This window comes from Ascidiella aspersa, chromosome 8 (assembly GCF_963924565.1).
Source record: "Ascidiella aspersa chromosome 8, kaAscAspe10.2, whole genome shotgun sequence".
Lineage (NCBI taxonomy): Eukaryota > Metazoa > Chordata > Ascidiacea > Phlebobranchia > Ascidiidae > Ascidiella > Ascidiella aspersa.
In genome coordinates, this window is record NC_139454.1 from 19,416,573 (window position 1) to 19,560,440 (window position 143,868).

General features: G+C 36.3%; 10 protein-coding genes and 1 non-coding gene across 12 annotated transcripts; 5 read left to right on the forward strand and 6 right to left on the reverse strand.

The window, feature by feature from the left end:
- Positions 1-6,836: 6,836 nt before the first annotated feature.
- LOC146136729 (uncharacterized) lies at positions 6,837-9,741 on the reverse strand. The gene is made up of 2 exons (XM_083395561.1): positions 9,154-9,741; positions 6,837-8,089 (listed from the first exon to the last, which is right to left on the reverse strand). Exons 1-2 carry the CDS (start codon positions 9,735-9,737, stop codon positions 6,904-6,906), a joined length of 1,770 nt encoding a protein of 589 aa, XP_083251687.1. The 5' UTR covers positions 9,738-9,741; the 3' UTR covers positions 6,837-6,903.
- Positions 9,742-14,422: 4,681 nt separating this feature from the next.
- LOC146136730 (malonate--CoA ligase ACSF3, mitochondrial-like) lies at positions 14,423-23,100 on the forward strand. Its single transcript, XM_083396243.1, has 10 exons — positions 14,423-14,627; positions 16,487-16,698; positions 17,577-17,780; positions 18,543-18,698; positions 19,100-19,256; positions 19,872-20,003; positions 20,414-20,492; positions 21,498-21,640; positions 22,020-22,171; positions 22,712-23,100. Exons 1-10 carry the CDS (start codon positions 14,423-14,425, stop codon positions 22,937-22,939), a joined length of 1,668 nt encoding a protein of 555 aa, XP_083252369.1. The 3' UTR covers positions 22,940-23,100.
- A 6,150-nt stretch (positions 23,101-29,250) lies between these two features.
- On the reverse strand, positions 29,251-44,929 carry LOC146136731 (uncharacterized). The gene is made up of 5 exons (XM_083395844.1): positions 44,729-44,929; positions 32,190-32,286; positions 31,164-31,285; positions 30,682-30,783; positions 29,251-29,924 (listed from the first exon to the last, which is right to left on the reverse strand). Exons 1-5 carry the CDS (start codon positions 44,865-44,867, stop codon positions 29,767-29,769), a joined length of 618 nt encoding a protein of 205 aa, XP_083251970.1. The 5' UTR covers positions 44,868-44,929; the 3' UTR covers positions 29,251-29,766.
- On the forward strand, positions 34,873-43,295 carry LOC146136732 (uncharacterized). Its single transcript, XM_083395492.1, has 9 exons — positions 34,873-35,005; positions 36,032-36,168; positions 36,465-36,530; positions 37,229-37,391; positions 37,951-38,099; positions 38,859-39,015; positions 39,562-39,743; positions 40,601-40,790; positions 42,591-43,295. Exons 3-9 carry the CDS (start codon positions 36,476-36,478, stop codon positions 42,814-42,816), a joined length of 1,122 nt encoding a protein of 373 aa, XP_083251618.1. The 5' UTR covers positions 34,873-35,005; positions 36,032-36,168; positions 36,465-36,475; the 3' UTR covers positions 42,817-43,295.
- A 2,179-nt stretch (positions 44,930-47,108) lies between the features above and the next one.
- On the reverse strand, positions 47,109-114,510 carry LOC146136733 (WD repeat-containing protein 19-like). The gene is made up of 27 exons (XM_083396000.1): positions 114,419-114,510; positions 113,624-113,784; positions 112,810-112,988; positions 111,232-111,377; positions 110,310-110,432; positions 109,421-109,615; positions 108,594-108,756; positions 107,238-107,355; positions 105,954-106,123; positions 97,237-97,343; positions 96,483-96,605; positions 95,596-95,729; positions 95,085-95,248; positions 93,888-94,054; positions 92,703-92,902; positions 91,673-91,894; positions 90,104-90,278; positions 88,782-88,922; positions 87,643-87,845; positions 87,158-87,263; positions 86,141-86,269; positions 84,203-84,349; positions 83,513-83,643; positions 82,609-82,781; positions 61,652-61,802; positions 60,390-60,519; positions 47,109-47,848 (listed from the first exon to the last, which is right to left on the reverse strand). Exons 1-27 carry the CDS (start codon positions 114,422-114,424, stop codon positions 47,642-47,644), a joined length of 4,071 nt encoding a protein of 1,356 aa, XP_083252126.1. The 5' UTR covers positions 114,425-114,510; the 3' UTR covers positions 47,109-47,641.
- On the forward strand, positions 67,511-81,069 carry LOC146136734 (organic cation transporter protein-like). The gene is made up of 11 exons (XM_083395595.1): positions 67,511-67,690; positions 72,033-72,112; positions 72,877-73,146; positions 74,338-74,492; positions 75,566-75,734; positions 76,157-76,297; positions 77,064-77,195; positions 77,703-77,917; positions 79,099-79,207; positions 80,149-80,279; positions 80,846-81,069. The coding sequence occupies exons 1-11, from the start codon at positions 67,511-67,513 to the stop codon at positions 81,067-81,069; spliced, it is 1,806 nt and encodes a 601-aa protein (XP_083251721.1).
- On the forward strand, positions 91,226-91,388 carry LOC146136735 (U1 spliceosomal RNA). The gene has a single exon (XR_014501639.1). It is a non-coding gene; the product is annotated as a U1 spliceosomal RNA (small nuclear RNA).
- A 547-nt stretch (positions 114,511-115,057) lies between the features above and the next one.
- Positions 115,058-117,959, forward strand: LOC146136736 (large ribosomal subunit protein eL31-like). The gene is made up of 4 exons (XM_083395141.1): positions 115,058-115,094; positions 115,411-115,514; positions 116,144-116,269; positions 117,797-117,959. Exons 2-4 carry the CDS (start codon positions 115,411-115,413, stop codon positions 117,942-117,944), a joined length of 378 nt encoding a protein of 125 aa, XP_083251267.1. The 5' UTR covers positions 115,058-115,094; the 3' UTR covers positions 117,945-117,959.
- A 428-nt stretch (positions 117,960-118,387) lies between these two features.
- Positions 118,388-120,624, reverse strand: LOC146136737 (GPI ethanolamine phosphate transferase, stabilizing subunit-like). Its single transcript, XM_083395559.1, has 2 exons — positions 120,485-120,624; positions 118,388-119,600 (listed from the first exon to the last, which is right to left on the reverse strand). Exon 2 carries the CDS (start codon positions 119,486-119,488, stop codon positions 118,793-118,795), a length of 696 nt encoding a protein of 231 aa, XP_083251685.1. The 5' UTR covers positions 119,489-119,600; positions 120,485-120,624; the 3' UTR covers positions 118,388-118,792.
- A 5,531-nt stretch (positions 120,625-126,155) lies between these two features.
- On the reverse strand, positions 126,156-136,909 carry LOC146136738 (dynein axonemal assembly factor 3-like). Its single transcript, XM_083394992.1, has 11 exons — positions 136,771-136,909; positions 135,528-135,685; positions 134,937-135,030; positions 134,008-134,165; positions 132,937-133,113; positions 132,079-132,201; positions 131,101-131,226; positions 129,095-129,317; positions 127,713-127,827; positions 127,148-127,222; positions 126,156-126,492 (listed from the first exon to the last, which is right to left on the reverse strand). The coding sequence occupies exons 1-11, from the start codon at positions 136,835-136,837 to the stop codon at positions 126,327-126,329; spliced, it is 1,482 nt and encodes a 493-aa protein (XP_083251118.1). The 5' UTR covers positions 136,838-136,909; the 3' UTR covers positions 126,156-126,326.
- Positions 136,910-136,975: 66 nt separating this feature from the next.
- LOC146136739 (peflin-like) lies at positions 136,976-141,728 on the reverse strand. 2 transcript variants are annotated; one of them, XM_083394993.1, is made up of 4 exons: positions 141,645-141,728; positions 140,582-140,756; positions 139,977-140,120; positions 136,976-138,877 (listed from the first exon to the last, which is right to left on the reverse strand). In XM_083394993.1, the coding sequence occupies exons 1-4, from the start codon at positions 141,663-141,665 to the stop codon at positions 138,648-138,650; spliced, it is 570 nt and encodes a 189-aa protein (XP_083251119.1). In that variant the 5' UTR covers positions 141,666-141,728; the 3' UTR covers positions 136,976-138,647. The 2 variants fall into 2 exon arrangements, with proteins under 2 accessions (XP_083251119.1, XP_083251120.1); XM_083394994.1 differs by having other exon boundaries at positions 140,582-140,747; positions 141,645-141,665.
- Between the last annotated feature and the right edge of the window lie 2,140 nt (positions 141,729-143,868).

The window sequence follows — 143,868 nt, forward strand, 5'->3', positions numbered from 1 at the left end:
TTAAAGTTTTCTTTTAAACATTAGTTAACAACTTAAATGTTAACTTCCCAACTTTCTCAACGCAAGCAACTTTTCGCCTAACATCCAAAAAAAATTTTTGAACGTTTCAATCAATCCGAGGCTTTTTTTCTTGTTTGAGCATGGTATGATGTCAGAGACACTAAATGTCACCATAGTATGACAAGTTTTTACAGATTTCGTTTAACTCGAAAACTGAGAATCATACTTTAAATGATATGTATCTTAGATGCCTTTTGGACCTGGCCTTTTTAAAGATTTTACATTCTCATTTGGATCCGAGTCAAAAATTAAACAAATTGTTACAACAAAAATTTAAATAAATTATGAAATTTTTTAAAATCTAATTTTTTGCAATTTTTTCCTACAGATCGACACAGCAGTTTAGAAGAGGAACTCTTCCTAAACGACAAGGACTGCCAGGAGAGTCACTACTGGATCGGCTACCGTAACGTGGTCGGTTTCTTCACGACCCTGTGCCTCGTCGTATCGCTTTACACGATACTTTTCGCTGCAATGGATCGCTTCATAGCCATCACTATGCCTTTAGCCTATCGCCAGCACACTGCAAAGAAACTGGCCAAAGTCTGCTGTCTCTTAGTGTGGCTGTTTGGTTTAGCGCTGGCCTCGCTGCCTTTCTATGCGCAATCGCTACGATATGACCAGGTGGTGTCGGTGTTGGTGCTGATGCGCGGCGACCCCGCGTGGCTGGTCTGCATCGTTGCTCTCTTGCTCCCCCTGGTGCTCATCTGGCTGGTAAGCATCGGCACTTTCGTGAACACGAAGCGGCACACGCGCAAGCAGAGCCAGCTTACCAAGCACTCAAACTCGCGTCTTGTGGAGTACAGACTGGCACAGACCTTGTCCATCATGGTGGGGGTCCTTACCATTAACGTCCTCCCTGCCACCATCACGCTCTTCTACCTCCTTTCCTGTAGCCGCTCCGGTGAGGATCTTGAGGAGCGGATCATGTACAGGGACGCGCAGGTCCTCGCCGCCCTCTTCCTGCTAAGCAACAGCATCTGGAACTTCTTCATCTACGCCGGAAGGAGCAAGGACTTCCGAGCCGCCGTGAGATCACTCCTCGCATCCCTCCTGGACAAACTCGGCATCTCTTCTTTCCTGGAGCGCGTCCGCTCCTCACGCCTTGTTTCCATGGCGACAGCGCGGCGTCGCGCCTCTGCAAAGTACGTGAACCGCGGCTGGATCTCGCCTTGTGGCAACTCCGCGGCGCCGTCTAGCGGAAGCGGAGAATTCGGATTCGAGTTCGATCGCTCGCTTTCGCGCCTCTCCTATCTGGAGCGCGACGCGCGGCTCGAAATCGACTTTAGCGGCGCCGAAGAGTGGCCCGAGTCGTTCCACTTTGCTGGCAACACTGACCTTTTCAAATCGGTCATGAGGAAAGTCGATCAAATACATTTCGACAAATCGCAGAGCAAGTGAAATAATTAGAGGCCACTATCGCACACGTTTTAATCCAGCGGTTCCAAACCAGGGGTACGTAAAAACAATAGGGTTTGCGAGTGCACTGGAACCTACAAGACTTTGTTTCACATTTAATGCAATGGTTATATTAAATAGGCAGTATCGGATTTTTTTTTAGATATTTGATGTTTAAACACTATTTTGTGGCAGAAGCTATAACAAATTGCTTAAATTAAAATGTAATCACTAATGGTGTATTGTACACGACCAAGCCGGGTAAGTAGTCGAGAGGCTCGTCCAGAGACTATTTGCCCGGCTAACAAACTAATTTAAATTGTTTAGGTTATAAATCACAAAAATAATGCAAGACTCGGGAAATTAAATGAAATAAACCACTAGCTGAATGCAAGCTGTAACCCAAATCAATGTATAATCACTAATGGGTGTATGCGTAACCGAACAATATAGCAAATAAATATTTTTTTTTTATTTAGACCGCAATAATATCATCGTTTGCTTTATAAATCTAGGAGCATTTTTTCCCTTATTCTGATGCAGCCATTTTGACTTCAAATTTCGCTAATTTAGATTTTCAGCTAAAAGCATTATACGGCTAACTCATCAATTTTTAGAGAATATTAAATAGACTGTGTTGAAGTTGGTTTATTTGATTAAGTGTCACTCGTGTTTGATGTCTTGTGAAACAATGCTGTATTAACATAGTTTTAAAAAAGCCCTTAATTACTGTTTAAGACTCATATTTATATTCTTCCATTACACACAACACGCAAGTTGCAATGTTATTAATACATAAATTGCAAAAATTGTTCTTCCGGAAAATAACTGTTTATACGCCGCTGGAGTAATTATAAAGTTTTTCTTCGTTGCAACTAAAAATCAGTGCAACAAATTTAATCCCAAAAACAACAGTTAATGACCGCACGATCCGCCCGAAATACACTGGTATTTCTGCAACAACCACGCTTGTGTCATAACAATGCTGTTGCTCATTGCTCCGTGACGTCAGATCCGCAGCGACAGCCCGCAAATGTAAATAGTCACACTGTCGCGTCACCATGCGCTTGCGCGATTCTAGGCACGTGCCAGCCAGACTTTGACAACAAGATAATAGTTTTCTGGTTCAACGAGTTACAGCTAAATGCCAACAAATTTAGTTCGATTTAACCCAAAACGCTACCTTGTTCAACGGCGTGTTTTTTAGTAGTTTCTTATTCGGGGCCATGTATTTAAATAATCAAAAAGCCTGAAAAAAGCGCTAACCTTTTAGTGTTCCAATCTTTGACATTTACATACCTTTTATAAAAAAACGATTGTGAATTGATGAAAATATATTCTTGTTGAGACTTTCGTTTAATTTCCATCTCGAGAATTAGGTAATTCAAAATCTAACCCAATTTGCCTTTGCTAAAAAGATTTTATTTTATTTTCAATCTAATATAGAAAAGCAAATAAATAAATAAAATCTAGTTTCGCCTAAGGCTGGCGCCCGCCCTAGATCACATCAATTTTCTCCCTTTGAAGCAGAAAATCGATTACGAAAAATTGAAGGGTTCTATAAGCCTTTTCATCTTAAATTTTCAGTTTTTGTTCACCTCTACCAAAGAATACACCCTTTATTCACCCCAAGCAAATCTGATATGACCCCCAAACTAGATGCGTATAAACATAAAAGAAATGCTTTTGTTTTGACAAGTTTTTGTGGTATTAGGGTTGTTGCTGCCAGACTTAGCTCGTAGCATTTAGTCTACTTGACACGACGACTGATGTTTGTGGAATGTGTTCGTTTAAATTCGCTAAAGCTTAGCAATGAGTACAAGCAACAATACATGGATAACTCAACCTTTACGTACCCCTAACTGTTGCAACAATTTTACCCTTGCAACAATTCTATTCACCGAAGGGTTATCAATAAATATGCTGTTGCTACCAGGCGTAGTATATACTGAAAATAAATTCTTCCGGTACTTATTTGTTTTACCCGACGTTTCGGCTATCTATACACGAAGCATTCATCAGGGAATCTTACATACTACGCCCAGCACTACACAAAGTAAAACGACACAAAACGTATTTGCGTAGTGTTGGGCGTGGAAACGTCGGAAAAACAAATACGTCTCGAGAGAACTTATTTTCACTGAGGATCATCCGTTCACCGATTAAAACAACACATGCCGTAAGCTATATTCGCTGATCAGTGATTTTTAATGTTTGTAACGTTGTTATACGAAACGACTAAATGGAATTCAATGTATTCCTAAATCCAGTCTGCATTCAAAAATGTATTCTTGAAATTAAGTACAATTGAAGGGCTAAGTAAACTCTTTCGTAGGTTGGCAGTAAAATTATCATTGGGAAAAAAATACTTACTTGGGGTACTTTGCATGTGTGTAGTGACTCAAGTCAATGACTTGGCTTGAGTTCACTTAAGTCATTGTTTTCAAATGGCTTGACTTGGACTTAAGTGTTTTTACAAATTACTTGACTGTCACTTAAAACGCGTACTAATTTTAGTTGGCAATTTTTAAAGACTTTCCAGTGTCACATAAACGCATGTAGGCCCATCGTTTTGGCCGTGAAAGACCAATTCTTAAGAACCGCATTATATTATACAAAGGTTATCACGCGGTTTGCTAAAAACATCATTAAAGTTTGGAGCATAATGGTTGGAGGTTGTAGTAGGACGTAGTAAAAATATCAAAGCCCATACAAACAGGTAGCATTTTACAAGATCAACGAATAAACAATTATTTGAAACGTTCAAAATGATACGTATACTTCTGTATGGGCTTTAATATTCTTACCACGACTTTATCAAAAATTACAAACTCCCTCTCTGCCGGATTAATTATATGCCACCGAGCAACGAAGTTCATCATTTGACATTTGCAATCAAGTTATTTGAGTTCATGGAGTTGAGATGTGCGTCGCTTTGACCGAAACGTGACGTTTTTTAAACATGCATTTTGACTTGGTTCAACGTTTTTTAATACCAACCCATAATCCTAAACCTGTGTGACACGTTTGTCGAAAATCCCACGCACGACTGTAAAGGGTAAAAACTAGTATTTGTAATTTATCGTTGTAAGTTGTAAGCGATATACAATTAATAATATGTTCAGAATTGCAGTGTTATATTTCATTCCACGCGTTTTGCCTCAAATATTCCCGAGTAGGGATGTCCAATACCTAATTTTATTCCGATTCAAACACCCCAATATTTAAGCTAACAATACCGCGGCAAATTTTTCATTTAACCAAACTTCGTCGTTGAGCAGCTGCAGCGAATAAAACAAGGGGGTGAAATGACGTCACAACAAGCCAAAATGCTTAACGGCGTCAGTTTTTTCAGGTTTTACGCCAGAAGTATCTTTTTCAAAAAAGTCCGAGCCAATACCAAATGGTCAAATAAGAAAAATTAATTAAGTTCAAACGTGCGAAATTAAATTTTCCGGGTTGTTCAGCAAACAATTAATTGTGCAGCTATAAGATGTCTTTATTTATAACTTTGCTATTTACTAAAAACACAATTTTAAGTTAAACTCTGTGTTTGAATGCAACGACTAGAATGGTGACATCGAATCGGCAAAGATACCACCAAAGTATCGGACACGTACCGATACTACCACTTGGTATCGGATATCGGCTTCGATTTGATACTATCGGACGTGCATACTCAAGAAAAGTTTTTTAGTCGGGCAGTTCGTGTGGAATTAAGTGTAATTAAAGTTCGTGATTAACTTCAATTGCAGCAACTTATTTTGAAAAGGGGCATATCCAGTTTCGATTGATTAATTTCAATCTAAAATCTGCCTGGGTTGAACACGAAATCGCTGTTTGTTATATTTCTATTTGTTGTGTCAATTACCAGTGTTGCAGTGACTAAGTTAACTTATGTAACTGCTTTACAATGACTTAAGTTTGTATGGGCAAAAATACTTAACTCGACTGAAGTCGAATTTCAAAGCTAACCGCAGAGTTAATTTCAACCCGCCTGCCTCGCAAAATTGAACTATAATGCTCTTGCACATATTTAGGAAATTTTGACTTTTGTCAGAGTTCGATTGCTATTTAGAACAATAAAAATGTATAAAGGGAATATCAAAGCCCATAAAAAATAGGAAAATGTTTGTACGTTTCAAATAAATCTTAATTCATTTTCAACTAATTCGAAACGTTTCTGTGTGGGCTTTGACATTAATTTTGCATCAACTAAAGTCTCCAGCCATTGTTCTCCAAAAACTTACATGCCACTTTTAGGTTTAAGGATATCCAAAAATACAACTTTTGATTGTTAGTATTTTTTATTAAAGATAAATATTTAATCATCTTTCAAAGGAGGAAAGAAAACATTCGCTTTATTCAACATTGTTTTAAAAATAGTAACTGTTTTTAAACGACTTCTAAAGTATGCAAGAGGGGGGAAACTTCCCATTAAACGATTGCAAGAGGCTTGTTTAAGTTTCACGCACTTTAAGGGTATTATATATCATCAGCAAATATGTCAGAAACAAACAGCGATAATCCACAACCAAGGAGTTCGCTAAAAATACAATGAAACACTGCAATATTTCCACAGGGCTGCTGGCCATTACACACTTGCATATTATTATCGTTATAAAGTTATTGCTTACAATTGATGCAGATTTGTTATTCACTACACAAGGCGCACAACTAAAGACACATGTTCAGTCGAGACTTGGTCAAATGGATTCGTCTAAAAAGTAAAATAGTGCGACACCAAGTGATTCCACTAAACACTCCAATGCCCCTTTCTATAAATATATATTTATGACATCAAAACAAAGCTAAACTAAAAAGTATTACTACCTTTTTTAATAACATTTGTAAATATTCTGAATTCGCACATTATTTGGCCCTGTAAAAAAATTACTTTTAAAAAAAGATGTTTTAAGAACGTGCTTAAATTACTTATTGATTAATCCAGCCCTAACTTTTACGTATAGCATACCAAATATTTGTTGTGCGAATCTGTGGAAAACTAGCCAAGACCAGGGAACTTTGTTCTCCAGATCAGGACTGCGTAGTGGAGCCAAATTGGGGCTTTGAGTAAGGCTACTCAAAACTACTGAAATTGTAAGTCTGATGTACACTTGCACCCAAAGCAAGTTTGTAACCGGTAATTCGGCACACTGTAAATCGCAAAGGTGGAGTGGCATATAGTGGAATATTTTCCACCTTCGTTTTACGGGTTTACATGACATTTCTATTTTCTGTTTATTATCGACCATTTTTATTTACCGAAATTGATCAAAGCTGAGGAGTCAAAGCCGGACTCGACAATATTTTCTAGACCACAGTTGGACTCGGAATTGTTTAAAACCGACTCGGCAGCCCTGCTTTAAATCAGCCACGTTGCGAAGTTGGTGCGGAACTAAAGCAGCAAAACTAGACCGAAAAAAACTTTATCTTCTGCGCGTTTCAAAGCTTTGTCTCATCCGCTCCCGCTAAGCCATTCTCATCCCTAGGTATGGCAACGGTGGCTTGCGTCTCTTCAGGGTCTTCCGCTCTGGTGGACGGCGTCCTCTCATCTTCCCTTGATCCAGCAGCGAGCCTGCCGAAGCAGGTGAGACCGAGCTTCTTTGCGAGCCCGGCATACATGTGAGAAGAGGCTCTCCGGAAGTCCCGGTCTCTCACGCTGTAGATGAAGCAGTTCCAGAGGCTGTTGCACATCAGGAGAAAGGTCACCACCGCTTCCGCGCTCGTGTAGGAGGACACAGACTCCTGGGATAGCAGATCCGGCTGAGAGTAGTAGATGTCCTTCTGCGTTAGCGGGATTAGGAGTGCGATCACAGCCGGTAGGATGCTAAGAGTGAAGACACCCACCATGACGCCGAAAGTACGCGCCAGGCGAGTCTCAGTTGCTCCTCGGAGTTTGTCCTCTTCCGTATCCGAGCGGTTCCTCCACTGCTTGATATACTGGCGTGAGATAAAGAAGGATGCGCCCGTGATGATCCACATTAACACTAGAGGGATGAGGAACATGACTGAATAGAGCACGAGGATGTGATGACCAGTTGACGTCACGATAATCGAGGCCGACAAGTTGTATTGGAACGAGGGAACGCAGAAGGGCAGGATCGCGAATAGAAAACTGAGAACCCAGATAGCAACGTTTACAACAAGCGCAAGTGGAACTCTGGACTTCTTCTGATAGCGCACAGGAGAATACAGCGCGAAGCAGCGATCGAAACCTGCCGCGGTTAGGATGTAAATCGACACTGTTAGGGACAAGACAGTAAAGAAGCCGACAAAATCGAGGTAGTTCTGCGGTAAGCGGTTCTCGTAGAGTCCGCTTGGGCCTCTGAACTCAACCTCCTGCGTTACCACGGCGCCTCCGTTGCGCACACTTGAAACGTTAACGCTGGCCAGTGTGCCGAGCTCGTGAGCCACGTGGTACTGCTGGTAAAGGGTGCTGACGAAAGTGGGGAAAACAACGATTCCGACCAGAATGTCGGCCAGGGCCAGCGAGAAGCGGAAAGCTGCTTGGTTGTGACGAGTTGTCGGGTAGATGGCCAGGGTTAGGATCACCGTAGCGTTTGCTACGATCACTGCAACGGCGAAGATCGCGCAGAAAATCATAAAGACCGTGAGGCTTTTCCTGCATCTGCAAAGCAAGTGTGGCCATGGTTAGAGAGTTGTCAGTGGAGCATTGTTTCGTTAAGGTGTTTTGCTGACCGAAGTCCTTTAAATTTCTCAATCACCCGCAAAATGGTTACTAAACAATAGCAGCAGGTTTCTGTAGTTTTTTTGTGTTTTTGCTATCTTACTGTGATCAAATAAAGCACTGTTGTGCGAAAGCCTGTCAACTTTAAATACAATTAGTCTACGAAGCCACTTGTTTTTTAGTGATATGTTAATATAATTATATATAAATGTGTGTTTGTGTAAATATTATTTAAACTTTCCAGTCTTAAAAGTCATTGTCGTCATTTACCTGTAAGGGCGAGGAGATATCTTTTACACACAGTTTGCCATGTGTGTGTGTATTTATATATTACATTGGAATCCATAGTAGCTTGATAAGTTAAGCATTAAATTGGCAGTTGCTCAAAGCGGGCCGATGCCCTTAAGCTTCTCTAGCGGTCACCAAAGCAAAACCTTAAAAAACTAAACAGGACAAGCATTAAACTGTACATTCGAGATCTAAGTGGAAATTGATAAAAAAACATTAATTAAAAACTAATATTTAATATAGCAGAGTGACCAAAATAGTCAAGTTCGTTGGTTGGAATCTCAGGCACGTTATTCTAACTTTGTCGTGCGCGCAAAAAGACGGTTAAAAAGTTGGCTAATTTTGGTTGGCCGCCCCGAATGCTTACAGAATTAAAAAAAAAATAATACCTGAAACATACATTCATTCATACACAATGTGTATTCTATGATCAAGCCCTTCTGGAGTCGCACTTGCCAACGATAACGACACTCCTATATAGTTTACAAGATGCCTTCGGAGAGACTTACCGAAATCAGTTATCCTTATCAGAGTTGCAGTGCAAGCAAAGCCAGGATGGAAAAGCAACCAGCCTACGGTTAGGTTCGAACTCACGACCTCCGGCCTTACCGGGACCGGGTGCAATAATAAGTACGATTATTAACAGCGCTAGAAATGCAACGAAATTACAGTTTTAACAATAACTCAGACACGGGAGATCTAGTAATGAAACAGACCTGTTTGGAAGACAAGTCCACACGGACACACGTCCATCCGCCACCAAAGAGTCGTCCACTCCGCACCACACGAACGAGCAGAAGGGAACGATCGGACTTATGATCTCGTGGTAATGTCCGAAACCGCCCTGGTCCCTATCGTACATCGCCATCTGAACACACGGCTCAGCTATCTCACCATCGGTTAATTTAAGCGGGTTTAAACCGTTCACAGCGTCGCTCCAGTTGCTTGGCGTTGCGAGCCCTTGCGACTCCGCAACCCTGTACACTTCCGCCGAGCACTGCCGCTGAACTGACTCCCCGCTGGCGTTGCAGAATCGCGCGTACATTAAGCTCGTGAAGCGGTTGTAGGCGAAAGTTCGCGACGCGCATTCAGCTTCAAACTCGGTGCACTGCCAGTTGCTGAGGGTGCGTAAGTAGGTGGAAAGATAGTCCTCCCCGTTAGCCCAATAGCGGTGGAACTGGGCTTGCACCTCACTGCAGCACTTGCGAGATCCGGCCAGCTGACAGCTGACGTTTACAGCAGATACCTTCAACGTTAGGGCGCAAACCAAGAGGACAGTCGCTTGCCACGAGCACTTCATTATGTAAACATTTAAAGCCTGTAAAGCGATTCTAATGCAAACCTTGTCGCTTGGGAAATAAGGAATTTGTGTTGAATATTTTATAGGTGCTGGTATTGGCTTAAATGGTAATGTAAACAAGCGCTGAAAAAGCTGTGGAACTACAAAGTCATAAAAATCGCTTGGTGAGCTAGTTTGATTTATAACCAAGAATGGAAGCGTATAGTAGATGACTAATAACATAAAACGAAACGGCTGTTGGGCATGCCGAGAGTCTTTATTTCTATGTAATTGATGAAAATTAATTAATTTTAATTCGGTGTACCGAGTGCAATGAAATAACGTAACCAAATGAAACAGGTCTGAATAACTGAAATATACATATACACAATGTGTATTCTGTGATCAAGCCCTCTTGAGACCTACTGGCCAATATAACGGCGCACATTATCTTGTACACCAGAGCAGACTTCAATAAAATATAGTTTATCGGCACAATTGTGTTTCCTCGTTCGCTGCAATTCGCACGACAATCTACATTTAATCTTTTTATCTTGCTGGACTCGTGTATCGCCTATACCTTGCAAATTGGGCAGCAAACTTACAAAAAAAACTTTGCATCAAATATTTAGCTTCTCTAACACATTTATGACGCAGGAAAGGTCGCGTGACCGACATAAAATAAACATTAAACTTTTAAAATCTGCAAACTCGTCCGATTATGTAAGCTATCAAAACCCGACATACTGCGAGCAATTTTTTACATGCAACAACTTGAGATAAATAACTCAATTTTAAATCAAAATGTTTAGTGAAAATACTTTTTTTAAGTCAAGTTATTTGGTCAAAAGACTTAACTCAAGTAAAGTCATTTCAAAACTCTCCTCACAAAATCTAATTCTCCTAACAATTAAGTTGCGGGCAATTGGACATCATACGCAACGCTGGCTATGCGCAATGCATTCACTGAAACTAAAGCTGCGGTGATTAACTGCTTGCAGAGATGGGTCGTGCGTACTGTGACGTATACCAGCCCGCTTTGGTCGCTTTTGCCTTAATGACGATTTAAATCGAGTGTTTTGGTGGATTTCGTCTGTACAACTTTGCACTGGTCGGCTCAGCACTAATCACTCGCAGTCGTAATTAGCGTGCCGTTAATAACTCTCGATGTTACAGCCATCGGCGCTGTCAGCATGCAACGGCAGTATCCTCTCATTAAATCAGACATTTTAATCCTGATTTTGACACGGTCGTTGAATGTCCAGCTAGCAGAGCAAATTGCCTCAATCGAAATTGTTTTTAGTTTCACCTTTTTTAATTTTTCACCGATTAAATATTAAACTGTGGTGGTATACCTTTTCGCTAAAACGTAGGCCTAAATCGTTTTAAAGTATGATTTCTTACATTTTCTCTTCACACACTGCCCGCTGAATTACAGTTCTTGACCTATACATCTGCAGCTGTAAACTGGGGTTAAAGATGTAAACTAGGTAGGACAATGCTTGCTGTTTTGCATCCAATTAAAGCAAGATTGATTGGTCGGCAGCTAACTATAGCACAGTCGTTGTCTGACTCACCGGACAGCTGACGTTTGCTTGGTACCTTGTCGCAATCACGGACAGCATGTCACAGGTGTTTAAGTTCTTCTTGCTTTGCATCTTATATAACATGAAACTAGGGATGTCCGATAAAATTGGTGTAAAGTCGATAGAGTCAATCTGTGGAGGTATCGGCGCCGATCCGATACCCAAATATTATCGGAATTTTACCAATTATTTGCGGTCCAACCCAGTGATTTTAAAATTTAACAAAATGATTACACAAAAATAAGACGTATAACTTAACTTCGAAATCTAAAGCAAGTTGCTGCATAACCACCTAAAATATCACTTTTAAAACGTTTTAATTCCATCTTAAAGTTTCTTGTGAGAGCTTAGTAATGACGTCACTTGTATCGGATTACGATACTTCGTGCATAAAATATCGGGTGTCGGACTTGAAATAAAATGCCCCTTTGCCTAGCCTTAGTAAAAGGGAAAAAACGTCGGTTTTGTCGACCAACGGCGAGTACGTTTTTTCGGCTTACTGACTTCAGGAAAATAAAAAGGAAATTTTTTTTTGAAAATATGATCTTGCCTTGATTTTATTAAAAGAATACAATCGGGTTCGACCGATATATGAAAAAAACGAAGTACGACTTTTCGGCTTACTAACTTCTACAACAAGAAACTTCTATGATATCTTAAAAACTATTTTGAAGTAAAAAATCTGATTTACTCTCCTACCAGTAAAAGGATAAAACACACAACCAGTCGATCTATTAGGGAGTAGCCTACGGTCTTTTCCGCTTCTGAGTTGCACTAGAAAACTTCCAGGAATTGTACTGTAAAAGTCTCCAATATTTATTTTTGGAGGTTATATATATATATATATAAATATATATACATATATATTTACACTTCTGTCCAACATACAATCAAAATAGCGGTTCGAATAATTGCCTACCAGCAAAAGTACAATTTTTTTCGCATTCTGGTTGATACACACAACTTTAAGGATTTATTTTCGAGTGTAAAATTCGTTATTTCTTTGCTGGTAATAAAACGACAAAAAAGCTAATCTCTAAACAGCCAAATCACGGTGCGACACGACCCTGCCGTGTTAGCAGGTGAACGTTCAACTTATTGGAGCGCTGGCAACCGCTATAATCCGTATATACAAATAGTCAGTGTCGCGCAACTTCCTGTAAGTGCATAGCGCAACCGACAGAGCCGATCACGTTGCTCTAGTGCTGTGGGCCTAACGCCAACAGTAACCTTCATTCAAGCCGGGATTAGTCCAACATTTTCAGCTGTTTATAGCTGCAAGCACCCTACGGCTGTTGGCATTGAATGCGCCGTACCTTGATATACCGTTGGTTTCTTGGCTAGAAATCGTGGTATAGGAAATAATCGGCGTTAGTTATTTATTTGTACACCCGCCCATCTCTAGCCAAAACATTAATCGAAAAGGCGCAAAAACAACACGGTCCTGGCTGACATTTAAAGTTTAGCCCCCGGGCCTTTCCTACGTCAATCAAAGCTATTTTGGGACCGGCACCGAATGCTTTACATTCGTGTCGCCCATTTCACTGGAAATCTATGTTTCTAACACAAACCTAGAGTAAGCAAAGGGCTTAATTTCCGGGCGTATGTGCAGTGTTATAAACAAGTCATTTTGAAATAACTTAAGTCTTCTGTCAAAGTAAAGTCTTTTTCGTCCGATTATAAGCAAAGAAAAAAAAAAAAACACAAACTCAAAATACAATAACAAAAATGTTTAATGTGCAAAACTTGAAAAAAAAACACTTAATTTTTGTTCCAAGTTACTTGACAAAATGACTTAAGTCAAAGTCAAGTCATTTTGGTTAAAAGGCTAATTGATCTCATTTGAAAGCAGTGACCAAGTGCACTTAGGTCAAGTCAATGACTTAGAGTGATTACAACACTGGTGTTTGCTAAAATGGGCGTTTACGATGGACTAGTATGGAACAAAATGTTGTAACTTTCTGAAAGAAATAAAATGTAGAAAGGTCGATTGATTACGTTATGAGCATGCTTACATTGATTGGAAAATGTAGTTAATACTTCCCAACATCACATGCAAAAAAACTCACGACAATAAATATACATTTAAAAGCATATTCTTATACATTATTCTATTCGTATAGAACAGGGGTGTACAACACGCGACCTAAAAAAAAATGGCATGCGAGCCCCCTAAAAATACAGTCAATTGTCAAAAAAGCTAAATTTGTTATACAGCCAATAATTGTCATTGTTTATTCACAATACAAAACAATCCCAGCAATTACGACAACACACAATTACTTCTGATATTATAACATTATACTGTTTTATTTTTTGTATAAAAAGCGCTTTTAATATTAGAAAACAAAATAGTTGCTAAACTTTGGCACGGAAGGAAGTTATAAGATAAAAATTGGCACGTCGGCATGTTTGAGTTGGACACCCCTGGCATAGAATATCTTTCTAAAAAATTCGCCCATACTGGTGTTGTTATATTTTAAAGGTCGATTATTCCAGGTATACATCTAAATCTAAACAAACATGATGTAAGCGTAGCCCTGTAACCTAGTAGTTTTAATGATAAATTGTGGGTTTGCATGAACAAGTTTCTCGCAATAGAACGATTTTAGACAATAATCTACTTTTGTAACCAATTAAGTACGGTATAAAAAATACATGGTTTACTCATGGTATTTGTAGGCCTACCTACTGTTTGTGAACACAGGTATAAAGCATAAAATGCTTGCTTAAATTTTAACAGAAATATGTATTTATAGGCATAATTAGTTTTTAATAGTTTATGTATAAAAAATAGGCAAGTATAAAATGCCAAAAAAGTAGTCTCTCTGTGGAAGGAGAGCCATTTTTCAAAATTGTTTGATCTTGTACTCTTGATTTGTGTGTATTTATTAGCTTTTAAAAATTTAAAGAGTAAGTAGCTAAATAAAAGTCTGAGTACCCCTGATCTAAATCAACGCCGATATAAAACAGGCTATTTTCCGCTAATGGAGTTTTGTTTAAAATCGCCCCCAATCATTGAAATAAATGTCTTAGAAGTCTATGCAAGGTTATTTCCCATTTGTATCGCAAAAGGTAAACTCCCTAACTTTACAAATTTCCTGCAATAAGAAAACTATTATGTTATTAGCGGTTCGGCAAAAACTTAATCTTTCACCATTCCAAGCAATATGTAAGCAAATATCGTTTAGTGAAACTCGACTTTTATTGCAAAGTCGTCTGTCGTCGTATTTCGTTGGGGAACGTGGCGAAAAAATCGCAATTAAAGATGACATTGGCAGTCATTCTTACAACAAATTACTAGCACTTGGTGTTAGCTTGAAAGGTACTAAAAATACAACTCTATTTTGCACATAATCTTTTCTAAGTGGCGGCAAGACGCTGGTCTAGAACCCTACCACATCGACCATTATTACTTTTGCTTTAATACTTTTTGGCGCGACCCAAAATTGCTAGTACCGAGGTCTCGCGACCCAAATAGTTATAGCTTTGCTAAAAAACAAACTAACTTATTGTGTTTGTATTCATTAAGACAGGTCTATATGTTATGCGGTTTTAAAGAGAAAGGGTTCTGTAACACAACTGAAAAGAAGCCTTGAGTTTTACTACTTTTGATGTGATGTCTCACTCGGATGACAAATATGATTTAGCAACCAATATGGGTTCCAGGGGTTGCAGGCTTGCAGCCAATTCCCCGCCATAACCCCTTTAACCCCCGTCCGCTATTGCGCTTTCTTAGTGCAATAATTACTGGCAAGGTGTGTAATGATTTTTTGGCGCGAATCACTAAAAATGCCCGAAGTCTCATCGCAATCGCTTTAGGAAACTCAACATTATAAGGCTCGCATCTAAGGATTTGGGCAATATAAATTTTAAGACAGAGGTCGACAACCTTTACCAAGTCGCGGACCAGACCAAACTCAGCAAGTTTCGGCGGACCGTATTAAATTTGCAATAATTTTGTTATAAAAACGTGTAGCACTTTAATATAATAGCTCTTAATCAGGGACAAACCCAAATGTTCGACGCAGTGAAAATGAGTCTAGTTACACTACAACAAGGAAGCAACGGGCGTAAAAAAAAAAAAATTGTGCAATTTAATATAGTTAAAACAGAAAAATATTAAGCATGCTGGCCCTGTGTACAGTTTGAGAAATAGTTTGCGGGCAGGATGATTTTCACTGGAGGGCCGGAGACAAGCTGTAACAAATTTAAACCAAAACGCGAAATTTTAATACAAAGACGTTAAATACCCTGCTATGTCCAGCATAACTCAATGCGTTAAGTGCAACCAGATTGCATCTGATTTTAGTTATCACAACTTTTCATTTAAAAAGAGGACGACGCTGGACCACACAAAAAATATATTTCAGTAAACATAAAGATTCGCGTAAAGCTTCATATAATAGCTTGTTTATATCGTTAAAGTTCGTGAAAAACTGCATAACCTGATTAAGCAGTTTATGCTAGGAAAAATTTTAAGAAATATTGAGACAATAATCCTCATTACATATCGCATTAAGCCAAAAAATATTTATTGGATTTAAATTTGCATATTTTAATTTTAAGAGAACAACGTGCTTAGGACGCTTTGGTTACAGAAACGGGATAAAAAAATAAAAGAGAGTTTTTAAAAAACATATACCAAGAAGTAAACCCAGATTGCTGTAAATATATCAGTTTTGTGTGATAATGGTCAAAATAGTGTTGGATTGCAAGCGCTCTTTCCCATCACCTGGATCGAACGAACACTCACGACTTTTTACGGGGCTTAGTGTATATATTTTTGCGTGTCGCGCTCAAAGTAAGATATAATTCAGTGTACTACCGGTAATAGAAACAATTAGAAAACTTCAAATATAGGCCTCTAATAATAAGGCTTTCGCGACCCAAACTGAATAGTCCCGCGACCCAAATTGGGGTCGCGAAACCCGTATTTGCGTACCCCTCATTTAAAGTACGGGTTTGGGTTTGGGTAGGTTAAGCAACATTAATAAATAATAATACTTGACCCACCCAACCATAAGCGACACCTTAATCCAAATTGACTGTTGCTTTAATATTGTTTTAACGCTGTAAGTGGGATTCTAGACCTGCGCCCAAAAAAAATTCTATGTTGCACATAAGCTTTTGTTGGGGGTGGCAATTTAAATAAAAACAACTCACAATATTTATTTTTTGTAGAAAACCTATCGTCCCAGTTTGGAGATTTGAATGGAAAAAGGATTGCAATTTTAACACCGAATAATGCAAGCCATTTGGTGTGCCATTGGTCCACTTGGCTTTCTGGAGCTATATCTGTTCCACTGTGCAACAAACATCCAAAAGCAGAACTAAAATATGTTCTGCAAGACTCAGAAACAAGTGTTATTTTAACAACTCATGACTTTGAAGAGGTGCAAATCATGATAACAATATGGTAGATGTTATGTTAATTCTCGTAATATAAAAAAGTAGCTATTTGACCATGTTCTCTCTTTTACCATTTCACCAATATATATATGATAAGTTATTGCTTTGGGTTAGGTTTAGCGTTTGGGTGGTGGTAGTATTAAATTTATTTTTCTGAGTTTTGCATACTTCGAACGATTGTTTGAAAATTGATTTGAATTAGTCCGTAAGCCGGGTAAATAGCCTCAGGAGATGCCTATACCTGTTAGACCGGATCGCTCTTTTCACTTGCACCCGTTAGTAATTAAATGTCAATTTCAATTCAGGAATAGCCTTTTCCTAATATAAATCTAAACAATCCTTAACAATTTAGAAGCCTTGTGTTTCATACCGAACATATAAAAGCCTTAATTGGTTCAAGCTATATGCTTATATATTATGTGCATCCTACTTTCATTTACATCAATTGTTTATACAAAATATATATTTTGCAATTGCATTATTTAAATGAAATTTTCCTCAATTCAGCAACAGCCCATACATAACATAATCAATAAATTTTGCCATTTCGATTATTGTTACATAAACAACAAAAACATAGAGACTGCTTAAAATACATTTATATATATTGTAGCAAAACTGCTTGCTAAGCAAGATGTAAAAGTTAAAAATAAGAAACTTTTGTATATGAGAATTCTCTTTAAATATTGTAGTGGTATTGGTATTTATAACTTTACACGTTTAAATACTTTTCAGTTAAAAGTGTAGCAATAACAAGCAAATGTGAATTCTGGGTGTATGTTGGTATAACTTTCTTACACATATCTTTAATGCCTACACAACTTTCTACAACACAATCAATTCAATTTACATTTTTTTGTAGACTACTGAAGAACTGTGCAAAGATGTTGGAATTCACCATGTTTCCCTCCCAGAAGGGTTTATGAATGAAAATCGAGTTCTACAAAACAAGGACTTTGATAACAAAACTCCAGAGCTTGATTCAGCGGCGTTAATTATTTACACTAGTGGGACCACTGGGCGACCAAAAGGGGTCTTGTATAAGCACAGGAGCATCAAGGCTCAGGTATGCAAACATGCGCTTCATCAACAAAACTTGAACTTTATCCAAGTCGAAAATATCTTAATACATTAGAAAGGGTTTTAAAATCTTTTTTTGTTTAACTTTAGTATGTAAATGGCAAACTTCAAATCTTCTCAACTCTATAAATTAGGCCAAAGAAATATAATAGACAAAGTAATCAACTGATAATGCACAGCTATGAATGTCTTTGTGTGTTAATTAATACTACTTAATGTAAATTAAAATAGTAAAAAAAAATTGATATGGTAGGAATATTAAAGCCCATATAAAAGTAGGTAACTTTTAAAAGGTTTGAATGCTTACTTTTGTATGTATTCAGAAGTATGTATTCTTTCGGTAATGTGACTTATTTCTGTATGGGTTTGATTATCCTACTACATATTAATAAAGTTTTCAACCATTATGCTCCAAGAAATGATATTCAAAGTAATATAAAATTATAGTAAAAATAAAATAAAATTAAACAATATTAGTCGAAGTTAAAAATTGTAAATATCAAGTATCTTCTTTAACTAAAAACTATTTCACATTTTTTGATTTTTTGCATTTGGAAATTTTTAATATATCTCTTTAATGTGACCTACTTCTATATGGGCTCTTGTTATTCTACTACATCTAACCTAAACCTTCAACCATAATGCTGCAAAAAATGATATTTATGATAAATAATAAAAAGCAAATAATATTAGTCAAAATAAAACATTACAGTATTTTTTGAAAATAAAAACTAGTTCACATTTGTAGGTTGACAAAATGATCAAATCATGGGAATGGAAATCAGACGATGTACTGTTGCACGTTTTGCCTTTGCATCATGTCCATGGTTTAGTCAATAAACTCTTTTGTCCGATTTCAGTTGGTGCCACTGTCATTATGGAGTCTGGGTTTGATGCTCAAAATGTAAGATGCCAACAAAAAAAGTGATTTCAAATCATGGGTTTACTTTAAAACCGTAATAAAACCCTTTATGAGATTTGTGAATATAATTTTATCTATTTTGTTTGTTTGAGGACAAACATATTGGTGTCCGATTGGATTGAGATATTTTTTGTATAAAATATTGCTTTTCAGCCATAATAGTTTAATTATAAATTATTCTTTCTGCAAATATTTTTTTGTTTATAAATGTACTGTCATTTTGGTAATCTATACAGGAAATCTTCATTATTTCCTGTATGAAAAAATATTTGTCGTTTTTCTAATTGGCACAATGTCTGGCAGCAACAGTATATTTATCCCTAGTTTAAATAAGTCCCATGTTCTGAATCACTAATGAAAACCATAATATTACACAAACATAGGCTTGGAAATATCTACTTGGTGAAAATTTGCCCAAAGTGACCGTATTTATGGCCGTGCCAACCATTTATTCAAAACTGATTGAAAACTTTGACAAGAATCTTCTGTCAGTTGAAGATACAAGAGAAAAGTGCAAAAGCATTAGGCTTATGGTTTCAGGTTAGCATATAAACTTTAAGTTTTCTTGATGCTTTCAATTAAAGCACATGAAACATTCCATAACTTTATTTTTACCGATTGTTCATCCATACTTTTGTTTATGCCGTTCTTGTAAATCTAAATAATGATTTTTTTTAGCTAATGTCTCATTTAAAGAAAGTTAACGAGAGATGTGGATGCAGCAGTGTTGTAGTGTCTTAGGTCAATGATTTTACTTAAGTACACTTACTTGACCGTTTTCAAAAGATTTGATCTAATGGATTTGGAAATATGACTTAACTTTCACTGTTATTAAATGACTGACTTAAAGTCGTTTTGGTAAAATTATGTGACTTTAATGACTTGAATTTTATTATAAATTTGAACGTTATTTCAATTTTTTCTGAAAATGATTAGATTGCTGCAGGTCGCTAACTTTTAGTCGAGATATTGCTCACAAACGGACAAGTTTACTAAGTTTAATGCCTAAAAATACATGACTGACACTTAAGTTATTTAAAAATGACTTGTTATTTTTTATTGTCGTTTATTTACCTATATTTTTTAATCTTATACCACATAAATGACCTTTAAAAAAACTTGTAAGCTAAAGGCCAAAGGCATGTTGTGTTTTAGGTTCTGCTGCTTTGCCGTCACCAGTATTTAAGCGTTGGGAAGAAATAACCGGTCATGTACTGTTGGAACGTTACGGAATGACCGAGTTTGGGATGGGCTTAACAAACCCATACGACGGCAAGAGAGTTCCTGGTATACAATGAATTAAAACAACAAATTTTACTGTTTTCTGAAAATTGGTGTTTTATTGGGCTTACTATTGGATTACTGATGTTTTACATCATTGGTCACAAAACCTTTCAAAGGGCTAAATAACTGTAAGGACTGAATATTAAAGGGCAGAGATATAATTTTGTGTTAATAATTTGAATAACGTTAAACAAAGAAAAAATCAAATTATGTTGCTTGGTTACAGCTTTTATTAAAATTCAGTTTTAAGTTTGTATTTGCACTCAACAATATTTTATCCTTACTGTTGAACTTTTCTTTGGACAATATGCCGTCAACTATATCTCTGCTGTTCACATCTGGCATGTGGGATGTAGTTTGTTGACTACTGTGTCAATTCAACCCACAAAAAAACTCTAACTTACATTAAACAGGTGCAGTTGGATTTCCATTTCCGGGAGTTAGTGTGAAGATTGCAGGGACCAGAGAGGACGGTTCAGCGGACTATACCAGGTTTAATATTCTGCATGGTTTAATACTAGCATCCTAAACATAAAAAAAAACAATTTTAGTTAAAACTAATTTTTCTTGCCTAAAAACTATCCCGACAAATGAGGTAAGCAATATTTTATATAATATAGAAAGAAAAAAGAGCCTATAAAGAAGTAAGTAACATTTGGAAACATTTTAAATAACTCTTTAATTTATTTTAACACCTTGGAACCATAATTCTTGTAAATGAAAGCAAGCAGCCAAAACGTTTACCAATTAATATCTCCAGAACTAAAATAGAAATCCATTAGAATTTTTTACACATTATTTAAAGCAACCTAACTTTACCAGCAGTTTTAAATAATTCCTTTATTTGTAACACCTGAAAAATGCTACATAATTCTTGGTAAAGTTAAAAAAGGAAGCAAGCAGCTCAAAAGTTTACCATTTAATATATCTATCTGGAGTAAAACAGATATCCATTAGAAATTTTTAATCAAGTTTTTTTTTAATCTTCATTTACATACTTATGAATGTTAATGTTTTGTCATATTTGGATTTAATAACCAAGCGTGCAGAAAGTGACTTACATATAAGGGTAAACCCTACAAATATTTTTCTTAAAAAGGAACATTGTGTGGGCTTTGGTATGCATTCCATGTATTACTACAACCTTCAGCCATTATGCTCATAAACTTATAAAAATAAAGCTGTGTTCGTAAGTATCACATTTATTCTTTTAAACTGTAGATAAATAGATATTTTACCTAAAATTTAAACCGAAAAACTTCACCTATCACATGAATATTAATATTTTTCAAAATATGAATATATATATTTTTTTTTAGGTCGGATTGCTAGCTGGGTTAGGTTTCTTACAGTAATGTATAAAAAATTCTGATCGGTATCTTATTTACTTCCGGAGATATTACACGGTGAACTTTAGAGCTGCATGTTTCCCTTTGGTCAAAACCTTGGCAAACAACCAAATTTCAAAACATTGCAAAATAAACCTCCCGCGTTTAGTCACGTGGTTATTGCGTCACATAACCAGCTCTCGATCGCCCCTGGCGGCGAGGGAAGGGAGGGAGAACTTTTGATCAAGAGCGACTCGATGTTCGAAGGCTACTGGAAAAAGACGGAAGCGACCGCGGAGAGCTTTGCGGACGGTACAACTCCGCCTTTTTCATTTTTATTTTTGTAAACGAAACAAGGCGGCATTTCGGGCAAACCGTACCATAGAGCAGCAGTTATGTAAACAAGTCATGTCGAAATGGCTTAAGTCCCAGTCAAGTCTTTTGTAAATTAACGTAAGTATAAGTCAATTCATATGTAAAAATAACTTAAGTCCCATTCAAGTCTTTCGTAAGATAACTTGGCGATCAAATCAAAAACAATTTACGTAAAATTGTGTAAAGAGTAATTAAAGAGTAATTTGATAAACCAAAAATTTGGGTAAAAAAAGAAATTTAAATTTGGTAAAAAATACTTTGTTTTTTTAATTGATTTTTAGTGCACTTAAACCATTTACTTTTCAACATTTCACAGGTTGGTTTATCACCGGGGACACGGCAGTGTTCGACCGGGGGGTATTTCGCGTCCTGGGGCGAACCTCTGTTGACGTCATCAAGTCTGGGGGGTACAAGATCAGCGCGTTCGACGTGGAGAGACACCTATTGGAACACCCCTCGATAGACGAGGTATTTATTTAGGAAACTGACTTTTTTGCTGTTAGAAATATACGCGTTCAGTTGGTTCAATAGTTAATCAGTGTTCCTAACCTTCTTGGGGCGACTCAAATAGCGTACTAAGCGTAAGTATAGCAAACCCCACCACCCCCGGAGATACCTGAGCCCTCAAAAAAAATAAATAAATAAATGAAAAAGCGTAAGTATAGCAACGGAGCTTTGACGACCCAGTTATTTTCGTTAAACTCTTTGCAAGCGAACACAGAATAAGATTTTACCACTATTTAATTATTATGAGCCACATGTTCAGTTTGTTTCATTAATTTTCCCGGTTATTTAAAAACTCTCGCTCAGAACCAGCCTCATTAAATTTGAACGATTCGTGCTGCTGCAGCCGGTGACCCAGCCCATGAGAAAGGATCATACATTAAATTCTAGTATAAGATTAATGCAAAACTTGCTGCTGAATCTTTTCTACGAACAATTTTATTGTTGGCTAGTAATCCAGAAATTTATTACGACGATTTTAAAAAAAATAACTGTCCCATTTAGGTCGCTGTCCTCGGAGTGGACGACCCGGTCTGGGGCCAGCGCATTGTAGCCTTGGTGAAGGCTAAATCGCGAAATGACGATCTCCGCGGCGACGCATTAGCGGAATGGTGCCGCGAAAGGATTCCGCACTATTCCATTCCTGCAGAATTCCGCCTTTTGCCCGAAATCCCACGCAATGTTATGGGAAAAGTCAACAAGAAGAAATTACTGCGAAAATTTTTTCCGTAGTTTGTTTTTTTGTTGTCGCGTTTTCTATGAAAAGCAATTCTTTTTTAGGAAAATGTTTTAATTTTTAGGATTTATTTTCGTAATAATTTAAAAGCGTTTTCTGCAATATTATTTATTTTATAGGAGTTTGTCTCTTTAACAATTTTTAAAGTTCACACCATAGTGTGTTGTTTGGTGTTTTAAGCAATATAAATTATTATTTTAATGTGATGTTTTAATTTTAGGAGTGTTTTTTGAAATATTTTTAATTTATTGAAGTGTTTTTCGTAAACTAGGTCAAAGTTCAAACTATATAGGCAGTTTTGTATTGAAACTACTTGACTTAAGTGATATGATAAATGACTTGACCTGAACTTGAGTCATTTATCCTACGCTTTTACTCAGTTATTTTTTGACTTTAATCTTCTTTAATTTAAATACTTTAATTAAATACATTGCAGTACCACTGGATTATTTACGTCAAATAATAATTGTAAAATAATTTACTTGCTGTTTCTTTATTCGTGTTTATGATGTCAAAATTAGCGATTTTGTGCGTTGGTGCCAATAGCGTGGCTTGAACTTGATTTGTTATGAATTTGGGTTGGGCTTGACTTGATTTGTACTTATCTTATACGACAACACTGGTAGTAGGCTACGTTTATAGTTTTCTATTTTCTTACAATCTTTTGACCTTGTGTTCCTAAGGCACATTTCAGTTTGAAATTTTACCTCAATATGCAATGAAATTTTACAATATTTTACCTCGCGTGGCCTGGCGCACTACACATACTAAAAATAAAAGATCGATAAGGAGCTTAACTATTCTTGAGTACTCGGCACATAAAACATGAATATTCAAAAAAGTTCAATATGAAACTGTATATTTCAACCGGTAAAACATGACCATCGTGCTATCTGAACTCCAAGAAGTCGAAACTAAACAAACTGTCGTTGCATTTCAAAGAGCATACTGTCAGGTCGCTTATAGATTTATTGTACATTCAAGTAATTCAGAATAGTTCGCTTACAATAAAATAGCTTACAGCGCAGTATAAACACGTGTTGTCGTGCATCGTTGACTGTTTTCAATAGATTTCGGATACGACTAACGTTGTTTTTATTAATAAAATAAATAGAGAAAAAACGAACAAGAAAAACAAATCAAAATAGTAAAGCTCTCAAGCAGCTAACGGCCATTTACTTTTGTGTTTTGTCATACTTCCTCTTTTTAAAGCCGAATATCGCTCGGAAGTTCGCACAGGTAATAACATCATGAGAATAAAAAGGACACAAATTCACAAATGTTTTGCACGGTTCATTTTTGTGCACTTCAAAGAGTAATTGCCCGCGGGAAAAAACACACGATATTCGTAGTTTAGTACTAACCACGCACTCACGTTTTCCCAGTATAGACACGTAACAGGACACAAATAAAACAAGTGGTACAGGGTTTTCGTGGCCTTTTTGCAAAAAGTGCATTGGTTAGATTTGGTTTTACCAAACGAATAAAGGGTGTCATTTGTAACAATTGCGCCCAAGTTAAACTTTATCTGAAAGCTTCTTAGTTTGTTTTCGATTGTTGAATTGTAGAGGTTGCGGTAAATTTTTTCCCATGGCAGACGTGCACTCCCGCAAATTACGGTCCGGTTCCATTCTAATTCAGCTTTTGAAGGAAAGAGGATTGTTGTTTGTATTTTTTCGTAAACCGATTTGGTGGAGTTATACTGCTGGATAAAAACTTTTAATGATTGGGTTCTATACGATCGGGACGTTGTTGCGCTATTCGAATCCCAGTCTTCTGGGAGACTCGATATTAATTTTATAAATTGAACAAAATCTGTGTTGTTAGGAGTAAAGTTAAATCTATTTACCAATGCCTCATATTCTTTCAATAAATCCTGGTGAAAAATTATATTGGAATCTATGTGATGGCATGAAAAAAACATCTGAGTGGTACTTTACTTTTTTTGTTTAGCCAAAGCGGACGGCTGTTTGACTTTGTATCTATGATTTCCAGGAGTTGTTTGCACGCCGTTATTGCGCAACGTAAAGTTCGCATGGGGAGTATATGCCTTGTAATTGCATTGTTTGTTCCTATGTTCCCATTAAGAAGCGCTTCCAATCTGTTACCTTGGATAAAGGGGCCTTCGATTTGTTTCCAATCCGCTTCCGCGTTTTCGTCGAGTAGTGTATAGATCCATTTTGTATGTAAGGCTAACAAGTAATTATCTATATTGATCAAACCTGTCCCGAGTGTCCCCCAATTTGCAATTTTCGCACTCAAAGTCTCTCTTTTTTTCAGCTATATTAACACCTAATTTTCAAACTTTCTCGCTAATTCCAACTTTGTGTCGTCACAACTTTTGGAGATATTCCCCAAAACCAATCCAGCGCGCCAATTTCGCCCAGGTGTCAAAGGCCTTGAACATATCTAAGGACAGTATTGCGCCAAGTATATTGTAATGGTCGGCGCAGTCGATGATATCGAACAAAAGACGAATATTAGTGCCTAGGTATCGTTTCGGGATAAAACCATTTTGCGCAGGCGAGATAATGTCGTTTAGTATACTTCGGACTCGGGTGTTAACTACTTTTGAAGCAATTTTGTAGTCTACATTTAATAGCGTTATTGGTCTAAAATTTCCGGTTTAAGATGGTCTTTAATAGCTTTTGGAAGTAAAGTTACTACTGCTTCGGACTGCGAAGGTGACAGTCTACCCGTATTTACAGTATGTCGCCAAGCTGCCATATAGAGGCATTTGATATTGTCCCAAAATGTTATATATGTTATATAGAACTCTGCTGGAAAACCGTCTAGCCCAAGGGATTTATTTTTACCCATGTTGCAGAGAGCAGTGAAGAATTCCGCTTCTGTTGTTTCCGCTTCTAATATTTTTGATTGTTCTGCCTTAATTTTGGGGGGATCTAGTTTTTTTAATTTTAAAGCGATGGAGGTTTTGTTCAATAAATTTCCGTTTTGTTTATGGAGTTGCTTGTAAAATCCGACTAGGCCGTCCAAAATGTTGTTTTGGTCAGTTATCATTTGATTGTCGACCAACAGTCTGTTAATACCTTCTTTTCGCAATGTCTTTTTTCTAAGTTTAAAAAGTATTTTGCATTTTTCTCACCCTCCTCGGCCCAGCGAGCCCTACTTCGCGTTACGGCGCTTTTGGTTTGGCGCAGCATCAGTTGGTCAAGTTCCGATTTAAGTTTGGACAATTTTTCGTGCAAGGGGCTTAATTCTGTTTTAGAATGTTTTTAAATAGCGTCTTGCGTCTCCCCAATCAGTTTTTCCAAATCGCTTTGCTTAATATTTGACCTTCGTTTTAGTTCGGCCGAGTATCTTATAGTTTCTCCCCGAACCGCTGCTTTCAAGGCGTCCCACCTAACGTGAGGATCGGTTTCGCCTATATGGTTTTCTGCTTTATAATAAGTGATTAGAGATTACCTTTCTTATTTTTTCCTTGTAATGCTGGTCATTTAATAGTGTTGTATTAAATTTCCAGTAGCCTCTGCCGCGTGGTGCTGGGTTAATGTCAGTTCCTAGAGTTACCACATTGTGGTCGGACATTATGCCGGGAGCTACGTCTACACTTGTAACGTTTTCGACAAGAGTTCTGCCAATTAAAAAAAATCTAAACGCGATGATGCCGCTGGTAGTTTTTGAATTCTTGAGAACTTTTTAACAGTTGGAAATTTGTGGCGAAAAATGTCTGTAAGTTTGTATTATGTCATGTATTGCAAAAGGCTTTCTCTTGCCTTTCGGTTACGATGTTTTTTACTTCCGTTTTGGTCTAGGACATTGTCCAGAACTATAGATTAAAGTCGCCTTCCATGATTACCGGGGCATCGGAAAAGCTGTCAAGTACAGCGAATAAATTGGCAAAAAATTCTGGATCGTCCTTATTCGGCGCGTAAACGTTAACAATTACTATTGGGTTGCATTTATTGCAATATTAACCATTAAGTATCGACCTTCTTGGTCTACCTGTGTGCCTGAGATGGTATAAGACAGTTTTTTGTCAATTAGTATGGCCACCCCTCTACTGCTTGAGGTGCCGTGCGCCCAAAAAGCTTCCCCGCCCCATTCCATACCCCATAACTTTTCGTGCTTAGCACTACTGTGGGTTTCCTGCAAAAAGGCGACGTGACACTTTTTACGAAGTAAAAAATTAAAAATCGACTTTCTTTTCATCGCAATGTTTAAACCTCGAACGTTGTGTGAAACAATATTCAAAGATATTAAAATAATATTTAAACGCGTTTAACACCAATATCAATGTCCCACTCGTACTCCATGCCACAATCACATCTAAACGCTTTATTGGGACCCATAAGACAGGAATGCTTCTTCCCGCAATTACAGTTGCGTAGGGTATTACTGCGCGCTTTACACATCGTTACCTTGGGTAGCGGGTTAACAGTAAAACAATTACAGACAACAGAGTACCTCTGGCATTGTATGCACTTAAGCGCATCTTCCTTCGTCTTGTATTGTGGCTTGAGCTCCTCGCAGCACGGCATTCGTCACAATATCCCTTCGCATGAAGGACATTGACATGTTTCTTTACCCTCTTCTACCACAAATAACTCGTGCGTGCAGCATTTCATTGCTACGGAATACTTGTTGGAACAACTCCAGCAAACTTAAGTTTTAGATTGAGCCGAAACCTAAGCTTCAGCTTGGCAGTCAGGGCATGTCAGCGAGATTCTGGTCGCACAAAGGCTTATAGATTTGCTGTTAGGAAGCTCGTCCGGGCTTCGTTGCAGCCTTTTCCTTGACCAGTTGTTGAGAAGCTTCGGTGTACTTGACTTGATGTTGGCGTTGGATTCAGAGTTGAAGTCCGGGGAGTCCTTATCAGCATCGTTTAGAATGCTGCTTACGGCTGTTGTAGAGTGTGGATCGTTATCAGCGTTGTTAGCGCCAGCGCTAGATTGGGGTGCAACTGCCTTATCGGCTGTCGGTCCGTATACTTTGTTTTGCTCGGGCTCTTCTTGTCTTTTCACTAGCCGAGGAAAATCTTTTTGACATTTTTTTCGACGTCCGTTGAATTCATTGTCAAGATTCTCATTCCGGCTAGCAACCCAACCTTGTCCTTACCGTTTGTTACCTTTTCAACTTTTCCATATTTTGCCGATATTTCCAGCTTAATTCGTGTAAATTTCGTGTAAAAATACATTTTGTCTATTGGTGCAAGTTATGTCGACGTTTTGGCCTCGCATTTCTGCAATCCCAACCAATTTCTTCAGCGGATAATCCATACTTTTTATAAGATTCAGAATTTCGTCTCTTTTCAACTGATTTACTGTCCTCATACTAAGGAATTCGGCCTCTTAAAGCTGGCCGCATTTTTATTCACTGCCTGAGCGTAACTTGCTCTGCTTGTCATTTTTCGCTCCGCACTCCACGAGCGCTAGACTGGAATGAGGATTTGAATAACGTTGCAGTAAAAGAGGATGCGTTGGGGATTAACTCGCCAGTTAACGAGCAGGATGCATGGGAAAGGAAATTCGGAGAACGTTTACAGACCCTTAGCACACGCACAACGAACACAGTAAATGACAAATGCAGACGCTGGGTCCTCTACAAAACCACCCAAAATACCCCTCCATCGAACTTTGTACTTCTTAAGATATTTTAATAATCGACGTAAAATGTATTTTCTGATTTTGCAATAAAAATCGATTTTGTATTTATTCGTTAATTTTTTAAAAACATATATTCCGTTTTGATCGCTATATGTATTAGGTCTATAAAAGAATATTTGTTCGTTAGGAAATAAACAAATATGTAATTTACTGGAATGTTATTATTGACTTAATTGTTCGCATCAGGGAACTAATTTTTAAAACTATACAGATTTTTTAAAAGAACTTTAGTTGTTTCTTAATGTTTCATGCTTCGAAACCCTAGGTTTGAAGACTTTTAACCAGTGATAAAAGTAATCATAAACGGTCCGAAGCGGAGTTACTAAGATTTCCGTTTCATATTTGTGCAACTAACGATAACCTCAGTTTCCAGTAAGGGTTTGTTTTGACGTCTCGTTATGACCTAATCAAGGTCATTTCTGAAGCCGGTAAGAAAATGATTCTACCTTCACCACAGCCTTTAACCCAACTGGTTTATGCTCGTCAAAAATAGGTTTGTTTTCAATTTTGTTTAGCTCTATAAAAAGGCTGAACTATTCTCCGCGTTAAGTGGTTGGTCAACATAAACTATAAAAATTAAATAAAATAAAAACATTAAAGTGTTAGCTACAATACTTGTTTTTTTATGGCAACTGGTGGGAAGTTTTACGAGAGGCTGTTTGTTAGTCTTTTTATTTGAGTCTTTTTCGGAAGTGCGTAAAATGATTCTGCAATTCAAAGCAGCAAGCAAAAACATGTTCGTCACAAAAACTTGGCAGGATTATTGCTAAGCGCATTACAATTAAAATACTAAGAATATCGTGGGGTTAAGTAAGGAAAATAAGGCAACTTTGTGTTTGCTACCCTGTAGGCAAAATAAAAACAGATGAAAACAAAGCATATACGGATACGTAAGTGTTTTCTACATCACTAGTTGATTAAGAGCTTTAAATTAGAGACAAACATAAAACAAAACAGATATTGGTTAACTAAACTTTTACAAATCTGGAAAATCTTGTAAAACCAAAAAAATCTGTTGTACAAAGATCCAATTTTTGCTGGAAACCTGTGCGGTTTTGCTTTACTCAAGTTAAAATCGTGTAATTTCCTTGTTTCAGTTGGTTTTTGGTAAACTAGCATTCTTCAACCGTGGGGCAAGCATTGGCGAGCACGCCCATTCAGATTTTTCCGAAAATATTTGAAAAAGTGCATTGTTTTTACGTCGGTTCGTTCTCAAAAGCGGTGTAGTTGCCCATGCTCCCGTATGGCACGTTTTGGTTCCTCTGTGATGTGCTGTACTTCAGCACCAGTTCGTTTTGTTTTGATTGAAGTTTGAGTCTACGCTCAAGTCGCTTTAGAGTGCGGGAGTCGCCGTCTGTTCAACAATATACAATCTTTGTGGCAGTGTTCTGATCACTTAAGTCAAATGAGTGTTGTAAACGAGTGATATAGAAATTACATAAGTCACAGTCAAGTCATTTGTGAATAACTAAGTCCTAGTCAAGTCATCAGTTGCCCAAGTCAAGTCCCAGTCAAGTCCCAGTCAAGTCCCAGTCAAGTCACAAAGAGCAAGTTGACTTCAAGTCAAATCACCGATTTAAAAATAAAAGATTGAAAACGACTTTATATCGTTTAGGTTTCCAAAATTGTCATTTTTGATGCTGTGATGAAACGCACGACGCCTTTGGGCCAAAACACATTTATCAAAATAGGTCAAAGATATACTAGAAGCGCAACGAGAACAATTTTTGCGTTTAAGAAGTTAAAATAGGAAATAACTACAGTTTGAGGGAGCATGACCACATGGGGGAAATGGCTACGAGTTATTTAACCCAGGTTTGCACGTAAAACTATTAGATTGCTACTTGTAATTTTTGTTATTTTTTAGTTAAACTATTGCTTATAATCGGACGGGTTTACCAATTTTAATGGTTTATGGTGTCCGCTAGGAGATGACCTGCTCTAACAATGACCTGACTTGGACTTGGACTTGACTTGTTATTTTCTTAAAAGCGTTGGCATAGACGGACTCTTTTTTATAAATGACGTGACTGGGACCAACAATGACGGAACGACTTATCATGAAAACATTACACACCACAGAACAGACCTGGAATAGTTAGCTTACTTACCTTCACAGCAGCAAAGACAAGCCTTCAAGCAGTGGCAGCAATCGGTCACGCAACGGCAGCACTTGACAATACAGCAGCAAGTCACTAAGATAATCACGCCGACTGAAAATAAACGAGTACAGATTAAAGCCAAATCTGCCAAAGAAATTACATGGTAAAAACAATACAGTAGGGTTAGATTTGCTTTTTATTTGTATTTGTTTGTTTGGTTTTGGCTACAATAAGATAATGGGTGACACTATTGAAAAAACAAGTAGGTGAATTAGTTATAAATTACGAAAGTAAGTCAAAATCAAAACGCAAAAAATTGATGCTAAACTTGTAAAACCCGGTAAAGAGTTAAACTTTAAAGTAGAAAACACCAAATGTGACAATTTCGAGCACAAATAATTGCAAACAATACTTGCAGATACGAAGGCTGCCTGCAAAATGAATTAAGACTACTTTCTAGGAGTCTCTTAATTGCAACTAAGGTTACTTACAAATTACGGAAACGGAAATGAGCATGGCGCGAAAATCGATCCAGCAAAGTAACCATCTTGCATCTTCCCAGGAACAATCCTCATCCTGGGGAACAATGTGCTTGATCGGGTAGTAAGTGCACCTGGTTTGGAAAGAAGAAATGGCAGCGTTGTAAACAAGTCATTTTGACATGACTTAAGTCCAAGGTAAGTCATTTGTAAAATAACTCAAGTCCAAGTCAAGTCAATTAAAATAGATAACAAGTAAAGTCTCAGACTATTGATTATTCGAAGTCAAATTCTAATAAAGTTCTTGTCATAAAAATTGAACGGTAGACTGTTGAAGTTGATAAACCAGTCTGATTGATCAGTACCTTAACTTAAAATATAACCCAAAACGCAACATATTGCAAGCAAGTTGTTTTATGTGCAAAATTTAACATAAATTACCCAATTTTATAATGAAAAATGCTTAATGAAACCACTTCATTTTAGCACAAGTCATTTGTGTCAAAGACTATGTCAAGTCAAGTCATTTTCGTCGAAAGGATTTAAGTCAAGTCAAGTCATTTAGTCGAAACGACTTAAGTCAAGCCAAGTCGTTTGGAAACAGAATAGGACGTCATAAGAGCAGGTGACGTCATCTAATAGTGTCACATGTAAAACTGCGGATCAATCATATAGCCTAAGGATGTCCGATACTTGACACTATATTGCGATACCCGATATTGACAAAAAGTATCGCGATCCGAATCACTATTAGATGACGTCATTGCTATGGCAAAACAAGCAAATAAATAAAAATGAAACGTTGAAAGGTCGTTTTTCAGGTTATTAGGCCAAAATTCTCTTAAGCGTTAGAAATTCCAGTTAGCCTAACTCCAGTTGTTGTTTTTTAATAAATTACTTTGTTGATAAATTTAAATTCAAGGTATTCCTGCGTTGGATCTAGTTTGGTAAAGGATCGACACAGAGAGCACCCTAGTATCCAATATAACTGGACATCCCTAATCGCTACCAACAACGGATAATCAAATATAGTCTTACTTGTTGCCTTTTCTGCACCAGAGGCAGTCGTAGTGCTTTGGTCCAAGACAGGCCTCACATGTGGTCGCCTTAACGCATTGGTTCACGACCTTCGTTCCTAAAGGAAACAATGCACAAGTTAGACCAGTGGTTCCCAAACTTTGTCTTATTGCTCCCCAAATAAAATATAAATAGTTCGCAGCACTTTTACTAGCATCTCCGCTAAGTAGTTCGCTATATGTCACAATAGGAGAAATGGAAACAGCACGCATCAGCTGTGCACTGCGTAGAAAAACGACACAAAGCTTGTTGCACGAGCAAAATTGGGGTCCTAAAAAATTGAAATATTTCTTGGCACCCTTGAACGTTAAAAATCGGCACCTTTGGGTTTCACTGAGTTAGAGTCCAACTGAGTGTGAGTAAGGTGTTATTAAGACTGTAAAACTGCGACTACTCGTAATTGTAAAACGAAAATTTTCATGGTGCGTCAGATTACTATTTTATTTTATTTTTTTAGCTGAAACCTCCAAACATTATGCTCAAAAATCGACAATAAATCTGCACAAACTTGATTGACACTGAGCTGCATCATGCAAGCGCAGCTATGCTGAAAATTCGGGGAGTATTTCAGCAATTCAACCGGATGATTTCCGTCCGCCCTAACTATTAAAGTAAATTTTGGGTAGGCCTAATAGCCGCAGCTAATTGTGGGGTAATTTGGCAATAAACATCCGCAGAATACCCGGTGAATTGCCGGCATGAACCGCTTTGCCCGAAGCTATTAACTTTGAGATGATATGGCAAAATATTGAAGGAAGTGAATTGGTGCTGATCTTTTTGGGCAATTGGTAAGGGGCGGGTTAAGAAATTACCTGACTTGACTTGACTTGACTTTACTTTACTTACTTGGACTATTAAAATTAAGTGTTTTGGCCTGACTTTAAATGATACATACTTATGGGAGTTGATATTCTTATTAAACCAAAATGAACTTTAACTAGAGTACTAAAAGTTACTCGACTCCCATAACTTTAAAATTAAATTTCTACATTGCAAAGCATTATACTAAATGAAACGTATTCCAAATGTTAAGCAGTTATTTTTTTACGCTTATAGCTTTATTTGCTGTGGCAATGGCATGAATTTAAAATCCCATGATTATCTAAAGTCAGTAAAAAACTACTTGTTTCACAATGAAATACCAAAATAAGATCATAAATACAATCGTTTGTTGCAAAGCTTTAGATAATTTTTGTTTGTAATCATTTTTTAAGTTAAATATTCTTAAAGTTGAAAATGAATGAAGAGTTTTTTGAAACGTTTAACATGCAACCTTCTTATGTATGGTTCTGATATTCTTACTACGTCTTACTAAATATGCTCTGAAATCGACAATAAATCCGCGCAACCTTGGTTGACACTGAGCTGCAGCATGCCAGCGCAGCCACGCTGAAAATGCTGAGGGAGCATTTCGGAAATCCAACAATTCAACCGGATGACTTCCGTCCGTCCCCACAACTGTAAAAACAGTTGCTGGGATTTTTCTTTCAGCTTAGTAATTTTGAGTAATAGCAGCAGCCAATTGTGGGGTAGTTTGGCAATCAACTTCCGCTGAATAACCGGTGTATTGACGGAAAGAACCGCTTTGCCTAAACCAGTTAAGTTTAAACGAAATATGGCAAAATATTCAAGGAAGTGAATTGGTGTTTGAACTTTTACTTCTTGGCAATTGAAGACCAAAGTTTGCTAGGAACTATGTCCATTCTGCCAGGGACGGAAAAATATTTTTGTGTCGAGGGGGGAGCTTCAAGGATGACGTCACGTATAGTAATATTTGCGTTTGATTGGTTTAAAGTGGCAAACTTTTCATTTAAAACAATACGTGACGCATTAGGCACATAGAGATAGTTGTACATTGTTCCAAGTAACGGCATTTATAGTCTAATACTTCAATTTAGCAGAAATTGTAGTTCTTATAGTTAATAACTTACACAGAATAACATGGCATAGTAGTTGAGAATAACATGGCATAGCAGAAGATTTTCTTAAAACAGACAACAACATAGGTAAATGGATAAAACTTGGCCCAAGGCGCGAAAAAAATGTATTTAAACAGTGAAAGTTGGCAAAAATTAAGTTATTTGGCATGGCCAAGTCCCCCACTGGATTAGCCTCTGCTTGCAGCAGGAAACGTCGACTGGCATATTGCATTTCTGGCGTGCTGCAAGTTCGACAAACCTGTAGTCTGTGCAAGTTTACGAGTTTGATCGGCGCCGTAATTAGGTTAAGTCGTCCGACCCGGTTCGATTTTATTTGTACACTGCTGTTGAAAGGAAGCAGCAAGTGCTTGGCGAGTGTTTAACCAATTTAATAAAACTAAACATGGACTTTTAAAACTATAGGCCAATGGTTCTTTACAGAAATATATATTTGCATAGGAATAATTAGTGTTGCCAGTCAAGTTATTTAAAAAGTAATTTAGTCCAAGTCAGGTATTTTGCAAAAATAACCAGTAAAGTCTCGGTCAAATCATAAGGAGCAATTTAACTCCAATTCACGTCATTGGCATAAAAGTAGGCCTACCATATGTCCTCTTTAAGCAGGATTTGTCTTTTTTCTCAAGAAAAGTGAATGGTCCTCCGAGGACGCTCAAAATGCCTTAATGTCCTCTTTTTTTGCATTCCGAGTTATTTAACAAGACTTTTAGGCAAGACGTTGTATTTCTCTACAAAAAATACTGTAGCCATAAAAAAAACTTCTTAATTGTTATTGCAAACATTGCGCCAAAAAAATGCAACCGAACCGCACATGTTAAAAGGCCGATTAATAAAGCAAAGGTATGTGGTATTCACTTTCAAACGTAGGATTTTAAATCGTCACTTATAACTATCTTCATACCCGCCAACAGCAAAACCATCGCACCAAATAGATCAATATTTGAGCTCGAGTCGGCCAGCAACACAAAATTTCCTATTAAAAATTAATCCGAGAATCCCCAAACCACCAAACATCCCGAAAATTAGCATAAAGCATCATTCAACTTAAACGTAACAATTCTACTTTCGATTTACTTGCCGGCAATTATGTCCTCTTTTTGGGTGCTGAAATTATGGTAGCCCTACATAAAACTAAAACGTTAAACTATGAAAGTTGGTGAACACGTCCGATAAATGAAAAATACCTCTACTAAAACAACGAAAATACAATATACAACAGCAAGCAAATTGTTTTACGTTTAAAAAAATCAAGATAAGTAAATAAATTTTATGTAAAAATGTTCATTTGAAAAATGGGACTTAAGTAACTTAAGTCTTTACAACACTGCTAATTATGTAGAAGTGTGATAAATTTTCGCTCAGCATTACAAGCAGAACTATATGCTTGTTTCCACAAAGTGTAAAGTTTGTCCCCAGCAATTTCGAAGCAGATAACATCAAGTTTGTCAAGCTACTTGAAACAAAACTTTAAAAGCGGGTTTAGCAAATGCACACAAAATAAGGACAGGTTTGTGTACGTGAAAAACGCCGGGATTTCCGCACGTGATAGTTTTTAACCACTATGTTACCGCCAACTCTAGCTTGCTTCGAACATTATCAAACAATTCCTTATAAAGAGACGTTACGAAAAACTAGATAGCAAGAGTAAACCAGTTCTAAACTGCTCATCTAACATTCCAACCGGTTCAGATCATTTATCAGCGTGCCATTTAAATAGAAAAGTTTTAAAAGCGTGAACTGGCCACCGGCAAATTCGCTTTCGCAAAGGTAAACGGGCAAACAGCAAATTAAACAAAAAAGGTTTTTGCAAAAAAGGAAAAACTTTTGCGGCGCGAAAAATCACCGGTTTTGCTGCGTTCTGCGCAGAACTGCACTGCGCGACCAAGTCTTTCGGCCTGCAAAAGTTGAAAAAAGGTAACCTACACGCTATAAAACACGACCCATTTCGACTTGAGATTCACAGAAGATTGCTTCTGACTTTTGCACCGGACTGCTAAAAAAAGGTAAAGTAAAAAGCGTTTCAAATTTTGTTTGTTTCAGATGGTAGTTAATTTAGATTGTGGTAGACTGCAAAACTTATTTGGTTTATTTTCATTGTTATAAATTTTAGTTGGTTAACAATTGGCTTAATTCTGCATTTTTAACGTATGTAATATAAGTTGTTGAAGCCATTTAAACACTTTTAAAATATTGTCTTTTTTCGCGGTTTAAAACATAACATCCTAATGAATTAAAGCTTTAATGTATTTCGAGGTGTTGTTTTTATCTATAATTAAAATTTTTTTTTTGTATCCACTAGTTCTTCGCAAGATGAAATCCTATTTTATTGTCGTTTCTGCCATGTTTTCCTGTGCAGTGGCGTTGGGTAAGTTTGATTTATTGTTCTTTTTGTAGCAGTTTGTTAATCTCAATTTTCAAGAAAGAAATTAAAAGTTGTCGCAACCGCCATTTGACTTAAACACGTGTACTTAAGTATGTTTGTTTTTGTTCTTTGTGAGAACTTGTTAGGATTTCTAGTATAGTTTTAACCGTTTAAGAAACTTGCTTTAGCCCAAAAGGCGCCATGTTACTCTGCGTGACTGATAAACTCCTCAAAGTGCAACTTCTGCCATTTTATTTTACGAATGCGTGTATATTAAAAAAAATGTGCGAATCGCTTTTATGCGCCCAATGCGTCACGCCTTGCTTTTAGATTTAATCGTTTGAGGGGCTTGAACTAACCTGCACATTACCGAAAATCTCACCAATTTATCTTTAGGTAAACCCTAGGACTACTGGTATCTACAAGGTCGTAAATCCAGGGCTGCGACTCTTCACTCGTTCTGCAAACAAACAATGAGGCATTTAAACTATAAAATATATGCAGAATAAAACAAGCAAAGCAAGACTTATTTAATATTGTTGTTCTAAATAAATGATTTAATTAATAAAGGCCAGGATCCCGCTCCAATTCCGCAGCCCTGGTTTAAACCAATAAAACATTTCTCACAAGCGCCCAAACTCGCAAGTGCCTGGACAGAACAAAATAACCCAATTAAAATGCAACTTTTTGTCCAAAACCAGATATCCACCACGCCATCCTGGACAGCAAGACAATGAGTTACAACAGGGCTGTGCAATACTGCGACAGCAAAGCTATGCGCCTTTGCTCCAAAGAGGAAATTTGTGCCAACAAAAACCCACCTATAATCGGCGTGCTTAACCAAGACAGATGGGTGCCAATCAGGTAGAACTTTCCGCTGGTATATGTAAGGTTATCCCCAAGTTTAAAGTATAAAAAAAAAAAAAAAAAAAAAAAAAAAAGTACAGTTGTGAGAAACCTTGTCGACAATCCAATACAATTTATCTTTATATGGTGCCACCTTATTAGTGATTACCCTATTTAGTATTAGTAAAATTCGGCCATTTACAAACTGTATTATTCCTGGTGCTCCTACGGTAATTCCTGCGGTGTTATATTGTAATATATAGGTACTGTTGTGTAACTTCCTGCTTTAGTCATATTAGTCTAAAATTTTAAAGTCTTATCAGATATATTTTGGAATAAAAACACGTGTGTTCTCAACGTTGTAATAGAAGGGGACAGCTTACATTTTCACAGACTATAAAAAAAATGCTTCAATTTATATTGTTGTCTTTAGTAAGTGTCGACGAACATCATATTGTTACTTAGTTTCAGTGCCTTCTCGCTATGTTGAAAATGAATATAGAGTTATTCTTAAGTCCAAAAGGATAGCTACTTTTGTATTGGCTTAAACCTTAAACCAATTGTTGTTTGGCTTAAGTGACGGCGAAAATGACTGGGTTCAAGTCGGTGAGGACCGGCTTTGCTACAGACACAACGAGCACTATTCACCCCCTTCCTGGGGCATTTCCGGGGGCTGCTTGGATCAAACAGACGACTGTGTGGTCAGAAAACACGTGCTTTGCTGCGGTAAGTAGAAAGTCCCGGTGAAAACCAGTAGTGAAAGTAAGCCAGAACGAACCGAAATATATATATATATATGTTTATTCTAAAACTTTATTAATCCCTTCATTGATGCCTTATACCCCTAAAATCTATATTTTTACCCGCAAAAACTATGTTCTTACGGGTAAAAAATTCAAATGTTCAAAGACTGTTATTTTTTGTCCCGGTGAAAACCACTAGACAAGCTGTTTCCAATCAAGCTTGCAGTTTAAGTAAGGCTATATAGCCATGTCGCGTCTTTCAACGCTTTCAAAAATAACAAGTCAAGTGCGGCTCAATTCAGAATTAAAGCAAGTCAAAGACCTTGTAATAAAAAAATACACTTAATGCTATTAAAATTGGGTAAACTCGTCCGATAATAAGCAATGCTTTACCAAAAATCTCATAAAAACGCAACACATAGCAAGTAAACTGTTTTATGTGCAAAAATTAGGATGAACAACACAATTTTACAAAAAATTCCTATTGAAAACCCTTTTTGAATTTCGACCTAAGTCATTTGTCTAAAAGACCTGAGTCAAGTCGAGTTATTTTCCCAAAAGAATCAAGTCAAGTCAAGTCATTTAAAAACAGTGACTTAATTGTAGTAAGTTCAATCACACTTAAGGCAACGCAACGCTGACGGACTTTGATTAAAACAGAAAAGTCTAAAGGCCATTCACTTCTTCCGATTTTTCAAATTTATATTAAAGCAGAAAATAAAACTGATTTTTTTTCACGCAGCCGGTGTGCAACTGGACGGCGCCTACATGACCTGGCAGGTGGGACGCTCCTATTGTCTGGAGAGGGGCCAGGACCTCTGTAAGCATCGGGAGCTTTGCGACGGTTCCAAGCTCACCAAGATGCCGGTGCCCAGCGGGGACCACTGGGCGCCTGTGCTGTAAGTGCCATTCTGTGGTTGGATAACGGTAGATTGTTTGTTTTTGATTTAGACAGAATTGTCTTTAATTTGTTATACATTTCATTTTTGGCAAAAACAACATTTTTACTTTATTTTGGCCAAAATAACGCTTTTCACAACCATGTTTAGCAAAAAGGATGTTCTTACATTATTTTGGCAGCAACAACAGATTTTTAGCTTTATACGGACGTTTTAAAAAAATGAATTTAGGATAACCGAACGCTTGAACTGTTAATTCAGGCTCTTTTTTAATTCGGGCAAAGTTCTTTAAAATTTGGCAATAAATAAAACTTGTGCTTTTAGTTCGGCCTAATAAACGATTTTACAATGTTAGCAAAAATTAGAGTTTGACCCTTAAAGTTTAGGCCTTTTTAAACAACCAACTTTTAATTTCGTTATGTAAATGATAATGAATTTATCGCAAGAAGAGCAAAGAAAATCACAACCAAAGTTGAATATAAAAAGCCAAAATGGAAAATTCAGTCCCTTGCCAATATAAAAAACTCCCTCTCCTACGCCATCCAGGGACCGATACAACGACTGGACAGAGGTTGGCGACGACGCTGGTCGAACTTGCTTCAGGCACATCGCACAGTACGGGATGCCAACTTGGGGCACCAAAATCGGGGACTGTTCACCCTGGAACACCAACACCCACCCCTGCCCCCACAAGGGTTACGTTCTCTGCTGCCCCAGCAACGACCCAGGTAAAAGTTCGGCACTGGTCTAGAATCCTATCGCATTTTTTCCCGGGGTTTATACTGTTAATATTATTTGGATTAGGCGTTAGGGTGCGAGTTAGGCTGCAGCCACGACCCAGATAAAATACTTATTTGATTTTTTCAATTTATTTTGAGCATACTAGAGACTTCGAAAATTTATCGCGTTCGTTTATGAATATTATTATCGTAAAAATGTAGTTTCAACCTGGGATGAATTTTTTAATTTGACTTTTATGGCGAATATTGATATTTTAATTTTTTTTTTAATTTGAAAAATATAGACCGGTCTTAAGACGGTGGTAAATTTTCTTTTTGAAAAAATTATACTTGAATAATATGTTTTTTAGCGGTAAAATTATCTGCCAGAAATTGACGGCTGACTAGCCTTTGGTAATAATTAAGAGTTGGATATTATTTACCTAAAAAGGGTAAAGAACTAATATTTACGCGTCGGTGGTAGTCAAATTAAAAAAACTGCGATACAGTAACTAGTCCAACTTTGATACCAGTCATTATAATCATATCTTCACTAAAACGGATAAACAAATCGTTACTATAACTTTAAGTCAAATATTCCCTTACTTTAAAACAAAATTGCGATAACTAGTCTGAAGTTCATCAGTAATCATACCAGTTACTTTGGGGTGGCATAAAAAGGGGTTATAGTGGTTTGGGGGTGTCTTGATGTTTATTGGGAATATTGTTAGAGATAGCTGATACTGCAAAACGAGTAAAGCTAAAAAGCACACGACTCTGTTTACGTGAAGGCGAATGAATATTATTATAATTAGTTAAGGACACGTCACTGCAGTGTGGCCTTTAATCAACACCTTTGTGTTTAGCGAGCAAGCCATCCCCCTACCCCTACAACATCTTCCATTTCATCTTGGATCCAAACCATCTGACTTGGCAAATAGCCAATAGCTTCTGTCATGCTCAAAAGCGGAGTCTTTGCTTGGCCAAGGAGATCTGTCCCCTGGTGGAACCCCTACTTACAGGGGTTCTTTTGGGTGACAACTGGACCCCAATTGGGTAAGGAACGGATGTTTGAGTTTAGAAGGAATATCACGAGTGCGTTTAAAGCAGTGATTATTTCGTTACCTTTTGTATACTGCTGATATCAATAGTTTTTAAAAGCAGCCGGTATTTTACATTTAACTATTCAAATCGTTTGTTTGAGACGTAGTAGAATATATCAAAGTCCATATAGAAGTAGGTAACATTTTTACCATCATATGCCATGTCTAAATAAAACCTTCAACTAATATGCTTTTAAGTCTATTTGAGACAATTTTGCAAATCTATTTTTTTTTTTAACTTTTTACGGCCTCCAAAAATTGATTGAAGTGCATGTCAAGTCACTTGTACAAAAACTTAAGCAAAATAGTTCAAACACAGTGGCTGAAACGCTCTTTGAATGAAGTCATTGAACACTGGGTTTCTATTTCCAGATTGGTTAAAAACACTGGTCCGATAGTTGGTCGCCCGATACACAAAACGCATTTATTTTTCCATCACACAGGGACTTAGAATTCACCAATATAAACAAAGAGCAACCAAACGTTTTTACCCACCAAAAAATGAATTTGCCATATTTACGTATGTCAATGCCAAGGCACTTGTATAAAAACCTAAGTGACGTCGTTTAATTACAGTGACTTAAACTTACTTAAACATAAGTCGTTACGACCCTCGAATACAATCAAGTAAACGCACTTTGACTCAAGTCATAACAACACTGGGTAAATATTCCTGGGTGATAACCTTGCATAATTTTGTTTTTAGGACAAAACTTAGCAATATCGGCTTACAATTTTGTTACGGTAATATATTTGCCTTACTTTTAGGAGGGAAATAAAAAAATTGCCTCAGCAGAGCGCATGAAAAATTTTCAGACATGCGCCACCAAGTTGCGTCATAACTTGACGTCTGCATTTAGTGAATCTTAGAAAATATGAAGTTATTGTTCCATGTCATGCACAAAAACAAACATGCATCTGAAATTTTGGTTTAAATACATTCAAGGCGATGGCGGGTGACTGGTGAAAATAGACATGGCCTGGTAATGAACAATTTTTTCCTGGGACGGCGAATCTGCAAAAATTGTTTTACCGGAACGCCGTTGCGAACTGCCTCGGCTTACCCTGACCCCCCCCCCCCCCCCCCCCCCCCCCCTTACATTGTGAAACATTAGGGTGTATCTTTATGGAATCCAAAACCATATGCGGCAGGTTTTAGCTGCGCTCTGATTTCATTTAGTTTATACTCTTACAGGAACTGACGATGCCACTTGGCGAAATATATATTTTCCTTCTCAACAAAACGTCTAATCCTGTTTTTACTCATGTTTACACAAAACGTCTTTTAATCACAGTGACTTAAACTAATTTTAACTTAAGTCGTTACGATACTTGCATAGAATCACGTAAATGTTATTTGACTTAAGTCATTAATACACTGGAAAATTATTCCTGGATTCCACAAGTTAAAAACCACTGGCAATAGTTAAGAGTTGGATCAAATGTCATTAATGTAATTAATTACAGATTTTAATGTAATTGTAAATTGTAATGTAATTGAGGCATTTCCATTCTGTGTGTTTCTAATTGTAACTGTAATTTGCAAAAATTTTGTCTCAATGCATTGATATTGAGATAATTGAAGTTTCAATGCCGTAAATTGTAAATGATGTATAGTTTTAATGTAATTGTAACGTAATTGAAACATTTAAGGGAGTAATTGTAATTAAACTGAATTAATGTAATTGTCCCAACTCTGATATAGTTTCACTTCGCCCTACACTCCAAACGCATTCATTTTTCTATCACACAGGGACGTGAACTCGCAAGAAATCAACGACTGGATGGAAATTGGCGACGACATAAATCGACAGGGGAAGAGGGTATGTTGGAAGCACGTGGAACACTACGGTGCCACAAGCTGGGGGGCCGGCGCCGCCGGTTCCTGCAGTACCTGGGAAGACTCGGACGGCGTGTGCAAGATCAAGCGTCACGTATTCTGCTGCTCTCCCAAACCAAACAACGGCTGCCAAATCTAATTTCGCGCCCGATCTGCATACATTCCTCTTCACCACATGAAGCAAACACATTTTATGCGAAATTTTTTCTTCTCAGTTTTAGGGTAAATTGTTCGCTTTTTTATTCAAGTCCGGCTTTCCAGTTTTTAACTTGAAAAGGTAATCTTTGATTGGATTTTCATTCAACTTGTAATTGCGGCGTTAAATTTGCAACTTCTTTGAAATTCTATTTGATTTTGCGAAAAATTGTTTAAGTTTTCGACCTGAAACGTTCCAACTTTCGTTGAATTCCAATTCAGTTAACCACAACCTGTATGCACCAATTTTAAACGAAATGTTTCAACCTTACGAATTTCGCGAGCCGCGGTGTCACTTATCATGCGTCAAACTGTAATCCATGCATGTCACGTCTATAACTGCTTCACAAAATAAAACACTGGCAAAATGTCTCGCACGAATGTTGCGCTATAAAGAGTAAAGTCTTAATGTAAAATATATTTGACAACAAGCAATATTTTATACGATGCATTTTTTTTTGTATTATCTCAGAAGCAGGGGCTGATCTAGGAATTTTGTTTGAGGTCCATAATAAGTTTTTTCCAGAGATCACGTCACAAAATTACGTCATAACTAGGGCGATTATTTTTTGACTTATCAAAAAAAGTCAAAATTTTGTCAAAATTTACACGTTAGGTCAAAATTTGTCAAAATTATTTCAAGTCAAAATCGAATAAAAATTCTCATAAATCGTTTAAAAAATTGAAAAAAACTCTAGTCAGCTTTTTGAACCTATCTTTCAGTTCAAATTTTATCACAAAACTTTATTTTAGGGATTTTTTCAACATTTAAACTGCATTATGTCTTCATTAGAGCAATATACGATATAGCAAGCTGGCAGAATTAAGCACCCAGGCATAATTTATCGCATTATAGGTTGAGCTCGAACTTCGTTGCATTCGACCGATTAGTCAGTAAAACATCTAAAACATGTTGTTGACGATGCCAAGACAGTAATGCAGTACTTCAAACAACAATATGTTGTTTAAATCAATGTTTTTCTAATAGGTCAAAATTTTGTCAAAAAAATATATTTTTAGGTCAAAATTTGTCAAAATAAAAATTTAAATTTTTGAGTAAAAAAATAATCGACCAATGCATAACATAACGATACAAAGTTACGTCATACCTTAGAAAGTTACATCAAAATGTGATGCTATAAAAAGTAAAGACTTAATGCAAGACAGTTCGTTTATTTTGTTAGTGGTAGATTGGGCAGGTACCATCAATACAAAAGCTACAACGATGTTGTAGATTCGAGCGCAGCGCAAAACGTTCTTATTTCATTTGAGTCGTCAAAACTTTTATTTCGAGCGTGCGATGGGACGCACTACGCCTTTTGGCTCAAGCGATTTTTTTAATGGGGCAAGACATCCTACAAACATAATTATATTCGCGCGATGCGGAATTTTTTTGCCTTTACTTAATTAAAATAGGCAAATGATATATTTCAGGGGGGATGGCCTCGTGCCCGCTTTGGATCCGCCCCTGTAGAAGTTACCTACTGAAATGGTAAATTAAAGCACCGCCAATGATTTGCTGCTAATTTGAAAAGACGTACAGGTTTTTAACTCAAGTGAAATTTCCCACTAATATTGGCATTTTTTTCAGTTATGTATGTCTATAAAATACAGCCAAAATACTACACATGGATTTAAGTGCAGGTACCACTATTCTTATAACCACTTTAAGTTTAGGATATTTCTGAAACCTTTAAACGACCTTAGGTAACGCCTTGATCTATTCAAGGCGCCGATAGAACCCTAGTATCAGATGATCAGCGATACCACAATTAGCATCGGGTATCGGCTCCGATCCGATATTATCGAACAACCATCCTTGGTTTTACAGATTATTAAAGAAAAACATCTCTTACCGTTTGCGTTGCGTTTAGCGATCTGATGAGGTTCGATTACGTCATTCATCGAGTGCAGTGACGTTACGTAGGCGAGTGGCGCCAGAATGAACATGAGGAGAAAACAGAGGGGAACGAAGCTGCGCGCGCAGAAAATCATGATTTTAACTTACACTTTTGGATTAAAAAAATACAATTAAGTTGGCCACCCAAAAGAGACCAGAGTCTGGCAACGGAAAAAATCCTGATAAAGATTTTACCTTGTTTTCTGTTAACTGACTGTCTTTTTAGAAATAATTTGTTTTGCTATAAACTTCATTTTGAAGGGTATGGTTATTTTTTTTTAGCTTGCGGCAAACTGAAAATTCGTAAATATTTCGCGGCATAATTTTAACAAAACAACAATATATCAGATTTACAACCTTCCTTAACACACGAAAAGCTATACGTAAATGTCTTAATATTATCCATTTTGTAATGAATAGTAGGCCTACGTATTCAAGTCTAAATTGCTTGCATGTACGCTTTGCAGTCCAATAACTTATTTTCCGAAATTACAAAAAGTTTCACACCACACTTAACAATCTATCAAGGCACACTAGGCCTCGTGCGTACATAGTTTGAGAATCACTGATCTAGACTACAGTGTTACGTAACGTGTATAGCCAACAGGTAGTTAGATGAATAAGGATATACATGTAGAAAAATGTACATGTATTTATAACTATTCTGTGTGACTGTTATTACACCTGTACTAATATTTACAATAAAATTATTCAGATTTTTTTTGCTACCTCTCTAAAATGTAGGTTAATGGAAATAAAACTACAGCTAAACAATGAAACGAAAGGCTATTCGAATCTTGTATTCCTGAACTGACGAAACATTACAACACAATTTGTTAGAAACTTAGAAAGATTGTTAAAAAAATAATGGGGGCATATTCACTTCCTTGTGAAAATTCACCAGTGTTTGTATTAACTTAACTCATTGACTTTATTTAAGCGCACTTAAGTCATTATTTTTAAAAGACTTGACTTGCCTAGAGATATTTGGATAACATTTTTTGACCATGACTCCACTTTAACAGGAGTGTTTGTTTTTTTTTGAATAATTTTTGGTAAATTTGCTTAGTTTTACACCAATTTCTGCATGTAGAAAGCTCGCTCTAATTTGCGCTTTTTGGTTGCCAGTTATGCTATCACGTATCGTAGTATCAATTAGGTTGACCAATTTTAGAATTTATTTGATGACGTGAGTTGGACTTGGCTTGGTATGGAAATGACTTGAACTGAGACTTGACTTGCTATTTTACGAAAAAAATTGACTTGGAATGAAATGAGTTTGTAAATAACTTGATTTGGACTAGAATCATTTCAACATGACTTACACTGAAACTCAAACCCCATAGCTTCATGGTTTGAGCTGAACAGTTGCACAAACATGTAACAGAATTGGGCTGACAGATCAGTTGTTATAAAATAAGAGCTCAACCTGAACAGTACCGTTGCAATATACGGCGCCCTAACCTGAATTCTAGGGCCAAACGAGCAAAGTGGCCATCCCAAAATCAACGTGACACATTCTATAGTTTAAAACTCACACCAAATCCTGCACAAAATTTCTAGCGCCTACTTGCGAACTGAAACTCTGAAACCGCGTTAAACGTGTAGTATTGGAAAACAGGTAAAACGAGAAGCAAGCCTCGGGCGTTTTGATCTAGTCGTCGATTGTTTAGAGCTGCGCTGATTGTGAATTGAAACAGCGCGATTAATACGTCACTCGATGCTGGTAGGGTCGCTTTTGTAAGGAAGCGCTTTTAACAATAGACGCGCGAACATGTCATGCAAGCAAACCGGTTGTTGTGCAGTAATCTGTGCTACACATACACCGAAAAGCGATCTGACGCAGTTTTAAAGGAATTAGTCAAGTGGGCTATTACACCTCGCCTAATCTTTTAATATGGGTTGGTACCTAACAGCGTTGTGTTGAAATTTTGGATAATTAAGTAGTCACAACACGTTACTACTTCCAAAAAAGTCCGCTCTGTACAGGTTGCTACTTTGCTAAACAAAAAAACTTTTAAATTTGTAAATCTGGAAAATGCCTGAAAATTATATCTCGACTTACAATATTTTTAACGTTAAATTAATTAAATTAGAAAACTAGTCGGAATATAAGCAATAAGTCCGATTATGAGCAATAACTAAAAACAACAAAACGTAACATATAGCAAGCAAAATGTTGGATGTGCAAAAATTAAGATAACCCAATTTAATAAAAAAATGCTTAATGAAAAGACTTGTCGTTAAAAACAGTAACTTAAGTGCACTTAAGACAAGTCATTGACTTAAGTGATTACAGCACTGAATCTACAGTTCTACACCTATGTTTTTAACGTTACAAGTAATATAGTCAACACGTACAATTCTTATACTGTATTGACACTTGAAATAACGCTTAACAAATATACCAACGCTTACATTATATGAATCGGAATAAGCAACGGAAAGATAAATGCGTTTCTACAACAAAAATAAGCGAAGTGTTTCTATAAAATTAGCTTTTTAGAACCATTTAAACGCTTGTTTACACATTTTCACTGACTTTGTGCGCAAATAATTAAACAGGGGTGGTAATTAACACGGGATTTTCAACTGATAAAAAGCGGGCTTAACAGTGTACGAACACTCGATGTCGCTGTGGGGTAAAGCAAAACTTTAAAGTGGGACAAACAGTGAGAGTTAGACCGATACAGAAATAAAGTAGAGGTTCTACTCTCCCTAAGTCGTCAGCTCAGGTATTTTCTGTAACTGAAAGAATGGAAAATACATGCAACATAAAGTAGAAGTTCTACTGTCCAAACTGTGTCTGCTCAGGCATTTTTTCTGACTGAAAAAAATTGACAAATACATGCAGCAGAAAGCAGCAGCGCTACTGTCCAAAATGTGTTTGGTCAGGCCCAAGGTCCCCGAACACTTTGCTAGGATCTCGGATCTTAATCAACTCGTCAGAGGTTACTTGCTCGCCGCACATCGGACATACCGACTCTGAGTCCAGGTACTTCTGCATTTCGCTCCATAACGCTGGAAAGTCGCACTTTGGACACGACGTCAGGTTGTCCCTCTGCAAATGGCGGCCCTGTGGGGGTATAGCGAGTTAAAAAAACAGATAATTTGCTAAACAAATGATAGAGATGTGGTCTGTTCCGACTCTTATAAAAATTAAAAACCGAAAGCAAAAATTCGGAATTTTGTAAGTGAAGGACAAGATAAAAGATCAATGAAACCATAAATAATATTCCTGTGGGTAGGCATGGGCGTAGCGTGAGGGGGGATGTATCTAAGAGTCTTGACACCCCCCTTCGAAATCTCAGTAAACAATGATCAAAAAACTAAAACCGTGATTGCTGTGATGCTACATCGGCACATTGCACCTTGCATTGCACTCATTGAAAACACGTCGGTGCTTATCGCCGCAACCGCCTAATCACCGCTCGTTATCTTTGTTTCATTTAGCAGTTCGCCTGTCACCGACTCAAGTTATCTCAAACACATAACAAAAATATATTTTATTGTTGAAACGAACAGACTTCTCAACGACGTAGAGAAAACAGACGTGTAAGCTACAACAATGTGTATTTTAAACAAAATTAATTTATTATTTCCTGTATAATATTATCCACGGAGCAGTTAATTTTCCGGTGTACGTTTATTAGCGTTAAGCCGGCTAATCGTACTTCGCCGCAGATCGCTTTATTGAACGTTTTTATTAGCCTCAATCTCGAAAAGGAGTGCTCGGCCGTCTTAGTTGTAACAGGCAGAATTATTGCACTCTTTATATTATCGGTTGTTCTTCGTTTTTGTCAGGGTTTATAAACTGTCCGAAGCGGCAACGTTTGTAATGTAATTAGGTCACGCGTCTAAATCTAATGCGAAAGCAAAGTGTCACGCAAAACGCCGTTTTTCGTCTTTTCTGTGGTAGACCGTAAACGCAGGATAGTATTTCTCTTTCCTCATTCGTTCAGGTTGGATTACCGAGTGCGTATTTGACAATTAATACCCCTAAGATAAACCTCCATTTCTTTTTTTCTTGCTAAAAACGTCAAGTTAGGCAGTTAATGGTCCTCGCTGTTCGCTGACTGCGCTAATATCCGATGTTGGTGTAACAACCGCAATTTTTTAACAGGAAGAGTTTCCTAAACGGTGAACTCTGGCTGTCTTGCGCGTTTCAAAGTCGCCATTTTTATGTTGTAATAGTTACAGCAAATTTGTTCTCTGTGAGCATATTCTAAGACAACGTCTTTAGTGTAAAATTGACGCAACTTGTTTTCCCTCAACCGCAGCTTGTATTTTTCTGACTTGGCACACAGCTCGGCGCAGGTACTGCACTTATCGTGGCATAATAACACCCGGGGAAAATGATCTTCGTTTAGTTTTGTAGGTGGCGAAAGGCGTGCTTGTAATTTAGTGTAGTCCCGTATATGAAACTTAGGACACTGCGCTGCTGATAGACGAATTATGATTCTTGCAAAAACATTCACACATATTTCATGGTCATTCACACATATTTTCACGTTTAGTTTTTCGCCTAAAGTTAGCGATTGCACACTAAGCGATTTCGCAGCTGGCGCCGGGCATGAGTGTCAACGACGCACGTGTTCGCTTTTGCTGGACGTTAATTGTCTCTGGTTAGTGTTTTATGACGTCATAGAATCACTGTCACTATTTTATGACGTTATTATTCATTAACGTCAGACGTAAAATAGTGGAATTCCCTAAGTTGAAATTTCGGGACGACCCCCTTTGAAATGGTCACACTACGCGCATAGGTGTAGGGGTATAACGAGTTAAAAAACAAATAATATTTTAAAACATCGGAAGAGAATAGGTCTGCCCGTCTCTAGTAAAAAGTAAAAAACAAGAGCGCAAAAATTGGAACTTTATAAGTGCAGTACAGCTAGCATTCCGGGTATGACCGGAGGTCGTGAGTTCGAAATTCACTGCAGGCTAGTTGTTTTTCTATCATGCCTTGCTTGCATCATTGATCGACAGGTTCGGTTAGTCTGCGATGGCTTTAGGTGTACAATGGTGTTTGGTTTGATTCTTTCCCATGCGAAAGGGAGTGCTTGTCAATAACATTAGAGCCGGAAATCAGTATTAAATTCTGCCGTTTATTTCGGTTAACTGAAACCGATATAATTTAAGGTTTAACCGCCGATGGTTGCGCCTAATTGTATAAACGCAAGTGTAAGTTTAGATAAAGGCCTGTGCTGACACATTCATAGTGACTGCTTTAAGACTAGGTATGTAGAACGGCGTTTTTTCGGGCGTATTCTATGCAGCATATTATTATATTGCATATAACAGTTCATGTTTTTAGTTAAGAACAAACACACGACAATGCTTTTTTATTTTGCTGCATTGTACTCACTACATGGGCAAAATATGAAGTTTTGGCCTCAACCAGATGTTTTATGCTTCATTTTTATGTTTTTTATGTAGTTATGCATGACAGTTTACACAGCTGCTTCAAATGGCTAAACAATATACTAGCATTCGTTATTCTAGATTGGTAATCTAATATTCCAGAATTCTACTTTGAACATCCCTAGTAATCAAGTTGGACTATATAGAGACAAAATGTATTGCATTCTCGGCAAGCTTTCGCACAACCGACAACTGTGCCCTATCTGGTACTTAAACCTGATGAAGCACGGTTGTGCGAAAGCTTGTCGAGAATGCAATACAACTCGTCTTTATATTATGCAGCCCGATTAGCTTATATTTGGAATTAAACAATCAAGGCCACTTACAAACGTCAACATTTTACAAAGCCAACAATAACAACAGTCGTTAGTGTTAACTGCAAACAGCCAACAAGGTAAACAAACTATACACTGATCTTAGGGCTTTTTTGCAATATGTCGGAAGTATAAGCGTTTGCCGTAACGTTCGTCCATATGAGATGAATACAGTCAATTGCTAGGTTATAATGAATGCATTTAATGAACGTACTGATTCTGCAGTAGTTAACATGGCAAGATTTATGGAGATCGGCCTAGACTGGAGCAAGATTTCTCCAAAATTACGAAGACATAGCTCATGTGATTAAATCTGAATTTATTCATGCCTATGTTTTGTTCACTTATGAAAAGTTCAGTGAAGAGAATTTGGTCGCCATAGTTTCGCTGTAATACTTACGCGTAGTACTTGGGTGGCCTCGAAAAAGTTTAAGGAACACTGAGTTAAACGATAGAATTAATGGTTCAAACTGGCAAATAGGCTACATTGCGTATAAAGGTAGATATTTCTTTGTGGCGATGGGCGCTGAGTAATGCATAATGCACATGTTTGGTACTTTTGGTATTGGAATACTGGCCCTTACACCACCCGAAGCCAAAATCATGTTATACTTTGAAAATGATATGAACGCACTGTTACGTGTTTATCAACACAGTAAACACCTAAATTTGTTAATTGTCACAAGCATATAATCTCAAAGTTCCACTATCATTAGGAGTTATTACGAATTGTTAAATAGGTTTTAGGACGGCGATAATTCTAAAGTGTTTTTGTATTTCGAAATTAATGTAGTTATTGTCTGTTCCTTTCTATCTTTTTCGCGTATTTTACCAAGGTTTTATTTCGGTCATTTAGAGCATACAATGTTAATGTACCCTGTGCGTGCGAGCGAAATTCGCTGCCAGAAGCGATGGTCACTCGGGCGAGATAATTGGGCGCCCAGTCCCGCGTACTGTTTACTTAGAAAATTCCTGCTGGCCTAGTCTGCAGGTCTTTAAACGACTGATGGACTTTTGTGTTTCTAACTTACCAACTTGGCCAGAAATAGAATTGTTAGCGTGATGACTTTGCTAAATTGTATTGCATTTTGTGCTATATATTTGAGAACGATTCGGTTCTAATATGCCAGTTTTGATTTGTGGTTATTGCAGTAACATGTTATGATTTGACAATAATATTGTAAGTAGATTTGTGTAATGCCGATATTAATGCTAACTCTTGTTTGTGATAGTTATTAACGCTCATCTTTTACACTTAACCCAATATATACTAAAGAGATACATTTGTGTTGTTTGATTATTCCTAAGGACAGAATAGAATTTATAATTACCCGGATAGGACTCACTCAGCGACTTTAGGTTTTGTTACTTATTAAACGAATATAGGATACTACCATAAGTTTCTCAACATAACTAAAAAGTCGCTACATTTAATTGGTGCCCCGAGTCTTTGGTTGTTTTGCAACTCAAATTGGAATTCGGGGAATATTGTGCAATTGAAGGTTGATGTTTTTGGAAAACTTTTGGATAAAAGTGCGAATATTTCGTGGTTGTTGTGTTTGTTAAAAATTGGTTGATTTTTGTTTTTGTTGATTTTTATCACTCTGTTTTTGCAAAGTCATGGAAAAGTCAAGTTCAATTTTGTCATCGCTAAATAAGTCTAGTGTGTCGAGCGATCATTTGCCAAGCGTTTCAATGCAGGAACAAAAAGTTCAAAGTTTGATTGCAGAATTCGAGCAAAGCAATCTCGTTGTTTGTTAAAAATGTTTTTGGACAGATTTTTGGAAATCATTGATAAGAACTAGAACGAAAGAAAAATTGTTCATATTGTTTTAAGTTTTTTGAGTTTTTGTAATAAAGCAGTGATTTTTGAGTTAAGATTGTTGTTTAAAATATAATTTGGAACATTTTTGCGTTGTTGCAGTTTGGAAATTTGAGTTTCAGAATAAGATATGATAGAAACAAACGATGACGGGAATTCCATCTGACGACAATAAGACAGGGATTGTCCTCTTAAGACTTAAATGTCTGATACTCGCGGGCGAGTTTGAAAACGTGACAAATTTAAGAGCGGTTGAAGCCCTCTAGATGTCTGACGAGCCGTCGTTTTTTTGAGAAGGGATAGATTTATGCCCCTTTAGAAATGAGGTCGTGGACAGGTGAAGGGTTAAGCCACCTGACGACTAGATTAATACATTAGGTCGTGGACAGGTGAAGGGTTAAGCAACCTGACGACTAGATAAAAAAAACGTGACAGCTGTAGATTTGTGAATTTTGTATAGTAGAGAAAATGCTCAAACAGGTTCTTTTGCATCCTGAAAGTTTTGACCTAAGGCCTGATCAACCTTTTGTAAAAGCGTAGGGAGCAAGCGAAACCTGGGCAATATAAAAATATAAACTGATATTAAAAAAAAAATATATATAAACTGTATAAATGTACGATAAATGGATCTTTGTTTCGGGCATGACGGAGTCGCTGACCCCGTGTGTCCATGATATAATCACTTGTTTTGTTTGACAGTTTTCGTCTATGAAGAAGGTTTTGTTTTCAGAATAGGGGTGGTTTCAAATTTCAGCACAGCAGCCTGTAATAAAATGTGACGGTCGTCGGTGCGTCAAGCTTTCATGCGTTAAAGATGAAAGCAAGAAAAATTCTAAGTGCGATGCTCGAATCTCACTTTCATTTGACTTGCGACAGCCTTATACAGGTCGCACGAGTTAAAGACTTCCTTTTCAGACATTTTTGTCATCTTTAAGTCAATTGCCAGAGGTGGACTAAAGTTCATCATCATAAGGGAAGTACAATGCTACAATAGACAACGTCAATTGGTCAAATTCCAGTTGGGTGAAAACAATAAACGGTGTCATCAAGACAGCAAATATTGCATGTGAACAAATAAAAATTCAACTATTTTTGATTCTAGAGAATGGTCAACATATGAATAAGCTTTACATGGTGATGTTAAAAGCTATCGATTGAAAATTATGAAGATAGATATATTTGCTAGCGGTGTTGATTTTAAAGGAATAAGGGATAAATAAACATTTACGCTGGGAATTTAATGTTTAAAGAACAGCTTGAAAACTTGTAATTTTAATCGTGTTTTGTTTTTTGCTTAATAGAAGTTCTGCTTAATGTTTAAATTATTAAATCTGTTGATATATTTCATTGGTAAAGGTAAAGAGTAACTTGTTTATGCAGAGTTATGTTAAAAATCATTGTGTTAATTCCACAATTAATATTTTCATGTTAAATGTTTTCTTAAATTTGCAAAAATTGTTTGTTTTTCAGAAGTATTCGTACACTTTGGAATAGTCCAGTGGACTACGCCGCGTCTAAACCACTGCAACCTGAACTAGTCGCTAAATTCACCAGGTTGCAGCTTCATTCATTTGCGGATATACTCACTGAGTATATAAAAACATCGGGACTTTGAGATTGCTTGGCAATAAACCCCCAAGGTTCGGTTGCAGTTGAGGTTGGCAGCTATACAGCTCAACCCTCAACCCTCAACGAACACAAGCCGTGAACGAATTCAAACACCAGTCGAGTGTACACTTCTACAGCAGCTGGTTCGAGACATTTTTGTCGCTTGAGGCCATCAGCGTTGGACGAACATAGCTTTGGCTCCCATTCGCTGAACAGGAGGCCATTCGTCATTTCAATTAAAGAAGTTGATCTCGTGTACAGTCGGAAACGCTGCAGGAATCTTTCGAAAAACCTACTCACGGTTTTCTCCAAATATGGAGCACGGGCTGCGACCATCGTCATGCTTTTTGTGCAACTACGGTGCACCAAGACATTTTCGTCCAAGAGACAATATCACATATTACGCGACATGTCAATATACATTTTCGGCGAAGGTCATTTTTGGATGGCAATAGTGTTACGTGTTTATCAACACAGTAAACACCTAAATTTGTTAATTGTCACAAGCATATAATCTCAAAGTTCCACTATCATTAGGAGTTATTACGAATTGTTAAATAGGTTTTAGGACGGCGATAATTCTAAAGTGTTTTTGTATTTCGAAATTAATGTAGTTATTGTCTGTTCCTTTCTATCTTTTTCGCGTATTTTACCAAGGTTTTATTTCGGTCATTTAGAGCATACAATGTTAATGTACCCTGTGCGTGCGAGCGAAATTCGCTGCCAGAAGCGATGGTCACTCGGGCGAGATAATTGGGCGCCCAGTCCCGCGTACTGTTTACTTAGAAAATTCCTGCTGGCCTAGTCTGCAGGTCTTTAAACGACTGATGGACTTTTTTGTTTCTAACTTACCAACTTGGCCAGAAATAGAATTGTTAGCGTGATGACTTTGCTAAATTGTATTGCATTTTGTGCTATATATTTGAGAACGATTCGGTTCTAATATGCCAGTTTTGATTTGTGGTTATTGCAGTAACATGTTATGATTTGACAATAATATTGTAAGTAGATTTGTGTAATGCCGATATTAATGCTAACTCTTGTTTGTGATAGTTATTAACGCTCATCTTTTACACTTAACCCAATATATACTAAAGAGATACATTTGTGTTGTTTGATTATTCCTAAGGACAGAATAGAATTTATAATTACCCGGATAGGACTCACTCAGCGACTTTAGGTTTTGTTACTTATTAAACGAATATAGGATACTACCATAAGTTTCTCAACATAACTAAAAAGTCGCTACATTTAATTGGTGCCCCGAGTCTTTGGTTGTTTTGCAACTCAAATTGGAATTCGGGGAATATTGTGCAATTGAAGGTTGATGTTTTTGGAAAACTTTTGGATAAAAGTGCGAATATTTCGTGGTTGTTGTGTTTGTTAAAAATTGGTTGATTTTTGTTTTTGTTGATTTTTATCACTCTGTTTTTGCAAAGTCATGGAAAAGTCAAGTTCAATTTTGTCATCGCTAAATAAGTCTAGTGTGTCGAGCGATCATTTGCCAAGCGTTTCAATGCAGGAACAAAAAGTTCAAAGTTTGATTGCAGAATTCGAGCAAAGCAATCTCGTTGTTTGTTAAAAATGTTTTTGGACAGATTTTTGGAAATCATTGATAAGAACTAGAACGAAAGAAAAATTGTTCATATTGTTTTAAGTTTTTTGAGTTTTTGTAATAAAGCAGTGATTTTTGAGTTAAGATTGTTGTTTAAAATATAATTTGGAACATTTTTGCGTTGTTGCAGTTTGGAAATTTGAGTTTCAGAATAAGATATGATAGAAACAAACGATGACGGGAATTCCATCTGACGACAATAAGACAGGGATTGTCCTCTTAAGACTTAAATGTCTGATACTCGCGGGCGAGTTTGAAAACGTGACAAATTTAAGAGCGGTTGAAGCCCTCTAGATGTCTGACGAGCCGTCGTTTTTTTGAGAAGGGATAGATTTATGCCCCTTTAGAAATGAGGTCGTGGACAGGTGAAGGGTTAAGCCACCTGACGACTAGATTAATACATTAGGTCGTGGACAGGTGAAGGGTTAAGCAACCTGACGACTAGATAAAAAAAACGTGACAGCTGTAGATTTGTGAATTTTGTATAGTAGAGAAAATGCTCAAACAGGTTCTTTTGCATCCTGAAAGTTTTGACCTAAGGCCTGATCAACCTTTTGTAAAAGCGTAGGGAGCAAGCGAAACCTGGGCAATATAAAAATATAAACTGATATTAAAAAAAAAATATATATAAACTGTATAAATGTACGATAAATGGATCTTTGTTTCGGGCATGACGGAGTCGCTGACCCCGTGTGTCCATGATATAATCACTTGTTTTGTTTGACAGTTTTCGTCTATGAAGAAGGTTTTGTTTTCAGAATAGGGGTGGTTTCAAATTTCAGCACAGCAGCCTGTAATAAAATGTGACGGTCGTCGGTGCGTCAAGCTTTCATGCGTTAAAGATGAAAGCAAGAAAAATTCTAAGTGCGATGCTCGAATCTCACTTTCATTTGACTTGCGACAGCCTTATACAGGTCGCACGAGTTAAAGACTTCCTTTTCAGACATTTTTGTCATCTTTAAGTCAATTGCCAGAGGTGGACTAAAGTTCATCATCATAAGGGAAGTACAATGCTACAATAGACAACGTCAATTGGTCAAATTCCAGTTGGGTGAAAACAATAAACGGTGTCATCAAGACAGCAAATATTGCATGTGAACAAATAAAAATTCAACTATTTTTGATTCTAGAGAATGGTCAACATATGAATAAGCTTTACATGGTGATGTTAAAAGCTATCGATTGAAAATTATGAAGATAGATATATTTGCTAGCGGTGTTGATTTTAAAGGAATAAGGGATAAATAAACATTTACGCTGGGAATTTAATGTTTAAAGAACAGCTTGAAAACTTGTAATTTTAATCGTGTTTTGTTTTTTGCTTAATAGAAGTTCTGCTTAATGTTTAAATTATTAAATCTGTTGATATATTTCATTGGTAAAGGTAAAGAGTAACTTGTTTATGCAGAGTTATGTTAAAAATCATTGTGTTAATTCCACAATTAATATTTTCATGTTAAATGTTTTCTTAAATTTGCAAAAATTGTTTGTTTTTCAGAAGTATTCGTACACTTTGGAATAGTCCAGTGGACTACGCCGCGTCTAAACCACTGCAACCTGAACTAGTCGCTAAATTCACCAGGTTGCAGCTTCATTCATTTGCGGATATACTCACTGAGTATATAAAAACATCGGGACTTTGAGATTGCTTGGCAATAAACCCCCAAGGTTCGGTTGCAGTTGAGGTTGGCAGCTATACAGCTCAACCCTCAACCCTCAACGAACACAAGCCGTGAACGAATTCAAACACCAGTCGAGTGTACACTTCTACAGCAGCTGGTTCGAGACATTTTTGTCGCTTGAGGCCATCAGCGTTGGACGAACATAGCTTTGGCTCCCATTCGCTGAACAGGAGGCCATTCGTCATTTCAATTAAAGAAGTTGATCTCGTGTACAGTCGGAAACGCTGCAGGAATCTTTCGAAAAACCTACTCACGGTTTTCTCCAAATATGGAGCACCGGCTGCGACCATCGTCATGCTTTTTGTGCAACTACGGTGCACCAAGACATTTTCGTCCAAGAGACAATATCACATATTACGCGACATGTCAATATACATTTTCGGCGAAGGTCATTTTTAGATGGCAATAGTGTTACGTGTTTATCAACACAGTAAACACCTAAATTTGTTAATTGTCACAAGCATATAATCTCAAAGTTCCACTATCATTAGGAGTTATTACGAATTGTTAAATAGGTTTTAGGACGGCGATAATTCTAAAGTGTTTTTGTATTTCGAAATTAATGTAGTTATTGTCTGTTCCTTTCTATCTTTTTCGCGTATTTTACCAAGGTTTTATTTCGGTCATTTAGAGCATACAATGTTAATGTACCCTGTGCGTGCGAGCGAAATTCGCTGCCAGAAGCGATGGTCACTTGGGCGAGATAAGTGGGCGCCCAGTCCCGCGTACTGTTTACTTAGAAAATTCCTGCTGGCCTAGTCTGCAGGTCTTTGAACGACTGATGGACTTTTGTGTTTCTAACTTACCAACTTGGCCAGAAATAGAATTGTTAGCGTGATGACTTTGCTAAATTGTATTGCATTTTGTGCTATATATTTGAGAACGATTCGGTTCTAATATGCCAGTTTTGATTCGTGGTTATTGCAGTAACATGTTATGATTTGACAATAATATTGTAAGTAGATTTGTGTAATGCCGATATTAATGCTAACTCTTGTTTGTGATAGTTATTAACGCTCATATTTTACACTTAACCCAATATATACTAAAGAGATACATTTGTGTTGTTTGATTATTCCTAAGGACAGAATAGAATTTATAATTACCCGGATAGGACTCACTCAGCGACTTTAGGTTTTGTTACTTATCAAACGAATATAGGATACTACCATAAGTTTCTCAACATAACTAAAAAGTCGCTACACGCACTTTGGGTTTTATCGCGAGGATTAAGTTAGAAACGAGTAGCGAAAAAGTGAGTGATTACGCTAGATTTGAAATATTCTTGTTTTTTAATTTAGTTAATTTTTAAGTACACACATCGGTAATGTAGCTTCAATATGAATTACAAAGTCAATAGGTGAAGTAAATCGACATTATCTTCAGTAAGACGTCAATACGTACTTGCATCCATCATCAGTTATAATTTTAATGGGGCGTCCTGAGCGCAATCTACACAACAAATCACTATATGAAGTTATTTTATTGAGTATCCAAATTAAAGGTTCGTATTTCTTTTCACGTCTCAGCAAAGTTACCTCTATTGGTCTGCTAATAAGCGAGTAGAAAACCTTTACCGCATTAAGTCGTATACTATCATCTACCAGTGGATCAGAAGCTATCTACTGCTCGGTTTAAAGGCGGAAGAAGTAAGAATGCAACTAGGCTGAACATCTAAAACAGTCGGATCGGTGAAACTTTCAAGTATGTTTTCAGACTTATTTTTAATAGTTTAACGTTTTATTTATATGTCAATGTCTTGGAAGTTGACTTGCTCGAATTTTGACTTGACTCGGACGAAGCTTTGAAATGACTTAAGGCCGAGTTTAAACTTTTGAAAAAGGTAAACTTGTCTGATTAAGAGCAATAAACTAATATACAAAATAACAAACACGTAACATATAGCAAGTAAATTGTTCTACATGTAAAAAATGAGATAAAAATAACCCAGTTTTATAAAAATAATTGCTTAATGGAAACATCTCAAATGCAAGTATTTTTTTAAAAGACGTAAGTCAAATCAAGCCATTTTACCTAAAAGACTAGAGTCCAGTCAAGCCATTTAAAAATAGTGACCTAAGTACGCTAAAGTCAAGTCACAGTCACTGATCAGTCAGCGACAGACTTTAATGATTAAGGTCAGCGAAAAGTCAAGAGTTGAACAAAACCTTTATCTCAGACGAAATCCGCGTAAAACAAAGCACAGTTGCGGGCATAAAAGTCCAGCTTTATGGTGACAAACGAATCGCTTAGAGAAAGGGGGGTCTGGCTATACTGACGATTTCTAAGATGTATGGCCGTTGCTCTGCGTGACGTGTTTGTTTAAAGAAGATATTTATAGTTGGAAGATAGATCAAACCTAAATGCGATAACGATATATTAAAAATATCAAAGGACATACAGATACAGTATTATCAGGTATCATTTTAAACGTTTCGAATAACTCCTTGTTTTGCTTTCGACATATTATCGTAGGGTAAGCAATTGAAGTTGTATAATGTATAGACGAAAATAAACATCATGATGTTAGATTGACTAATCTACGTTCTCAAAATGGTGAGAACATAACAAAGTTTTTTTCTAGTAATATATAAACCTGAAACTAAAAAGAGTCGGAGAATTAAAATGTGAACTATAGGGATATTGGGTGCTTGGTAATTTATTCCGATACCGATACTCGATACTTTTGACGAAGTATCGCGATCCGATCTGATTCCAAATGACGTCATTACTAAGTTAAAACAATCAAAAACGTTTAAAAACATTTTCAAGGTTTTTAGGCAAAAATTGCTTTAGAGTGAACAAGTTTATTCGTCCCAGTGAGAAACCGATTTTTTTGATAAAATTTCACTCAAGTTAGGCGTCGCTACGAATAAATTGATATGTGCTGGTTAGGGGCTTTCTCAGGCTATTTACATTTTCTTTTGTGCGAGAAAGCTTATTCATGTTTCACTTTAAAAAAAAAATATTTTCCAAGAAAATTAACGTTCAAGTCAGTTAAACATTGGATCCCATTACATGGCTGTAATGCGCAAATTAATATGGTTTAAGGTCGTGAACCCCCCTAGTATCGGACGAGTACCGATACTACCACTTGGCACCGGGTATCGGGCCCGATCCGATATTATCGGACGTGTAGAGTTACCACCCACCGTTGCGATGCAGTAGGGCACCTCGTTCCTGCATTGATGGCACATCAACTTCGTGTCTGTGAGGTCACAAGCGCAGTACGGACAAGGGGAAGTACCCTCTTCATCTTCGTCGGGATTATTTCCGGTTTTTCTTCGTGAAAAAAATATAGGAGTAATGGAATGTGGAAATGAAATTTAGGTATTTTATCTTTATGGGGCGTCGTGGTACATGAATTTAAGGATTTTGTTGTTGTTTCTTTACTTTAAAAGATTTATTCCGTTTTCAAAGATGATTTGTCGTTTTTTGGGTGTTTGAAGAAGATGTTACTCTTTTTTGTGGAGTTTAAAAACTTTTTTTTTGTTAATTCGTTTCGTTTTTTCGGAAGAGAATATTTTTGGGGTTTAAAAACCCAGTTCTTTAGGAAATTAAAGCTTATCTTTTCACTTGGTACCATTTTTTTGTTTGTTATCACATTTTCCTTTTAAATATTATGACATTATTGCAACTAGGAAGTAAAAACATATGATTTGCTAATTTGAAAATTGATGAGTTCATTTCTAGTTTTGAGAAATAAAAAGACATGGCGCCGTCTTGCTTTTATTTGGCAAATAAGCATTTACGTAGAGATTTAAAAGATAAGCTGTTGTATTTCAAAAAGAAAAAAGGACAAACAAGTATTTTAGAGTTGCATAAATACTCACAGGGCTGGCAACCGCCTTGGCACTTTTTTACGGAAAACATTTTCAAATTATCCCATTCTTTGTTTTAAATATTACCACGTTATTGTAATTACGGAGTACAAAATGTATGTTCGTCCCATTTATTTTCTGGTGAATTTGTTTTTGAAGAGTTAAGATCTTAAAACTCACCTAGCGATATGCTCTATCATTTTCTTATTATGCGCCGTTGTACATGAATTTAATGGTTTGGTTGTTGTTTCTTTACTTTTTTAAAGGATTTTATAACTTTTTAAAAGACAATTCGTCGTTTTTTGGGTGTCAATTTTATGGATTGAAACTTTTTTTTTATTTTATTTCGTTTTTTTAGAATTTAATTTTTGGACTTTAAAATTTTTATTTTTTAGATTTGAGCTTAACTCTTTTTGACTTGGTACTAAATTTTTGGTTGTGATTCCATTTTTGCCTAAATTTAAGTTATTGCAACTCTGAACTAAAACATATGTGTCCCATTTAATTTCTGGTGAATTTTTTAAGAGTTAAGAATGTTCGTCCCATTTAATTTCAGTTGAATTCTTTTTTAAGAGTTAAATTCTTAGACTCACCTTACGATATGCTCGATTCTTTTCTTGTAACTCGGGTCAATCTTGTTCCTGTACTCAGGTCGCATGAGTAGCGCCGAGTACTCGTACCCAGATCGCTTTAGGTTGGCTCGGTTGCACTCGATCACTGTTGTGGTAAGGATGGGTACGATGTCTGCGAGTAACACGGGCGAGTTAGAAGCGAGTAGAGAAAAAACGAGTAGTTGAGCTACATTCGCATTTCAAAAAAAATTTTTTTTTTTTTTTTTATGATGAAAAAAATCGTTATTTTAATTTTTTTTTTTTTTTGAGTACATTTTTTATGTTAAATACTTTTTTCAGCATAGACACGAATCTATAACGTAGCTTCAATGTGAATCCAAAAGCCAAATAGATTAAGTGATTTGAAATACTCCTAAGTGAGACGGGCGAGCTAGAAATGAGTAGAGAAAAAAACGAGTAGTACCGCTCCATGGTGCCGATCCGATACCAAATTAACTTCGATCCAACGGAGAATTTTCTACTTTAAAGACAAATTTCCAAGGAAGTATTACATTTAAAAACGAGTTTTAATATTAAATAGTCTTCCTAGCACAAAAGCTAATTACGGAATAATACCCTGAAATCGTTTCCATTGCACTTCGCACAATTGAAAATTTAAAAGTAAGACCGAATTTTAGACACCTCCTTTATAGGTGTTTGTCATTTTGTGCTGTTTAATTTAGAGGTGTTTGGCAGTTTGTTACGTTAAAAATGGACCTGTGTACCATGTGTAACCATGTATAAAAACGCGAGTTTCTGCCGTTATGTTTTTAGCACTTCAATCTACCAAACGGAAAAATAGTCACTTTGACGCGAAACAGCAAGACAAGTAAAAGCAGGGGGTTAGAACTTTTGCAGTCTGACCTATTGAAATCGAAAACGCTAACAAGGAAATAAATGAGAGAAAATAAAAAAAAGGGAAGAGTAAAAGAGAGATAAATAAAATAGCGCAAGAGAATAAAAGAAGGGAATAAGAAAAAGCCAAGAGTAGGAGGGAAAATAGAGAGAGAATCGTACATTTTCCGGTGAGTGATTGTCCAGCTGAACGAACAAACAACTTGGGACTACAGGGAATGGGGGGTATAAACGTCAGCCGGCTTTCCATCAGAGAAACGCCAGCCAAACCCCAGCGACCTTCGCCGCTCGCAACCGGCCGTCATTAACTTGAGATCGAGCGAGAAACAACGGCGTTACGGAGCTTTTGGTGGTCTTTTCCAGGCGTCGGATTGAGGTCGATCAGTCATCGGGATAAAGCGGCCTCGTTTTTATCGCGCAATTTCAGCAAGGGTTTATTTCCAAGCGTCGTCATCGATTTCGCCAACTCGCCCAACTATGCGTATATTTTCGGTTTATGTTGATCTTAATCGACTGAACAAACGCTATCGAGTGACACTGTTAGGATGTAGTTCAACAAAACCAGTGGTTCTTAACCTTTCCTTGCTGCACTGCTTTTAAATCACCAACCAATTATCGCGCCCCTTTTAGAATTGCTTAAATAACAAAATCATGGCAATTTGGTTGTAATACAAGCAACTGATAACACAGTAAGGCAATACCAAAATGTGAGTTAGTTTTACATTTAGCTGAGCCAATAAACAATTTGCAGTAATACATTTTCTGTGTCTGATTCAGCATCCGCGCACCCCCTTGGAACAGTTCTCGCACCCCTGGTTAAGAAACCCTGAACTAAACGGTACAAAACGTGAGTTTTCAGCAGCGTGTCATGGTTTCTCTTAAACAGAATTTACCAAACTACGGCCTTTGGGGTTATTTACACCCTCGGCATATTGCTCTAATAAAGATGAAATCAATTAAAATTTTGAGACATTAAAATAATTTCTACTTTAACCTGATGAAGCAGGGTCATGCAAAAGCTTGTCGAGAATTTAATACAATTTGTCTTTATATAGTTCCACCTGATTACTCTAACAAAAATGTTTGTAGGTACAATTCCTAAATAAATATTAACAAAAATGAAACCCAGCGAAAACTCTATAAAGCTCACGAAATATTTTGTAAATAATCTGTTATGTTTTTTTCGTATAAAAATAATACCGTCCCGTCATTTTCGATTCGACAGTTATCGGGCCTTTATAACAAAAAAATTGGTGCCCCTGATCTCCAAAAGCACAAAAAAATGCGTTGATGTGGTTTCAATTAGATACACTTTCAATTGAAAAGGATACCTGACGCATAAATAGGTTAGGATTAGCCTATGATCAACCCCTTAAATGCGCCCCTGGCCATCTGTATAATACCTAAGCATATTATTATATTGGACCGCACACTAAGAAGTTTTAATTGATGTTGTGGAGTTTGACTTTTGAACATTAGACGATTTTGAAAATAACTTTTGTTGACAATAGAGTTTTTGACCGTAGTAATTTGTGTAGAAAAAGTAAACTGCGAAGTTCTGGCCTAATAATCTGCTAAAAAGAATACGACAAAATGATGTATATTCAGCTGTATATCAAGTGGCATCATCGGTTGCGGATTTCAAATCAAGAAGTCCCATAATTATATAAAAGTAGTCAAACAATTTCGTCTTAAATGAACGAGTTATTTTTTACTAAATTTTATTTTATTTTATTTTACCTAAAACGTGGCGGTTGCAGCATTTCACGTGGGCCATTTGTTTAGTTTGGATTTCCAAGCGTTTGTACGGACCAATTAAAAACTAGTTTAACCCAGTAACGAACGTCGACGGACGAAGTGGCCGCAACAAATTAGACTGGCACTCTTTCGAAGGCCTTATTTAAAATGTTTTAGGTTTTGGAAAGAAAAATTGGAAGAAACGGCGTAAACTTTTATGTTGCAAAGAGAGCGTCTTCGCTTTCCAACCCTGTATGAGATTTGATATTCTTGTTGTCTTACCACAACCTCCAACCAGTATGCTCCAATTTTTTTGCTTTATAGTATAAAATGGTGTTCAACAACGATTGTTTGTATAGGAGCACTTGATTTTGTACATCAGCAGAAATAACCAACAAAAGACAGAATATGCCCAAAAAACTTAAAAAAATGTTTAGTGGACATAAAAACTGAGTAAAATTGGAAAGTGTGGGCGGTGTTTCACGGTGTTGTATATAAGGTCTACAGGCTTGTTTTTTAAGTACAAAATATAAGTGAAAAAAAAATATTTCGCCGGAAAAGGAATCGTCAGTTTATATATTATCTTTTCAGATATACTGACGATGCCTTTGTCGGCGAAAGATAAATATTCGTCGGCAAAAAATATAAATACATCTTTTAACATCGGTAAAAAGCAATGGACCTGAATTATTAGCTTTGCTAGAATATTATTTGTGGTAACCAGGATGGTAGTTTGATGCAGTAATCGTTAGTCAGTACTATCTCAGCAATGTACAGTAGTTATCGATGGTGATTCAATGGCCTAGTTAAATGGAATACTTAAAATTGATTGCCAGTCACCAAAATCAACTGTCTGCAAAGTGCAAACTCAAGTGGAGTTTACTTTTGGGGGTTTTCTTAAAGGCGTGGTCGAAAACCTTGGCGTTTTTAACATGTTTGCTCACGGTGGTTGAACTTGACTGAATTAGCGTCCATAAAAAAACAGTCGTCCAGCTATACCAGCCGTTCTATTCCGGCAAGCGCATAGCAAACAAAAAGCGGAGTCCGGCGTGGACGCGACGATGAGAATCAACATGCATCTAATGAGGCCCGCAAATCGATGCCGGGAAACTTTAATAATGCACCCGGGCTTTGTCACTTGCCAATTAGCATCGATTTCAGCGCCTCTGTGACAATCGCCAGTGGCAGGTGCCAGAGCTTGATTGGGTCCCGGGACTCGCGAAAAGGGATTTGCTTTTTTCGTCGGACGCTCGTGTTTTGCGAGGTCCGCTTTTTTTGTGTGTTCGGACGAGCGCCTTGGTAAACAGAGCGGCAATACACGAAGGCGCATTTCCGCGATGTAGCTGTTTGGGTTTGCAAAGTTTGGTCGTTAGTTAGCAGGGGAAGTCTAGCAAGGATTACCATTCCGTGCTTATTTCTAAGGAACGTGCATATGTTTGAGTTGAGTACTTTGTTTGTCTCCGTTTTATTTCCAACAAAGCTTTTCAACTACTTATCTTAAGGCTAAGCATAAATAATTCGATAATAACGTAATATTTAAAACTTGGCGATTCGAAATTTCAATCAAAAATTTTGCATCCGAAAGGCTTCATATTTTAACTATAGGAATTAAATTAATTCGTAATCCACAATTTTCAGAAGCTGTATTCTGTGTGCAGTGCCAGATTAACTAAAAGTGCGGTTGCTGTAGCAGATTGTTTTGACGTACATATGATGACTGGGAAGTAATTGAATATTTATAGATTTGATCTACATTCTACAACAAACAAACATATAATGTGATGTTTTGTTTGAATGGAGAAATATTAAAGTTCGACAATAGTATTTAAAGGTCTTTTTGACGCATTTCATCTCTACAAATTTGGCAATTTTTCAAGATGAGTTTAGTGACATAAGAACGTCATTTTCAATATTCAAGAGAGTTAAATAGTGTAGCCGCTCTTTCCCCATTCTGTTTCGCAGATAGTTTTTAATCAACTTTAATTTTGAAAATGATCTCTCTCCCGTACAATTATTTACCATCATAAGATCATAAATAGATACATGCGTAATGCCATTCCAGTTTGAAAGCCAAAAAATACTTACCAACTATTTTCGAAATTTTTTGGCAAAAAAAATGTTTTGCTCACGAAGCGCGGGGCCCGTAGCAGCTGCTACATCTGCTATTATGGCAATCCGGCCCTGTCTGTGTGGTTTCCTAGTGCAAATTAATTGCTGTCATTTTTTCGCTTAGATCGCTGCACAAGTTCGAAGTGCACTTGGTGTTATGATATCTGCTTTGAGGTTTGTTGAACGAAAGTAACTTCTATGAGAAACGTTTTAATACAAGCATCAAAAGAAGTAGTGCCGGCGAAAATTTTGCAGACGGCTATAATTAAAAAAGCCACAGTTTTAAGGTACCTTAGATTTACGCAACGTAGCATTTAGTGATTACTTACAGAAAGTATTTCATTGCTTGCTGATTGAAAAATTAAGTTTGTTTAATTCGTATTTGCTACGCAGTGGCGTTTGACGCGACGTTATAGCTAATTGCGCTTCACACGGCGCTACATTATGTACACGGAAAGTGAGCTGTGAACTCGTCGTTTAGGATTGGTGGTAGTTAATGTATAGCGGAGGCTAACAACACACCTCCCCCTCTAGAGCAAACACGTACCTACATGACTATAACCCAGCCAGAGATGCAAAAAAAAACATCGGTCTTTTTTAACCCAACTTGCAATGTAATTTTTTTACATTACTTATTTGGTGTTTTTTTTGCATTTTGGCGATTTCGAAATCACATCTATAAGTGTCAGAGAAAGAGAACTGGGACGTTATTTTGCAGTTAATCACGAGTGATAAGATTGGGGAAAAACATTTTATAAAGTATAACACAGCCAGAAAGCATAACTTCTAAATTGAACGTTGTTTTTTTCTGATTTAACATCAAAATGAACCCTGTCATTATTGAAAATAGCTAATGAGTTATTAACAGAGAGGTATTGTTATTAACATTGTGCCTGATACCAACAGCTTTGATAACTAACCTAATAAGTTGTATAGGAACGTTAACACAATGCAACCTATCCTATGTATAGATTAGAGTAAGCCTTATGACGTCGATAAAGCCCATTGTATTATTGGAACATTCGCACAATAAACATCTGTTAGGTTTTAAAACTACTTAAAAATCCTCTTCATTACTATTCAGAATTTTATCCCTACGCTCAAATCTAGTTTTGTGGCTGCTACTCGAAAAACAAAAGCATGGTGGAATTCGACAAGTTACTGGAAGACTTGAACAAGCTGAGTTTCAAGCAATGGAAGCAACTTGCCCTGCTTATGATACCGGCGGTTCTTGTGGCCTCCCAGATGGGCGCCATGGTCTATTTGGGAGCCAATGTCGAGCACAGGTGCGCCTTTCCTATGGAAGAAGACTTGACGCAGGTATACGTGGGTGTTTTTCACGTTTAAAGGGCTGGTTGGCGGTACACGGGCTGACTGTAGATTTCAGGCAAAAATGAAACAAAAATATTTCCTTGCGTAACGCAAGGCTCAAATATGATGTGTTTTACCTTGACGTATAACAAAATTTCATAAAAATATGACCGTTTCGGTCCCCCAAAACACCTTAAAAAAACACTGGCCTGTATCTATCATGAAAAACCCTTGGAGAAACCCCTCTCTCTTTCTCTCTATTTTTTTGTATTTTGGTAACGTGCGTTTTTACCTTCCACGAATATAATAAATTATATACCAAGGTGTTTTCTAAAGAAGCCAAGTTAGTATGTGTCATTCGTAACTGAATAAATGATTCAGGCAAAACCTATAAGCAATCCCATCAGCTAATCCAAAAATGTAAAATTCCAAATTAATTTTACATAAATGCATGTTCTTGAGTTTTAAAACGTGAGTTTTAAAAGAAATGATTGAAGCACAGATGATTAAGGTGCTTGCGTTTTATACGATGCAAAATAGATTGTTCCGATGGCATAACTGTTTTAGTGCAAGCCTAACACGGAAAATCAACTAGCACTGTATTCGAAAAATGCCCTTTTTACCAAAAATGCACGTCGTATTGACGTCAACACGTTGTAACCTCGCTAAATTTAAATTAGGTATGACGAGATGATTTTGTGTCAATATTTGTCCTTACAAAGTGCTTAGCTTATCGAGTTTAAACCAGCTTGGTCTGTTTTTTACGGCGACATATTGTTAGAAAATAAATGAAGGCATTAGTCACGTATTAGCAGAAGCAAGAAAAAAGGCTGCAGCCGGTTATCGCGTTATCGCTTTCTCACGTTATTCGCGCCTTGTTACCCTTTTTCGCCTCGTTTTGTTTTTTCGTCGTTTTACTCACTGTATATAATATACCTTTCTGCAAGGTTACAAGTTCATTTGCTCTGAAGAAGATTGCCTGAATAGGTAATCGAAACGTGGGAACAGAATATTTGTAAGAAGAACCCTCTTCAAAAGAGGATTAAATTATAAAAGTTCCGAGCAAATCTCAATATAATGGCTGGAGGTTGTTGTTAGGTGTATAAAGATCAAAGCTCATACAGACAAAAGTAGGGTGCATTTTGTTAACGTTCCAAATAATTCTTTATCCTTTTAATATTGAAATGTATGAAGAACTACCCAAAACGTTCACAAAATTGCTTTCCTATTGTACGGGCTTTGATATACATTCTACATCAAATAACAGCATTGTGCCCCACGATGATTTTTCGGTACACTTAATAATTAAAGTAATGTCTCAATAAACGCAGCATGATTCTCACAGCCGGTCTGAATTCTAACACATTAAGATAAAATAGTGCAACCAAGCCGCCTTGTCAATATCATACATCGCAAAATTGCAAGACTACACACAAAAATGATCTGACAATATTCTTTCAAACCAGCCCCCTAGTCGCGTCGGAATATTTGCTCACCAAACAGTAATTCATCATAATATTTGATTTACAAATAACGTGACTTTATAGCTGCTTGTTTCTGTGCGGCACACTAAAAACCGAGAACTTTGCGATGCACTTACGCGGAGTTAAGTGTGTTTTTTGCTGCCATTCTACTGCGAGCACCAAGATTTTGCAAAACAATCCTGAGAATAATATAGCTTTTTGCAAATAAACAAATGATTTTCAAAGAAAATACATTTTATATGAACAACATTAAAGATCAAAATTACATTTGCCAGAAGAGCTCTACAAACCTGATATTATGCCTGGCAGCAATAGCTTATATATTAAAGATCATTTCTATAGCATAACCTAATCATTTTTTGGCGTCAGTACTAACTTTTGACTACAGTACTACAGTACTGACTTTTATTAAAGTTGTTTTTAGATCTTTTTTAATTCTTGTGGTTGTTTTGGATCTATACCATAGTATTAGCATTAAACAAATTGCTTTCCGATATACTAACTTTTATTTCAACTACACTAAAGTTTGCTTTTATAGTACAAAGTGCGGACTTATTTGAACCTAAAACCTTAAGGAAATCTATATTAGTTGTAAATTTTTTTCGAATTTAACAGCACGTATGTAATAAATATTCCCGCAATTAATAAGTATCTTGTCTTGTTTTATTCCAACCTGTGAACAAATACGTTATACATGATGACAGGAATGGCGTTCGAAAGGCAGAAACGTGTTGACATTTTTGTGAGATTTTAATTTTAATGCGAGACTCGGCTCGGTGAACAGATAAATCAAGTTGACTAGTTCAACAAATCAAGTTGTTTTTTCACTGTACATTGGTAACCAGTTTTGTGCAGATAATACACAGCCCGAAATTTTCAATTTTGCGTAGGAATCTTTATCCTTGGCAATCCATGACGATAAATTAATTTCAAGTTTTAGCGAATTCGGTAATCCATTTCTAACCGTTGACATTCATTTTTATATGATATATGTATGATTTTATCACAAACCGATTTTGAATTCAATGGAGTTTCGAGCATAAATGCTGTATAGGTTGAGAAAGACGTAGTAGGAATATCGAAGCTCATACAGAAGTAGGAAGCATTTTGAATGTTTCGAATAACTCTTTATTGATTTTCAACATCATGTTTATTCATTTTGTCATCATTTTAACATCGCTGGAAATGAATAAAGAGTTATTCGAAACGTTGAAAATGATACCTACTTATGTATGGGCTTTGGTTTGCTTAATATAGTAAATCTTTATTCATTTTCAACATAGACTATGTTGAGAATGAATAAAGAGATATTACAAATGTTAAAAATGCTACCAACTTCTGTATGGGCTTTAATATTCTTACTAGGAATTCAATTAACTAGGAATTCAAAAGTAATTCTAGTTCAGAATATTTTCAATTTCTCTAATGCAAATAAAAATTGAAACAAAAATGTAAAGCGCCCTATTTCATTTCTAATTCATAATTGGAAAAGCTAAAAAGGCCCATAGTTGTCCAAGTGCGTTTACGATCGAAGAGTCGTAATAAAGCAGTCCCAGTGCGTTTCGTTTGCACGTAGCGAGCTGGTAAGGTCAGCAGACGGAAAACAAGATGCTTGGATTTGTCGCCGATCGGCAAACAGTCTGTTTGGCCAACGCTTGTAATAAGCATCGCCCTACATGCGAACAAACACTTCATTCTTGCACAGAAGCAGTTAATGTGACCCGGAACGACCATGAACTTCTTGTAATGGTTTCACCCACGATTAAGGTTGTCTGATGCTGATACATGATATTTTATGCGATCGGATCACGAATGACGTCATTGCCATGCCAGACAAGCAACATAAATGGAAGTAAAACGTTATATAGGATTTTTAGGGTGACTTTGCAAAATTGGCTTGTGCTTACCTCCAATAAAACAAAAACCGCGCAATCTGATCCAGCATGACGTCATTGCCATGCCATCAAGCAACATAAATGAAATTCGTAATAAGAACATCAAAGCCCATACAGAAGTAGGTTTTGCATGTTTCGAAAACGCAAATCTTACTACGACCTCCAACTAATATTCTCCATAATAAATGAAATTGAAACGTTTTAAAGCATTTTTTTTAGGGTGACCTGACTAAATTTGTGTTTTTCTCCAGTTCTTAACCTGTACTATCTTTTTACATTAACGCTGCGTTTGAATCGCAATCACAACCAAAACTAGATAGAAGTAGATAGCTGCAAAGGACTAAACGATGACACACTATTTTAGTTTTTTGTCTCCCAATGAAAGGCTCTAGGGGTGCAGACTTCTAAACCCAAATCGCAGCTACATACCACTCTACGCCATTTCTATAAATTTAGGAATTTTATACTTTTTTTTTTTTTTTCTATAAATTTTTTTTTTTCTATAAAGCTCCGGACAAAAATCGATCTGCAAACCAAAGAGTAGCGGCACAAACAAGATATGTCCCGAAAATAAATTTTCGGCTCATAAAATACCTATATTAATTTGGTATTGTATCAGCACCGATACCACTCTAGTACAATATACCCGCTATCCGTCGCGTGTACGAACTTCGTGCTCCTCCAAACAGGCCCAGATATCGCAATAAGAACAATAAGAAAAACATGAAGTCAATAAACTGTTGTTTATTTAAATGCATTATTATAACATTTTTTTCTGTGTTCTGCAAATTTATTTTAATGCCTAAAGTAATCAATGAATCAAAAAAAAACAAAAAAAACAAAAAACAAACACTTGTTTAGGCTAATACAGACACCTCTGGAGCTCATTGCGCGACCCACAGTTTGACAAGTTCTGTAAAGAGTTATCTATTGTATAGGATGAACTTGGTCTAAAAAATGTGTTGATTGCAGAAATGCAACGAGACTTGGACCGAGGAACAAAGCGCTAAATATTCGCCGGCGTCTTCTGAAGATGATCAAAGTTGTAAGAGGTAAGTACCGATTAAAAGAAAAAGTTTGTAACTCATGTAGCGTCCCTTTTTTGACGAAAATCCATGACGGGTAGTATTGATTTGATCCGGCTTTATCATCGAGTTACGATTATACGATTAGTTTTGTTATATCAATTCCACCAAGCCCCCGGCTGTTTTAAGAAAAAATACTCGTTTGAATAACTACCTAGTTTGTCATAAACAAAACATGGTATGTACTTAAACAAAGTTTAAATTTAATTTTTGATACAAAATACCTCAACTTAGACGGGGACTTGCTATTTTTAGAAAACGATTTACTTTGAACTGAGTTAAGCTATTTAGTAAATAAGCGGACTTTAGGGTTGCCTTAAGCTTGCGCTGATCAATAGAAAATTTGTTTGGGGGGAGGGCCATAGCAATAGTTTCAGAGATGACATCACAAAGTTATACCGTAACGTCACAAGGTTACGTCAAAATGTGGCGTCACAAAGTTACATCTAAACGTGACGTCGTATAAATTTTAACCTTATGAATACAACACTGTTCGTTTTTAGGTTAAATATTCTAGATACATTACTAGAAAAAATTGAGTTTAGAGAGTTTAGGTATTTTTTTTTAATTTACTGGCCACGTGCCTCTCTTGGATCCGCCCCTGGTATTAAGCTGTATTGTTGACAACTCTGTTTGAGCTGTATTGTGAGGATGTTACGCTGTTTTTTGAACACTATACGTGTTCACAACACGGTTAAAGATGTATTGTCGAAGCTTTTACATTTTTAAAGGTACGAGATTCCCACCAATTCCATGACATCAGAGTGTGATTTTTGGTGGCCACAAAGCAACAAGAGCAACACTAGTATGGCAAAAAACACCAGCTGGGAAACGGTATCGTGCCATGAGTGGGTCTACAACAGCTCCTCAACCTTCGAGTCAACCATACTGAGTGAATTCGACCTCGTCTGTCAGCAAACCTACCTCCGCCACTTCGCTCAGGCCATTTTCATGCTGGGAGTTACACTGGGTTGTGTATTCTGGGGTCAGGTTGCTGACAGGTGGGTGGGGATTATGTGGTTGTGTTTTTTTGGGTGTTTTGTAGGCGACGATGACCGCAAAACATGTACTCATGTAGACTGTACATTGTAAAACATCAAAAGCGCTGGTCGTCCTTTGCTGCTTTTTGGGCCTGAAATGGGTTAACTAAATGCCAGTCAGTGTATAATGCAAAATTAATATTAAAAACAACAATGTTGTGTTTTACGAAACGCTTCGTGGTGCAGAGATTTGCTACTGATTTTGTCTAAAATAGTGTTGTTTTGTTGGCGTTTGAGGCCACATTGTAAAACAGCAAAGGCGCTGGTTTTCTTTTGACTGTTTGTCCAATTACTAAGCGCAAGTAAATCAGAAAAGCTTGGCCGACCCCGTTTCATTGAATTTTTGCCAAGAATACAAAACTATTTGCATTATTTCCATTAGCGAAATATAAATAATATCAGCCATGTCTTAGTATTTTACTAACAGTTTTCTTCATTTTAAGGAGAAATGTTTTTCAGGACCAATTTCAATAAATCCAACCAGGTGAACTACTTTAGTCGCCGACCCAACCAAATCAAGGGCAACCCAAATTTATTTATTTTTTTGGGGGGCGACCCTCAGGTTGTCTGAACCCTAAGAAGAACTCAGAGTCAGTAAACCAATAAAAATAAAGTTGGTAGTGGTAGAGCGATTAGCTGTGAGTAGTGCACAATCCGGGCGTTGTGCAAAGATGTCATTATTTGGAAATTAGTTCACATAACTTGCATAAAACCACCTATAACCACTTTCAGGGTTGTTTGGGAGAACGACAACCGAACCATTCAAAGTTTCTTCTTATATTTTGCATATACATCTCTATTTTATAATTTTTTATAAGGTTAATTGTAGGTGAGCATGTTTTTGTAGTACACCTTTGAATATGTGACGATTTTTATCGAGCAGAAAAAAAGGTCTTCACTATAGGTGCGCGGGATAAACTTCCCCAACAGACGATTCCTTTAATAAATTTGGATTGATTAAACAAAAGTATTTTGCTGTTTTGGAGCATAATGGTAGAGGTTGTAATAAGACGTAGTACGAATATCATTCTGCGAATGTTTCGAATAAATGTTGATTCTTGAAAAATAAAGATTTATTCGAAACGTTCAAAATGCTGCCTACTTCCGTATGGGCTTTGATATTCTTAATTTTTTTTTTTGTTGTTGTTGCAGCTACGGTCGAATCACGAGCATTATCGGGTCGGCGGTTATAGGAGCCGCATTCGGGATAACTGTCGTGTTCGTGAAGTCCTACACTCTCTTTGTGGTGCTAAGATCAGCCAGCGGCTTCTGCCTATTTCCCGCTTTCACTAGCTCCTACGTTCTTGGTGAGTATTTGAACTCTCATAAGGGATCAGGTGTTTGTACAGCGCGTGACATTATCACCCCTACTTAGGACTGCTCTAAAACTCGTAAAGTGTTTTTTTATAGCACTGCTTCCCGACAGGGGTGCCATTTGTACTGCCAAAGGGTGCCAAGAGGTATTTAGAAAACATTTGATTTTTGCCCTTTTTTGTTAAACCTATTGACAATCTCAGGCGTACGATTAAAGTTAAATGACATTTTGCAACATGTTGTAAATTGGTTGTGCTGTTCCAGATTTGTTTAAAGTGGCATTACACTGAAGTACGTTAACAAAAATTAGTCGGTGTGCCGCATTCTATTTATCACTTCTGGGAGGTGGCTTATATCAATATAGGTTCGAAGCACTGCTATATAGGAGAGTTAACTGTAAAGTTCACTCGAAGGCCAAAGCCCGCTAACACAACAACCAAGTAACTTTTTGTTGAGTACGTTGCGCTACATTTACTTGCGTTTTTCACTCGGCTAAGTTCAGAAGCCCTGAAGATTTTCGCCAATTTTATACACTCGGCTGACGTTATATGAGTAAAAACATAACAGTATTTTTTATGAGAAAAACATAACGAAATTTGTTGCACGTCTCACTAAACAATTTTTTTAGGAAATGCGACTATTTTATTTCCCCTAAAATTCCAGGTTTGACTTTTAAACCGTCCCCGTGATCAAAACGATTATTGGACATTTTTCCTATTTTGCGAAGAAAACATTCACGAGCAATAAAAAATGAAAGACAGATCATTGCTTTTTTCAATTTTCACGTTTTCAATTTCTTATAACCTTTCAAATAAAACACACACTTAGATTTTATCGAAAGTTTTTGCTTTTCAATTGAAATGGCCACGAAAACCCGGGGTATTGTGTTCTAACACCTTGCCAGGACTATAGACATAAGCCGTAACCTTTGATCCAAAAACAACTTTAGAAAGGCTAGATCACAGTCGTTGTACACGTATGCGCGTGTATCGTTTGTCTATTAGTTCATATAGCCACAAAAATCCAGATATTGTATTCCAACACCTTATCACTTTTTACTCTGCAGCCACGGAAATCGTTGCCCCGGCTCTACGGGTCAGGGTCGGACAAACATCGCAGTCATTCTTCGCCCTGGGATTCTGCTTGCTGGCCATGTACGGCTTCTTCATCCGCAACTGGAGAACACTGCAACTCATGATCAGCGTTCCCATGCTCGGCATGCTGCCCTTCTATTGGTGGGTTCAAATAATACGTGACCTGTACTTGCTTTTCTATTGATGGGTTTAAATGACACGTGACCTGTACTTGCTCTTTTATTGGTGGGTTTAAATAACCCGTGTACTGTACTTGCTCTTCTATTGGTGGGTTTAAATAACCCGTGTACTGTACTTGCTCTTCTATTGGTGGGTTTAAATAACCCGTGTACTGTACTTGCTCTTTTATTGGTGGGTTTAAATAACCCGTGTACTGTACTTGCTCTTCTATTGGTGGGTTTAAATAACCCGTGTACTGTACTTGCTCTTCTATTGGTGGGTTTAAATAACCCGTGTACTGTACTTGCTCTTCTATTGGTGGGTTTAAATGACCATGACCTGTGGCTCTGACACCACGAAAAAAAAATGGGTTTTTCAGTCCTTTAAATATTATTTATTCACAGGATACTCTTCGAGTCTCCACGTTGGCTCATCTCCAAGAGACGTTTCCGGGATGCTCACAAGATCGTGGAGGGAATTATATCGAGCGCGGGAGTCGATCAAAAACCCGAAGAGGCAAAGCTGCTGCAGAGGATCGCGAGCGAGTAAGAAGGGGGCGGAGACGATTAGCCTTTCGTTTGTGGCGCGTTGCAACTGGCGTTATTTGTGAAGCCCTAGTAATGTAACTGAAATCAATTTGAATTTCCGAGATAAAACTGAACAGCCCCAGTTCAGCGAAGAGCGTAAGATATCAAATAGACGTCAGAAACTACATTAATAATTTTTAACTGTGTGAATACAGTCCTGGTAAGAGATATACGATACTTATTCTGATATCGATACCCGATATGTTGGACAAAAACGTATCGCGATCCGATCCGATACCAAATGACGTCATAACTGTACTCAAACAAGGAAAATGGGTGAAATTGAAACGACCAATGTATTTTATTAGGGTTTATAGGGAAAAAAATGCTTTAGCTAAATAGGTTGAGTTATCTCCTGTTGTTATTCTCCTATTTTTATTAAATTTGTGTTTCAAGTTGAAATCGCTGTTTTTGGCACACAAAACATTTCTAACATTTCTGTATTAATTTGCCAAAATATGATTAGATTGCCTGTATACCACTGTTTTCGCATAGGAACCAATACCACTACTTAGCACCGGGTATCGGCTCCGATACGATATTATCGGACGCCCCCACTACCGACTCATATATTTGTTACAAAAGAATCGAAATAAGTCGAAATTAACCAAGAGAAGTCAAACCTTCCAAGGCAAAAAAAAACAAAAAACAAGTAATCACGTTAACTCTGAATATTTCTTTAAAATCGATTTATTAGCGGTGAATTATTTTGTTTGAAACTTAGCGAGATCGAGCTGAAGAAAGACGAAGACGACAAAGATTCGGCGGATGAAGGGGAGAAGCGATCCTATGGACCCCTGGATCTGGTGCGGACCCCGAACTTAAGGAAAAAGTCCTTCAACCTGTTCTACTGTTGGTGAGTCCTATCGACTAAAATTGACTTATGAACGGGACGCAGAAAAATTTTCAGAGATTGCGATGTCATATCGTAGCTAAAGAGATTAACCTTCGGAATTGGGATACCTGAAGTTATCGTTCGATGTGCAAATACGCAACTCAAATCCCAGTTTGAATACATTTCAGAAGAGATGCCCTGCTAAAAACGAACATTAAAAAAAAGAATTTAACACATTTTTTTACCGGTACGTCTTAACTGCAAAAGTTCTTTTACCGGAACGACGTTCCATTTTATTTTCACCACTGATGTATATGTTCTACGCATATTTCGTCGCACAGCTTTACTTTCAAGTATCAGTTGCTTCCCAGAATTTGTTTAATGCTTGTAACCTCGATTTTTACGCCTTTTACTGTCAACAATGACCAATTTGAAGCATATTTTTCGTTGACTTGTTTCCAAGTGTCGTCTGTTTTTTTTTCATTCTATTTAGATGTTGACAAAATCATATTTTTCTGATGTGTACAGGCTGGTGTGCTCGGTGGTGTACTACGGACTAACGCTGAACGCCGCGGACTTAGGAGGCGACCCTTTCATCAACTTATTTCTCTCAGGGTTCGTTGAGATTCCAGCTAGCTGTCTTGCCATCATCATCATTGAGAAGTGGGGTCGAAGGCCTTCACTTAGCTTCAGTCTAATAACGTCGGGACTCGCCTGCATGGCGATGCTCTTCGTGCCCAAAGGTTTGTGTGTGCGATTGTGTGTTTGTGCGTGCGTGCGTGCGCGTGTGTGTGTGAGTGTGTATGTTTTTGTGCGTGTGTGTGCGGATTTGTGCGTGTGCTCGTGTGAATATGGGTATTTCTGTTTCTCCATCGGCATGGTGGAGAGTGTGTACATGTTTGTGTATGTTTGCATTTGTGTGTTTGTCTGTTTGTTTGTGTGTCTCCATGTGACTATGTGTCTTTGTGTTTGTATTTGTCTTTGTGTCTGTATGTGTCTTTGTGTGTGTATGTGCCTGCCTGTTTGTAAAATTGTTTTTGAGTCTGTGTCATTGAACCTGAGAGGATCCAAAAAATATGTCGACGAGCCGCAGTTTGCCAACCTCTGGTTTACCTCTATCACGTGTTTTGGCAACTTTGATCATCTAGAAATTCTCTCACACGATTTAGAAAAATTTGTGTGATTTTGCAAAACAACATGACTAGACAAATTTACGCGGTTTGGGACGCAAGAAAAACATGATGATGTAAAATTTAGGCGGTTTGGAACGCACGTAACTTACCATGATACAGCAAAATATGTGTGCTCAGCTCAATGTGACACAACATGACGCAGCTAATTTTAAGCGGTTTACGTAGAGTGACGTAACATGACCTTGCGCAATTTGTTTAGCAATGTTTGGCAAGATTAAGGCCTGAGCTAGGAAAAAATTGAAACCATATTTTTTCTTCTCATTTCATAACTTTTTGTGACTATGGGGTTAAACACTTCATAACTACGGTTTACACTTTACAGCATAATGGTTTAAAGTTTTATTTGGTTTAAAGTTTATAAATGGTTTAAAGTTTTGTTTTATTAAGTAGCATAAATCCCAAATCCTGTGCAGAAGTAGGCAGCGATTTGTGAACGTTTCGAATAAATCTTACGATAAAAAAATTGTAGTTACACGTAGAATGAGTATAAAAATCAAAGCATTTTAAATATGCCACAATCTCTAGCAATTATCTTAATATTCATTCGAAATGTTCACAAAATGCAAACTAATTCTATATTTGATATTCATTCTACGTCTAATCAGGGTTTACCTTTAAGGCTTTTTGACACATTTGTGTATGCGACGCATTCTTTTAAATGTTAGACGGCTTTCAATCACAGTTCAAGAAACAAAACTATTGAGATTTTCCCAATCGTATTTCTCGTCCAGATCTTTTCTGGCTGAACATTTGTCTCTCGATGCTGGGCAAGTTCAGCATCGCGGCTGCCTTCGGTGTTGTGTACATCTTTGCCGCGGAACTTTACCCTACGCCTATAAGGTAAGTATCCTTCTTCGGTGTGTGTGGTAGAATGTCCGGTCCTTGGCATTTCAAACCGACTCTTTTTTTCTTTTTCAATTTTTAACCCAGATTTTAGACAAATATATGGCGAACCGATGTGAATTGACTTCTTTAATATGCTCAAACAAGCAGAGTAAAGTTTAAGACTTTCGTGGTGTTTTTGCCAGTTTGTTATACCAAAGTTTGCTTTAACAGTAAAATAAGTTTAATTACTTCCAGTTGTTAACCTACTATCTTTGAAAAAATCACTGCCGCTTCCAAAACACTGTATGTTTTGCCTATTTAACATGGAAATGCAAAACATTTTAGGCGCTTTAGGTTTCTAGTATGTCTGAGCCCATTTTGATCATCGCATCTTGAAAAAACAGAAAGTTTTTCACAATTTAAACGGTATAAAGTTTTTTACGCTTTGCGCGAATCGAACACCTTTGTAAGGTAGGTTTTTAATAAAAGTAACACCTGTACAAGCTAAGTTTTCACCCACGTTCGACATGGATTTGTAACGTCGCGTTATGACGAAACTTGACAAAATGTTAAAGCAGGAGATTTGTCTAGCAGTAATATTAACATAGGTCGAGCACTTGTTACTTATGGCAAACAATCTGTTTTTTATTGTCCAAAAACACTTATTTAAATCTAGGTTAGAAATGTTGTGTTTACCACAAAATGTAAAACTTAAGCTAAAAAAATTGCAAAGCCAAAAAGGTCGAGTAGATCGACATCATCTTGATTAAGACGTTTCAATACGAACTTGTATCATCTTCAGTTAATGTTATACAACTCGACCTGTTAGGCTTTGCAATCCATTTATCAAGCTAATTTACAGATCCGTGCGTAGTGTACCAAAGTTGAAAAAGTTACGATAGACACGTCGACCGAGACACTTCAAAAATGTTACAAAAATCCTTATTTGTTTTCAGGAACGTCGGTATTGGAACTTGCAGCAGCTTTGCTCGAATCGGCGGGATTATGTCGCCGTTGATCGCTATGCTGAACATAGTGGCCGAGCCTTTACCTTATGTTGTGTTCGGAATGATGGCCGTCTTTGGAGGTGGGTTAAGTCTTAAATGTGACTTATGTTAAAACATACGTTTTTGTTTTGTTTTTTTAATGTCGCTTGGAATTTTAGGCGAGAATATCGTTGGTGTACTCGTTTTTTTGTGACAAACTGTAAACATGTATATATATTTAGAGTCACTGGCTATAAGTAACTATTTTTTCCTACTATACGTAGACATTGAATGAGGAAAAGTAAATAGGTATTTCACAGAAACACTTTTAAACCGAGAAAAAAGTCTAAAAAATACTTAGTGTGTTTTTTTCTTTGCAAATTTATCCAAGCCCTTTCTATATTAAACCCCAATATCTTGTTCCTACATTTTGCATGCTCCATACAAAGTTATCCAGGGCTTGCACCAAATGCCGTAGATTGGTTAGGCGAATAATAAAAGTAATTTGCCATGAAAATCAACCAGAAAGAAAAGAACTAACCAACCTCACAACTGTCAGGTTGTCAAGATGTGATTTGATATTGTCGGACATCCCTATAGCTTGTACCATAACAAAAACAACGGAGCCGTTCGCGCCTAATAATCCCCTTTCCTTAAAACAACGCAGGCATTCTGGCGCTCTTTCTACCTGAAGTGCTTGGCATCCGACTTCCTGAGACCATCAAGGAAGGCGAGGAATTCGGACTCGGTCAACAAGGACCTCTAGACCGGCTCTGGATTAAGATCGGCTGCGGCAAGATCTGTGGCGGGAAAAGCGACGCCAAAACCCGGCAGACCGAATACAAGGCGGTCGATGTCAATCAGAAGCCGGGTCACGGCGTCATGGTGTGAGACGGCTTTCACAAGTCTCGTTTGTGACGAAAAACAAACGACTCTTTTTGACATGCTGTTACAACGGCCGAACAAATGGTTAAATTGACCTACAAAAACGTCATTACATTTAAAGGCGCCGACGCATTATAAACTTGCTTTCTTTTAATTCATTTTCAATTCGCACCGACTTCAAGTGTATTTTTTTCATTTTGTAATTAGGGATGTACGATTTTTTCGGATCATAGCCAATCCCCGATGCCAAGTGGAAGTATCGGTACTCGTCCGATACTAGGGTGATGCTGCTGATCCGATAACAAATTGATTTAGGAATTTTTAATCATATCTTGCGATCAAATGTATCATTTTCTACTTAAAGAGTTCTTTAAAAAGTTAATGTAGGAATCTAATATAACTAAACGTTAAGAGTATAAAGCAAACGTTGGCCTGACAGAAAAAATATACCTTTAGATTTACGGTAGTAATGCCGTCATTTGGTTTCAGATAGAACTTTTGTTTTTTTACTAAAATATCGGGCATCGCAGTGTATCGGTCATCCCTAATTGTAGCTCACTCGAGTATATCTATATGTGGAATATAAATGAAGGCTTTGTGCAATTGGGCGAGTTGTGTTTTGAAGTTTTACTTAATAGAAGTTTTATGGCAATTAATCACTTTAAATACAAGCCGCCAACTAAAACAAACTCAGCAAAACAACAAAAGTCTTGTGAGTGAAACGAAAAATCTGTTGATATAGGAATCAACTACTCAAGTTAAACAGGTCAGGCATATGATTGTAATCATATCTATAAAATTTGGTGAAAATCGAGATTAGATAAGTTGGCAAAAAATACATTGAAAAATTCCAATTCCTGCATAAAGGCCTCTAAGGTTGCACTTTAGGCCTAACGGTAAAGAAACCGTGTTTATTTTAAATGGTAAACATATTGAAGTTGCAAGGTCTGATTTATTAATTTTTTTTTCATATATGTCGTGTATCGCGCACATATTCTGTTTACAAACATTTTTGAAGAATTAAAACATAATTAAAGTATTTTGCGAATGCTTTCACAGCATTATCGATAGCTGTACTTTATTATTACTGAACAACCCAAGTAAAGCAATCATGTTCTTACTAAGAGTAAATGTTTTTGACCGTTTAAACCAGTGTTCTCAAGACTCAACCCATGGGTCGCGACGCAAAATTATGTCGCCGTTTAATTTGGTTGGGTCACTAACTGCAGTAGTTTCATATATGGTTAGGTTAGGTTTATTGAGATTGGTCCTCGGCAAGATTTCAACTTTTTTAGAAAATTGCGAAAGCAATGCAAAGGCATAACTAATATTAATTAAATTCACCATTTGAGTTCGACCGTAAACAACAGGTTTCTCTATACTGGCTGCCTGACGTAACCTCGGAAAATCTTAAGCCGCCTCTGGTCCATTCCAACAAAAATATTTGCAGGGGGTCTGCGTATAAGTTCAAGAGCCCCTGCCCTAAGGGTTTATGGAACCCGATTTAAGAAGAACTCATCTACAAAAATGTCAAAACAAACTCACGATTTGGAAACTTTGAAATATTCTCGGCCACTCTTATGAGCATTCGGGCCGCGATTAGGTGGTTCCCCTTCTTCACGTGGCTTTTAACGAGTACGTACGAGTGCAAAATCATCAGGTTGTTGCCCATCTCGGCGGGTACCTTGATGTTGCGACTCTTTAACTCACGAAGCATCCTGGCGAGTAACGAGTAGAGAGTAAACTTATTGAGTAGCGAATAAGATTTTTAGACTCAATTAATCAACTAACGAGTACCGAGCAAAAATCGAGAAGCAGATGATAATCTTGATATTATTTCATCAATTAACAAGAATAGAGCTAGAAACGACGATGAGATTTTTAGACTCGATTAATCGAGTAACGAGCAAAAAAATCGAGTAGCGAATGATATTTTTGAAGTTATTTCATTAAGCAACAAGTATAGAGTTTGAAATGAGTAAAAAATTAAGTAGCATACGGTATTTTAATTCATTTAATTGAGTACTGAATTTATTAAGGCTAAGGTAAATTTTGGGCAAATACTCTGAGGAATATGACTACTAAACCTTTTACATTCATTTATTTTGCACGTTATTGCTGCATTTTCGAATCGCGATATTTATTGTGTAAAAAACGAGTATCGGTATCGGATTCAAAGGCAAAGAATCAGAATCCCAGCCAGAATTATTTTGGAAAGTACGCGCTAATAGGTGAAACTTTATTTTGTCTAAAGTTTATATATTGTTAGCAACCAGGCCAAAGACACGCATTCCAACCCAAAAACGTATATCTTTAATTTCATTATTGTTAAGGGGTACGCCAGACATTCCAGATACATCAAAAGAGTGGGCAGCTAAAAAAAGATGACCTAGAGTAACCCCTCGGTGACCCTGCGTAACCCTAACCAAGCTAGGAGCCAGCTTATTACCTTGAAAGCAGCTGATGGGCTCTTCTATAGTTTCCATTATTTTGTTCTTCTTTGGAGATGATAACGGCGGTTTGAGCGGCGTCGTTGAATTTGCCCATCGCCATGTACAGCTTGAACAGGTAATTGGTGTCCTGAGAAAAGCATATTTTTGTTAGCTTCTCGTAGATTTTGATTTAAATTCTTTCCAGTGTCCAATATTAAGTTATTACGTGTTGGTCCTTAAAACTGTTTGTTACTTGTTGTACTTGGTGTCAGGAAAAAAGGTTTTCTTCAGTCATAAGACTGCTACTTGATTGTCGTAAAATGAATAAAAAACGCATATTGCGTTTAATAACGTGTCTTCCTATAGAAACACTGAATTAGTTTTTGCGTAAAGTAGTTCTGGTCGTTAACAACCGCTTGCAAGTTAAACAAGAAGCTTAAACTAAGCAACACAAAATATTATATGACTTGGAAAAAGGAATACCTAAAGAAGACATAAATAGAATTTAAACTTATTCAAAAAAAAAGTTTTTAACGCCGAAAAAAAAACAGTTTTACAAAAATATTTCTGTGTTTAAAATTTTAAATCATAGCCATATTTACGTGAATAAAAAGTCTTTAAAAAAAGCCTGTTTACAACACGATTTGTCAGTGCCACACAATTTCAAGATTAAATAAAAAACGGCAAGTATCTAAAAAGGCTCCTACCCTCGGCACCCCATCAACCTCTCCGAGCAAAAAGTCGATCAGGTGTCTTGTAAGCTTGTCGTCTTTGGCATCAGCCACAGCTTCGATCGCCATACTCAAAGCTTGGTCCGCGTCAGTAGCTGTACACTTTAAGAAGTGCTTCAGCGCCTGGATAAAGCAAGGCTGGTTTGAAGAGGGATTTCGCGGTCAAGTTTTGAGTTTTCGCGTCAATAACTTGAGCAAGGCGTTATTGGGAAAATTGTGGTTTGGTTTTACGTGCTCAAGCAATGAATTGTATCACCAATTATGTGGGACAAACTTTTAATTTGGAGAGAAATCTTGTTTATCTCGATATCATTCCATTGATGGTTTGGTTCGTTTTGGTATGTTTCCGACCGATTTTTGTCTTTTGTAGAAAAGTTAAATCGTAGAAACTTTTTATCGGACATATCATATAGGGTGATATTTAGATGCAGTTTCACAGGTATAGAGCTTCCCTCTTAAGTGCCTTTAATTGCGCAGCAAACATTGTAAAATAGTGTGACGTCACAGTTTAAGCTTTTTTCAGCTCTATACTCCTATATTTTGGGTTTGGCATTGCTTTTCAAGAAAATAGATTATCTAAAATATAGGATTGAGTTTACATTCTTCAGAAAAATATTATTATAAAATTATGGTTTGATTGTAGATTATAAAGGCAAAATTATCACCAAATTATACGGGTTTGATTTTATACTTGGTCAAAAACTTAGAGAAAATCTTAATTGCGTTGTTTTACTTTTTGGTCCGCGAACGTTGGTAGTGCAGTTATAAGGTCTTTTAGGAGAAAAGTTTGGTTACCCCTGGTTTAAGCTTAATCGCCGAAGGATTTTAACAATAATAAATAAATACACAGTATAGAATGGCTTCGGTTAGCTTTAAAGACAAATACGATTACCATAAAATAGGAGTGTTCTGCTAATGGAGATAATTTAAAAAAAATAAAATGGCAAGTCCGCGTTACAACTACACACATTCCGAAAAAAAAAAACATTGGAACAACATTTGCACCGAGAATACGGATTTTTTCTCGTTGTAAAGTTATTGCGTTCCAAACAACGTCTGCCAAACCGCTTTCCATATTCAAACATATGCAAGGTCAAATTATGCATAGTGGGAAAAGTTTGAAATAGGAAGTTTAGGTGTTTTGCTTATAAGAAACACAGAATCTAATTTGGAAGTGACTATTGTTTCGTGTAATTAAAACTTGTTTTAATGTTTTTTTTCAAGTTACCAAACACGATCGAAGGACCCAAAACGCGAGAAAATGGACCGCCATAAATATCTGCCGCTATTTTTCATTATTTTCCACTCAACCGGGAAGAATTACTCTTGTTTTACATCGCATCATCGAAAATCGATTCCTTTGTGGGCTTTGAGCGCGAAAATCAAATCGATGTGCGTTGAATTAAAGTGGGCGGGAAATCGACTGACAAGATAATCGATGTTTAATGGCTGCAATCGATGATAAATGCTGCGGAAAACAACAACAAGGTCATTTTCTATCTTTGGATGCACGCGTGCCCGCATGGGAATTTTCTCTTGATAAAAATTGATGTTTAATTAACTGAGTTGGTTGGCAAGATTTTTTAGCTTAAAGAACTGCACAAGGTCGTTCGTAGCGCATTTTACAGACTTTAAACGTTCGAGGTTTTTGCGACAAAACGGATTAAAAAATCAATTTTGTTTGTAAACGTGGTTCAATACTATTTTTATAAAATACCATTAAAATAGAACATATTTCATTTTAACATTTGTTGCACCCATATGATACTAAAAATCAGGTCATTCAGTGTTACTTGTAATGTTGGATGATCTGCATTCTGCATTAAGCCCTATTGCAGGTAGTGTTTTGAGGTTTTTTAACTACAACTTGGCATCGGGTATCGTTTACGATTCGATATTATCGGGCGCGTCTACCTTGGAGTGTTGACCACATTTGGCGAAAAACTTCCCGGCCAGCAGATGGTTCTTGTCGTTCTCGAAATGCACCGCGATGCTCTTGAAATCATCCATTGTTGCGTCATCACCGATGATGTCAGCGTAGATCTAAACACGAGGTGGGCCAAAGTCCAGTTTTTTATTTGTTGGGGAACTCGAAATTGCAAAAAAATTAAACAATTTATTTTTTTAATGGTACTTATAATGAGCAAATATTCAAGAGCTCGGTTCTTGGGTAACTTTGTTTTGGGTAAAACCACCTAAAAAATAAATAACTGATAAACAATAATTCTTAAACTTTATACTGTATAAATGTACTTAGCACCATTGTCATTTCGGCGAAATAATGTTTTATCGATTTTTTTAACAGTTTTTCACGCCTTTTAATTCTGTTTATTTTTTGGGGTTTCATACTCTATCCAAACCGTCAAATGTTGTTTGTGTGATTTTTTAACTTTTGATCTAACTCCGTTGTAGATACTCCTGCGTACTTATAGTTTTACAATGTCCTTGGTCTCAATACCATGGGTAGTATACATTATTACGAAACAGGTATTGGGGTTCTATAGGTAGTATTAGGTGTCATTGTTACGTTGTGCATATTTTTAAGGCGACCCATTTTGAAAAAAAAAGAATTTTGTATAATCTTACGATCCAAGCAGATATGAGATTGCGTTGCAAACAAACTGCACTACAAAAGGAGTTACTTTTCCCGAAAATAATATGTTTATTAAATCACTAATGAGATAGCTCGCTTGCTTTCAGTGAGTTTTTGAAATCGAGGCGTTATTTTGCTTGAGCATATAGAGTCATGCATGTCAGCTTTAACTTCCAGCCGGTTTCGCTGTTTAGTTTTCATATTTTGTAATTATGTTTTCCAGTTTTGTGAAAAGACACAATATGCCTGAAAAACAAGCGACCCCCAAAAATAATCAGGCGACCCAACTTTGGGTCGCGACCCATGCGTTGTGAACCACTGGTGTATATAACACATACCTCCATTTGAGCATGCTCCTGAGCCATTTGGAAAGCCTCATCGTTACACTTGGAAAGCACAAGGAACTGAATCGCCGAACCGTAATCGCCGTGCTTAATGAAGAAGCTGAAACAAACAATTAATCACTTATTTTGTTGCACGTGAAACATATGTTCAATGCAGAATAAACACTAAGTAACGCATAAGTAAGTAGCAGTTAGTAAACGTTTAAAATAAATCTTAAGATAATAGCTGGAGGTTGTAGTTAGATGTAGAACAAATATCAAATCCCATACAGAACTAGGAATCTTTTTGCGAACGTTGTGAACGTTTAAAATAAATCTTAAGATAATGGCTGGAAGTTGTAGATAGAGTAGAATAAATATCAAAGCCCATACAGAAGTAAGAAGTAATTTAAAACGCTTTAAAATTCCACCATTTGACTTTAATAGGGATTTTTTCACTTTAAATTGCGACACTTTTCAACAATTTTCCCAAGACTTACTTTGCTACCATTTTAGCGCCATCTATCGAGCCGAACTCCTTGACGACCTTGACCGCCTTTTCAGGGTCACGCAGGTGGTCCAGGTGAACTCTGACCTCGCTGTCGTAATCCCGAGCACTGTGGTATGCAGCAGCCGCCTCCACGTATTTCCCATCTGCTTCCTTCGCTTTGGCAAATTGAAGGTGAATTTTCAGGGAAGATATCTGAAAAAAGATTGCCATAATTGAAATATTGAGTTATTGACACAAAAACAGTTCATCTCACTTATGATTGCGTATTACTCAGTAAGAAAGTTCGGTTTACATTAAAAATCAGCGTTGTGCACAAGTCATTGTGAAATGACTTAATTTCCTTTTAAGTTATTAGGAAAATAACCCAAGTCCAAGTCAAGTCTTTTAAAAAAATAACAAGTCCTAGCCCAAGTCATCAGTTACCGAAGCAAAGTCCCAGTCCAGTCATAGTAAGAGGAAATCAAATTCAAGTCAAGACATTAATATAAAAATAAACTTTAAAAAAGGATAACTCGCTATATCTGAACTAAAAAATAACAAAAATGCAATAAATAGCAAACCATTTGTTTTATGTGCAAAAATAACATAAATTCTATTAAAAATTTGCTTAAGGAAAATACTTCATTTTAACCCAGGTCGTTTGTCCGAAAAAACCTAAATCAAGTCAAGTCGCTCGAACAAAACAACGAAGTCGAGTAATATTACCCCCAAAGAGTCAAGTTAAATCATTTGAAAATAGTGACTTAAGTGCACTATAACACTGTAAAAAAACTATTTTAAATTACATAAGTATTCGGTTTGACGTATTGAACTTGAATTTTCCGGAAAGTTATTTGAAAAACCGAATATGTTAGAAAGTTTATTACGAATTAAGTGCGATATTATTTATTGAGAGTAGCCAACTTACACTTGAAAAACACTTGTTGGTAAAGCTCTTTAAATGAAAAAGAAATACTGACTTGTAAGAGTTAAGTGTTAAAATTAACATTGTTTATTTAACGAAGTCAGGCTACAGTAAAAATACAGAATTTCGACAGGTTTGAAAACTGTAAATTACTGACTAAACATAAGGCAAAAATATAAATCTGTGAAATAGGTGCAAATTAATCTTTCCATGAAAGGTATTACCTTGGGTAGTAGGTCTCCGACCCTTTGCCAGTTCTTGGACTTTATGTAAACAGCAGCAGCCTTGTCGAAATACTCGCCCTTCTCAAATAGTACGGCCGCCTCCTGGAATTGTCGCATTCCTTCCAATATCATTCCACAGTCCTGCAAGTGCGAGTAGCAACTCGGTGAGTATACGAGTCGAAAAATAAATGCTTAAACATGGGTTCTCAACCGGTGATACAAGTGCTAATGACGTATGCGACCAGTGATACAAAGTTAAGGAAATTAATGAAAGTGCATAACTGAGGCTGCAGTTAAGTATTAGTACGAGTACCAACTCGGTGAGAAAATGAGTCGAAAAATAAATAAAATAATAAGGAATATACGACTTGCAAAGTGATTAAAAAAAACTAAGTATATTTTAAATTCAACAACGTTTATCACAAATGGAAAAATCGTGTAGTTTTTTAGATCGAAAATTAGTGAGAAAACAAAGCTAAAAATCGAGCACATTTTTGACTAAAAATAAAATATACCTTGTATAAAATTGTTTCGTAAACGAGCTGCATTTTTTCATAGTCAAAATAAAATATAACTCGTGTGAAACTAGAAACTTGAGCATACCAATAAAGTACGGTCAATCAAACTTGAACACCGTTTAGAATCCGAATTAAATACCCCAAAAAAAACCAAGCTGCTATTCGGAAACTAAAAAAAATAACTAGTCTGACATTAAATCCCATGCAGAGGTAGGTAGAATTTTGAGAACGTTTCGAAAACCTCTTTATGTGGTTTTCACATGTTGAAAAGTTGATGTTGAAAATAAATTAATAGTTGTTTAAAACGTTTAAAATGATGCTTCTGTTTGGGCTTTGATATTCTTACTACCTCTAACTCAGTGCTTTTCAATCCGTGGGATGGTACGCACTTGTGCGGATGAAAAAATTTGTAATGCGGATGACAAACGTTGTGCGAATGAAAATGGTGCATAATATTATTTTTCAATATGTGTATTACAGTAATCAAATAAGCTGGTGCGCCCACTTATGCGTTACCGATACAGTAACATAGTCTCCGGGTGGTTTAGTGCAGTTATCTTTTCATACAGGTTAAGGTTCACGGTTTAAATACACAAAAGCCCTTTTGTTGTTATTTCACAAATAGGGAAAATTGGTTGCAACTTACTGTGCCTGTTTCGTGCGGATGAAAATTTTCCGAATTAAATAAGTGCGAACGGTTCTTTTAAACTTAAAGGCTGAAAAGCACTACTCTAACTGAAACCTCAAACAATTATGCTCCATAACTAGTATAAGATTATAAAAAATAGCACTAAAAACGAGTACCTTTTTGAGTTGCTTACTCGGATGTTGCAGGGCGAGTTGGGCACCGCGTCGGATGTCGCCTACTCGTATCGATGTTCGGGCGATTCCAGCAACACAAGACTCGTCGTGATCTTTGTACTCGAGTTTGCGCATAACTCCCTTCTCGAAGTGGGTAAGTGCGCCGGTGTAATCGCCACTGTGAGTTAATGAGTATGAGTTGAAGAGTACGAATTAATGATTACGAGGTAATAAGTACTAGTTAATGAGTACTAGTTAATAATTTAAGTTGATTAGTACGAGTAGATGAGTACGATTGAATAAGTACGATTTAATGAGTATGAGTTGATAAGACGAGTTAAAGAGTACGACTAAACGAGTAGAAATGAAAAAGTAAGAGTAAATGAGTACGATTTAATAAGTACGAGTTAATGGATACAAGTAGATGATTACGAGTTAATTAATACGAGTTAATGAGTACGAGTAAGTGTGAAATTTAAAAATGGTTTTCCGACAAAACTTTTATTTAAAGAGCCGACGTTTTAAAGTTTAACACTGCGGCTTTTATTGCGAAAATGATACCTGGTGTTTTGGAAAAAAGACTTTTGCAAACTGCCATAAGGTTTTAACGTAGCAGGTAGTTCACGTTTGCAAATACGACTAAACATATGCACAGAATACACCACCTGGTGTATATGTACGACTTGTGCGTGTCAGTTGCTAATACTGACGTGAAATTTGTACTTCATATTAATTAAGGAAATATGCCACGGGCCGGATTAATTGACTAGGTGGGCCTGACGGGGGTCTTTAACCGGATCACTGTGGGGTTGTGTCCTGGCATTTTTTTCCTGATAAAACCGTTTTTTTTGGCCAGTAAAATATTAAAATTATGACTACTACTGACACTATAATTATATTACACTTTACCTACACCAAAACAAAAAGGCGAAAAGTTGACCTTCTGCCAATGCGCAGTTATAACTTGGGCCTACCTCCCTGTGGCGGCACCATCTCCCTTTGGGAATGGTTGTCCGGAGGAGGGCCTGAACCATTACTGATATTTCAGACATTCCCGGCCTCCTTTTTGGCCAATGGGAAGAAGAAGCCACTACCCCTTTACCTTTTACTTTGCCTTTACTTTCTTTGCTTTCTTTTAGTTAAAAAAAACGTGATCACGTAGGCGGTTGGCCCAAGACGAGGCCTTGCCATTGCACTTCGGCTTGGCTGACCCTTGCGATTACCCCAAATGCGGGTAACTCGGCCGTATAATTTCTGTTAGCGGGGTGTGCGTTCGCGCAAAACCCCATACAGAAGAATAAAACCAAAAAAGAAAAACTGCGGGCCGTAGTGTGGTGACCCCGGATCTGAAAGAACGTTCCAGAAGAAATACAAAAACGACAAAATTACACGCAAGAAGGCTAACTAATATTGACATGCACAATATACCTTCAGAATAGCTTAAGGAAATCAGCAAATCACAGAAAACTTTACAGAAACACAGAATACACATTGGGCATAGGATCAGAGCATATAGATTGTGTATATATGATTATATGTACATATATATACATTGTAGTTGCTAATACTGACGTGAATTCGAGTTGTTGTCCGTACTCCTTTGCAATGAATGGTATCTGCTCAGGATCGAGTTTGTCAGCAAGTTGCAGGGCCGTGTCCCAATGCATAAGGTCCCTGCGCATGTCAAGCGCCGCCAGTGGCTGACTGGAGGCTAGCAGGAGTTCTTGGGCCATGTCGAACTCGCCCATGTAACTCGCAAGTCTTCCGGCTAAAAGATGACAGTCTTCGATGTCCCTGTGAATTTCCGAGGAGGTTAGAACCAGGCGTTAAGCTTTCTAACTAGATTTAGGTTTTTTGGAGTTTATTTAGGTAAACTGGCTGTAGAATACCTTTTTTGAACGAACTTACTTTCCAATGCATATACAACTTAAACGAACTAATCCAAGCAGAAATACTCACAAAATCGTCATATTTTGTTTATCCTGGCACCCACAAAAAATTAGATTGTAATTTCTAATTTTGGTTAACTGATGTACTGTAAGTGAAAGATTAGAATGGTTTAATAACACGGTGAAACTAGTTAAGGTAATTCCGTGGTGAAAATGAAACCATTTAAAACAGGAGCAACAAACGGCCCGCGACGGGATTTTGAGCGGCCCGCAGACGGTTTCCGGCCTTAATTGATATTGTGGCCCGCGGCCTCATTTTGCCACATTTCGCTACTAAATCATTATACTTATGATGCTTTTAGTAGCGAAATATTGTTATCTTATAACATCAAATTCCAAACAAACTGATTTTCGGTTTACTAAGTTCTGCACTTAGTTTATTCTTCGGGAAGCAATCAGTATGTTTAATGTGCAATGAAAGTGTGGCCGTGTTTAAAGAGTACAACATTAGCCGCCATTATGCGACAAAACATGCAAGATTTGGCAGTACTTAATCCGGCCCGCCAAGTACTTCATTTTCCCATATCTGGCCCGCCAACCGGAAAAGTTCCCAGCCCCTGATTTAAAACTAGGAAACAGCAATACATTGATACTGTACAGTCAGCCAACATGTTCTAAATTTTTAGGTAAAGATCAAAACATTGACAACTTACTTGAGCTTTTCCAGAGCCAGCACCATTCCCGCGTCTCCTAGGTGGCGGTAGACTCGCACGGCAAGGTCAACTTCAAGGGCGTGAAGAGCAGCGGCGCCCAAGCGGAACCAGGCCTGCTTGGAGTCTAGGGCAGAACAAACGCGCCACGCTTCGCGCCATCGTCTCAAGGTCACCGCCTTCTCCAGGTTTCTGCGATCGGCCTGTGTGACGTAATATTGCGTTTTGATTTTCTGACCGAAAACTTTTGTTTAACTTTTTTTTGAGATTGGAGGTTTTTAAAACTTGCTTTTTCAAATTACGGGTTCTTAAAAAAATTTGTTATTTTTAGATCAGGGGTAATTTGTTATTTTTAGATCTGGGTAATTAGATGTTCTTAAATTCTTTTTAAATCAGGGGTTATAAATTTTTTTTTTTTAATTAGGGGTTTTCAATGTTTTTTTTAGATCAGGGTTTCCAAACAAAGTTTTGGTTCGCGTGAGCCAGGGTGGGCATGAAATTTTTAGATTTAAGAAACCTGTTAATTTCTCTCCTAAATACATTCAAGGAGAAGGCACAAAATCGAAAATTCCTTCATATTCTAAATTATATACGGATATCTCCATTAGGCCTTCATGGAGCCCTAAAACTTGACCACGTACCACCACAAGGGGCGACTTTAAGGACCCCTGACCTAGATGCTGTGAAAGTTGAATGATTTTAACGAAACGCATGAAAGTTTTCAAATATTACATCAATAAGTTACGGCTACGCCATAACTTGACGCCTTAAACAAGCAATTTTACAAAGCCCTAGGGCCTAGGTGATCGTCCGATGCCGTGCACGAATAGTCGAATATGCAACTGAAATCTTATTTTCCACATTGGCTAAATATTACGCCGGAAAGGCATAAACATTCTGTAATATAAATGTCAGTATTTGTTCGTGCCCATCCTCGGACACCCAGTCGCCCATAAGGAGCTGGTGCCGCCATTTATTTTATTTATGGTGTTGGTAATAATAGGAGTTTAAATGTGTAGGTGATATTTGAAGTTTTACAGAACACAACGAAAAAGCGATCTTTTTTAAGTGATTTTTTAAGCGATTTTTTTAAGAGTCTTTTTAGTTTATTTAAGCGATTTTATTTGGTTATTTTAAGGCGACTTTTCTCCGAAAGACAGGGCACGACAGCACTGTAGCGCCTCCTACTGGGACTTCCTCCCCGTTGTCGGGAAGATGCAGGAATGAGTGGGAATCGAGGAGCAGGGATGTCGTCTTCCCGCTCGAGATCTGCAGGGTCAGGGATCCGTTGTGAAGGAGAAGTGGTTTCTGGTTGATAGGAAGGTGAGTCACACCGGCGAGCACCACGTGAGAACCTGCGGCGTGAAAATGTGCGACTGTGGGTTATGAGGTGAAATATTCGATAAATATTGGATCGGAGCCGATAATCGATACTACGTCGTTACTCGTCCGATACTAGGTTAGTATCGGCAGTTCTCCGATACGAGGGTGGTATCGGTACTTGTCCGATACTAGGGTGGTATCATTACTTGTCCGATCCTGGGGTGTTATCCGCCTGTACACGCGGACCAGAAAATATTTTTTCTAGTTCAGCTTGAAAAACAGTAATAGCATACGCAGTAAGAACTTTGAAACGAATACACAAGTAAAAAACATTTTTGTGAACGTTTCGAGTATATAAAAAATATATATATATATTGTGTTGAACGCTTCGAATAACTCTTTATTCATTTTCACTATCACATTCTGTATGGGCTTTAATATTAACTTACTATGTCTAACTAACACCTACAATTTTTACATTGGTCTACATTTTTTTTTGTCCGGAGCGGTTTCTGGTTGACTGAAAGGTGGGTGACACTGGCTATCACCACGTGAGAACCTGCGGCGTGAAAATGTGCGACAGTGAGGGGTGAGGTGAAAAATTCGATAAAAATCGGATTTGAGCCGATGCCCAATACTAGGGTAGTATTGGTACTCGTTCAGACCACAATCGAGAAATCCAAGATTTGTTTTATCAACTTTTGTAAAAATAAAGTGAAAAACCAAAAACACAACTATTGCTTGTAAAACAATAAAAATAATTAATGGTCATCCTGCGAAACCTGTTTTCACTGCAACAAAGCAGTTATTTACTGTTTCTGTAATCAAAGAAAAATTTATTTAAGCTATATCCTACCCAGGGCAGTACTTTTCGGATAGCGGTTATCTGGTTAACCAATCAACCAAATGATTTTTTCGTCTTACCACAACCTCCGGCCATAATGCTTCAAAGTAAGCCCATCATTTGATGCTTCATTTACACTACCCACTTAATTTACACGAAAGACATTTTAAACAAAGTTAACTAAACTGCGATTTTTTCAGCACCCCTAATAGCTTTACCTTGCGTGGACTCCCTGTTGTAAATGTACGTGTTTATGTTGCTTTGGTCGTAAGCTGCGAACACCGCCTTGTCGTAAACGCTGTTCTCCCACAAAATACCCCCGCAATTGGGGGGCAACGAGGGTATAGGAAAGGTGCGGTCGTTCACGGGATTGTAGACAAAACTAGAGAAATAAAAAAACATAAGTTCCTTAAAAAATTACTTTGCAAAGCTATAACTCAGTAATTCTCAAACAGGGTTGTCACAAGGTTTACGGAAAAAAAATCACAAGCGTTTAGACTTTTTTGTAGGTTTCCAAAAACTGAAATAGACCGTTTGACAGTTTTTTAGTTTAATTAAAACACAAAACAGTATAAATGTCATACTCTGCACATTAAAAAATAAATTAAAAAAAATGATTTACGGCGACACTTTCTTCACACATAACTTAAGCTTCACATAACATAAAGCCCAAATCAAAAGACATTCAAAGACTTTAAGTAAGGCAATATTTTTATTTTAGATGCTTACCCGTCGCCCTTATCGTCGATGAAGGTCACGTGACTTCCGCAACTGTCCGGGTATATGCTCTTTATCCCCACCGAGTGACGGAAGGCGTTCACTTGCGACCAATCCTCAATGAAAAAGAAATAGAGGGAACCAGTCTGAAATTGCACAAAGGAGTGTGCAATCGATCGTTCGATTCAGAGGTACTCGAACGTTTTCTTGCAAATTTCAGGGAAGAAGTGACATCTCATGTTCAACGTGACGTAGTTTTTAGTGGTAAAAATACGAAAAACATAAAATAAATTGTGAGCCCCACCAGGATGTGATCATGCCTTTAACTTAACCTGTCGCTTCTTTAATATTTTATTGTCGTTCTACCTAATATTTTGTTTATTTTAACGAAAGATTAATACAAAATTGGGCCGCTCGACTAGGGTGGTATTACTAATATTCAAATACATTTGAAAAAACATTGGATTTTTCAAAAACTTTTGAAGACTTTTGTTAAAGACTTTGTGGTAACCCTAACATTTGTAGGTTTTCAAGACCTAGAATTGAATCGCTTGACGCTTTTTGAACAGATTTCGATAAAAAAAAAAACAGCATAAATTCCATGGTCAACATAGAAACCTTTAATTTTTTAAAGGCCCTTTCAAAACACATAACTTAAGCTGGATATAAAATTATTTCAAAGACTATACTCAAAAACTTAAAATATAGTGCTTTTTAAATGCTTTGAAAACGCAAAACAATTTAGGACATTTAAAAGACTTCTTAAGACATTTAACAACCTTTTAAAAAAAGGGAATTTAGGACATTCGAAATACTTCTAAAGTCATTCCAAGACTTTTAAAAGATTCAAAGAGTCTGAGGCAACCCTGTAACATTAAAATAACACATTGGTAACTGACGTCTGTTGAGAAGATGAGGAAGTCATTGGTTAGCGCGCAGCAAGTGATCTTCCCCATGTCTGCTCGCTCTGGGAAGAGCTTGGCTTCACGCTCCTCTGTGTCCGAGTGCATCCGCTGGTCCACCTGGACGAGTTGAAGAACAAAGAGAGCGAATCGCAGGAGGAATTGCGGAAAAAATTAAGATATACACACTAGTAGGAATGTCCGATACTTGATGTACCATTCCGATACCGATAAACGAAATTTGAGCAAACGATTCAAACATTTTTACACTATTGTTTTTTTTACAATAAAACAGTATGCTGCTCTTCGAGATTTTTTTTATTTTTTTGTGATGCAACAACTGTATACAAGGGATACGACGTAAACCTCAATAAAAAGTTATATTTGCATACAATTTGGAAGCATAGGCTACTATAAGAAACATTTGTTGAGATTTCTATTTATTTATTCCCTGATTTGTTGGTAATTCGGTAAATCGCTATGGCTATATTATGCAGTCTCAGCGGTAAAGCAAATTAAAATCAATAAGTGTAATCATTTATGTTATTAAGCTATTCCTGCACACCGATAATAACTTCAGTATCGGATCGGATATACTAGTTTAAAAAAAGGATACTATAGAATCCTGTAATACAGCTCTGTAGTTTCCATACGGGAAGAAATCGTTAAGGAAAACCTATCAGGGTGCCGTATCGCGATACAACCCAAGGTATTGGTCATTTCGAAAGATGACTGTTTGTTAGTCACTTACCATGTGAAGTTGAACTTTTCCTTCGAACAGAACAGCAACGTAGTCTGCATTGAGGCTCATCATCTGAATGGTCCCAAGGTACTCCTTGTCATAGGTTTGGCGAGTTTCTAAACGCGTTCGTGGAAATTTAGCAAAGCGTCATTCAGTCGCAGAACACACACCGCGGATGTGTGCTTGGATGTTTGTTTAGCTCAGGGGGTGCAACCTTTTCCTAGTCACGGGTTAAAATCAACCTCAGAAAGGTCTCTGTGGGTCGCATTTCTAGTTCAGCGGTTCTTAAACTGGGGTCCACGGACCCCTTGGGGGTATGTAAACTAGTTTTAAGGGTCTATCAAGATCTAATTGAAATATTACAGTATAACTTTTCTGTTAAAATAAATCCAAATAAAAATAAAAAACGATTTTGCACTGAATGTATTTAGACTCCATTTCACTTTTACATTTTTTTAACGCGGAAACAGCAGATTTCTGACGTCTATTCGCACTGCGACATCAATTTTAACGTCATCTCTCAAAATATCTTTGCCTACTCTGGTTCAAGTAAAAAAAAAGTTAGGGGTTCGGGGCAAAAAAAGTTCAAATACCAAAAAAGTATGAGAAATGGCAGTAGTGTTTATTTTGCGCGAAGTGTTCCGTGACCTGACGTGACTTCCGGGGACCTCAGGTGACCAAAAGTAATATTGAAAATTTTTTGTTAGGCGCAAAATTTTTTTGTGAAATTTTTAAGATTGTCGAAAAGCAGCTTTTGCGCGAGGTGTGTTTTTAATAGTGTCTGACCCGAATTGTAAAAGAATAAAAAACATTAATAGAGTATACGTTCTGTGCAGAAATCGCGCGGCTTATCTTAAACAGCATGTCGATAGAAAGGTGTCATTGCAAAAATACCCCTTTGAAAATTGTAGCGGATCCTCAAATTTTCTCAACCCTCCCATACGCGCCTGCAAAAATACGCAATCCCGCTTTATTTCGGAAAAACACAAACACGAACGTCGCGTTGCTTTTGTTCGACGTAAAACAACATTTTTTCTGAATCTTATCGGGCCATTTTAGCGACGTGATAAACACAGAAAATAACCAATGACAGACAGGCTATTTTAATACGCCGTATACTGAATTTTTTTCAACGTTGAAGGTATTTTGTTATTTTTTCGTTAATTTAAAATGGGTTTGGTAGAATCTGTACTCGTCCGATACTAGCAAACAGGTGACTGTACTCGTCCTATACCAGCGTGAATTTCTGTTCCCCTCCGATACCTGTACTCGTCCGATACTATAGGTGACCAAATTGATATATGAAAGCCAGTTATAAATTGGGATCCAGTGCAGCGATGTTTAAAGTGAAAGACAAACTTATTAAAAATATTAGGTTAACAACTAAAAGTTCTTAACGCCAAAGTAAATATTGGCCACAACTTGGAAAAAATGCCTTTTAACCTTTTAATTTTATATATTTTGTCGTTTGAGCATATGACGTCATTGGGTATCGCATCGGATCGCGATAGTTTTGGCCATAATTCTCTAGTCACTTTATTTAAAGACTTGACTTGAACTAAATTTGTGGCAAATTTACTTGACAAAAGTGTTTTGCACAGGTGACTAAAGTTAGACTTTAAAAGTGTTTTCAAATATTTTTAATAAACTGTTTTAACTCCAATTTCAGGTTGTAAAACAGTTTGATCACTGATTGTTACGTGCTTGTTGTTTGCTTATCAAAATACCGCTCAAGATTGGAATAGTTTACGATAGTTTTGATCATGTAACATTTTATAGTGATGCAGATGACTTGACTTGGTATGGTAATGATTTGACATGCTTTTTTTCGCAAATGACTTGACTAGGACTTAACTTATTTTAAAATCACTATTAACATTAATCTTTGTCGGTTTAAAAACTGTGGTTGGGATGGAATAACAGCTGGAATAGTTACTACAACTTTTTTGACCCATATATGTTAACATGTTATAAGAACCTTTCATTAACCATACTAGACGAAATACCCGGCGTTGCCCATTGTTAAATAGAATATTTACCAGTTATTCTAACTGGTTAAAAATTAATTACATCTACCATAACCACACTGTGGGCTCTTTATCACTATCCCGGTGCCATGTTTATTCAAAGTATGTCTAAAACAAGTTAAAATTGCTAAACCTTTGCATTAAACATCAAATTAAGCTGCGTCCAACGAAAGACAAACCCGTGCGTAACCAGTTGAAAATATAAATTGCTTACTGTTCAAACTGCGACAACAAACGCGATATTTTGCGACCTTTGCCTAAATTTGGCATTGTTAAACTTAAGTCTTTACTTGGAACATTGCACACGTTTGTTAACAAGGATTGTAATATGTGATGTGCTTTTTAAGTATTCCTGGTACCATACTTCTTCCAACGTAAGTAAAATCTCACTTAAAACTGAAAATTGGTTACTATTAAAACCACTGGGAAGGATCAAATACCCAACGGCTAAGCAAACATCTTTTAAGTTGAAAACACTAAAATTTATTTTTATTAGGTCAATATACTTAATTTGATTTTTTATGTCCACGCAGGTAACTGCGCTTAAAAAAAAAGTTGTGCGCGGTTACGTTAAGAGGTTCATGATATGTCGCGCGTGCGCCACACGACGGAGAGTCGCCGGTCCTTTTGTTAGTCAACGACGACGTTGCTCTGCCAGAGACCGACCGGGCAAACATATCACACACAGACATCTCACAAACTTTTTATTTTATTATTATTAGATTTAGTTCAAAAAATTACAATTGCATTAAAACGATACCGGACTAAATGGGGTCGCACAAGACAAAGGTTGATACCCACTTGCCTAAATTTACCTTGAATAACAAATGCAATTTTTTTTTCTAAACATTAAAAAAAACTCATGGAAATCGGACATGCAAAAATATGGACATGTTAAAATTTACAAGTTGAAATTTCACGTTTCATTCTGTTGGAAATTCTTGCTGTGTATAGGTGATACAACATTAAAAAAAATAGTTGGACAACTAATAAACAGAAAAACGAGATAAAAACATTAGCGGAAAGTTCTATTTTTTTACTAAAGGGATTTCTTCGTCACATTGTGAATCATCTTCCCCAATTTCTAGTCTCTTGTTTTTCGACGAAATAAAACATCCCAATAAGACACAAGCTAGAATCAATAAGCATTGAAACCCCAGGAGTGCAACTTTGCCATACTTATTGTAAACTATTCTTCCGAACCAACCCAGCAATATTGCTACAACGGATTGTATTCCACCCATCCAAGCATTTACAAAGGTTTCGTCAATTGGATAAGTCTGCTGCGTTAAAATTTCCAGCGCTATAACGATTGTAAAACCAGAGAAAAATCCCAAAAGGGTGATAGTTACAAATACGAAGACTGTTGAATTTTCGTAAAGACCAACTGCAATTCCAACTGTAGAAAGGAAAGTTAGTGAAAAATTTACTAATAATAAAGATTTGTAGGATTTGCAATTGTCGACAAGTTTTCCTGCAAGCAGCAATCCAAGTATGCAACCAACAGACCAGGCTGTCATAATAATGCCACTTACCATATCTGAAGGGAAATATGCAAACATACTCAAGTCCAAGCTGTTAGTGATCTCTGACATCAAGAGGTTTTCAGGGAGTTCAAGTTGAAAGCTGATGGAAAATAGAAATACCCTAATTCCAAACGACCAATTTGTAAACAATGATTTTGTTTCCTTGAAAAACATTTGTGTTGTTTTAGTCACTTGGGTGTTGTTATCCTTTATTTCTTGGGCTCTTGTTGGGGCTGTTGGGGGTTTGTCAGTGATAAACATGTAAAACAACAAACCTATAATGCCAGAAATAGCGAAAAATGTACCATTATCTGTAAATTTTGTCGGCCCTGATCCAATTCAATTTTACTCAAGTTATATGTAGATGAGCTGTTGGTTCCAAATTCAGATAAATACAGCAGACTGGGCGGTAATAAGTAGCCTAATATATCACCGAGAATAAGTCCAACCACGTTAACAGAAATTGCAGTTCCAACTTGATTTTCAGGAAATCATAACACTGCAAATGTGGAAGGGGAACCGACAGTTATAGTCATTGAAAACCCCAAGAAAGACTGTCCAATAAATATGAGTGATATCAGCGAAGTATGTGCTAGTGAAGCTGTTATAAATGACATTCCTAACGTGCTTAAAAATGCCACAGCCAACAACATTCTTCTGAGCTGCAATTGCCCTTTGAATATGAACCACACCAATGGTATTGAGAACAATGCGGTGCTGAAATTTCGTCCGTTTGTGATCCAATCTACCACTGAGTATTCCACGTTAAAATATTGCGAGTAAAAGTTGCTGATTTCTCCGAAACCAGTGAAAGAAATGCCGCTGACAATCCGGTAAAACACAAGCCCGGCAAGAAAGACCCACCTTCTTGCGTAGAGTATTCTATCTTCTTTTTGCTCAGAAAGATGTTCCATTCTAGATTCCTAAAAGCAGATAGTCTCTATTTGGAACAGTAACGACCCCATAAATTTTGTTTTTGACGATAAAAAAAAAGAAACCTTAAAATGACCTGCTGTCACACTATCACCATAACTGTTATTTGTAAACTGTTGCTACCGGGCATAGTAATAGTAATCAAAACAGCTTTCTAGTAATTGTAATTGTTAACTACCGTTTCGGCAACCTACTCAAATCGACTTGGCGAAAACGTATTTGCTACCATCAAGGCAGCCGCTAATTGTTTTCTTATCGTGTTGTTGTTCGCGTTTTTCTTGCAAATTTTCCTTTTTTTTTATAATTGTCTTACGAGCTTCGGTGTCATTCAACCTGACGAAGCCGATTTCAATAGGTTGCCGAAGCCTTTTGTTAATTAACAATAACGATAACCAGAAGAGCCGTTTTTGAATATTACAAGTGTTATCTGTCGTAACAACTTAAGTCCTGAACAATGGCAATCATATTAACATCTCTCAACAACCTGTTTTCAAATCCTGGTGACGCAGATTATTAACAGCAGCATTATTTCTACAGAAGCGTGAAACAACTTGCTTTTGTGCAGGCGTATCCTTATGACGGCTTTCACAGAACTGAGAAGATTTGCAATGCAAGCTGCGGAAAGCGGTGCTTCGTACATCCGCTCAAACATATCAAAGGCGTGAGTAACGATTTTTTAAAGAGTCGTTGTAGTTTTGCTGTTCCTGTTTCGTATATTTCACTTGCAGATTTTTTTCTGTTGTAAACAATGAAATTACTAAATAACTACGAAGCGATGCGTTAAACTTTGCATAATCCCACCAGATCACATGTTACCTATTGTTTCTGCTACAGCAAAATGTCGAATGCTTTCGAATTTTAGAATAAAAATCAGTTACTTTAGTATGAAATGGTGCACCCACACTTATGTTTATTGTTTACCAAACCCAAACAAAAATTGCTTGTGAGAATGTTTGGCTAAGTGCGGTAGACTGACGTAATAATGTTCATGCCATGTCACGATGTACAAGAGCCTGTCTGAATAAACACTATTTAAAAAAAGAAAAACATCAACACATAATTTCTTTGTTATTTATCAATTAAAAAGAGGTCACGAAACAATAAAACTGTTTTCAAAGGCCAATAAAACCCTAGAAATCTGTTGTATTACCTTGTTTACAATTACTGTAGGCTAAGCCCCGATGGCTTTCTCTTTTACTAAGTATATGTTGCAGCAAAAAGTAAGCTTTCAGTAGAGTCCGGGCGACTTAACTTTTAGCGAGTTCGCAAACAAGTGATTTTAAAATAACTCAAGTCCTAGTCAACACGTAACGATCAGTGATTAAACAACAGTTTTACAACCTGAAATTGGGGTTAAAACAGTTTATTAAAATAATTGAAAACACTTTTTGAAGTCTAACTTTAGTCACCTGTGCAAAACACTTTTGTCAAGTAATTTTTCCACAAATTAGTTCAAGTCAAGTCTTTAAATAAAGTGACTAGAGAATTATGTCCAAAATTATCGCGATTCGATTACGTACCCAATGACGTCATTACTATGCTCAAACGACAAAAGAGATAAAATTCAAACGTTGAAAGGCTTTTTTTTTTCAAGTTATTAGGTCAATATTTACTTTGGCGTTAAGAACTTTCAGTTGTTAACCTAATATTTTTAATAAGTTTGTCTTTCACTTCAAACATCGCTGCACTGGATCCCAATTTATAACTGGCTTTCATATATCAATTTGGTCTCCTATAGTATCGGACGAGTACAGGTATCGGAGGGGAACAGAAATTCACGCTGGTATAGGACGAGTACAGCCACCTGTTTGCTAGTATCGGACGAGTACAGCCACCTGTTTGCTAGTATCGGACGAGTACAGATTCTACCAAACCGTGTGTCATTCGATATAATATCGAACATCCCTTATTTTTACCCATATCAAATTAACGGAAAAACTAGTTCGACTTGTTTTGCAACAAAATACCTTCAACGTTGAAAAAAATCAGTATACGGCGTATTAAAATAGCCTGTCTGTCATTGGTTATTTTCTGTGTTTGTCACGTCGCTAAAATGGCCCGATAAGATTCAGCAAAAATGTTATTTTACGTCGAACAAAAGCAACGCGACGTTTGTGTTTGTATTTTTCCGAAATAAAGCGGGATTGCGTATTTTTGCGGGCGCGTATGGAGGGTTGAGAAAATTTGAGGACCCGCTACAATTTTCACAGGTGTAATATTGCAATGATACCAAGGAGGAGGCGGGCCGGATGATATTCATTGGCAGCCCGGATCTGGCCCGTGGGTCGTAGGTTGCCCAACCCTGAATGTGAATGAGCAACACCAAACCATTGGAATCCCTGTTTTGTAGATTTACTCCTAACGTTCAAATGCTACATACTTCTGTAGGGGCTTTGATATTATTTTACGTCTATAACTACAACCTCCAGCTATTATCTTAATATTTATTCCAAACGTCACAAAATGCTAAATGCTTCCCAGGGGCGTATGCAGAAATCCAAAAAGGGGGGTGGCGTAATTTTCAACTTGGTAAATTTCCTGTTTGTCCGCCTGACGTTAGTAACGTTATAAAAAAAAGTGACGGATATGACGTCATAAATAGAGATTGTAATGACGTCACAAATAATAAAAAAATCATCATAAACAGCCAATTAACGTCCAGCAAAAGCGAACCTTTAGACGCAAGCGAACACGTGCGTCGTCTCGACTCCTGCCAGGCGCCAGCTGAGAAACCGCTTATTGTGCAATCGTTAACTTCAGGAGAAAAACGAAAACAAGACCGTAAAATATATGTGATCGATTTTGGTAGATCCATGTATACGGGACTACGCTAAATTATAAGCACGTCTCTCGCCAACTGCAATCCTAAACGAATATCGTTTTTCCCGGATGTTATTCAATTAGCGCGACTCTACCCCGAGCTGTGTGAAAAGTCAGTTAAAATACAAAGCAAGTCTCACACCAGGGGTCGGCAACCATTTTCTAGTCTTGGGCCAAAACCAAACTCAGAAAGTAATTTGCGGACCTCACAAAATGTTAACTGAGAATTGTGTTATTGAAATGTTAAAACAACTGTGAATCAGGCGGGACTCGGATCTACTTTGCATTTAAAAACGTGTATAATTACATTAAAGGAGGCAGTAAAGTGTTGGCGCAAAGCGCGAGGAAAGAGCGTTTGTTTGGTTTAAAATGCAATTCCACACGTCCTCATCCATACTACTAATGAAAAGCGTAATAAAACTACTTTGAAGAAACGCCATAACTTTGATAGTTAATCGAGCGTTTGTTAAACTTAGGTGAAGGCGTGCGAAGCGACCGCGATTTTTTTGTTGGTATAACAGCATTTCTTTCAAATTTTTTTTTCAAGTTTTTATTACATTTCCAAGAATAAAAAACATAAATAAAATTAAAAAATATATGTCAAATATTTTTGAGTACGTTTTCCGTTTGTCCGCGACGCAGCCTTCCACGCCGCAACGGTAACGAAGCGCTGATCTAGTTCAAAAGACAGCATCAAAACGTAAACAAATCGGACGTGAAAAGAGCGAATCGCAAATTTTTTTCGCACTTATCGCTGTGTATTTTTGAACGTTGTCACGCACATTTTATCTCGTTTTTTCTTTGTGTCATTTTATTTTGCGTCCTGTCGGCCATATGTGTCACTCCCTGGTGAAGGCTTGTCTAATAGTAAGCCGAAACGTTGGTTTGAGAAATAAATACCAGAAGAACTTATATTTATTATCTGATATTAACGTGGACAGCAAACAGCGAGAAACATCAGCACCGCCTAACTCGACGTTTTCAGCGAAAAAAAAAGCGGAGACCGCTTGATTTATTGGTATGAATTGTCGAACATACACTTGCTGATTACCCAACCCGAACGAATAACGAAAGTCAAAAGAGAAAGAAGACTTCTACGTTTACGGTCGACCAAACAAGAAACGAAAAACGGCGTTTTGCGTTTGGTTTCGCATTACCTAAGACGCGTGACCAAATTGCATTAAAAAAACACCAGCTTCGGATGGTGAGTTAAACCCTGACAAAAACGAACAAAAAACGATCATGTCACTTGCCAAAAGGGTTCGGATCCCTCCAACTGCTACTTCCCTACGTTCTTTAATATCCATTGTACGTTTTTTTTTTGTACAGCCTTCAGCGATTACGCTCATAAAACCACCCTATTATTGACACAAAAAAGTAAGTCCATGGCTTTTCGGAAATGAAAAAAAAGATCACTAACCTTTGTCTGAAAGCAGATAGAACCAGGCCCTGTTGTTCATCCCCACAGCAAGATGGTAAGGTCCACATGCAATGAAAGTTGGTTCAACGTCGATCGGCACCAAAACTGGGGCTTCGTCTTCGACACGATTCACGACAGTTACCTCCAGTAGTGACGTCAGGTAAGCCAGTCTAGTGAGCAAGTGAAAAGATTAGAGCAGTGCTTCTCAACCTCGGTGCCATTTATAGAGCTGGGTGCCGAGAGATTGTGACAATATTTAAGAATCTGATTTTTGCTCAACTCTTAAAACTTTTTTGTAAAGACTAGAGTGGAATAAATCCAATTATAAGTTCCTACGTTGTGTAGATTTGATGTGTGTTGTTCCAGTCCGTTTATTGTGACATTCTACTAAATTACCTACGAAAACATCTTGTAGGGGCGCCGCTAGCCATAAAATTATGAGAACATTAGTTTAGAGTGTAGAAATGCTTGTTTTGAAGTCCGCATTAGGCCTATTTTGAAAGCGTAGTTGTAAGCACGGCGCATTTGGGTTGGAGGTTTTTCTATTATCTTAAAGTCAAACATTATTGCTGCCAAGCTCGATCGATAACATCTGCATTTTGTAAATTTTGAAAAATATTTTTTTGTACAATAACTAACGATCTGGTCAAACTGCTACTTTAACTGAACTTGAAGAAAACACGCCGCGGGCCAGAAGAATTCAAGCTGCGGACCGGATCTGACAGGCGGGCCGTAAATTCGCGACCCCTGAGCTATTGTTTCTAGCTTTTATTTGTTTTTTAATTTAAAAAAAAAATTCACACGCACATTTTATGTACAATAAATAGCGATCTTGGTAAACTGATTTCGTCTTAAAAATTTGTGCTAATTGGCCATAACATACACTATACCTCTGAAAAAATATCCAACAACAAAAGTTTACTTTTCCAACGGACACTTTTGTACTATTTCTCCACTTTATAAGATAATTTACCGAAAAGTTTATATTCTTGTTTGTCTATGGCAGAGGTCAGCAAACTCCTTTTATGGCCTGGATAACTGTAAATCCTGGATAACCTATCGATCGCTGGCCGGGTATAACATATTGGTTAGAACTGTATGAAGGTGATTATCGAAGAAAAAAATATATGCAATAGAAAACTGTAGCACAATTTCATGAGAATTTTGTAAGGAGTTCAAAAACATACCAACTGTACTTTATCTTTATTAGGAAATATGCCGCGGGCGGGGAATTGGAGACCCCTGGTCTATTGTTTTTAGCTTTTATTTATTTCGCAAGCCTACTTTGTCCCGCAGGTGTCTCCGAGAATGGGCAGCTTTGTGAGGTAACAATGCAAGGTTCCGCGGGCCGAGGAAACCGCCAAAAGCTGACCGTCCGTTGTCCAGTCGATCTCTTTAAGCCCTGGAAAAAAATCATGCTTACCGATAAAAGTGCGATACTTGACAGTTTATTCCAATACCGATACCCGATATTTTGGACAAAAAGTAACGATATTAGATCCGACATTATAAGTTTCAATTAAGTTTGTTAAATACTTTCTGATAAATTTACTTTAAGGTAGAATCACTGTGTTAGATCGAAAATCACGACTGAAATTGTTATATCAATTTGTTATTAATTCGGCGCAGATACCACTAGTATCGGATAATTATCGATACTACCACCTGGCCTGGGGTATCGGTTCCGATCCGATATTATCGGACATCCCTATTTACCAATAGCACTTTAAATAACTTTGATTGACACACAAGTTGTAATTAGGTTGATACTTCGTAGAGATAGCCCGATTACAGCTAAGATCGGACGATATTTCGTTTTATCGTTATCGAAAATTTGGCCGATATGTTACTACGAAAATATGAAATAGTTTTTCGACAAAAACAAACTAATTTTCTGCTTTTTTGCAAAAATTTCCTAGCCATTATGCCAAGTTAATATGCAAATAATAGAGTTTAATAACATAGGTAGATAAACTGAAATATTATTTTTTAAATTAATGCAATATTTGACCATATTTCAGATTAAAAAAAAATTAATATCGGTTGGCAAAATGTAAAAAAATTAAAAGTTTAATAATAAAGGTAGATAAACTGAAATGCTATTTGGATTTTATTTTTAATTAATTAAAATTTTGTCCATATTTCGCATATATAAAAAAATCAGCGTCGGTTGGCAAAATGTAAAAAAAAATTATTATCGGTATTCGTTTGCATTAATCTCAAAACCTAAATTACTAAAAAAAAGTTACGATCTCCTCTTCCGACTAATTCCCTGCAAGTGTGACATCACAATGAAACTTGAACAACCCAAAAGTTCAAGTAGGTCGACTTTATCAAGATGATGTCGATTTACTCGACCTTTCTTGCTTTGCAATTCATCATTATTAAGCTACATTACAGGTCCCTACTGAGTGCACTCAATAGTTATAGTTTTCTAATACGAAGAATTAGAGCAAACTCTAATTCTAATCTAAATTGTAAATTACTTGTGTGCTCTAATTTCATTTTTAATCTAATTTGGATTTTACCAAAACAGCTACTTTGCTCAAATAAAGTGAATTAATTAGTCAAAACATCCGATCTTCCCTTCCTGACTAATTGCTGCAAATATGATGTCACAAATGACAAAATCGCAAACACCTTTTGGTTCGTCATCGAGATTGATGATGGCCACGACCTCCGTGACGTCATGAAGGTCATGTATGCGCACGCTGGTGTCGCCACTGGAGGCAGCAAAGTTAAGCGAGTTGGAAATGGCGATGGACGACAAATAATCCTTGTGGTCGGGAAGCTGGAAAAGTTCCTGGAGGAAAATGTGGAAAACAAAAGTAAAACAAGTTTTTATATGGCCGATTTTTAACAATACTCCAGCATTTCTTTTTAAAAGATTTATATAACCTAGTTCAACGTAGGTTGGGACCAGACTTTGGACATTTGGACAACTAGGTAATTCCAGTTTCCTCAATCAATGAGTTAGAGCAAACTGCGACTAATTCTAATCTAATTTGTGAACTTGTTGTGTGCTTAATATTTCTAGTTCTAATCTAATTCCGATTTTACCAAACATTCTACTTTTCCAATGACATTTTTAGTTTATCCGTCGAAACAAATAATTTGATTTGACTTGTAAGCAAATAACACCATGTTAAAACGAAAAAAATAATGTCTGGAGTATTTGTCATTTAAAAATCAAAATATATTTCTACTATTGTTACCAGGGATGTGCAAAACTTTGTATTTTATTGTGATTCTTTTTCATGCGTTTTTAATTAACGGTGGCACGTTAAATATGAAAAATCTAAAGTTTGTAGAAACCGACTTGCCAAACTTTGCCAAACCAAAATTTTTTTTAACTTTTTTAAAATATAGGCTTTGTGTGTATTAAACAAAATATACAAAGAAAAACACAAGTTTAAATAAAGGTATATAAACTCCATTGCAGTTGGAGCTACAGAAATATCTGATACCTGGCCTATTTCCGCTGCGAACGTCGAAATGGCAATGATAAAGCCATGTGAGAATCCGATCATGATGTACCCGTTGCCATACCACTCGTACGCCTCAATCTTGCCGTACTTTTGCTGAAAAGCAAGTTCGATTTTGTTGTCGGGGTCGAAGAACTTATACAGAAGCAGGGTCTTCTTTCCAATCATGGTGCTCACCTAAAAAGAATAAAAACGTAATAAAAAAGACAGAAATTGCAATGATCGTTGGCCAGTACTACTCAAGAAGGGCCTAATCCGAAATTATGCACATTGTGTATATGAATGTTTCAGAATATATAAATATATATTTATTACATATACGTAATTCTTATGATGTATGTATGATTTGACTTTTTTTAACAGTTTTTTTTTGCAATGGGCCTAATTGAAAACAAAAAGTAGCACTGAATGTAAAGTGTTTGAAACCTTCACAAATCTTACAAACATATTTCGAACTCAACTCTAAAAACAGTGATAATTGGTAGTCCAGCAGTCCAGCTATGCTAGTAATACCGTTTTTGCAGACTTAAAATAATATTTATGGAAGCCTTTTCTGCAGACCTTAAACAAATTAATGGTAGCCTTTTTGCAGACTTTAAAATATATATATTTTAAAGTCTACGCCTTTTTTTACAAACTCAATGTAACAGTTGACAAATTCAGTTTGTTTTGCTGGAGTCGGTCTCTGACTCGAGTTAGACTGTGTAAGACTAAATTTAGCGGCAGTCGGACTGGGGTTTAATTTTTGGGCCAGAGTCAGACTTGGGTTATCTTTAACCGCCTCCGCAGCCCTGTGTTGAAGGCCCTTATAAAAATACGAGTTATCGGAATACATTAGGTAGTTAAACCCCACATTAAGTAATAAACTCACCACGTTGTCACCAGGCGTGGTTTTCTCACCACTGCCCGTTCTTTTCATCTCGTAAAATCGCAATCTGGAAGGAACGTCGCGTGTTGCGAACTGATACAAGGTCTTACCGGCAGTGTCACTTACCTAAAAAAAGTAACAATAAAACACGTGGTAAAATGCAACTTATTAAATTTCTTCATATATGGATAAGTTTTTTTAATCCAGAAAGGAGAACAGGAGAAGGATAGCAATTACTTAAAAGAATGGTTAAAATGAATTTAGTATTATAAATTAATTCTTTGAATGTTGTTTTTTTATTCATAAGGTTAGTTTTTTGGCTCAAAATGTCTAAATCACATCTGTGTTTGGTAATGTATAAGAACAAACTGCATTTAGAGACAATGTCTTTGGAATTTATAGAAAAAAAGTTTTGTTTAGATATCACATAACTTTGACTTTATAACAACCTGATCATTTTAATTATACCTGTTTATACCCAATGTCCAGTGATTTAAACACAAAATAAAACAGTAATATGTTTGGACTAATTATTTATCACGCATTATCGCCTTAACATTTCTGATAGCAACACATGTAGAACCAACACACGTTGTGTAACCCTTTATTGGTTATCTAATCTGAACATTCCACTCAAAGTTTTTTTTTACATTTTGATTGTGCAACACTCTGACTACTAACTAAATGAGTTTATTTCTAAAAAAAAGAGTTATAGTTCCCTAAGTTTACAAAGCTAAATTTAACTTGACATATTTGTTTTTTGTAGATGATTTTTTTGTTTGTATAATTTGTAGTTTAATGAATATCCAAATGCTAAAAAAACTAAAAAATGTTCACAATGGTCGGTCGTCCAATTCTTGTTGCAAACTTAACTAAATCCCTGCTCATACTTACAAATCTAAGGTGAGCCAAAAAAAATACTTACAGTAACAGAATTGTCAGCTCCTCCCAATGCAAGCATGTTCTGTAGGCTCCAAGCGCCAGAGAGAATTCTTTTGGCATGTTTTCCAAGGTTTTGATACTTCCTTCCCAGTTTGTGGTCGTACAAAATCAGATTACCCTTGGCAGTTCCTGTGATAATATAAAAAGTGCAAAAATGTTGAGATTTGCTAAATTTTAGCAACACTTGTCTTTTTAGAACAGTGTTTCTAAACAAAAAAAATTACTGTCACTCAAATACGTAAAGGATGACAGAGAAACTTTCACAACCAAATTATCTCTCTGAACATTTTGGAGCTTAAAATAAACAAAACATAAAAAGACAATTAGCATTAAAAACCTTGAATTCAATTAATATAGACCATGCCTTTGTATTGCTCCTGGTGAACCAATCAGAATAAATTTAACCATATTAAACTACTTCAGCACCCAATTTTGAGGTGCGAGCTAAAGGTTAAGAAACACTAATTTAGAGAAAGTTCTAAAGAAAACTTAGTGAAGGATCACAGGGAAGCTTAGACCCAATTCTCTTTGGTGAACTGTGGGCCACCAGATGATTTTTAGTGGGCCAAGCTATTTGACAATATTGCCACGTTTGCAACTAAATATTTTCTGTTTTACTAAAATAATTGCGAGCATATCTAAAATATAGGCACTAGACAACTACTTATAACATTAGAAAACTGTTATTAATTAACGTATACCAGTTTTTATTAGCTACGCAGTTAGTATTTACTTTTCAAATTCAGTCTGTTGGCAGAGATATTTAATAACGATCCAAAATAAACCTGTATTAAAAACAATTATTCAGTTGTTATTTGTTAGAAGCAGTGCATTTATCGAGAAATTGTCCATTTTAAGCGTAAATTGCAGCCAGAAATTTCGCTATATGTATAAATTTAGACCAATGAATAAAAAAGTTGGTAACCAATGGTTTAGGCCAGTGGTCGGCAAACTTTTTTTGTGGCGGCCCAAAGTACTGTTTTCAGAGCTATTAAAGGCCCACTACGTAAAACTAAAAGAAGTAGGATATTTGTTTTAAGGTAAAGTATTACACGGTGCCTTGATGGCCAAAACACTGGCACCATAATGTAGAACATACTGTAAAACAAATATTATACAAGCGAAGCGCGGAAGATTTGCGTTTACATCTAGTTAAAGTTGGCCAAAACACGTAATTCAACAGGTACTCAGGAATCAGGACCACATTTGACACGTGGGCCCGAACCACGCTGAGATAATATAAAATTCTAAGCCACACGTAATTTTAAAACGAAGTGCAATAATTTTACAGCTTCGCTCGGCCCACAACTACATGATAACACTAAGCTATTCAAAAGTAACTCACGGCCCACTAAAAATGGCTCTGCGGCCACATTTGGGCCGCGACCAACAGTTTGCCGACCACTGGTTTAGACCAAAGGTGAAAATACAGCAGCCACCAAATAAAAATATTTAGGACTTAAAATTTATACTTTTTTCCTTTCATGGGCAAATAACTGTTTATTTGAACAAAGAACCGTTTTGCTTTGATGTAATTTTATTTAAACAGAAAACTCATCACCTATGCCTAGAAATAAATTGATTCTTGACCAGCAGAGAAACGTCAGACCATCCTTTGCCCCACTGTCTATTTTGTTTGTTTTCTTTTGCGTTTGGTCCCACATGTAGAGCATGTTGCTCTTTTCGCAGATGGCACACAATATATCTCCATCTTTGTCCCATTCCAGACCAGTACATGCACTGAAACATCAAAACAACATATTAAGTGTCTGTTTAAACATTGAAAAATCTTTGTAGGTAGCCCTATTTGTATAACTCTAAATCTGGAAATTAGGTGGCCCTCTTTAATGACCGACTATATTAAAATCTTGATAAGCCTTTGCACAACAATGCTTCATCAGTATTGTGTGTTTTACAATATGTTTTAATGCTGTAGTAAAATAAATATGCATTAAATAGATTTGAAAGAAATTGAAATTATAACACACCAATGGAAGAACCAACATTGGAAAACTAACCATAATTTTTTCATAATTGGATATCTGCAAGAAATAAAAACAATGGAAAAATACATAGCAAACTTTATTGAAATGTAACTCAATTTGAAGTTCCATCTAAGTTTAGCTTGTATTCTCATCCAAAAAACATTGCCATAAATAAAGTTACATTAGGTGTATTTGTTGAACTAAGAAACCGTGCCGCGCCTAAAAAATAAAACATATGGGCCTAATTTTGGTGATCCATTCTCTAAATATAGGTTTCAGACACAATTGGAAAACGGATTTAATGAACTAACAAAATGTTTATCACAGCAGTAGAAAAATACAATAGTGTGCATTGTTCTTACTCACTCTAATAAAAAATAAAAATTTTACCCAGATAAGTGTATCTCTTCTTCCATTTGACCATGCCTGTCCCATATTTTAACTGTCTGGTCCTGTCCAGTGGTTGCAATATAATTTCCGAGAACCTTTTGCCACCTAAACAGGATGGGTCCATCAGATCCATGGGCCTTTTCTTGTAAACTGAACACACGCTGCAAAATAGAAACCATGCGGGTTTTATTTGAAATGATTTTAATTATGAACACACATCTACCAGGTTTGAATATAAGTCGTCCAAACCAAAAAACTTAAATTGCGCTAAAGGTTTTAACTATAGCACTTCATTATCGACCATGAAACATTACAAATAACGGTATTACAGCCACGCTTCAAGCTGCAAAATTGTCTCCCCAGCGCAAAGTCCAAATTTTTCTTTCTGGCAGATCTCTTAGATTTTATGTGAACATGATTTGTAGGCAAGCGTATGTAATAAGACAGCAAACACACACAGATGGGCTGCAGATTTAGATTAAAATTTAGTTAATTTCATGCACTTGATAGTACGAACAAATATGTACATGTGTTTTTAAGGTGTTTTGAAATGGTATTTTAAGTTTTTAAACTGTCTCTTAGAACATAGCCTACCTGTGAAACTATACAAAGAATTAATACTTAAATAAATTAGCTTTTTTACCTCATACAAATGTAAACCTCAAAATCTGTTATTTAGTACATTGAGTAAAAATGTCAAGGTAAAAACTTTATTTAAATCGAAAAATTATTTTACTTTAATTGAAGTTTCGTTTGTCCATTTTTTTAAATAAGTTGGTGTCTGAAAAAGTATACCTTCATGATGTTTTTTCTTTGTATTCCTGTAGTCTTTTTTCACATAAATTTCCAAATTTTACTGTCAATACCCTAATTTAGCTGGTAAAAGCTTTTTATTAACCATTTAAATTACACACAGATAAATACGATCATTCTAGTTAAATTATTTAAGCGTCTATATTAATATGAAAGATGCCAGAACTTTTCTTGGACGCTATTGTTTGTCGATGCTACAAATTACCTTCACCCTTTAAATGTTGCATTTAGACAATTTGTTACAAGAAAAGCGTAAATAAACAAAACGGTGTTTAATATAGTGAGTATTAAGGTATAAATAGGCTGTATTTTCTTAAAATCTATCGACTTATTTAAATAAGCTTGGCTTTCCCAGCAACGGCAAACTATTTGTTGGTATGTCAAAACTCAGCGGCAACGCGCTCAGCCATAACGAGAAATAATTAAGAAAAGGGTTAAACAAATAAATTACTTGCATTACAAAAAAATCCTTTAACAATAAAAAAAATGTCTCATTGTTTTGTGTTGTATTTATTTAGGTTATATTAATTTTTGATGCCATTTGTTTTTCAAAAGGAAATTAACTTTTACATTTGGTATCGAGATTATTCTTTTGGTTGGAAAAGAGATCCAGTTGTAATTTGATTTCTATGGTCTTTTAGAGTTAACGCTCGTCAAGGTACGTTTAAGCATGTAAAGTAGCTATTAAAATCGAACAAAATCGACAATTTTATTCCACTGACTTACTACTAATCGAGAAGTTGAGGAACTTGACACGAATTTCTGTAAATATAGTCATGTTATGATACAATTTATGGGCATTTCGACAGCAAATAGCGCAAAATATTTAGTCGTCGAAAGAAATTTGTTTAACTTCAAATTCTAGAAAAAAATGGGCAGAATAAAGTTTTTGTATTTGTTTTGTGTTTGATCGAGTTAAGTACAATCCCCCGTTTTTAGTAACTCAAGTAAAATATGCTCTAAACTGGTTTTAGATGGTGTCCAAAAAGGAAAAGAAGGGCCGATCTGGCGTAAAAGCCGTGAAGGATGTTGTAGCTCGGGAGTACACCATTCACATGCACAAGAGGATTCACGGAATGTATGACATCAAAGCTAATTAGTTATTTTCGTGGATGGTACATTAACAAAAAATTGGTACAAAAGTGGTCAAAAATACCTCGGCTTGTGCTTGTGTTTAACAAATTAAAAATTTTGGGACTTATTCGACTTTTAAGGGTGCAGGCTTGGTCAGTCTGTATATGTGTGTTGTCCGGCACAATTTAACGTCAATTTTATCAAGCTCACTACAGTTGTTGTTCAATTGTAATTTTATATTTATTTGTTAGCAAAAATTAAATTACTAAAGTGCAGCACTTTTACCCAGCTGCATTCAATAATTTATGCCAAAAAATGTTGGCTAAAGACCCATGCTAAAATAAAACTATATATATATGCCAAAGTCGGCTATTTTTTATTGTAAATTTGCAAGATTAGCCATATTTCACTGCTAAATTATGTCACTGGTGTGTTTTTGGACAAGCGTTTAATGCCAAAGATCTTTTGGGGAAAGCACTTGACTGCAATCATGAGCTTGGTCACATGTGTTTAATACCTTTTTTAAGGAAAAAATAATGGCTTTATTCATTAAACATATTAACAATATTCTGCATCACTATGCTCTCTTAGTTTGTTTAAAAGTTGCTCGTTTTACAATAATTTATTTTTCAGGGGTTTTAAGAAGCGTGCTCCCCGTGCTGTGAAAGAGATTAAGAAGTTTGCTCACCAAATGATGGGAACGCAAGACGTCCGAATCGACACTCGTCTTAACAAAGCTATCTGGTCCCAAGGAATCAGGTACGCTTTGCAACGGTCAAATAATATTATGTACTTTAATAAAATATAAAATAAATTCTAAACTATTGGCTTTGACTAATGTTAACTAATTTGTTCTTACAGATTTTTTTTGTTACCCTTGACAAATGTAATATATCCAACCTGACTACTTAAGTTGGCTTTAAGCCGAGTTAAAATCCGCCCTCTTCAGTATAATGCAGCTTTTTCAGAGTTGCCACAAAGTGTTTGAATGGATTAGTGCAGTGGTTCTCAACCGGGGGTCCACGGACCCCTTGGGGTCCGCAAAAACTTCAAACTATATATCTTTGTTAAATTAATTAAAGCTAGGATATGTGCCTAATCACGTTCGTAAGAAGTGATAAAATGACATTGTAACATGTTGTAAATCGTATTGAGTATGACGTAACACTTCAATTGTGATCTAACACAAATAGATTGTAAAGGATGGGCAGCATTACAACAGTTCACATGTACTGCACTTCGGTTTAACTTTATGCTATCGTTCACAAAGATGAATACAACTACGCATTTCAAGACTTGCTTCGTAAATGCAGCAGCACATATCATATTAAAATAAACTTGTTGTAATAAAGCAATCTGGTGTTTTCTGTTTCTTCACTCAACAAACGGTGCCCTACGCAGATATACTGAACTATTAAAAACAACTAAACGCACATATTACACCAGAAAATGTAAGGGGTCCGCGACTATTAAACGGCATTAAAAAGGGGCCACGGGTACAAAAAGGTTGAGAACCACTGGATTAGTGCATTGAAAAGTATTTGAAAACCTCTTGTTGAATTTATAGGTACAGCTTCAAGTTGTTAAGAAAGTGCAGTTTTTTGTTGTGTTGATCATGACATATTTAAACCGTTTTGTTTTTGAATTATTATAAAAAAACAGTGAGCATTCTTACTTTAGTTCTACAAAAAGCTATAAATTTTCTTAGAAAATCTCTGAATTTTTTTATAAAACTGTGTGTTAACCCTGTAAGCTACTGATTTTGTTCAAACCCAAAAAAGAGGCTTTTAAGCCTGGCTTGAAGCCATTCTTATTTGTCTGATAGGCTGAGTAATTAAATGGCACAATCAACAGTGTACTGTGTTCTTTTCAATGAGCATGGTTCATCCACAATTGTGCAAAAACAAACACTTAGTTAAATCCTGGCTACGTCGTTTTACATCGACTGTGCCTCTACAACTTAGTAACAGTAGTTAAAGTGAATTATTTTTGAATTAGGTTTTTGTGAGTTCTGTATACTGATTGGAAATCATTTAGTTGGCATTAAACTTGTTTGGCATACATGGTTTTATTGACAAGATCTGTTGTATAAAGCTAGTAAAACTAATAAATTGGTTGATAAAAAGATAGTGAATTTGTTTGATAATCAAATTTTAATTGATTAGCCCACATAATTGGAACGGGTTTCTGTGAGTCAACGTTTAAAGTTGCCTTTTATCATTCACTAGCCAGTACAAATTAAAATGTTAAAGTCACTAATGATGTTCCCTATTTTCTATATTTTAGGAATGTGCCATACAGGATTCGTGTCAGGCTTTCCAGGAAACGTAATGAGGATGAGGACTCAGCAAATAAGCTTTACACGCTGGTCACTCATGTGCCCGTTGCATCCTTTAAGGGTCTCAATACCGTTAATGTGGATTCCGAGGAATAAACAGATTTCCTTGCATTTGAGTGTTTTTACAAGCTGAAGAAAATGTACTCCAGTATTCAGTATAGCACTTAGTCATCAATCAGAAATATGAAGATAGAAAAAAAGTGTGCCAGATTAATATAAGCAATATTTTGCAATTGGAACATCTAGTAAGTTAAAATCCTGAATTTTTCGGACGTAATTATTAAACAAAATAAAAGCTAAAACTTTAGGGACAGGATATGGACTTAATGGGGGAACACCTCTCTTGTGAAGGAAGTTTTAGTGCATCATTTGGGTTCCCTAGGTTGAACAGCGCTGATGCCTGGGGGTTAACTGTTGGTTCAAGGCTAAACTTTTCAGGGATGAGGCCAGAGTAAAAGATTGTCGGCTTATTTTCAAATTTAGATGTTATCGCAACCATTCGGCATTATTTTTATTTTGGTTTATCATGACAGATTTTGGTCTACTTTGTCATTTCAAATACTAACAGTGAAGAAAGAGCCAAAAAAAGACATTAACACATCCAATAACTCAAAAAAAACAAAAAATCATTCAAACTAATATCTGTCTCTATGTGGTTGTAGAGTGCATAGCGATTTTCCAACGATAAAAATATTAATTTGTAGTTAATAGAATGAAAATAATATTCTACTGTTCAAATCCGTACACAAAACATGTAGAATGACAGTACTAAAATGTAGCAAAGTTTAAAGTTTTTATGTTATTATGAAATGTTTGTGCCCAGTAAGCACGCTGAATATTCATATTCTAATCAGTTTATTTGCAAGCAGATAAACAAATTGTCAAAAGTACAAGACTTTAAATTTGGTGGTAATACAAAAAAACTCACACAGCTTTAAACAAGCCTAAAGGACTTTTTGAGTTTTCATTTCTCGGTAGGAGACGAAGCAACTGAGTAAAATTGCGGCCATATATCCGACTTGAGCGCCGAGCAAGCACGGAACCGGCCAGGCCTGCCAGGGTCGATCCCAGTCTAGGGGAATCACCACGGACGATGCCCAGCTACCGATGAGACATCCGACTGATTGAAAATAGAGAAACCTCTCGGTGGGGTTGGTAAACTTTCCACAAACAATAATTTGATACCATGAGCGCAAAGAGGTTCCGATTACGCACATGTTCGGAATTGTGATTAAGCTGGTGGCCAGCAATGCCCACAAGGCCGTTTCTTTGATGTGACTGGTTAGTGGGGCGCCAAACAAAACACACACAAAATGCAGAGTAGCCCAGCACACCAAAGACAGCAAAATCCCCTGCAAGAAATTTGGGCTTTCTTTGTCCTTGGCGTAGGCCGTGACATCTTCCAACTGACTTGGCTTACATCGGAACCAAATAAAGCAAAATATGGCCAGCTGTAAAACTGTGTAAAAAGAGAGGAAAATCACAGTTGTCTGAACAGGATTTGCAATCAATGGGCTAAAGCCCAGAACATAATACGGTACAAAAAGATAGCACAAGATACCAAGGATAAGAATTGTTTCCGGCATGAAATGTACCCAGATCGGTTTCGGATCTTTGGTGTTTGTAGCTAAAGGTAGCATCGCTGTCTTGTTTTTTAGTTTTTGGGACCGAAAGGATCTGACCAAACTCGCATTCCACCAGGTTGCACCGATTCTTGGTCAATTCCGGCACGTGCCTCTTTCTGAATATCCTCTAAACAGCAGAAAAAAATTTAGGCATGATTTCAACTTTCTACCAAACAAGGTAGAAAGTTACATTGAACACTTATTATCTTAAATCGCTTTTGAGAATCAATGATTTACGTAATTAGTACAGGTGTTGGTAACTCGATTAAAAAAGTTTGGCCTGATTTTATCCCCTGCGCAGTTGCAAACTCACTTCTCAAAAAATGCATTGATGAAATATGTTTAGCACAGAAACTTGAGTCAGCAAATGTAACAACACCAGCATTGCTGAACAGTTTTTGATTTAATTTATTCATAACTGAACCAATTTAACTAAAGTTATTACAGCAACACAATCTATAGCTGCTTTTACATCTCCCTTGTGCAGCATGTAAGTTTTATAAGTTGGCTGTACCTTTAGTAGCATTCCGATCAAATAAAAAAAATCAAATCTAAAAGAAAGTCACAGTATAAACCAATTTAATTTTCAAAACAATTTTAAAACACACACAAAAAGTGGAATATTGTAAGTGATAGTTGATTTGCTGGGCGCTGGTCTAGAATCCTACCACAACGAAACACCTTTTGGGTTAGGGTGCGGGTTAGCGTTTGGGTAAAGGTGGGTCAAGTATTATTATTAAATAAAGAATATAATAATACTTGACCCACCCACACCCAAACGCTAACCCGCAACCTAACTCAAATTTTGTGCGTTGATTTTAGAACTGTGGTAGGATTCTAGACCAGCGCCCATAAATTTACAATCCAAAATGTTTTCCATCAAAGTAATATTTTATCTATTTTTAATTTTTGTTAAATACTTTAAAAAACCGTAAAACAAAGTTTGCTTGCTTTTTATTTGGTTAAAAAAACATCATAGAGCATTATAAAAAAGTCAGGTTTTAAACTTACTGTATTTTTGCGAGTAATACAAAGGCAAGATATAAATTGGGTAGAGGGCAACGCCAACTGCAAAAATGAACCCCAAAACTGGTAAAGGTCCTCCACCTTTCAGAAATCCAGACTTGGCCGTAAAATCTTTTGGTTTTGAGACTCTTTCCTTAAGTAGGAGGGCAGTACGAAACACCATACTCTCTACAAATTAACATCTATAAAATCGACAACAAGATTGAGTTTATTCAAGGACGTATTTAAGTTATGAAAATAATAATTTGCCTTTTAACGTGTTAAATACTTATCTCGACAATACGTGGTTTTGTTGAGCTTATAGTTTGCACCAATGCCACTACATTGTTTTGTTGGTAACGCCGAACAAATTGAATTACTTTTTTCTATTACGTCATCAATTGTTCACCTACGGCCCTACGCGCATCAATGGACTTGGAAATCAATAAAGCGGATCCATCGCAGATATTTTCAACAATATATGTGGGTTAATTTAGGTCAAATAAAATCGATGTATGTGAAATTGGGATTTAAATATTTTAAAAACAGGTATACTTAATTTTTTTCTTCTCAACCTACTTGTTAGCTACTGGGAATCAGAACTATTCTCAAATTGGTGTTTTCAAAGTAACATGACCTCTCTGGTCTTGCAAAAGGCAAACTTTCTTGCCAAGAGATCTGAAACAACATTTTTTCCCGAAATTAAAAAGACAACTAAAAACAAAGTTATGTTTGATAATAGCCCCTACCCAATGTAATTCTCTTCGGGAAAACCGGAGCTGTTTAGCTGCAGGATTATGTGCATCATGGATGTTATACACTTCTGTAAAACGATAAAAATCGTAACTAATAATAACAAATATAAAAACTAAGTTTAAGAAGATTAATGGAATAGCCTTGCTTTTATTAATGTTCTTCTGTTTTGGGTATGGATCGATGTCCGATACTTTACGCGATATTCCGATACTCGATATTTTAAACAAAATGTATCGTGATCAAACCCGATATAAACGATTAGACAATTTAAACTTTTAAAAAGTATTTTTATTATTATTAGGCCCAAATATGCTTTTTAGTTACCGGGAGTTCAATTATTATGTTTTGATAAATTTACCTTCCAAGGAATAATAGTTGTATTTGATCGCAAATAATAGGTAAATATCGTAGGGCTACCATATGTCCTCTTTTAGGTGGATTTGTCTTCTTTTTAGAAGAAGACTGAATGGTCCTCCGAGGGCTCTCAGATCTAAAAAAAGCGCATCAATAAAGCAAAAGGTATGAGTTTGTTAGGCCTAGCCTACTATCAGTGTTACTGTATAGTAGACTATGATCTTATTTCTTACAGAAGCTTGTCTAGTTAGTCTATAACAGCGGTTCTTAACCGGGGGGCGCGCCAAGCATTTCTTAGGGGGGCGCGAGCTCTAAGTTTATATTTATTTTTTTTTGCAATGATTCTTATGGTTTCGTTGGGTTGTACATCACTCCTACAGCTCTGTACAAACTCTGTTTTTGTCAACTTTAACATGGAAGCTGCAAAAAATTTTAGCGCACCGCGCGAATCTTGGGTTTTAGGTTTTTGTTCATTTTTTTAGCACAAAGTCTCGTTGAGTACTGTTGCATGTTTTCACATCATCTAAGGCAGTGTTTCTTCATCAGGTGAATGGTTCACCCCAGGGTGAATAAAATTTTTGCAGGGGTAAACCAACTAAAAGGGGTGAATAAGGGTAAACCCACAGAAATGGATAATAGCTTGCGAGCATGGCGGATATTCCGGGTGTTTAACCTGTTCAGTGAACAGGTGAGAAAGAAACAACTTGAGTCATTTTGTGCTATTATATATAGACGAGATAGTTTTATTATATTATGAGACAAGGGTAAATAAAATCTGTAGATAGATGCTAGGGGTGAACAAAACTAAAAATGTTTAAGAAGCACCGATCTAAGGTATAACGACCCTATCTAATAACAATTTGCTAAATTATAGATATACGATAAAAGTCATTCACCGTTCGAACTATTTTTGAATCATATTTTATATAAGATAACAGGCTAGCAATAGGGGGACTCAAACGTTTTTGCGCAAATCGATAATGTTTTTGCAATATTGCCGTTATTGTATGTCGTCACATCTTTTGAAACACGATTATAACGCAATGTTTAATTTTTGCGCTTGACATCACAGTCTTACAACTGTCGAGTAGCTCACCACACAACACCTTTGTCAAAATCAGCTCGTACACGAGCAATTTGTTGTGTGCCCAATGAGGAAAGCCTCCTGAATTTGCAGTTTAGCGTCAATTCAATCAAATTCAATTTTTACTATTTTAAAGTTGTATCAGTGATATTTTATTGAAATTGCCGAATTACAATTCGTAGCGGTGCACATGACATTGGAAAATTACCAAAGGGGGCGCGGTTGAAAAAAGGTTAAGAACCACTGGTCTATACAGCATACAGGTGGTTTTCAGCAAATGTTTTCATGTTTCTTTATTATTCCTTAAATTTAGATAACCATAAAGCAAAATAAGCTATAAATTATATTGCCAAAGAGGAAAACTCTGTTTACTGATGAGCTACGCCAGAAATATCCTTGTTTGAAAAAGGACGTATTAATTTCGAAGCTGAATGCATTATTCGTGGATATGGCACATTTTTCTCAAACGTAACAAAAATTCCCACTTTCGTTTTACTTGCAGGCAAATAAATGTCCTCTTTTGGGGTGCTGAAAATATGGTAGCCCTAAAATATCGTATATTTACTCGGTATCGGATCGGCACCGATACCATCCTAGTATCGGAGAAATGTCAAAGGTCAGTTAAAACTGCTTTACGGAGGCAACATTCAGGAATCGCTTTCTGGTGGATGAAAATGTTTTAGCAGTGTTGCAATTTAAGTGGTTAACTTGACTTAAGGCACTGTTTCTAAATTACCGGACTTTACTTTTAGACAAACGAATAGACTTGGACTTAATGTCTTGGGTTAAAATGAGTGTTTTTATCTAATATTTTTATTAAAATTGATATATTATCACAATCCTTTCAAGTAGGCTAAAACAATTTGCTTGCTCTACGTATGTTCTTGTTATTTTTCAGTTGAGGTAATGCTCATGGTCAGACGATTTTTTTTATAATTTAAAGTTTTAGTTTTGTGTCAATAACTTGACTCGAAGTTGACTTGCTTAAATAATAACTTTATTGGACAGCTGATGACTTGGACTGGGACTTGTTATTTTTTCAAAGACTTGCTCTGGATTTAAGAGCAAAACTGGGTTTTAGCGGCGAAAGAGTCGTCCTGTAGGTGAGATGTACGTTTACTCTTCAGGTGTCGAACGCAATGTACAGTACGCGCCAACAGAGATGTTCGGCAACGGAGAACGAAGCATGCAAAAAACGAATAAAAAATCACTCCGCGAGGCTAAACATGCCGGCAAACGGTGTTTGATGCAACGAGCTGATTAATAATAGGCCGAAGGGTACCGGTAAAATGTATCGGAAAACTGTTTTGGCGTATAGAAAGAAAAGAAAAACATGAAAGTACCATGGTTTTGGGTTTTTCTTGCTAGACCTACGGCCTTATCGCGACTTAGAAATGGAGCAAAATCCAAATAAGTTGCATCCGTAAAACCGATTTGCCATCTTTTACGTTTAAATACCTCTGCTGTTATAACAAAATCCTGTAACAGAAATCAAAATACTGGCCCTGGAAAGGAATTTGTCCCCTAAGATGGATAACTGCATTAAAACAGCCTCAGAGTTCAAAATTCAATCAAAATTCTTCCCAGCATCAAAGTCAACATGTAAAAAAGCCCCTAGCTATTAACCAATCGCCGTGGTTGCATTTGGGATGTCAAACAAAACAGACGAAAAACGGAATAGACGATAAACTTACGCACGCTTCATGCAAATGGCGATTTTTAGGTACCGTGGATAAATAGAAGTTATTTAAGCTGGTAAAACCAGCCCCGGCTGCGCTTTTGGCCATCAGTGGTTCCCACCATTTTGTTAGACATAAACCCTTTAAAAATTTCTGGGTTTTGCGGATACTCCATTTTGAAACGAACCCAACTTCAAAACTAGTCTTTCATATACATAAATACTATGGAATTTTAAGTGAAAAATTGTAGTCAAATGAATTGAAATTTTGTGGTGTAAGATTAAAAAAATCTATCAGATTCAAATGCACTCGCGCACCCCCTCTGCAACGTTTTGACGTGTCCCATTGGGTTTCTTGGGTCCTTGGTTGGGAACCACTGACCTAGATGAAATCGCAAAAAAGGGTGCTCAAAAATAGAAATTTTCAGAACAAAGGAAAAGGAAGAAGCAACACATTGTTCGGAAAAAAAGAGCAGAAAAACTGCTGTTGACGTTTCGAAAGCTGAAAGCGAGAAGATATAAAACAAGGAAATACAGAGAGGGCGCTGGCTTCTGTGCAATCAACTAATTTAAGGGTCAACACACCTCTTAATTTCGCTGGCCCGCGTAAATTTTGCTTAATGAAGATAAAATTCAGATGTAATATTTGTCGATAAAATCCAAAATAATCTTAAGATTTTTCTTAAGGTCTTTTACTTTTTATTATATGGTCAGTTACATTTCCTTCGATTAACGATATTCAAGTTTTGTAGCATAATGGTTGGCGGTTGTAGTAAGACGTAGTAAGAATATCATTCAAAGCACATACAGAAGTTGGTAGCATTTGAACGTTTCCAATAGCTCATCAGATGTTGAAAAAGAATAAAGAGTTATTTGAAACGTTTAAAATGATGCCTACTTCTGTATGGGCTTTGCTATCCAAGTTGATTAATTACTTTTACGATTTTATTTCGACCTTTTATGAAACAAGTTGGACGACTCCTGGACTTAGCTATAAGCTTTATTTCTTGCGTAATACGAAGACCACCCGTTTCACAAAAAGCTATTAGTGACGTGAAAAGCGGTGACGTCATATAGTTGGCTCATTTTTTACTAAGTTTTGTCGTTTTTTTTCGCGAAATGACAACAGGTTAAATTTTGCACAGGACGTGACAATTTCTAAACATACTGCCCCACCTCCCAAAAAATGTATTTTACAGAAAAAGTATTACGATGGCGAAATCGCCTGTTAGACGAATCTTGGGAGAAATAATACATTCAAGAAAAAGTTTAAGCTTCAAGTGGCTTGTTGCAAGCTGTTTTTTAAGCAACATGAGAATATGGAAACATTTTTCGATCAAGTCCAACGCTTATAATGGCAAAGGTTTCACGGACAAAATCGTTTACTTTATCGAGAGACATGCAACTTTAGAAGTGTTCTTGGCACGAATTTTTGCACCTTCCAAAGAATAAAAATTATTTGGAAAACATTGATATGGCAAGCGTCTTGTCATTTCGACTGTGGCCAGATAACTGTGACTGTGGCCAGAGAATTAGGAATCTGCAAAACTTTGATGCACCGAAAGATTTTCAACGAAGTAAAAACTTGGCCCTACGAATAGCGTCCTTAGTATTATGGCCTAAAAACACGGGGATGGGGCCTTGAAGTAAATCAAAGCAAAATAACTCAAGTGTGGATTAGAAAGGTAGAAAGACCTTTAAGAACCCGCAATATAGACAGCCTAAACACTCAAACGCAGCGCACACACACATACATACGTCACACGCACGAGCGTGCTTAAACACACACACACACACACACACACACACACACGAACAGTCGAACAAAATCGCTAATTTACAACACAGGGAGCCAGGTTTTGGGGGTGAAAGTGCCCTCGATCGCGAAGCAATTGTACACGTCACAATCACAGTGTCGGTGATCTCCCCCAAGTTGTGGGGGGTGTTGAGGTCGAAGGGGACTGGGGGGTGGGGGGTCACTGCACCCCCGGCGAATTTTTGACGAATTTGGCGAAACAGCCGGACACGCTGGCCGGGGGGTCGTCGGCCTTTTTGGAGGGGGAAAACCCGGCGTCCTGGGCCATTCCGGCCACCCTGGCCTCGAAGCCCTCAACTTGGTTCTTGTTCAGGTCGAGGATGTACCTGAAAACAAAGTGCTTATTTAAACCAGTAGTCGGCAAACTTTTTTGGGCGCGACCTAAAGTACTCTTTTCCGAGCTATTGAATGCCCACTACGAAAACAGTGGCGCATTCAGAATATATTTTTTGAGGAGAAATATTACACGGCGCGTTGAAGCCCATTGGAAAACTCTAATATAAGCCGCACAAACTTTAAAAATAAAGTGCAATGAATGTACGGCTATCACGCGGCCCACAACTACATGACAACACTAAACTATTTAAAAGTAACACGCGGCCCACTAAAAATGGCTCTGCGGTCCACAGTTTGCCGATCAAGCAAAGTTTTAAACCAAGAGTGTTGCATAATCAGTAGAGCGACGCGGTATGTTTGGGTCGAGGTCGTAAGTTCGAACCTCACCTCAGGCTACTGTTTCTTCTAGCCTTGCTTTTCTGCAAGAAAACCTTGATTGGCAAACTGATTTTTGTGATATCCTTTCAAGGGTATTTGGTAAAATAAAGAGAGTTTTGATGGAATTAATATTGCTTCTGGTTTTATACATATAATCCTGTAAATATATCTTCAATTTTTTAAAAACATTTAATTGAATTATTTATTGAATCCAGTTTTTGCTCAACTATTTGTCATCCCTTAACTTTAGAAGACAACAAAACTTACTTGACTAGTTCAATGGTGAGGGTGGCATGATCACAGAAGATTTCTTCAAGTGCAGGTGTAAGTGCTTGAACCATACTAAAAATTAAAAAAAGGTTTAAGTTTTTTACTTTAGATTTGTTTAGCCATTTGTTATAATAAATGCTTACAATTCACTGAAAAAGAAGAATTAGGATCTCATATTACGATTCAATATAAATTTAAGTGGCCAATTTAGCCAAGTTTTTTTCGCCATGGTAGCTTTTACCACTTTAGGCTTACAAATCTGATACATTCGCACGTTTTGGCTTCATTATTTTGTCAAAGTAATGTCAATTTGGTATCTGACACACAGGTTGAAAAAACAACCATAATAAACATACTCCCCCCCAAAAATAGCTGTTATGTGACTGACAGTAAAGTTTTTGAGGTAACAAGTGATATTTTGGTCATAAATTCTTAACATGACATTTCTGTTTGTTATATAACAGAAAAAATATTTCCACAGTCATAGTGAAATGACTGCGTCACACATTATGAAGCACCAGTAATCCAAAACAGCGCAAATAGGTTTGAACATGAATTATACCTGGCTGAAATAAAGGCATGGTCGAAAAGTCGCTTATACTTTGACTTTCTCGGCAGGTCAGGTATGGAATTGAGAGGTAGAAAATGCACACATACTTCTTCACAGGAAATCGGGGCTACAACAACACAAGATAAGATAACTGTTTATTTGTTGCTACAAACGTGAACACAGTAGCAAAGGATCAACAAAGAACAACAAAATGGCTTTTGAGTTAGTTAAACCTGATCACAAAGATGTCGAAAACATGTATTGCTAGCAGTGCAGTAATGACTTAAGCCAACGACTTTACTCAAGTCACTGTTTTGAAATGACTTGACTTGCTTTGGATAAATGACCTTGAAGTCATTTTGAAATAACTTATTCACACCACTGGTTACTAGACTTGGAACATATATTTTATTTTACGTAAACACAAATTGGATAAAACCTAGTAAAATTTTTATTAAAACTTTTTATGCAGGTTTTCGGTGTTGTGAAGTAGTCATTTAAATACATCTAAGGTAAAAGTAAAGTCATTTTAAAATAAATTCCATTTGAAGTCCCATTGGGAATCATCTTTCATGCATGTCATGTCCTAGTCCACGTCATTGCCACAGAAAGTCAATTTATTGGCAACCAAAATAAGCGTTAAACTATATTGAATGAGTAAATTTATTTAAGGCAATACTTTTCCAACACCAAAAACAAAAAATAGCAAGGCAATATTTTTAAGTTTAAAAAGTTACCCTTTTTATAAGAAATCTTTTGATCTAAAAAACTTAAGAATAAAACAAGTCTTCTGAAATGACTCATCTCAAAATCAATTCACTAAAGGTCAAAAACAGTTGCCAAAAAATACTTAAGTTAAGTCAAGTAATTTGTAAACAGTGACTGCAGTAATTTTAAGTTAACTACATAGGTCATTTTTACACTGCCTAAAATATTAATCATTTGTTTCACATTTAGGCATTTTGAAAGGTTGAATCTTAAGGCAGATTAAAGCTGTCAATTATTTGCATGCACAAATTTTGTCTTGTCCTGACAGTAGTTCTCCAACTGTGGTACACTTATTACTAGCGGTACACGATTGATTTTCATATGTGTTTTCAGGTCTCAAACTTTAATTTTAAAAATGATATGCAAGTGTAAAAATATTGTGTCTGCTGTAGGTAGTATTTTAATTTATTTTTTAGCTTTAATAAGCATGTTAGAAAATGGTTTCGTTTATAAACCAGGTTTTCCGCAGCAACTGAAAAGTCCACTAGTTGCTAGCAGAAAAGATTTGAGAATCGCTGGTTAGTGCAGGGTTTAACAAATTAAACTAAAAAATAATTTCATTTCAGGGAAAATCGAGGAATTTCAATAGTGAAGTTCTTCCCCTTACGTTTACAACATTAGCATACCATAAAACTCTCGGTTGCCTTTGTGCATAGTTTGGGGAATTCCTCCGTCACTTTCCGAATCTCTCCTCTCTCCGTCTTCTTCTATGATTTCGTCCAGTTCCACAATTCTGCCTCCAGAGTCGTCTCCTGGTTTTGCCTCTGTGCTTGGAAGTTGATATCGCTTTCCAGATTGAAGCTCGTAAAACATCGATGTCAGGTTGTGAAAAGTTATGTCTTCAGAGTTCTAAAAAAGAAAAATTTATATTTAAAAGGAATTTAAAAGACTAAAATAGTTTAAATAATAATTTTGGATTAAATTTTATGGCTTTGATATTTATGTATATTGGTTTTTAAACATTCTAAAAAACAAAACGTCTAAAAAGTTAGTTTGTTGGACACTTTCTAAACATTACAACAATTTCAACTTGACAAACACGTTACTTCACACAAGAAAATAGGTAAATACCATAATACTGGTGTATATTTAAGTCTCACATGCTTTTCTGCATGCCTGTTTCCAAAAAAAACCTTTTTTTTCCAAAACTACAAACTTTTAATATTGCATAACCCCATCTGACAATTTTCCAAACAACTATGGTAGAATAACATCTTGAAATCATTAATTATTTGAAAATTGACACACCTAAGCATAGCTGTCGATGCTATAAAACAACAAAAATAATATTATTTTCAGAGGTATTAGTTTATACATTTATTGATAAAAAAAATCATTTAAAAAAATAATAATTTAATCTTTCAGTATAATCCTAAAAATGCTGGTTTTAATTGTTAAATGATCATTTTTTCTATTTGGCTATTGGGCAGGTGCTGAAATTTTCAAAATACAACATTTTCCGCAACTCTTTAGAGATTGTCATAAAATTGGTGTTTTACTAAAACAATATGCTTCTTTATACTATTGCAAAAAACTAGTAGTAAACACATTAAACTGCCAAGAGAAGGTCTATCACATTAAGCTGACACACGCAGACCTAATTAATGGAGTCTAGCCAAAATTATATAAGGTTTTTTTTTTGGTCATAATAACAACATTGTTATGCGGTGAAATTCTATACAGAGCTAATAGGAGAAATAGGTTTGCCGTGATAAGTTGAAAAAACAGGAAGTGTGATATAAACGGCACTTCCCGCATTAAGGCCCATCGTCAATTTGTCACAAACAGGAAGAGCAGTTGTCGCTGGCCCATTGCACAAAACGAATGTTAAGTGATACAACGGACGCCATTTCTTTGATGTTATTTACCAGCTTGCTTTGTCTACAAGAGTGACTTAATTTTGTACAAAGGCTTCTGTTAATTCGACTAGAAAGATGATATTTATGAATTTATAGTTTTTATTTTACTACTACTAATAAGAAATGTTTTTGTTTTTTTTTCTGGTTAAGAATGTAACAAACAGAAAAATAGAAAATTAAAAAATATCTAAGCGCAATTTAATGTACTAGCTGGTTCGGTACAGCTATACTCATGAAAAACTAATTACACTGACCAACATATGGCGTTTGTTTTCCAGTTGTGTCCAACTATATATATTTTTGTTTTTTCTTGTGAAACTCACATCAATTAATTATTAACTTGCCTAGCAGCAGAGTCAGAAAACAACACGTTGGTTAAATATGTGCCTGGCTCAATAACAATTTTTTTGCTTTTATTCCACAGCTGAGTTTTTAGGCTCTTGTAAGAAAATTTATTATTTAGTTGTGTCCTTTTTGGAATCTTAATGATTGCTAGTTTTTTTAATTGAAATATAATAGTGCTTATAGTACTTGCAATGATTGTAAAACGAAATTGAATCCATTGGGCCTTAGTCTTGGGGGAAATTTTCCAATTCAACTTTACCTTGAAAGGTACACCAAAAGCCATTGCAGACTCACCGAATCTGTTAATCTCTGATACTTTCGGTATACTAATTAAACGTAAGCCGTAATCGTTGGTCAAAAAGCAACTTAAGAAGGGCTAGATCTCAATTGTTAACACACATATGTGTGTGCATGTTTCATTGACTTACCTTGAAAGGTTTTCCATTCTGTGTTTTTAACAGGCTTTTTTCTTCTGTGTCGACTCCGTATGCTACAAAAGGCCCTGTCACCATATCACCCCAGAAACCACGACACGGCACTTTTTCACCGTCTTTCTGTTGAAATATAACAAAGAACTAATTTAGAATTATCCTTTTCCTAAGCCAATAATAAACTAAGTAAAAATATAAGTATTTGAAATTTTTAATAAATACCTTTTTTAAAGTTTTCTAAGTGTAACAAAAAAGGCAGTTCTTTTGTTTATCTGAACCTAAAAGGGTAAATTTTAATTTCAGTCGACAAAGATTAATTAAAAAAATTCTGACATCATTTGACTAAAACTTACATTAAAAGAATGTTATTCATATCCAGTGAACTGATTTTATAAATACTTAAGAGCAATTGGTGTTTAGCATAATGGTTAATATGCAAATGACAGTTGTTTAAATAGTTAAATAAACCTAAAAATTTAATGTTAATTTGGTATCGGATTAGTGCCGATACCATCCTAGTGTCAACAAATACAGATACTACCACTTGGCATCCAGACATCCCTCAGTGTTAGTATTTGACACTTGACAGGCCATTGAATCGCTCTAGAATTTGACCAAGTTATCAACTAATGTGCAAAATTAAAACTAAAAGTGTTTAAAACTTAAGTTAAAGAGGCCAAAAGAACCACCAAAACACATTTTTTATTAAACATAAATTCAATATTTTTTTTCCAAAAAAAGGAAAACTTTGTTAGCCTAAAGACGCTATAAGAAATTATAAAAGACAAAATGATTTGTTTTAGAGATAACATGCAACAACGCAAAAGCTGTTATCTAAGAGCTAACATTTTGTAACTAATAAGCAATTTTTCACTGGTTAGAAAATAAATCCCTGGAATTTGGAAAGTTTGGCACCTATGAAGTTAGGATAAAAATTTAAAAAAACATTTAGAGCCGAAGTTGCAAGGCACTCACCCTTTTAATCATGATGCCACTTGCCATGGTCTTGTTGGGACGATCGTAAATTCCCTCTCTTCCCTCGAAAGCAACACCATTTTCCCTCCATCGAATGTACTCCTGTTTGCACATCATCGTTGCCTGTAACATGGATAATTTATGCAACCATCTTTGAATAACAGTATGTTGTTTCTTTCATTTTCTGAAAGGCTTAAATTAATACATACCATAGTATGGTTTTTACAAGTGATTTATTAGTTGCTTTAACAATCATCAATCTGTAGATGTCCTATCATTAACAGGTTATTCTACATCAGCGATTACCAAACTGGGGTCTGTTCACCAACTGGGGTCCGTGCAGCAGTTTCAGAGGGTCCGCGATGAGTCTTTCAGTTTTTAAAAATTATTAGTCTTAATTTATGCTTTATTATTCGATAATATAGCGTGTTTTATGATGTCTATTGTGAAATCATAAAGCATCTATTATGCTGTACTACCTGCTATCAGTGAATCGTTCGCATTAGTTGGAAAGTTGTTAAATTACAAAGAATCATGACTGCACTAGTGTACTACAAGACACAAGGGCCAGTTTTTTGGGGTAAACAGACCCTCTGAATTTTTTTTATAAATGCGAAGGGTCCACCAGGCAATTAGAAATGTTTTAGAATCGCTCTTCTACATTAAGCCACAACCACAATTATAAAAACAACCTAAAAAAATTCTTAACAAAGAATTTCTGTTCAGTAGTTTTATTTTTCAATTATACTTTCGTTATAATATTCTATAAAACCCTGTTTTTCAACAAATGTATTCAGTTTTTCAAATGTAGTTTTTTATTAATTTTCTCAGAAACAGTTTATTGAAAGAATGCCTTACCCCCAGGTCATGCAGCTTCATGGAAAGATCCCAGTCAAAGGCCCCATTTCTGGAATCGTATCGTGTGGCAAGATATTGCCTCAGCCGGTTGTCCCACATCGTTGAAATGTTGAAGTAGCGCGGGTCAGGCTCTCGCCAGAACTTGAAAATACCCTCCAAATAATCACGTTCTTTGTACTGCAAAATATTAAGTTTGACTTTTTTTTGGATTTTTGCCCTTAACAACTAGAGAAACTTTCAAAATATTTTAGTAAATTTTAAATTCTATGCCGATTGGTGGTGAATACAGTTAAAAAACATAATAAGTTTGACTTTTTTTTAATTTTTGCTTTTTGAAAACTAGAGAAACTTTCAAAACGTTTTAGTAAATTTTAAATTCTATGCCGATTGGTGGTGAATACAGTTAAAGAAGAACTGCTCAGAATGAATCAATATTATTGATCACACTACCTAACCTATTATAAAATTGTAAACTGATGGATCATAACAGCTTAATATTGGTGCATCATAAATACGGTTTTGCACTTTGCAAGTGATTGCATTGGTTTTTTAATCTTGGTGAAAAGGCAGATTTGGCTTAATCTAGGACTGGAACTCTGGAACTGTACTTTCACATAACCATGCATGTTTTTTTACCATTTTGCAAGCCAGCATTTCTAAATACTGGCCCATGCCACATGCATAGACTTATTTAAAACATTTATTAAAGCCAGCTGAACTGCAAATGTAGGTTTTCATTTAACATTGCAAGACACATTTCACAAACGTGAGTAAGGGCAAGTTGTTAATATGTGTTGAGAGATTTAAAAAAGGGTTGCCACTTTTAAATTTTCTCCACTTGGGAACATTGAAATAGAAAGTGATATTTTAAGAAGTTCTTCAAACCAACTTGTTAAAAATAACTTCACTTCGACTTCCGTTAATTTGCAAATGACTTAACTAGGACATGACTTGTTTACAACCGCGGCAAGCCAAGTCATTGACATCAATTACAATATTTTGGCGTCTGAAATTAAAGCTAAGATCTTCTCAAATAGCAAATGATCGATTTAAACTGTAGTTGGATTTCACCTTTAGTTGGGACAAATCAATTGTCGGCATTCTCTCATCAGAATAGTCCAGGTCAGTGATCATTTCCACAAAGAGGTTTGCTTTTTCTTGCAAATATTGCACCGTCTGTTGACGAATTAACGTGTTGCCGTACAACTCCGCAAACAATTCCACCTTTTCTGTATTACATCCAATATATTGTTAGATTTTCTTGCATGAGACATTATGAGCCAGATAAAGTGCCATAAAGGCACGTTTATAGTTTAATTTCAGGAAAAAATAGACTTTTTACTCAAATTTAGCAAAAAAAACAGACGTTTAAATGCTTTTATCAATTTTTTTCTCTGGAAAATATAGCAAGTACAAACACAAATAGCAAGGCACACTGCTTATGACCAAGTTGATTGGTACCTACAAAAAATTTGCACAGAATTATACATGAGTAAAAAAAATCTTGAAACCATGAAATGGTCCAAGTTGACAAGTAAACAGCTGTTGTAAAGAGAAAGTATATGTCCAACCCACTTTCTATTTCCAAGCTTTTAATTCGACTGGCATTGAATGAAAACCAAAACCCATACAGAATTAGGCATCATATTTTAAACCGTTTAAATCTTTTTATTCATTTCTAACAATTGAAGAGTGCATCTTTAGTTTCTTTAAAGTGACTGACAATTAACACACAGATACTTTTACCAATTTTGGACCACAATGGCTGGAGGTTTAAGTTAGACGTAATACAAATTTCTACCTACTACTATATGGTATTTTACATCTAACTACAACCTCTAGCCATTATGTTTTGAATTTGATTTAATTATGTACCAGTTATGTTCGTTTTTTCCAACCCCTATAAGAAATGTACTGCAAAACTGACACAAGTGAACTAAAACAATACATTTTTATCCTTTTAAAACATTATCTATTTCTTTATGGTGCTTTTTACTAACCTTGCAGTCCCATCTTGTGAGAAGGTTCAAGGGCAAGTGTTAAAAGAAGAAGGTGCTTTCCGAGAAGTTCCAAGTTGTTTTCGACAACATAGATCTGGAAAGCAGTAGGGTTATGGGCTTATGGCATAGGGTAAGTGGTTGTAAACTCTAAGGGAAGACGTCAATAACAAGTCTGCATTGGTTGGAATGCACTCCTGGCATTGTTAAAATGAGCTCTGTAACAAACAATCTATGTTGTATAATTAGGCAACCCATAAGCCATAAACTATAAACTATATATAAATGTGGAAATATAGCCACCTTGCAGCTGTTAATAAATATAGTAGAATTTTTTTCTGATGGAAACATCATCCAGTTTTCGATATGTTTTTTCCATTTAGCAAAATTAAATTATGTAAAATGAGAAAAAACAAAACAATTGCAGATTATTTGAGCAATGTGCACTGCTGCAACACATCCTAAACTAGGCACAACAGAAAAAACAGTTTAGCCATAAATTTACCTTGTAAAAAAATTCATTTTTTTAAACTCGCTTTTCACAATTTTAACACTTTTGAACAATTTACAATATAACCAAATATGGTTTCTTACATGTATTTTTCTTGTTTTGTGGCGTTTTCGGTGCGCGATTGTCTTAAGAATATGTCGGCAGTCGCCCGCACCAAGCATCAGGATATTTATCACCTCCATTTTTTCACCGCTGGCCACGACCTCTTCAGATTTGAACGAACGCTTTCGCAACATCAAATCTAAAAAGTAACATCAAATCTTTTTTTACTGAAAATTATTTGAATGGCAACATTGTCATTGAAATTTTACACATTCCTTAAAACCCTAACAATCAGGACTCAAAGACTCATTTAAAAAAAACTTTTAGACCTATAACAAAACACAGGCAAAGTGTATAGTATTTTGTTATCAGAAATTGTTAATTCGTAAATTTAGCAAAAAGGTAGAAAATTTACCTAACTTATACTATCAAACATATAATTAAAATGTGTTCAACAAAAAAAAAATGTTTTTAATGTCGAAGAATGCAACAAAAACAACTTCCAATAAAAGATTTGAGGATGATTTGGTCACTCAGCCAAAATTGTTTGTGAATGAGTAGTGTTGCATAACAGTCAGCTTAACAATGGGGAAATAAGCACAAACAATATCCAGAGTGAAACTCGAAACAGGAGTTTCAAAAGTTGGACAATGGGATTCAGGGGCAATCAATCTATGAGAAGGTTGATAAACCACTTTCTCTCTTCAAAATTCAAAGTTATTAATCATTTATTTTGATTCTATAGTGGTTATTTACTTAAATGGCATACATATGAAAGTACTTTTAAACAGAAAATGTAGGCATCAATCATTTTAAACGATTTTTGTTAAACTTTGCTACCAACAACTGTAAGACATATTCATCACAGATTTGACCATTCTAGTAAACCGAAACTAAACAGACACAATATGTTTTGTGTGACTTTCATTTTGAAAATGTCACAAAATCAACAGGGGAACACACATTGTATTAACTCTATACATTTGTCAGTGAAAAACAGGGTTTTTCAATATTGTACAGGATTGTCAGAAAGACCTTGTGACAATCCTGTACAGTTAACGTACTGTAGTAACAAATAGAAAATTCTAAACAGTGTAGCAGGCGTCAAGTAGCTAAACATAAAACAAAGCTGTGATTATGTTATGTAACAAAAACATCGGTGCGAAAAAGCAAAAAAAAAAACCTAAATAATAGTGGAAATGTACAATTAAGAGTTTAACATGAAGAAATATGCAGGGGTATTTAGATACTACTTTGGTAGAGTAAGATAATTATAATTCTGACCTGATTGTAGGTCAATGGCCGGACTAAATCCCCACATTGTCACAGATCCAAATCCTTCTCCTGTCATCTTTGTTTTTTGAGGATAGACAGGTTGCTCTCATAAAATTATATATATATATAAAGGTATATATAAACAAACATTCACAGTGATGTTATATATACTATAATAAAAAAACTACACTCTTTCCCAGCATTCTGCACCTCCCTGAAATTAAAAGATATTTGTTAGCATTACAAATGTTTTGAAGCTTTTGATAGTACCACAAATGCAGCCAAAGAAATACAATTTTGATTTTGCAACTCAAGAAATTGTTTGCAAAAATTATTATTTTAAATAGGATAGGACGAATCGCACAATGGTTAATAGTTCACCTACATATTAAGATAAATGTTTCTAAGTGACAGAAAAGTGTTAAAATTATTCACGTGTGTGATTTCGTTTTTAGTGTCTGTTGAAAAAGTTTAACAACTGCATAAAAGACTGTTGGATAAATTTCAATCAAGATAAATACAGTATTTTTCACTTGACTGAAAACAAACTTAACGCAACAACAAAACAGCCTATGCAATCTAAAACAACTTGCAGCTTTAGAAAATTAACGCAACTAGCAATGCTTGTGTGAAAACGTGGGCCGCAAAATAATCGGTGGTATGTGATAAATGGAAGAAAGCATGTGACGCAAACATCCTTAACACAACCGGCTAACTACAAATTCAACATCCCGTCTGAGATTATACACACGATGAACAGTCGGTGCACAAAACGACACATTTCCTTGCTCTGAGAGAACTTTATGAATGGTATATAGATACACAGTTGCCGGTACTTAATGAAAAATGGCTATGTGGCTGCTGATAACCAACAGCATTGCAAATGAAATGCGAAGCCCATATTATTTGGTCTTATAGAGCTTGAAATTTATCATAACCAATATTTGCAAATTGAAGTTTTTTCTCCTAACCCCACAGTGACATTCTAAATGGGAATTGCGTAACAGGAGAAGCAAAACAACAACAACAGAGTTTTCACAATTTCTTACATGGTGTATCCAAATGAGTTGTCAGTTACATTGCATAACATTGAAAAACAAGGAATTTCTCAGTAACCCAGCAGAAATATTTGCAATTTTAGATTTAAATGGCAGTAAAGCAATGTTGTGAAAAATCAGTTTTCCTTAAGCTATTGAAAAACTTTCAGTACTAAGAAAAATTATGAATTACACATGGAGATAGAAATATCTATGGAACACAACAACAAACTTTGTATAAATAATATATAATCAACTTATGAAAATGGTAAAATGTTATAGATGTGACATTCTCTTAAAAGAAACATTAAATAGAATTTATAATCGACAAGTTGGAGGCAACTGTGCAAAATACGTTTTTTGAATAAAACAGTTCTGGTAACCATATATATATAACAATATTAGAATATATAGTAAGAAGTTTAAAGTCTATACAGCAGTGTAGCATTGTGTGAACATTTCGAATATTTACTAAGATAATGGTTGGAGGTTGTAGTACGGCGTAGTAAGAGTATCAAAGCCCATACAGAAGCAGGTTGAATTTTAAACGTTTCAATTTTCAAATATATTTTTATTCATTTCAGCATCAAATGCTTACTTTTGTGTGGGCTTTAATATACTTACTGCGTCTTACTACAACCTCCAACCATTATGCTCCAAAATATTAGAATAATAAACGATTATTAAGGATCAATCAAACAGTTTTACAAATGAGGTTATAATAGTCGGCTAAAATACTTTGCTTTATGCTTTGAATTCATCTTGAAATTTTTCAAGAGTGCTTTGAAAAATTACAATGATGATAACAGATTACTTGAGTTGCTAGTGGAACCGTAAGGAATAAGCCACTCATGGCTTAACATTGGCGAAAGCAACACACATGAAGTCGTCATAGCCAAATTGTGCTTGTCCTGTCATTCCCTTATCTCTCTGTTGAAACTGTCCAGTTAGGGCTTGGAGCATTAAACAGCAGTTTATAAAGCGTTCGAAGGACAGTTGTCGGTAACCTTCGATGTCATATCGCCACATGGCTGTGCGAACAAAGTTTGGAGAAACGTTGAATCCCATTCTTGTAAAGGCTGAAAAAATATATCAGAACCTTGGATTTAGCTAAATAGGTAAAACAAACTTTAAAGTACAAAATTAGGCTATTTAATCAAAATAACAGCTCATCTGTTCAAAATGAATAAAGATATATTCAAAATGTTAACAACGCTACTTTTTTCTATATAGGCTTTGATATTATTACTACGTGTGACTATAACTTCTAACCTTTGCTTAGGATTCTTCGAAACATTCAAAATGCTACCTACCTATATATCGGCTTTGATAGTCTTGCTATGAACCTACATTTAAAGCCAGCGAAACATTGGAGTACAAATACAAGTACAAGAGGAATATTTTTAAATTATTATTATACTTGGTAGCTAACAGTTTATCAATTAAGCTACGAAATGCTTTCAAATTTGTCTAAATCAGATCGTTGGGTAACAAGCGACATTGGGCAACAAGCAAACATTGAAAACCAAAACATAAGGTAGCTAAATGCAATATCAATTTACCTGTGTGTCAACTTAAGACTAGCAAACTTTAATTCACACATACCGAATTATAAACTTATTGATTTAAGAGCATATAGTTAGGTTTTGTGAGGCTTCTCATACAAATTAGGACCACCATATCAAGATCCAAGATAACATATGTTTATTGTTCTTATGCCTCACTGCAGTCATGCTACAGGGTGACAAAATGTTAATGTATTCAACACTTGGTTCACTATTCATATATATCCTAATGATTTCCTTTAAAATTTCTACAGGGCATTTTCTTAGTTTAAAAATAGGAGGTGGTCTAGCAAAATCTTAGATCTGCAATAAATGCTTGCAAAATGTAGGTTGAACATATTTTAAATGTTTTAATAAATATAGTTTTCCGTAATGTTTATTCAATATGTTGAAAGAAACCCACAGTTGCAAATCTAATCAAGTCATCCTAAATGCCACGCGATTGATCCCTATGGAAATTATAATTGGTGAAGTATCTCTTAATACAAAATTTTTGAGTAAGACAAATAGCTGTACAGTTTAGGAAAATAAGATTGTCTTTATTTTTGATGGTAGGCCAATGGTAGCCCTTTTGTAGGCTTTGATATATTTTGCACATGAATATCATATGTACCTGTGTGTAGCTCCCCTTCACTGATTGAACCAGAGCGGTCCTGGTCGTAAGCTGCAAACACCTGCCGCCACTGGTTGATGAATCCCCACAGGGAATTAAACTCGTATAGATCAATCGTGCCAGAATAGTTGCGATCAAATAAACCTAAAGTGTAAAACATTACTTCAAAAGAGCATAATGGCTGGAGGTTGTGGTAAGATGTAGGATCAATGTCAAACCCCGTGAGGAAATAACAAGCTTTTTGTTAACTTAAAAAAATTCTATTAATTTTCCACATTATTGTGGAAAGTGAACGCAGTTTTATTTAATACTTTTTCAAAATGCTACCTACTTTTTCAGCATTATTTATATTCATTCTAATGCTTTAAAGCAGGGATGTCCAACCAAAGCAGTTATAAAAGCATGCATGACTTTAATGCACAATACCTATTATATAAATGTTATTGCATAAAAATTACCAGCCTACTACCATACAATGTAGTTAGGTTAGTTTGATTGATTGATTTTTAAGTTTTAAATGAAAATTTTTTTTAATTATTTTGGTAAAAAGAACCACTGGTTTAGATGTATTGATTTATAAATATTTCACTAAACAACTAGCATACCTATCATTTGATAGCAGGTATTGATGTTGAAATGAGACCAATCATTGTTGGTCAGGGCTTGTTGCAGCTCCACGGCCGAGATCTGACCACTGCGGTCGGCGTCCACCGATTGGAACCAAGCTAACACACTGGGGTCAACTTGGGGGCCCGGGGCACCATACCCTGGCTGCTGAGGCTGCGATAAACATATTTCAGTTTTAAAAGTTGAACCAAAATTTAATTTTTCCTGAATAAATTAAATGGAAATTGTACATGAATGCATTATAATTTAATGCATTGAATATATATATATATATATACACAATGAATTTTTCTGATATTTTTGTTTCAAAAAGTTGAACCATAATTCAGTTTTTCCTATATAATTAAACTGAAACTTTTTATGAACACATTATAATTTAGTTTATTAAATAAAAGCATACATAAGTTATTTTTCAAAATCATAATGTACATTTAAGAAACTTTTGTGATTAATTTAGGCAGTGCTAATTAATTAGGTACTTTATGCGGTACTTATCAATTCAACTGCTAAGCAATACTTATGATCTTAAATTCCTTTGCTGTCATCAGAAAACAAATATCTTTGTTTTTAACACTGTGCAGTAGAGCAGAAAGAGAAATCAGGCCGTGAAATAATCTCAAAGGATCAAGTAAAAAAGGAAACTAATGAGTAGTATTGGCCACACAAGCTGTGAGCTGGATATTAGTGTAAGCCACACATGTTGTTTGTTTTGCTCTGAGCAGTCTGTTTGTGACACGCACTCTTTTAATATAGGTCGGTTCAATTGAGTTTGTTTTTCACATGTCTGCTTTGAAAAAACAAGCAGCAAATTCTGCCAGGGTTCATGATTTTTGGGGATTGAATTATGTAGATATAGATATATTTATGTATATATACAAAACAACAAAGTTTGCCAGTCTAAGGAGTACAATAAAATGAAGTCAACAAACTACATAAATGTTTTATGAGGTGCTTAAGCAAAAAGTTTTTGTATTTTAGGGGTTGATAGTCTATTGAAATTCTTGTTACATATGAAAAGTAAAAAAATAAAAACAGCTGTACCTGTTGTTGATAGTAGGCCATTTTGTACTAAACTATTAAAAACAACAACCTACAAAATATAAAACAGGAAATAAATAGATATGAGGAAATAGTACCAGAGTTTTAAAGCAACACAAAAAGCATTTGATAAATTCTGACTAAAAGATAACTAGTGCATTTTAGTAATCACTTAAATAAACATTTGACAAATTTGGTAAAAACTGTATTTTACAACAGTCTTACAACTGAAAGTGGAACATTTGAACCACTTCTGTAAACCTGCACGTCAAAGTATTAAAATGACAAACCAATTTGTTAAAACCTATTGCTAACCCTAACAATAAGAGTAAAAGTAACATGCTAGACTAAACTGTTGCTACCAGGCATGGTAATATAAATCAAAAACAGCTCCTCTGGTAATTGTAATTGTTAACCAACGTAAGCGACTGCCTCTCGCTAATTATTTTCTTATCGTTTCGTTGCTCGCGTTTATTTTTGCTTTTTTCCTTTTTTATGCTTTCCATTTATTGTACGAGCGTTCAGTGTCATTCACCCTGACGAAGGCGGCTTGTATAGGTTGCCGAAACGTTGGTTAACAATTACAATTACCAGAGGAGCTGTTTTTGATTTATATGCTAGACTAAGACTAACAGTTATAATGCCCCTAAAAAAATGAATTCAATACAATGAGGTTTGAGTTAAAAAAGGGCATCTAGCTAGTACACACCTAATTGGTAATTTGCACACCTAAACTTCGGAAAAAGGGTATATTTTGTTTTTGCTAAAAAGACACCACAAAAACAACTGGCTATTCTGTCAAGCAACCAGATCTCTTAATCAAGTAATCTTATTTTACACGATCGGTTGTGGAATTAAATTAACCATTCATTTTGTCATTATAAATTTCTTTTACCGAACCTTACTTAAATACAAACCAATTAGCTTCCCAAATCCAAAACAAATAAAAAAATCTTATGGTTTCCACAAAGTAATGACCAATTATCTATGTTCATATCAGAAAAAACAACAAGAGAGTGTTAAACCTTTATTCAGTTTCCATAATTTAATTAGATATTTATTTGTATTGGAACTGAAACTAAATAAATTTTAAGAAAGGACCCTAAAAACAAACTGTTCTATTTTCAAACGACCGTATTTTTATGAAGCAACTTATTTGAAATGATACAATATGGAATTCACTGGTCTAGAACTCTACCATTTTTTTCACCCACTCAAACTCGCACCAAAACCTACCTAAATATAAACCCTGGAAGAAAATGTTCGTAGAAACCAGTGCATCAAACTATACAAAGTATTAAATCACGAAGCCGTAGTTTTGATAGCCGGTTTTGTTTTTTAGCTTTTACCTAACCTGTACTGCTTTCATTGGAACTGACAATGGCAGTATGTTCGGCGCTGGTCTAGAATCCTACCACAATGAAACATTACTTGGGTTAGGGTGCGGGTTAGCGTTTTGGGTTAAGGTGGGACCAAGTATTATTATTAAATAAAGAATATAATAATACTTGACCCACCCTCACCCAAACGCTAACTCGCACCTTAACTCAAATTTTGTGCGTTGATTTTATAACTGTGGTAGGATTCTAGACCAGCGCCGTATGTTCGTACAACACGTTATGAAACCAAGCGTCACTATTTTTTCTTTTCATACCCATACATTACCTAAATACAAACGTATCGTCTAATATCGCAAACATACCTGAAGTTCTCAATTTTAACGTACGAGGAAACAAAAATAATGAAATACAAACGTTAAACAACACAAATACGAGGAAATTTTACTTAAAACTATGACCAACAGTGGCCAGCCGCCGAGTTTATTACGTCGTTACGTAACGAGACGACATGACAATAGGGAACAACATTACGTAATGTTGTAACAAGCCAGACACTACGCACTACCAACAACGACCGTTGACATCTTTTCACTATTTCGGAAACTTTTTTTGGATCATAACAACTCTTGCGGAAACCGTCCGATGAGTGGGAGGTTGATTTATTTTGCGACCGATAGCAAAGTGTATTAACATAAATAAACATTTAAACAGATGTCAATATACCAATTGGAAATGGCAATAATAAGCCTTAAGGCCCCAGGAAAAGGATTGCTGCCGGAACAGTGTTTTGGTAAACCAATTTTTGCAAAAAAGGCTCTTCGAAAAAAAAGTTTTTCTTTTCAACCTGACAATTCCGCCTTCTCCTTAAATGTATTTAAAGTAGGATT

Coding starts and splice junctions, on each gene's coding strand:
- LOC146136733 (XM_083396000.1), bottom strand. Junction 111,378..112,809: donor CAATTTATTTCTAGGCATAG/GTGATGAGTTTT, acceptor ATATTATCACAG/GAACTGCCAAGGGTAATCTG. Junction 92,903..93,887: donor ACAACGGGGAGGAAGTCCCA/GTAGGAGGCGCT, acceptor TACGTCACACAG/GCCGATCGCAGAAACCTGGA.
- LOC146136732 (XM_083395492.1), top strand. CDS start 36,476: ATGAAATCCTATTTTATTGTCGTTTCTGCCATGTTTTCCTGTGCAGTG. Junction 36,531..37,228: donor TTCCTGTGCAGTGGCGTTGG/GTAAGTTTGATT, acceptor GTCCAAAACCAG/ATATCCACCACGCCATCCTG. Junction 40,791..42,590: donor GACAACTGGACCCCAATTGG/GTAAGGAACGGA, acceptor TCTATCACACAG/GGACGTGAACTCGCAAGAAA.
- LOC146136729 (XM_083395561.1), bottom strand. CDS start 9,737: ATGAAGTGCTCGTGGCAAGCGACTGTCCTCTTGGTTTGCGCCCTAACG. Junction 8,090..9,153: donor TGGACTTGTCTTCCAAACAG/GTCTGTTTCATT, acceptor CTTGCTTTGCAG/ATGCAGGAAAAGCCTCACGG.
- LOC146136736 (XM_083395141.1), top strand. CDS start 115,411: ATGGTGTCCAAAAAGGAAAAGAAGGGCCGATCTGGCGTAAAAGCCGTG. Junction 115,515..116,143: donor CACAAGAGGATTCACGGAAT/GTATGACATCAA, acceptor TTTATTTTTCAG/GGGTTTTAAGAAGCGTGCTC. Junction 116,270..117,796: donor ATCTGGTCCCAAGGAATCAG/GTACGCTTTGCA, acceptor TCTATATTTTAG/GAATGTGCCATACAGGATTC.
- LOC146136737 (XM_083395559.1), bottom strand. CDS start 119,488: ATGCTACCTTTAGCTACAAACACCAAAGATCCGAAACCGATCTGGGTA.
- LOC146136730 (XM_083396243.1), top strand. CDS start 14,423: ATGTTATTAGCGGTTCGGCAAAAACTTAATCTTTCACCATTCCAAGCA. Junction 14,628..16,486: donor ACTTGGTGTTAGCTTGAAAG/GTACTAAAAATA, acceptor TATTTTTTGTAG/AAAACCTATCGTCCCAGTTT. Junction 19,257..19,871: donor CATTAGGCTTATGGTTTCAG/GTTAGCATATAA, acceptor GTTGTGTTTTAG/GTTCTGCTGCTTTGCCGTCA.
- LOC146136739 (XM_083394993.1), bottom strand. CDS start 141,665: ATGGCCTACTATCAACAACAG. Junction 140,121..140,581: donor TACCTGCTATCAAATGATAG/GTATGCTAGTTG, acceptor TTTACACTTTAG/GTTTATTTGATCGCAACTAT. Junction 138,878..139,976: donor TGAAGGGGAGCTACACACAG/GTACATATGATA, acceptor ATATTTTTTCAG/CCTTTACAAGAATGGGATTC.
- LOC146136734 (XM_083395595.1), top strand. CDS start 67,511: ATGGTGGAATTCGACAAGTTACTGGAAGACTTGAACAAGCTGAGTTTC. Junction 73,147..74,337: donor TGGGGTCAGGTTGCTGACAG/GTGGGTGGGGAT, acceptor TTGTTGTTGCAG/CTACGGTCGAATCACGAGCA. Junction 76,298..77,063: donor CTGCAGAGGATCGCGAGCGA/GTAAGAAGGGGG, acceptor TTTGAAACTTAG/CGAGATCGAGCTGAAGAAAG.
- LOC146136731 (XM_083395844.1), bottom strand. CDS start 44,867: ATGATTTTCTGCGCGCGCAGCTTCGTTCCCCTCTGTTTTCTCCTCATG. Junction 32,287..44,728: donor CGCTAAACGCAACGCAAACG/GTAAGAGATGTT, acceptor TGTTTCCTTTAG/GAACGAAGGTCGTGAACCAA. Junction 30,784..31,163: donor CATTTCCGTTTCCGTAATTT/GTAAGTAACCTT, acceptor GTTTATTTTCAG/TCGGCGTGATTATCTTAGTG.
- LOC146136738 (XM_083394992.1), bottom strand. CDS start 136,837: ATGACAGGAGAAGGATTTGGATCTGTGACAATGTGGGGATTTAGTCCG. Junction 132,202..132,936: donor TGAAGCTGCATGACCTGGGG/GTAAGGCATTCT, acceptor TCCATGTTACAG/GCAACGATGATGTGCAAACA. Junction 131,227..132,078: donor GTGGCATCATGATTAAAAGG/GTGAGTGCCTTG, acceptor ATATTTCAACAG/AAAGACGGTGAAAAAGTGCC.